A 126,569-nucleotide genomic window follows, 5' to 3' on the forward strand; every position below is an offset into this window, starting at 1 on the left:
CGGGTTGCAGACCTATCCAAGATATGCAAATACACAAGTGGTAGTTTATTTACTCAAGGAGAAAATAGCGCCAGAACTCAGGTTCTGCAAGTTCCTCCCCTCCCAACAACACCCTGCTTCTATTGTAAAGCTCTGTGTACGATTGCAGCTACAGTACCCATTAACAATGAGAACCTTCAAAGTCCATGCAGTACCTTTGCAGCCCTGCTAAGTTATTCATACCACGCAAGTCACAGCAAATTCCATTACCGTCCAGCAAACCGAAAGGGCTGCAAGCATTAAGAAAACATGGTTTCATTGTGCAGAGTATGTTTCTTCACACAAATTGATATGAAGATCATTTGTCACTTGAGAATTTTTTTTTTCACATTTAGACATTAAAGAGGTAATCCAAGCATGCATTTTTTTATTTTTTAAACAAAGAAGCAGGGGGTCTCCAGAGCTGAACCACATTCGTCTCCGCTCCGGGACCCCTGCATCCGGAGATACTTACCTTTGTAGCGGGTTCTGGTAGCCGCTCAGCTGGCACAGTTCACATAATGGCGGAGTTTCAAAGTTCCTGCTCCCTGCAGGCCAATAGGAAGCCGTGACATCACATTCGGCTTCCTATTGGCCCACATGACGCAGGAACTTTAAACTTTGCAGAGATACCAGCACCCTCTTTGGAGGAATGTATCTCGGGAAGCAGGGGGTCCCAGGAGCTGAAATTAATGGGGTTCAGCTCCCGAGACCCCCTGCTACAATTTTTTGACATACTTGAAAACGAGAGGTATCTCTCAATGTATTACTTCCTGGTAAAACCTTTTTATAAATAAATAAAATAGATAAACATACATTTTCTCTTTTAAAGTGACATGCTTAACAGAAAATGTGCAACTGGCACCAACTAAAATACACATACGGATTTTAACCTAGACGGGTCTGTAACACATTGCTGCTCCCTCTACCAGTGAAAAAGGGTGAAAGATTGTTAAAGTTGGTTAATAAACTGAAACAGAGGTCTAGTCCTGCTACTGTATGTGCTGAGCAGGACATTGCCAAGTGCCCGGCCATCCCCTCCCCCCTTCATCTCAAATAGACTTTAAAGCAGCAATTCCATTCCAAAGCCACTGCATATATATCCGGATATCTCACTCCCTCTAAACACGAGAACGAGCTCCCCAGCCATATACGCAGTGGCCGTCTGCAACAACACCTCTCTGAGTAGGGGCACATCTACATACGGTAAGGTAAGTACTGCGTTTTTACTATATGTGGGAATGGGCCAGAAGGATCTTGTATGCCGAAACATTTACGATGCCCCTCTTCTTTGGATGTGTGCCCCACTGATTGGCATTATTGACTATATGTCTGGCATACTGCCAATGGATGTCTTCTCTACCTGGTTATTTGTTCTCCCCTCACCCCCTTTTAGTTTCTTTTTTGGGGACATTTTACTTACCTTGCTTTCCTGGAAATAATTTTTTCTAGATGCCAGTTTACTGTGGCATTGGTACGCTGTGTGCAGTTTAGTATTGTACTGCTATAGAATAAACCAAACTGCTCCTGGACAAAGAATACATTGGTCTTACCACAGGGTGACCCTTAATTCTGCTACCAACCGAATAAAGTCCTGAAACAAAAATTAGGTGGCAGCCCCGAGCAACAATCGAGTGAGATTACAATATGTCATAGCAATGCCTTTTACCCCATCTACTATATCTGAAGTAGCACGGACAATAGTTTGGCAAAGAAAGTGTTCAGCCAAGAAGGATAGAGAGGAAAGATCAAAGAGGAAGTTGGGTATACATCTGCCTTCAAGTTGCATGTGAATAGCAGGTGCCACGGCTTGCTGTTGGTTGTAAGGGCTTCATCCCAGTAACAGACAAGTAGTGGCCCATTTTCTTAATGCCATTGCCTCAAACAGCCATAGGTTATTGGCCAACCGTTTTCCAACCCATACAAAAAGTAATTGCTTTAGATGGTTATTTGTAGCTCTGAACGTTAAGACTGGTTATTTGTAGATGCTGTATATGCAGGAATTGTGTTGCACTAGAAACCTTACTGATGTATTCTGTTACAGAAATGTAATACAATACATGACATATGCCCTTTGGCTGATGCACACAACTTCCCAAGCACTATGCACCAATGTATTGGACTTTTTTTTTTTAACCTGCCTTGATGTACATTTATATAAAGGAGTAAATACACTGTTATATTAAACATTCCACACAAATAATCTCCAGTAAACAGGAAATATATACACCTTATTTTATTAAGTGGGTAACAATATATTCAACATTGATCAGTGTGATGTGTGTGACTCGCTTAGAACCAAGTTGTCAAGTAAAAAAAAAAAAATCAGATTGTCAAAAAGTTGAATTATTATAGGATGCTAAAAAGGCATGACGAGTTTTTGGTCTGCACATTGTGGAAAAAATAAAAGTCTGCATTACATTTTTTTGTATTTAACAAATGTTAAAGACATACAACATTTATGTTTAAGCAGGAAGTATATATTTATACCACAAACAGAAAATCAACAGTTTCAAAAAGTATTACAGAAAAAAAACAATGTAACAGAATTTATGTACCTAATATACTTGCATGCTTTTACATCTAAAGTAAACAATGATACTACATATATTCAACATGTGTGCATTTAACATTTTCTAAAATAAGACATTAACATATGCAAAGTTGTTTATTTTGAAAGAAAGAAATACACGAGTCTAGCACACCTAATTGTATACAATTCAAGCTGGGAACTGTAATCATTTCTGTACTAATTCAGCATGTGTGCAGAAGCATCAGGGTCATTTATTTTGCATTGCTTATGTTCCAACACTGATTGGTATGTTTGTTCTATAGATTTGTTTTCTGATTTACTCACACTGAAACCAATGCCATGTTTTAATGACTGGAGAATGTATACCACCAAGCAATATTTGATCCATTTTGGCCACCCAGTACATACAGAAAAATACACATTTAAGGCCAGTGACTTACTCTTAGCCATGATCAGTATGAATATAAAGTAGAACAGTGCAGTTAATTTTCACTTCAGAGAAGACCAAATTGTGATTTCTACAGTTTAGTTAATATACTCAAAGCAATGGGGATGGTTATTTATCTTACAATTGTAACCCACCAATGTAAATATCAGGTGCCAGGTACTACGCCATACTTTATTACCAACCTTCATATAAGAAACTAAGAAAATATTGGCAATCCCCCCAACACTTCACTCCTTACACGGACTATTTTCATTGGCACCCTCTTTCATTATCCTTTGTTTAGCATTCCAAGAACAAATGATAAACAAGATAACCTGTTAATAAAATGTGTGCATCGTTTGGTCCTCCTTATACAAGGTGGGCTAAAAATGTACAGTTAGATTGTATCACTTACAAAACACAAATACCATTGATTTACATGCCTCTTTAAAAAAAATGTTTTCTTTGGTTTCAGGTGAGATAATCAGCTCTTTTCATTCAAATGAGACAAGCATAGGGTATCACTGAGAAACAGGAGGATTTAACAAGCTGCAGAAGTTTTTTTTTTTTTTTACACATGAAATGACAAGTCTTATAATGCATAATCCAGATATATTTACACAGTTCCTCTATGCTCTCCTACATAAGATTATAATGGAACATAACACTTGTGTGATAAATCATAATCTAATTGTATAATAAAAATGAAAAAAAAAATCTCTATTTGCTACATGTATCTTATTTGCAAATGCAGATATCTTTTGTTTATATAGTGTCAGAGTGCTTAAAAAAATGTATATTTGATTATTTACACAACATTAATGTAATACAGATAAAAAGCACTGTTTTCGCTCAAATACTTTTAACATTAGGATCAAGGGAGCCATTTCACAAATCGTGTAACCAATAGAATCCTCATGGGCACTGAAAACTGAAGGACTAACATGTGCAAGTCTCTTTAAAAACATTTGGCATTTATAACCTTCAGTTCCTGACGGTCACTCCCAATCTAGTTGCCATTACAGGGTCACTTCTTGACCAATGAAAGATGTAGTCTGCCGGATCCCTCTGAACAAGGTATAATTCCGCACACAAATGGAGGATTCTGCTTAAGGTTTCCATCCAGCCTCTTTTAGACATACTGATTTTAACTTTTTTTTTGTATCCAGTATTTGGCAACAAAAAGGTTACCAAGACCATGGCTATTGTAAAGTTAGATATAGAGGTAGAAAATGTAGTGTATATATTAAAGTGCATTTTTTGTATTAACAAAAACGATTGCTAAATAGAACTGCACCTTTAACTCTTTAAATGCTTGCCTGCCCACAGCACTAGGGTGCCACAGACATTCTAGCTCCGGAGCTAAGTGATTGCTGCTGTAGCAATGATATGGCCATGATCTGCCCACTGCCATCTGGAACAGAAGAGGAATCCCCCATCTCCCATTCCAATCTCTCCTAGAAACATGCAAACAGGTCATGAACACGGCAACCTCAAACCGAGAAGGGAACTCAAAAGGTCAATCCATAATGTTTCTTTTTCTGAAAGAAGGAAGTTACTTTGTTCATATGCAGAGAAATGACCTACAGGTAGTAGTGCAGGCTGCAGCATGCTGAAACAAGCAGGTTATTTGAGAATATACAGGTAAAATCCTATGGAAACAAGTAAAAGGAGTTAACTCCTAGTTAAACAACCCATGCTATTTCTGGAGTAGAAAGACATACAAGTTAACATATTTTCAAAAAAGAAAAAAAAAAGACATAAAACTGGTGAAGGAATAATAAAACTAACCTGACAAGTCGCACAATGTGTACTGAATTTGCAATAACGTGAAAGCGCTCTGGCAGGTAACGCTCATGTGTATGTTTGTGTCAGTTTAAAATGGTCAGCCATCAATATTTACACAGGTAAAATAAATGGGGATCTTTTTTGTCCCCACGAGACAGGTAGAGCTCACTGAGAGTTTGTGAAAGCCAGAGTTGTTGTATGCTGTTAAACACTTTAATAGACCATGAGAGTTCTTGAAGGATGAAATTATAGTGTACAGAGCTTTTGATAACTCACAGGTCTTCCTACAGTATACACTTTAAGACCTGTGAGATTTTGAAAGCTTTGAATACTACAATTTCATCTATAAATGGTTCTGATTGCATATTACTACAACAGACCTACACTTCTCTAGAACCAATATGGCTTCTACAATTCAAATGATTCAATTACTCATCCTTAAGCCTACAAATAAATTAGAAATAGGAAAGAGTAATGAAAAGCGAGATAATTTGTACAAAAACCATTTCACCTTAACTCTTTTGCTGCCAGAGGAATCTTAACAGAATTACAATTGATATACTGCAGAAAACAGTGCCATTTAAATTAAGTTGAAATGCTAATATAGTGCTTCTAAATCCTCCCCTTGGGACAACCCAACCAGACGATAATCAAGGAATTAGGACACACCCATGCACTTTTTACATGTGAAGTACGTTGAGCTATTTATCAATAGAACATAACCTGGGTGGTGTAATAAGAGGGCTGATGAAGCACTGTGCCAATAGAACAATTTACTGCTCCACTATCGATTGAACCAGATCTCAAAATGTCTCTGCTCTATGCAGGTGCCAGCGGGGGGCATTTCTTTCACGGAGTTAAAAAAAACACAACAAAAAGTTACCACAGAGTATTAACGGAAACGGGATTATACCACTGCTTATGTGGTAGGGTTTCCTAATGCAACAGAAAAGCAGCAAAAAGCTGTGCAAAAAGGATTGGACCGACCTGTGCACTAAATTCTTATGACAGTAGGTGACTTGCGATCAAATGGTCCCTAATACTACAGCAATTAAATAAATAAACTTTGCAATGTACTGTAGTGTCACAATAGGCTATATACAATCAGCACCTGACCGAGAATAAGCAGCAGAGGTCGTCATGTGAACACTATACTGCAGGCTTTCGAACTTACACAATAAGACACCTGCAGGGCATGTCTGCCTTTAGGCACCTGCACTTTTTAACGTAAGGAAAGTGGGAACTGCATAGACAATTACTTTAAGGGTGGGGAAAAGCTGTATTATCAAATTAACGCAAAATAAGCTGTAATTGCCAAATACTTTTTGGAATAATAGCAAAGTGGGGATCAGTATGACCAAAAGAGGATGTAAGAAAATATGAATAAAATACATATCCATCTAAGTCTCCAGTAATTCATTACCTCTTTCATCAAAATCAATGACAAGGACCATACGGGGACTGAAAAAAAAACCTGTAATGGCCTTTCAGACTTTAAAATATATATATATTTAAAACGTTAAAATGTTAGGTAAAGAAAAGTTACTTTTTGGTGACTTTTCTGATGCGTTGTGGTGAAACATTCAAATGGAAGGTACGTGAATATATTTAAAGTAAATTCTCGGAAATTCAGGAAATAAGCACTCCTAATAAAGAAGCGCTCTTACAAATGTCCACCATTAAATACTCAGAGGAAACAAGACCAGTTTTTCCATCAATACCTTCAGATAAAAACTTAGAATGGTAAAAAAAAAAAAAATTATTGTATAATCACGTCAAGTGGGGCCTGCTTAAAGAGATGGGCAGAATTAATGGCGCACTCCAAGCAATGTGCTACGTGTGTGGTTTCAAAAATCTGTTTTGTAGTATTAGATAATCTAGCTTTTTTTTAATTTAAAAATCCAACTCAATGCCATTTTTAATGAGTTAATATGGGGAGCGTCTTGATTTCTATAGCAAGTTTAGCCCACCTCCCAGGCAGTACGAGATCTTTGTAACAATTTCCTGTCTGTGATCATTTGTTGCCAATATTTCCAGCCGCTAGAGCTGTAAACTGTAACAATAGTAATATAAGAAGACATTGTAGCGCTGAGTTACACTGACTAAAGGATTGATTGAAAAGCAGCCATTTAGTGACCCCTGGCAGGGGAGCAATCAGAAAATCTGATTGGGGGGTGCAGTCGCGGTGTCATGACGTAGCCACGTGTTGCCATGACTACGCATTGTCACGTGGTGACGCGTTGTCATAGCAACACATTATCACGAGACATCAGGAGTCACGTGATGGTGCGTTGTCATGGCAACGTGTTGTCACTTGACGACGAATGTGGATGAAGGAGGGCTGCTCTCTTATAAAGGCCCCGCTCCCACGGCAATCAGTTTAATTGCTGTGGGGAAGAGTGCAGGGCTTCTGTAAGTGCGAAAGCCATTCTTGGGGGGTGCAAGACCCCTGGGAAGCAGGATTTTGCAGATCGGTCACGGGAAAACTAATGGATTGTCAGTTTAGGTATTTCGTTTAAAAAAAAAAAAAAAAAGGTAATCAAAGGTTGCATATACTAAAAACAAAAACATTTAAAAGATGTTTGGATTGCGTCTTTAAAGCCATTAACTCAAAGTTATGGTTTCCATTTTCTAGAAATAATTCAACATACAGTAAGTAATGATTGAAAAAAGACTATACAAAAAGTCAGGCAAAATGATTACATGATCGTAGCTCAACTCAGAGATTCCATGAGAAGCACGGTTATACAAATTAGCCTTTTTGGTAAACAATTATGCAATCTGATCATTTCATGGCTAGATCCACCTCAGACTTTAAAAGCATCCGGTTCTGTATTTAAAAACCCTCATAAAAACATACCTAATTTTATGCATACAAACTCTGCAGTCACTATGCATGTGAAAGGATCACTTTTTTTGATACAAACAAGGGAGGGAGGTGAAAAGATTGGGTTGATCACACTTTTACAGACCTACCTTCTATTAACTGCAATTTCTGTTTGTCCACACCCAAAACACTCTCTGCTCCAACTATTCTTTAACATACAATCATCTTAACGCTTATTGTGGCTGAGAGGGCATCAAAGCACATCCAGCTAGTATCCCAACGCCTCATCTGTACCATCACAACATTTGTTTCAATATATACATATTCTAAAGTAACCAACCACGTACTTGCATATTCAGGCAACATAACATGTAGATCATTTTGCCCTGACCCAATGAAGTACTGTTTGAATCTCAAAAGATAACCAGTAATGTTATTTATCCAAGAGGCATTGTCAGAAATCTATCATATATATACACTAATGAAGACACACACCGTTACTAAATTTCATCAACTGTTCTTCGGAAAAAAGATTATATAGAGGAAAGCTATACATAAAAAGATACCATTGCTACCACTCACATCCTCATTTTCTAGAGAGAAAAAATAATGACATTTTATACAAGGGTTAGCAACAGCAGGGGTTAGTAAAATGTCCCCAGTCTCTGGTAATGGCAGGCTGGCTGGTAATGGTTCCCCAAAAAACGGCAAGATATTTACATTAGCCCTTGTCGTCCCTGCAGTTACGCGTTCATTACCTACCCATGCCAATCTCTTAATGCAAAACCAATACTTGACGAGGCAGAAAATAAAAATAAAATAAATGTTAAATATCAAAGTTGTTGATTCTTCTGGCTCTCAACTGTGAAAAATGTCAGCAATAATGAAGCAGCAATGGATAAAAAGAGGGGGGGGGGGGGAAAGGAGAAAAACAAGTCTTTATGAATGCTTGCTGGTTTTTCTTTTTTGAATGTAAGCCAACAGTCTGCCACACAGGCTCATTTTGAACGGGAGAAACAGACCCTCTGTATTTTTAGATCCTTCAGAGATTTAGAAAGCAGTTTTGTTGATGCCTCTATAACCATGTGAGAAAGCTTTCTTTATCTAGCTTGGTGGCTGCCAGGACAGATTCCATATCGTTAAGGATGTCTGAACTCAAAGCTTCTTGAAGACTTGGCATCAGTTCTTCACTTTCCACGTTCATCGCTTCTCCCTCTAGAGTACCAAGGTCCACATTTGTTCCTGGAAGTGCTTCCAAATAATCTGGGAACCGGTTCTGTTGGGAGGGCATAGTACTTTGGCTGATTGCATCACCTATTAAAAAGGACAAGAAAGAAAACGTTCATTTTATTATCATGGTACCTTATTTATCACCATTCATGAATCACTTATCACTGTTCTCTTCCTGCATATGTAGATGAAAATAAATACCCTTACTTGCCTTTTTATGTTAAGTCGCTGCATAAGTTCAATACTTAACTACATAACTCAGCAATGTATTTTTACAACAGTTACATGAAACTTCTATAAGCAATATTATTTAATTAAACAGCGATTAAAAAGAACCCTTGCAGGGTTCAATTCTAATGCCATCCTAGGCTCCTAAAACTCTATTTTAACTATATGCCCAGGACATACTTGAAAACGAGAAGTAACTCAATGTATTACTTCCTGGTAAAACATATTATAAATAAATAAAATAAAAGACCTTTAGAAAATATTAATTAGGAAATAATTAGATAAGCAGACATGCAATCAATGATAAGAGAAAAACTAACCTGTGTCCATTTCATCAACACTGTTAAGGAAATCATCAGGAGTTCTGGGTACACTGTAACTACTCATACTTAAGCCACTATCTGTACTTTCGTCTCTGGAGTGATATGTGCCACTGCAAACAGAGAGGAGCTTAGGTAAAGTCAGGATACAGAAAAATAACGGGGCAATACACTGATAAGTTCTTTTGAAAACAGTATTATGATGTTTGAAAGTATTATGTAATTGAAGTCTTCAAGCAGCAAAAGTATACAAACATCTATATTCATAGTGATGCAGCTCTCCTCTCCAAGAATAAGCCCTATTTTACACTCAAAAACCTCAGAGAATGAATGTCTTCCTAACAATTTTCTGTTCTGGGTTTAATGGGTTTTACGGATATTTCAGCCAATTTCCAAGATCATACTTTTTAGACCGCGCTTCAGGAATGGATAACTACACAAAAATATAGAAACATTTTAGTAATAGAGCACATACTTTTTTTTTTTTTTATTGGTCTTCATTTACTGCTCACAAGTTCAAAGTTTATTATTTGTCAACTTTGTGCGTCAGTAAAGTGAATAATACAGGTGCCCTACACATGATAACCAGGCTTCGGCCTACAGCTTCAGTTAGTGCAAATATGGTTCAGAGTATTTATAGCTCTTGTTTTTACCCTCTGTCTGTGCAAAGCCAGCAGCGAGTTTCCAGATTGCTTGGCGTTGATATGTTATCAATTACTGTAAACATTGCTGGTTTTCTATTTACATGACTCACGCTACATACTTTGTATAGTGCATAGATATACGCTAAAAAAAAACCAAGAGATTCTTTTGTGATTTTACTTGGATTTATATTCCGAGCATGCTGCAATGTTGGAAAAAAAATCCTTGAGTCAGAGTGTTTTCATCATGCTGTTTTTTCCGGGGAACTGCAGCTGTTTTCAAAGTAAAGTAAAAAAAAAATGGACGCGCAATAAAAAGATTTAAAGCACTAAAAAGCAGGTCTAAATTGCCTTTATTTCCTACTTTTAAACATTGCTGCAAACATCGCAAATGATTTTCTGCTGTTACTGTATAAGCATCAGTAGATACACCATTTGGTCTAAAAGAGTGTGTAATATATTTTAAGTTAGGGACGTAGACATGGCAAAAAAAGTAATATTTATTTTTCTAGACACCTTTTTCCTTTCTGGCGAGTCACCAATTTCTCAATCAGTTCTAATTTAAGTTTACGGTTGGGAAGGTGTTGGGGGAGAGAGAAGATGTTGCATTATGGAGTGCTTTCGCTTTAACAAAGCACTGTTAAGTACTAAGGCATTTCTCGTTATCTTCAAGAGCATATTTTCAGAGCATATTTTTCTCTTTATACTTGCTGAAAAAGCAATTAAACTCCGACTAAGTTTTTCAAGATTTTAGAATGCGCTTATAAAAATATAAGTCAAAGTACAAAATCGAAAGGTTTTTTTTTACACCAATTTGTAAAAAAGGCTTTTACAACATGCATGAAAAGTTGTAAACCTATAACAAAATATATATATATATATATATATATATATATATATATATACATATACACACACACACACACACACACACACACACACACACACACACACACACACACACACACACGTTATTTTGCACTTTGATCTTTAAGTGATTCTTGTCGTGTGTGTATATAAAGTGCAAAACTGACTGCAAATTTGGTACAGAATGCTTCCTACTAAAAACAAACTGTTTGAACACTGACGCTAATAGTTACACCGCTGCTAGCATCGAGCTCAAACATTGCCCAGGAAGATGAGCCATTATTTTCCCAACACTTTCCGTGACTAGAACTCCAACTTGGGAAAATCTGCTTTAATATACTGTGAAGTTGCTTCCCTGTGCTGGAGAAGAGATCAGCTTCATACAAGACTCAAATCTCCAGCACTTGGACGCGGCTTCACAGCATGGGGAATTTAACAGGGGACACGTTCTTCAGCAGGGGTGGCTGCTCCAGTCTTGGAGGGCCAGAAAAAGGTCAGGTTTTCATGATATCCCTGCATCAGCACAGGGGGCTCAATCAGTGACTCAGTCTAAGACTGCACCACCTGTGCTGAAGCTGGGATATCCTGAAAATCTGACCTGTTGGTGGCCCTTGAGGACTGAGTGGGCTACCCAGAATGTCCAGCTTTGAAACATTCGACATATACTGAATTGAATTGCTTATATGCAGACCTGTAACGTGCTTTAATATTGGATAATTGTTTAATGTTCATCAATCGCTTAAAAAAGTCTGGCTCAAAAAAATGCCTAAACGTATCCAAACATTGACCTCACGTTATCGGCCACCAGATGCACTATACGCAGGGGTGCGCAAACTTTCCTTAATGCGCCCCTGTCGCCTCTCCTCGCTCACGCCCCCCATCCTCCTCCTCATGGCTCCGGCATCAAATGACATTACGCTGCCATGGAAATGTGACGTCATTTGACGCCGGTTGCCATTGAGACGCGTCGCTGGAATCAAGGTAAGTAAAACGTTACGGAGGCCTCGCGCGATCCCCGCCATTTATTTTAAATGCCTTCGGGGCCGCGCGGAGCCGCGTAACAGGCTCCCGCCTCCCCCTGAAAATCTTGTGCCCCTCCCCCCCGCACTCTAGCCAACTTCTGGGAAAAGGAAGAGCCTCCACCAATGAGTGACTTTACAAACATGAAAAGAAGCGAATCTGCTGGAACGTCTCACAAGTCTGTCACATTGCACTGTTAATACATTCTGTGACATTTGGCTCATCTGGGAATCTCCACAATGTCGGAATTTGATCATGTAAATAAGTGGGGGGTGGGGGGGGGGAAATCCTTTACCATTGTACTTGTATTACCAAAAATCTTATTTCTCTGATAATCTGAAATATAATCCTATACGAAGATACTGTATAGCTTTTATGCACTTCTTTTATCTGTATTGTAAATTTCCGTTCAGATAGTACATAATGTATGAATTGTTCCATGTCCCCCTTATCATTCCTATTATTTTTTGTATCCCTCCCCATTCACCTTTATACTTTATGAAAATTAAAAAAATAAACAGTTAAAAAAATAATTCTGACTCAACATTTTAACCCGTTAGGTGCTGGCTGGCATAGTGCTCACTGACCAAAAGTCTGTATGGTGCTGCATAGGAGGGGAGGGCATCCTCTAAAACATCGAACTGTTAGAGGCGATTATCCCTTTAAACTGGAAGGGTGCATCCTTTGCATACTAAATCAGGAAGACCCTCTGTGAAATTCCAGAATTCCCTATTGTCCTGGCCAAACTCAGAAAAGCATATATTTATATTTACAGTTGGATGCGCTAGTCCCCATTTCCCGTGCTTCAATACTGCTGCAGCGCATTACAATATGGATAGGTGCAGGAACATACCAAAGGGAATTATTAGATCACATAGCTGTAAAGAAAAGTGGGCGCTACAGACTATTACCGCCTGGCAGCAATGACACTAATATTACATTGAAAGGAGTCAGGCACACAGCATAGAGCAGCAACTCCAGCCCTCAAGGGCCACCAACAGGTCAGGTTTTAAGGATATTCCTGCTTCAGCACAGGTGGCTCGTTCAGTGTTTCAATCGTTGATTGAGCCACCCTGGAGTAGAGCAATTGAAAACATGATTTTAATCACTCATACAGAGCTGCACAATCAGGACCGGAGCAGTTCTTTACAAACAATATTGCTAGATGTTCTGGTAGCTTCAAGGGTGGTAAAAATAAATGATAGATTGTCACAGTTCTGCAAAGTAGGGATTTATGCACATCCATATTCACGTTTTAGCATTTGGGCTGTATGTATCTAATCTGTAGGAAAAGAACATTAAACCACGGCTACTACATGCTTTGTTCCCAGCAGATACTGTACATTATATCATGATTTGTCTATGTTCAGGTTTATATTAAGAAAATCATTGCAGTGGTTTGAATATTACTAGCACTAGAAAGTACCAAATGTTTCAGCACTCAGAAGTACAAATACCCTCAGCACTCACACTGTTAATGCTTTTTTATATTCAACCCCATCAGGGAATACACAAACTGCTTTTTATCGAGGCTGGTTAGGGGTGCAGTTCAAACAAAGAAAATTCAGCTGCTGTACTAGACTATCGGTGCGGAGTTGGGAAGCAGTTTAAATGGGCAATTTCATATAACAGGTGAGATCATTTCTTTAAACAAATTCTCACAAACAAAAGATTTCCCTGGAAAACTGCTAGAGGACTTCATAATGAAGCATGAGGTACGAAGAATGAACAGAAAAGAAGGCTTGGGGCTATAGATATGCCATAAAACGAAATTTTGGCCCCCCTGTTCAATAAAGAAAACGTATAGAATTTGCAACCCAGCGGCATTAGGAAAAAATTTGTTCCGTTACGTTATAGTACGCGCAAATTCATTATTAGTATCGGGATGTGTATGTATATGTACATAACAAAAATCAAAGAATTCTGCAGCACTCTGGTAGATATAAATACGGTTTAATGCATCAGGAAAGCATAAGTGTTCAGTACAAGAATGGGGGAGCGACATTTTGGACCTCCCGGATATTTATCTAGCTCCTTCGGAGCTAGATAAAGGACCGGGAGGTCCGAAACGTCGCCCCGCCATTTTTGTACTAAACACTTATGCTTTCCTGATGCATTAAACCTGATTTATATCTACCAGAGTGCTACAGAATTCTTTGATTTTTGTATTATCTATTTTGCTGCTGGATGGTGATCCCAGCTGCTCTGCAAGCACCCTGATCTTAAGATAAGTAATATTATTTTTGTTATACATGTTTGAATGCCCTGAACGTCTTGTTATGTGTGTGTATATGTGTGTATGTGTGCGCGCGTGTGTGTGCGCGTGCGCGCGTGTGTGCGCGTGCGCGCATGCGTGCGCGCATGCGTGTGCGCATGCGTGCATGACATCTTATTGCATATTTTGTTTACAGCATTAGGTTGGATTTTAAAACCCTTCTTGCACTTAAGAAAATTCATGTTTTATAATGTACATTTGTTACACAGAACACAAAGTATTGTTACGTGGTTCACACACAGTATAAGGAAGATGAATAAGGGGCTTCACAGAGCATGAATCACACCAACCTGTTCAGGAAAGGATCCGAGCTGGTCATGGTCATTGTTCTTAGTTCCTGAGACATCCCAGGGGAGGACACTGGGTTTTGAGTGCCACCATCCTGCTCCATTGTCGGTAGCTGGTTACGAAGAGCCAATTCCTACAAGACAAGTAATCTTGTGTACTATTAAATTCAACAACATGGGTTGCAGGTCCCCGAAACATTATAAAGCACAGTAAAACATACATACATTTGTGTTTCGATTCATCTTGGAAAGCCACTTGTGTTTTGATTTTGTTGCACCTATTCTTCTGTTCATTGCAATATTACATATTTTTCGCTCGGAAATTGGAGGTACTTTTAATACTTCCAAAGGGATGCAGGCATCATTTCAAATAGGGTGTGCCATGTAATAATAAATAGGAAAGTAGCTACCAGGACCTATTACCAAGACTACTAATGAAATTGCCAAGTATGTCTGAACACTTCCATTACTTGAAGTGACAACAAAAATTAAACTGAAGATCTTCACACTAAATTAGAAGTATTTATAGAGCAATTTAGTAGCATAGTCTTCTACTGATCATCATCTCCCATGTATCAGTTCATATGGGTCACTCTAAATTGTTTGAATTATCTAAATTAAATACAGCAAATTAAGACAACCAAAGACTTTCTGGTTTGACTATGTATTCTAAGTAATGTATAATGACAAGTCATATGTGTAAAAATGATCAATGATCACTTCAATATGAGCACCAAGTAAAGACCCACCGCTGACTTTATGGCATGTGAAAGAGTGAGATATATGAAATCTCAGACATTTTAAATTTAGTTTGCTAATATTTTTCACGATCGATGCACAGGACATGCCTAAGGCTGCGCTTATAGTGCCGTCACCAGCGACGTCACGCTGCGGTTGCTGGAAAAATCAAATTGACTTCCAGCGACCGCGCCGTCGCTCTGCTTCTACTATAAACACACGCGACGGCGGCAATACATTTGTTTTGCTGCGACGTTGCGTCGCCGACACTATAAGCACTGCCTAAGACGTTTTTTTCACAACACAGTATATTGCTCCTGTATACACATCAGTACACAGCACATTACACTTAAGAGGAAACATAAGAGGGTTTGAAACCTCTGTTTAGTACTATGAAGAAAACTAATGTTGAGCCCCTAAAAAGTATCAACCTAAACCGGATACTGTATTCATAACAAGTCAGCAATACGCTTTGCTTCCTTCAGTTAATAAAAATGTCTTTCCCACGAAGAAGCATGGAAAGTTATAGGCCACCACCAAGTGGCTTGGTTACGAATTTAAATCTTAAAAGGGGCAATTTCAAGATGTTTTTTTTTTAATTTAAAATATTTATTTTTAAATACAGAATTGAAGCAGGGGGCCCACGAAGCTGAACCCCAATGTCAGCTCCTTGGACACCATTGTTCCAGAGGTACTTAGCTCTTTACGGGTTGCCGGTAGCCACGCCAGGGTTCACTGTGTCTGCTTTTCAAAGCGCCCGCACCCTGCAAACCAATAGGAAGCCGTGAGGTCATCAGATGCGGCTTTCTATTGGCCCATGAGACAGGGAAACTGAACACTGCAGTAGATACCGGCACCCCCTTTGGAGGTAATTATCTCAGAAAGCAGGGAGTCCCGGGGCTGAAATTAATGGGGTTCAGCTCCATAGACCCATGCTTCAAACCTGTAATTAAAAATGAAAAATAAATAAATTAATTAAAACGGCTTGGATTGCTCCTTTAAATGCAATCCTCAGACTACTATGTGCATTCTGAATACTCTCAATGCCAAACTGTAAACACAGTAACCTGGATGTTAAGGATGTCTCACTTCACTTGTCTACTCCCTTTGGCGAGATGACCCTATGCGGACATGGACCAAGCCTCCCTTTCCATAGCAAAATAACATCATGGTCTTAAGCTTGACTGTCTGTGCAGCGCATATGCACAGTTATGAGGATATTGTGGAGGAGAAGGGACAAGTGGTATATGTATCTGCTTGCGCAAATGCAATATATGTAGCTGACCCTGTATCTACAACTTTATCATTGGCAGGCTCCCATGTTTACACAAACCAACAGCAAATGGACTAGTCATCCATGCAAACTTTAAATGTGGGCTACAAAAAAATGCAGATTTAAACTACTAAAATAAAGACAAAAATATGCTAAATAACTGGTATAAACTAGTGTAGTATAGAGCTTATTCCCAAAGTGCACCATTTGTGACAAAGACAGCAGATGTATTGTATGATAAATCTGAAGTGGGCAGCAATCAATACAACAAAAAGAAACTAGGCATTCAGTTTACAGCAGGCAACAAATAAACTGACTATTTCCCAAACGGCACATCTTTTCCAAACTACTGTAGATCTCTAGTGATTTGAAGAACAGACCCAACAACACATCAATTCCTTTCGTGAATTTCATACCAACTAAATATTTACATGGATGTCTAATTAGATCTCCAGTTACCCAAGATGCAGGGCTTGGCCAAACACAGCTTTAGCCAGTGTACTGTACAACATCAACACAAACATATAGACCAAATCAAAGAGCAAACTGCTAGAAGTCCAAATATATACAAGTCTTCCTCACCAAGGTTAAAGGGGCAGAGATTCCTAGCACCTATGTGAACAAATGGCAGGTGAGAGATCTTAAAGGGACGGAGGGGGTAAATATAAACACACACACACACACACACACACGCATAAGTCAGTCCTATTAAAGTGGGTTGTTTCCCCCCCTTTCCTCCGATTGGCCATCTGTCGGGGACAGACGTGCGCAATTCCAACCAGGAAGAATGAACAATTCCCACTTATTTTTTTACTAACATGCAATATTTGGGAAATCCCCACGAATACATAATGAAAGGCTTGCTTGCTTGAACGATTCGTACATAGCAGTTAAATTATTTCTGAGTGATTTTTTTGCAGACTGGAACATACAAAAAATATAATTTCAATGTGTATCATTGCTGTCTGCATGGCACGGCCCTATCCGACATCCCACAAAGTATCCTGATGTGGCCCTTGGACTATTAACAGCTGATAGTTTTATACTAGTTGCTAGGGCAATCAAATGTCGTTTTTCACATTGAAACGCATTTGGAAGGTAAGGTCACGTGAATATAAATGGCACAGGTGTTACAAATGCTTGCAAAATGTTGAAATATAAAACGATCACGCCTTTAAATGCATCTAACATAATAATGCAATAAGATTGTGGCCCTTCATAATGTTTTCTTATGTGACCCCTTTGGAGAACTAGTTGGAGAACCCGGCTGCATGGCCTACTAATTCCTGCCTCACATTGCACTGTAACACAGACGCTCAGGCTCACAAACGTTCCAGTAGAATGAGAATCATTCTAACTGTTAGAGAAGTGCTTGATGACGTTGAAACTTTTGCTTGGAAAGACACAAATATTGTGGATAGTACCGTCTGAATTAATTAGTGGCTATTTATGAGGCAGGGATGTATAACGAGATGTGTCCAAGGGGATCTTGCCGTGATTTGAATATTCGTCTAGCTAAGAGTATCAATATTCGGCAGACAATGTGCACCTCAGAAACCCCACCGGTATTTGAATAGGATTGTAAATAACTGAAGAGGGAAGGAGATCATCTTTCAAAGGCAGATAGTGCAGGATTCTTATTCTTATCAAAAGAAAAATGAAGGCCGATGTTTACTAAGCAGTATTCTGCTATAAGACACCATTGACTTGAATGGGCTCAGTAAGGCATCTTCCAGCACCGGAAGGTGTCTTATGGAAGAAGAATACTTAGTAAATATGGACCCAAGTCTACAACTATATTACTTTATTGAAGACTGGCTTTTCCAACAGAAACTTGTCAAACAGAGTTGTTTGTTGTTGGTGTAAGATTGTATGCTGCACAGTACTTTGACATAATCTGAGAATATAGTGCATATTTTTCTAAATTGTGACATTGTGCTAATATCAAAAGCGAGTGGTCCTTTTAATATAACCTGGCAGTTTAGAAATTATATAATTACCAATGAGTAATTTTACAGTATATTTTTAGTGTAGTTCTAGGAGTGGCCAGAACAGGTTTAAAAAAAACCCCCAGATAATTAACCCTTTTTACGCAACTTCAGAAATGACTATACGTTTGTCACTAGTTGTTTGAGGATAATCAGCATCAGCAATTTTTGGGGTTTATATGAGCTTACTGGGTATCTGTGTGTTTATTAACTTTGTCCAGCTGGTCTCAGTTGTTTTGAAGGTTAGTGCCCCCTGCTCCCCAGGTTTTAAGCTCGCCCTTCCCCACTTTCCATATGTACAGGTCTTTCATGCAGCTTTTTGTGACAGATCCAATGCAAATCATTTTTCCTTTAATTATACAAGTAAATAAGAATTTTAATCAGTTAGTGTTAGGACCTGGGATATTATGGTCATGCCTTGAAGTGGCTCGCAGGCTTATAATGCTTTGGCCAAAGGGTTAAAATAAATGACCCTTTTTTCGATAGATAGAAAACACGCAGAAAGAACAAAGCAAGTCCTCTATAAAGCATTCAAATTGACAAAAATACTATGTGAATGAACAGATGGACTTTATTAGTAATCACCGAAAAAACAAAAACGCATAAAAAATAAGTAAAACAAGAAAAGTGATGCCGCTAAACTCCTACTAGAATAATGCTAGCAACCAAAGTCAAAAAAGGATATAAAAAATAACAGATGAAAGTACTATATGTAAATACCCTAATGACAAGGAAAAATAAACTAAATGCCAACATTATATATAAACTATACCCTAAAGCAGTGATGGCAAACCTTTTTGAGCCCAAGTGCCCAAACTGCAAACCAAAACGACTTATTTTTATCAAAGTGCCAACACTGCAATTAAACCTCACACGCCCCTCTATAATGGTGACCAGATTTTGAAAATGAAAAACCGGGACACAAAAAAAATTATTAATACAACAAAAAACATTACTAAAAAAGAATATTATAATGATATTTATCTAATAGTGTCACCATTGATGCTGTATTATTCATTCTACCTCTTCCCATTCTCTCTCTACCTTCTCCCCCATCACTGCCGGCAACAGAAATCATGCGCCCCCCCTCCCCAAAGGGAGGGAGGTGACAGGGAGGGAGGAAGGTGACAGGGAGGGAGGAAGGTGACAGGGAGGGAGGGAGGTGACAGGGAGGGAGGGAGGGAGAGAGGTGACAGGGAGGGAGGAAGGGAGAGAGAGAGGTGACAGGGAGGGAGAGAGGTGACAGGGAGGGAGGGAGAGAGGTGACAGGGAGGGAGGGAGAGAGGTGACGGAGGGAGGGAGGGAGAGAGGGGTGACAGGGAGGGAGGGAGGGAGAGAGGGGTGACAGGGAGGGAGAGAGGGGTGACAGGGAGGGAGGGAGGGAGAGAGGGGTGACAGGGAGGGAGGGAGGGAGAGAGGGGTGACAGGGAGGGAGGGAGGGAGAGAGGGGTGACAGGGAGGGAGGGAGTGACGGAGGGAGGTGACAGGGAGGGAGTGACAGGGAGGGAGGGAGGTGACAGGGAGGGAGGGAGAGAGGTGACAGGGAGGGAGGAAGGTGACTGGGAGGGAGGGAGGGAGGAAGGTGACTGGGAGGGAGGGAGGGAGAGAGGTGACTGGGAGGGAGGGAGAGAGGTGACTGGGAAGGAGGGAGAGAGGTGACTGGGAGGGAGGGAGAGATAGAGGTGACTGGGAGGGAGGGAGAGATAGAGGTGACTGGGAGGGAGGGAGAGATAGAGGTGACAGGGAGGGAGGGAGAGATAGAGGTGACAGGGAGGGAGGGAGGTGAAAGGGGGGGAGGCAGGTAGGGAGGTGACAGGGAGGGAGGGAGCTGACGGAGGGAGGGGGTGCGAGAGGTGACAGGGAGGGAGGGAGAGAGGTGACAGGGAGGGAGGGAGAGAGGTGACAGGGAGGGAGGTGACAGGGAGGGAGGGAGGGAGAGAGGGAGAGAGAGGCGACAGGGAGAGAGGTGACAGGGAGGGAGGGAGAGGTGACAGGGAGGGAGAGGGGTGAAAGGGAGAGAGGTGACAGGGAGGGAGGTGACAGGGAGGGGGGGAGGGGGGTGACAGGGAGGGAGGGAGAGAGGGGGAGAGGTGACAGGGAGGTGGAGAGAGAGGGAGAGGTGACAGGTATGGAGAGGATGACAGGGAGGGGGAGAGAGAGACACACACACACACACAGAGACACACACACAGAGACACACACCCAGAAAATTATATAAATAATTTATTGACATTAATTAAAATTAAATAAAAAATGAAGACATTAATTGGACATTCCTCATTGTCATTCCTGACCTGACCTTGGGGCTTGTTTATATAATATAAAAATGTGCTAAATAAATAGCAGGGGAAAGCAGAAATATGGTTGTGCATTATTATAAATATATATGTTGCTACTTACACTTACAGTACTTATTGTACAGACTGTGTCACACGTGCAGCAGCAGCAGCTCTGCCTCTGAGCAGCTCCAGACTGTGACACACCTTCTCCTGTGCTCCTCGTGGCAGTCACTGTCACAGGTCAGTGACATCACTGCCATCCCATGGATCACTGCGGCCCCGCCCACCCGGCATCTGTCCAATCCCCTGCCGTCTTGCTGAGCTGCTCCCATCCTCCTCAAATGGCCACCAATCTCCTGCACCGTTACTCCCTGGTAGTGTAGTGTGGTGTGCTCTGCTCATACTCTGCCCCCGGCTCTCGGCATTCTCACCCAATCCCCTGCAGCCTAGCATTCTACTATGGAGGAGTATGCCGGGGCAGGGCTTTGTAGAATGCCGGCCGGCACGCAGGGGAGGCAATTCAACAAGCGGGAAGCCAGTGGCCTGTAAATTCAAGAGCCCTCCTCCGCCTTCACCATCGCGCTGCACGCGTAGGTTTGAATAGACGGCGAAATCCAAAGGACTGCCTTCAACAGCCGCTCTCATCTCCTGCACCCTCCCGCTGCCTGTCTCTTTAAATGGAGGCCGCGCCCCCTTCTGCGTCATTACGCGTCTGCGTTTTCAGACCATCAAGCCTCCCGCGCTGAAATATCGTTCGGCTTCAAGAACCCCCTGGTGGGATCGAGAGGCGGGGCCGCGTGGGCGTCCTAACGGCTCCTCCTCCATTCCACCTCCCTCCAAGCTTCTACGTCACTGCCCCCCCCTTCGCGCTCCGCGACCGGCCGCTCGTGGTGCGTCATCGTGCCGCGCGGTTGCCATAGAGACCAGGCTCCACCGGGTGCATTGAGCGGCTTCCTCCCCCCTGACGGCGAAATCCAAAGGCGTGCCCACAGAGACGGCTCGGCGTGCCGGCAGCGGCACGCGTGCCACGCGTTCGCCATCACTGCCCTAAAGGATCTACCTAAACTAATAATCAGGTAAACAACTGTGGTAGTAAGCTAATACTAAACAAGGTGGAAATGCAAGGGAAACCAACCGAATAGAACAGATAGTAGCTCAGCTGCATATGGTGGAATTAAACAGCCATGATATAAAATGCATGTTAAGATTCAAATGGAGCACCACGATTACAGCTGGCGTGTCAGACTCGGTATGACTATGTAGTCAAGACCTGCATACAGATATCAGGCATCTTACAACAAATTGATGCCATCTCTCAGTTGAGTATAATTTCACTTTTCGCTGCTAACTGACTAATATGCCATATTATAACCCAACTTCTTTGTATCATTGAAATTGGATGTTACATCATATTCATATACAGTACGTATAATTTTTATATTTTGATACTGGACACTCTTTGGTCATTTGACTAGGACTCTATGCCTAATATTTTTTTTTACATATGCTGGATCATTGACAATATGCTTATGCTTTTTTCTAGCTCACCATTTGAATCTTAAAATGCATTTTATATCATGGCTGTTTAATTCCACCATATGCAGCTGAGCTAGTATCTGTACTATTTGCTTGGTTTCCCTTGCATTTAGGGGCTATATACTCTCCACCTAGCTTAGTATTAGCTTACTACCACAGTTGTTTATCTGATTATTAGTTTACGTAGATCCTTTTAGGTATAGTTTATATATAATGTTGGCATTTAGTTTATTTTTCCTTGTCTCATTAGGGTATTTACATATAGTACTTTCATCTGTTATTTTTTATATCCTTTTTTTACTTTGGTTGTTAGCATTATTCTAATAGGAATTTAGCGGCATCACTTTTCGTGTTTTACTTATTTTTTATGCATTTGTTTTTTCTGTGATTACTAATAAAGTCCATCTGTTCATTCACATAGTATTTTTGCCAATTTGAGTGCTTTATAGAGGACTTGCTTTGTTCTTTTTGTGTGATTTATAGGCTACTTGTCCTTAGCACCACCAGAGGCTACAATTGCCAGATATTGACATATCTGGGATTAGTAAGGGTGATTAGACTTCGGCACAACTTTGTGTGTTTGATATATATATATATATATATATATATATATATATATATATATATATATATATCTATATTTCACTGTGTATTTTTGTCATATTGGAAGTAGCTCTGGGCTCCCTTTGTGTTTTGTTTTTTGTAGTATTCAGTGCCACGCTCAGTAACACTCCTTTTATTTATAAAATATTTTACCAGGAAGTAATACATTGAGAGTTACCTCTCGTTTTCAAGTATGTCCTGGGCATAGAGTTAAGACAAATAATACATGGTTACAAATACAGTTACATAAATGAACAGGGTATACATTATATACCAGACAGACAGACAGGTAATTTTGGGGGTTTATGTGAGCTTACTGAGTATCGGTGTGTTTAATCAGCATGGCAAACACAACCAACTTTTTTTCCTTCATTTACAACTTTGGTAGTGATTCATTAAGGTCCGTTATGGATTAACATACCTGGTCTGGCACAAACTTCCATTGAAGACCATGGTAGTTAATGCTGGATCGCATGGATTAAGCTGTAATGGACCTTAATGAATAACCCAATTCGTTCTGGATTGTAAAGCTGCAGTTCCATCCAGCAATATGTACGGCAATAAACAATCAAAGCCCAACCCCTCGGTTTATTTTTCTCCCCTCTAACACAAGATGTTTACTAAATGCACGTTTAGATTAAGGCTCAAGTGTGTCAGGTATAATAGCAAATATCATCATAGAATACATATTAATTTTGTTAGCGTGTTCAATAAAGGTTCTGATCTTGTAAGCATGGTCTAGAACAGGGATACAGGGATGCTCAAATCCAGTCAGTCCCTGCTTCATGAATCAGAGAGCCTCTGATTGAGCCACCTGTGCTGAAGCTGGATATCCTGAAAACCTGACCTGTTGGGGCAATGTTGAGCACATCTGATCTAGAAAGCAGGCATTCTTCTTCCAAGAAAAGGTCACAAAGTGGAAGTGTTTCGTGTAGGAGTGAGACAGGCTAAAGCTCTGCATGAAAAAGGGCACTGTATGCAGTCTTAAATCCTACCAGAGTCCAAGCAAGAACAGTATGGTCTCTACAAGGTGCCAGCAATGCTGGGATGTTCCCATTAACTCCCCAAATAAAACTTCCAGACATATCGAAAACAGAACTTATTCTGTTCTTATTGAGTTGGGACGAAATGTAGATACATGCTTTAGAAGAATGTTTTGCAGCTACTACAAGAGCTTTATGCACAACATTCAGCTCCAACATTATTCACATGAAACAGACACCAAGCCATCCATGCAATTATGCATTTAATACAACTGTGGCCAATGAGGTCATTAACTTATTTCAAGTCATGAAACATTACTTGCTTTAAGAAACGGAAAGCTACTTGCGTCCCATCAAAATAGCCAATGTTACTTAAATGAATGTACTATTTGTAAGACTAATCCCTTTTTTCTATCGGTTCCTCAAAATAGAGAACGTGTGCATTGTAGAGTGTTTTTTTTGTAGCTTTAATATATACGTTGTACCATTGAGTTTAAGGTTTTTGTATTCACCGTAACGAGTGTCATGTCCTCAGTATGGGGGCAGATCCTTCATGCTCCAATGCATTGTATTGCACCCAATCCAGCGTTATTTGCCATTCAAGCCACAAGAGTTCATGCCAGATGGAGTGAAATACTCCCTGCAATGGAGCTTGAAAAATCACGGCACAAGAAGCTTTGCTTTCTGTATTTTACAGAGAGCGGGGGAAGAGACATTTGAGCAGGGGTGGAGAGCAGAGAGGGGGGTGCAAACAGGAAAGTTTGCGCACCCCTGCTTTAGTGGATGACTAAGCAGTTAAGTCCTTTTCTTTTACTGCCCAGCAATAGGAGTTGTGAAAGGTTATAAATATCTGATACCTTGATATTTTCCTCAGATCTTAAAGCTGCAGTTCAGTCAATATCCTGCATGTGTGTTTTTTTAATAAATCAGTTCTGTAGTAAGAAAAAATACTTTTAGCATTTTCTGTTTTTAAAAAAACAACTTTGAAAGACCAATTTTCTTGTATTCTATTTTAACAGCCATTTGCTAAGGCACTGCCCCTTCATGTCCTGTCACAAGCTCTGGCACACCCCTTTGTGAGCCCTGCCCTCCCTCTAGCACATGTCAGTGCAGGAGTGCTCATGAATATTCATGAGCTTCCACTGAGTGACAGAGGCAGAATATAAACATATGCCAGCTCTAATTATGTCACCAAATTTCGCCTATCAATACATGAAGAACGAATTGACCTGCAGCTATACAGTTCTTGAGGTAATTAGAGATTGCACACATGAAACTATTGAAGTAAAAAAAAAAATTAAAAAAAAAAAAAAAAGACTGAACTGCAGCTTTAAGTGGACCCGCGTTGAGGGTATTCCCAGGGCTCCTAGCCCTATAACAGAGGGTAAGCAACATTTCTTGTTTAATAAGTTAGGACAAGTCTCCCAGTTTTGGGGCCCTAGACACACTACACTAAAACAGGACCCTGTCATAGCAGGAAGTGGCTTCCTCAGACAGGGGCTCATTGAGGACACCGGGAAGAGCTGCTAAGAAATTGCAGGAAAGGGTTCCAGCTGTTTTCGGCAGCAGGGGAAAAGCTTGAGAAAGAGCCACTCTGCCTTCAAGCCTCATGGTTGAGGAAACCTGAGTATGTGTCTGCATGTAACAAGAAGATATATCTTTGTAACCAGAAAACCGGTTCTGTTGCAATCTGAATTCGGACTGTTAATAAAAGTTAAGAAAGCTGCTCTACTCGGACAGTTAATAAAAATGAAAGAACGTTCCTGGTTCTTTTTTCCTTTTCTTGCTCAACACTCCAGCCCTGCACGAGGTTCCAACACCATGAGATACAAGGAAACCGCTGAGCATCACCTGCACACACAAGCAAATCTCACTTTAGGAGACAGTAAAACACTATTGGTGTGGCCCCTCTTCTGTTGGCCGGGGGTAGAGGTGTTACACTAGAATAAGAGATTACATATTACTCTGAAGGGCGCTGTGATTTCAAATCTACACATCAAATGCATGAACAAACACGCAGTTCTTCTTACTTGGCGTTTTACTTTAGACATCCAAAGATACTTCTTAAGACTTATACTTGGGATTTCAGTGTATGAGGAGCCTGCAAAATCGGACGCTAGCGCTAAACACAAGATTAAGTAATGTTACCATAGTAAACAATACCATTACATGCTCACTGTAAACTAGGACTTCTAATAACTGTCATAAACCCACAACCACTAATCAACACAGACATAACGAGACAAACATGTAAAGAAAATCAAAAGGCGGTGTCTAACCTGTGGCCTCACCTGCCGAAGCAGTTCTTGATGCTTGAGTCGGAGACGCTCTTTCTCCATCTGGAGCTGCTGGAGCCTCATCTGCTGCTGATTGCCGCCTCCGACCATCACGCCACTTTGGGGACTCTGAGGAGCTAGCGGTGGTGGGGATTTCACTGGAGCACTCTGGCTCAGTCTCTGCTGATTCATAGCTGAAAAATAAAAAGACTTCATCTTGTAACGCACAAACAATAAAAGTGACTCATTCACAATTTATATTCATTTTATCAGGTGTTTTCAGGGAAAACATTTGCTACTTTCTCAATCTTTGAACGCACATTACCAAACGATGCCTTCCTATATACTTTGCTGAATATTTGATGATACAAACTTTTTTGTGCCTAATGAATATTGTAAATATAAAGCAGATTAACATGATCTCAAGCTCTGAACCATATAATAGATGGAATGAAAAATGCATGAAAAAATTCAAGATTAGGGCTATGTATTCGTATCTTTATGATCTAGCAGATATATCAGAGTATTTTTCATTACTTGATATTTTAGGAAAAACCTCAACAATCTGCTTATACGTCTCCAAAACCAAAACACACCTGGACCACTGACTACTCAAGGTGTGGTTCCGCCTAGAGTTTCAGTTTTTTCTAGGTCGGAAGCGGAAGAATCCCTGGAGATGAGCCACGTTAATTTCAGCTCCAGGAACCTCCTGCTTCCCAAAATACTTACCGCTGATGGTGCCCCCAGAACCATCCCGGCTGGGTAAACCATATAAAGGTTTATATATCCCGTGGCACAGGAGCCAACAGGAAGCTGTGTGCCACAGGAGGTTTAAGAACCAGGAAGTACCGGTAGCACCGCCGCAGGTTAGTATCTCGGGAACCAGGGGATTCAGCTCCAGGGGACCCCTGCTTCAAACCTGTGAAACTAAATCATGTTAAAGCAACAAAAACAGAAAACAGCAATAATGACATGAGTGCTTCAGCATTAAAAACAAGAGAGCACTATGACCAACAGTCACACACATTGGAGACCTCACCTCAGCATTCATCCCCTCATTTACAAACAAAAACAGGTGAGAAATCTCTCCATAGAAAACAATGCTCTGCTTGTGCAGCTAGCACTGCTTTTCTCTTGCACTTTTACCAGGTCATAATGACATCGTTAATGTGAACGAATGCCAGGAAGTAAACCAGCCTACCTAACTTGGTGATCTAGGGTTAGTAAACAAAATTATTTAAAGAGTCTATTTATCATGGGAAAATCAGAATTAAACAAAGGTTGGAGTGGACATATGTCTTTTTTCAACCGAATCTGCTATGTACTTGGCAGCATTAGAGTTGTGTGAATTCGGCTTCTCAATGACAGCAGATGAAGCATGGGCTACTGCAAACTCTCACCCGCATGTGAAATCCTCTCCCTAATTGCCTACACTCCTCCAAAGCTCCCAGCACTTCCATTTATTTTTCTTGTTGACTAAAAACAAACAGGGCAATACATAGGGCTGGGTTTTCAGTAGTGGGTATTGAATTGCTGCAGAGCAGGGAAAAGTTACAGTATGGTGCGGCAGGTATAGTACAAAAGAAATTCAGGCTTATTACGGTTAACTTTTTTCCTCCCACTGTAAAATCTTTACAAAATAAAAGACATTAAAATGCAATGTAGAATTTCAATAGAAAATGTGACTTTTCACCTGCTAATACAACAGCACCTTTAACTGGCACATTTTGTCATGCAAAAGCATATAACATGTAGTAGTAACCCCTAAAACTTCTTGGTAAAAAGTTCACAATCTCAGGAGAAATGCAGCGATTAGGCCACGGCCATGTTACCCGCTTGCTGGCGGAGGCGCGCTCCTGCACAGCACTGAGCCCCTACAGTCGCAATTAGAGCGGCTTTAGTAGGGGCTCGCCTACGCTTCTGCAAGTGTGCGGAAGTTCACAAAATTTCCCCACTTGCCGGCGAGCAGGGCCGGTCACGTGAGCGGTTCGCCCAATGAGGGCGAACCAGCTCTGTGACGTCACTGAACCACCCCCTGACGGCGCGCAGGGAAAGCACCCGCGAGGCCAGGGAAAGCACCCGCTTTCCCTGAGCCTCAGCGCGCCTGAGCACGCCAGCGGGAAGCGTGGGCAAGGCCTTAGAAACAAATGGATTCTGTAAGAATAACGCAGTGTTTTGTGTCGACATAACTAAACCACCATTGTCGTCAACAGCATGTAGATGTGTCACGGTATCTCCCCTGGTAACATGCATGTGTCAAGGTTTCCACACACAGACTTTTCCAGTAGAGAGGTGCTCAGAGCCAAAATATTACATTCATCCCAATTGCGTCAGAAAAAACCCACATGTTGCAATCTCGTTTTATTGGGCAAGTATTAACGTTTTCTGAATACGGTTTAAACAAACTTTCAAGGCAACTACACAAAACATATGTAACGGGTTATCCTTATGAGCATACTATATACATACATACTCAAATATAAATAGTAGGATGAGGAGAAGTAAGGATCTTCACCTACACTGGTGCTACTGGGTATATCAACAGAGTCATAATATCAACAGCAAGTCCGAGACAATGTAAGCCATGAAACAGTAACCGACACTTCATCATATGTATATATATATATATGTAGCAATAAAAAGTCCTGCTCACAATGTAGACCCGTTGCAAACCGACATGCGGAATCTTAAACCGTGTAACCGGGGGTTAGTGAAGATAGGAACTACGCTCACCCCGTATGGTACACGGACATCAACCCAGCGGTGTAGGCGGCTGGAGCCGTATGACGATACACTGGCTGCTGGAGAATGTAACTCACAGTAATGACGTCTCTGTGGTCTCGGTGTAGCGTGGCGTGCTTCAGTCCGGAAGTAGATGAGGCGGAATAGAGTAGGAACTGATCACAGCAAAAAAGTAGGGCTGGAGGCTTGTATCCAAAACGAAGATAATTTATTAAATGCGCATATTAGCAAAAAAGGTCCTCTGAAGCGTTTCTCACCCGAAGGGTGCTTTCAAAGAGTGACCAAACATGTGAGTGATATCTTTAAATGCCCTGACAGCCCCCTGAACTGAGTGTATTTGGCACCAAAATCACCTGAAATCAGGTGATCGAGATTGAATGATAGGCTACAAGAGCATATATGGGACAAAACATTCTACATTGAGTCAGTCTGAATATCAAAATACAAACTAATATAAATAATAAACAATGTGTTAATATCTATAAAGACAATATAATATAAAAGGTATATAATGAATGAATGTTGTGAAAAAATAAAATACAAAAATAAGAACATCATTACAATAATATAGAAAAATCCAAAAGTTAACATATTATATTTATGAATGCAAAGAATAAATAGTAAAGAAAAAAACTACATGAAATGAAAAATAGAATAAATAAATAAAAAATAAAAAAGAGAAACATACACACCAGACAATAAACACTGTGATATATAAAGAGATATCCATCAATCTATTTAAATATCAAATAAGATAGTCTATAAAATGAATAAATATAACAAAAAGCTCAAAATAAGAGATATGTAAAAATGCCTAAAGAAAATAGAAGGTTCGAACAACAATATAAGCTCCTAATATAAAGTTAAAGGTTAAAAAAGACATAATGGATATAAACACCAAAATATTAATAAACTATAATGTCTATAATATATAAAAAAATAATATTGTAGAAATATATATATATAAATATATAAACATATAAACACCATAATAATATAAATTATATAAGAAAAAGAATCAAGACTAAATTAAACTAAATGTGGAGAAACCACAACAAGTAAGACCTGAATGGTATCCCCAAAACTGATAATTATATCTGATGAAATAATGCAAGAAATTTTTTAAAACTTCATCCCAAAAAGTGGATGAGTTCCCAATCCTGATTAATGCCAGCAGGCTGTAGGGTATTCATGCTAAAGATCCAGAACATTTCTCGCCTGTTGAGCATGCCCAATCTGTATATAATTTTGTATTATTTTGATATTCAGACTGACTCCCTGTAGGGTGTTTTGTCCCATATAGGCTCTTGTAGCCTATCATTCAATCTCGATCACCTGATTTCAGGTGATTTCAGGGTATTTTGGCGCCAAACACACTCAGTTCAGGGGGCTGTCAGGGCATTTAAAGATATCACTCACATGTTTGGTCACTCTTTGATAAAGCACCCTTCGGGTGAGAAACGCTTCAGAGGACCTTTTTTGCCAATTTGCGCATTTAATCAATTATCTTCGTTTTGGATACAAGCCTCCAGCCCTACTTTTTTGCTGTGATCAGTTCCTACTCTATTCCTACACTGAAATATAACTATATGTATTATTAGTGTTTATTTGTAAAGTGCCAACATATTCCGCAGGGCAGTACAGTGGGGTTCATTGCGATATCAATTACATAAACTTAATGACATAGAGTATATGTATGTATATATTTAAGCACATATGTAATTTTATTTGGGAAAATAAACACACACACACACACACACACACACACACACACACACACACACACACACACACACACACACACACACACACACACACACACACACACACACACACACACACACACACACACACACACACACACACACACACACACACAGACTTATTTATTTATAAAAATGTTTTACCAGGAAGTAATACATTGAGAGATACCTCTCGTTTTCAAGTATGTCCTGGGCACAGAGTTATAAAAAATACATGGTTACATTAAAATGCCAGCAATTGAGGTAGAGCGGTATAAATGTGCTTGTTTGTCATTCTGTATGTCCAACAGATACAAAATAATGAGCTAACAATCGAGAGGGAATAAGGGGAAATATTGAAACAAAAGGTAAAGTGGCTGCTCATAGTGGGATGGAGTATGCTTCAGGGTGGAGTATGGTCTAACCATACAGCTGGCCCCAAAAGTGTCCGGAGGGTGGAGGGAATCAGGGGGAATAGTAAGTATGCCAGATAGGCTTCCTTAAAAAGGTGAGTTTTCAGGGAGTTTTTAAAATGTCCCAAAGCTGGATAGTGGTACATGGCAGCGAGACCCAGTACAGGACAGTAGAAGAAGTCTTGTAGGCAGGAGAGGCGGGTGTCATGGGCAGAACAGAGAGAGTGTTTATGAGTATATTTGGAGACTACGGCTGAGCTGTAATGGGGGTGGGGGGGTGCAAGGGAGCAGCATCTTTGGGAGCTTTGCAAGTCAGATCTAGGTTTTTAAATGTATTTCTCGAAGATTTGGGGAAACACAAATAATATACATTAAAAAAAATAATTACACATATATATATATATATATATATACATACACACACACACATATATAAAAACATATACACACACACACAAATATAATACACGCGTCTATTGTTGGCCTTCGGGAAGTTAGAGGAAAAGATGGTCTCATGGAGCTCAAAAGCGGACTCCCATTTTATTACAGAGATACACATAATGGAAGAATCAGTGGAGTAGGCTTCATCATTAACAAGAGATGGAGAAGCATTGTGGCATATGAAAGCTCATCAGAAAGAGCAGACAGAATCATTTAGTTGACAGATACTGACTTCAAATAATCCAAGTATATTATCCAATATCAAGTCACACAGAATTGTCACCTCAAGATCATTATAGGAGATTTCAGTGCAAAAATTGGTGTCCATCAGAAAGACAAAGCATTAGTTGCCAAGTATGGTTATAGTAACGGGAATGAACATGGGGACAAATTGGTAAAATTAGCAAAATGTGAAAACTTCTTTATCATGAATTCCTTCTTCAAGAAGAACCCAGATAGAAAATTACATGGAATGGACCCCGGAATGAAATGGACTATATCCATCAAGAAATACGTGACTGACCAATGCACAGATCTGCAGATTATATCTGAAACAAAAATTGGAAAGAAGGCAACTGCTGAAAAGCATAAAAACATCGTCATATCAGAATTTGATTATATAACTAGATTTTATATGCATTGTATTCTATGTCTTTATTTATATAGCGCCATTAATGTACATAGCGCTTCACAGTAGTAATACATGTGACAATCATATAAATAACAAATAATATAAATAACCGGTCATGGGAATAAGTGCTTCAGACAAACGTAACATTTAGGAAGAGACGTCCCTGCTCTGAGGAGTTTATAATCTAATAAAGTTATGATCAAATAGATATGTATATGAATTGTACCATGACCCCCTAATCACTATATTTTTTTGTATCCTTCCCCATTCTCCTTTATAATTTATGAAAATGTTCAAAATTAACAGTAAAAACACAAAAACAATCACTAACTTTATGAACAGCAGCAGAGAATTTAAACTTGACTGAAAAGTCGCTACAGCTTGCTCAAAATGCATGGGGACACCAACGGTTATGAAGAACTTCTGAAGATTGTAGTTGAAAGAGCAGAAAAATCGTTACTAAACAGGATAAGAAAATATTTGATGAACCAAAACAATTAATGAGAAATGACATTAAATCCCAAAAAGCAAGAATAAGATTGAATATGCAGAGCAGTGCAAGACAATCCGCAAATGTATAACTGAAGATACAGTACAAGAAAATGTAACAGATATGATGAAGCAGACTATTGAAGATGACTAAAGCTTAAAGATGACAGACAACTTCTAGTTGGGAAGAAGCAAAACATTGCACTCAAACAAGATTATGAATCAGCAATAAAAGCTTGTGCACTTATCAAAGTGTTGAGGACTTCTACATGAAATTGTACGTGAACACAGAAGACAGGGCATAATCCAGCAGAGGACATTCAAGAAGAAACCACCAATTATGTGCCATGTGTTCTACCCGAACAAGTGGCAAAAGTAATAAAATCCTTGAAAAATGGGAAGGCTCCCTGGGAAGATGGAAATACTGTAGTGCCGACGAGTATTCTAAAACCAATCTGGGGCAATCACCAACAAGACCCTGGCAGTCCCGTTCCCCTGCTGTGTTAATCCGATGGGCCATTAGTCTCTGCAGAAATGTCACTGAAATGTTTGCAGCAAATACCTGGATCTTGTTGGTTATAGCCCCAGATTTTCCCAGGCAAGTGTTAGAATACTCGTCGCACCTGTACAACTTAAATCTTGAAACTGGGGAAGTAGAAAAAAATTCTTGCAAAAAACTCTTTACATGCTGCTTGAACAGGAAAATTTCACAGCAATGGACTAATGTCAGTTATCTTCATCCACAAGAAAGGAGACATAGAAGACCTCAAGAACTACAGACCAATCAGTCTACTTCCAATCAATCACTTACAAAAAAATGTTACGAAGATAATCAACAATCTGCTACAATAAACCCATGACTTTGCCCAGTCTAGAGAAGAAGCGGGATTTTGTGACGGATACAACACAATGAACCATGTCTAAGTCGCACAGGGAGTGATTTCCCGAAGTAAAAGTATGAAAATCTCTACACCTTAGCAGTCCTAAATGCATTAAGACAAAATGTTGAAGAAGAGCATATTGTTAATATAAAGAACATTTACGAGAATGCCACAACCATTAAATTACATGAAGATACACACAAGATCAGGATCAGCAAGTGAGTACGGCAGGGAGACACCATGTAACCAAAGCTTTACACAGCAACACATGAAGAATTGCTGAAAACATTAGATTAGGGAAAAAATGGAATCAAAATCAATGGTGAATGTTTGAGTAAAAAACGATTTACAGAAGACTTATTTTTGCCACAAGGGTAGAAGACCTCCAGCAACAAATTGGAGAACTCGCTGAAGCAAGTAAGAATGTGGCCTCCGTATGAATCTCGGCAAGACTTAACAAATGTGTAGAGTCTGAAATAAATGGAAAAGAACTAGAAGTCGAAGACTGTCTACCTTGAACGGCAAACAAGGGATGGGAACCTTTTGAATTAAATCAATAAGAGAATGAGGATGGGACGGAGCGCATTTGGAAGAAACAAAAATATTTCAAGGCACCCTTGAACTGTGCCTCGAAGTAAGTTTATGACCAGTGCAATCTGCCCGTGCTCGCTTATGGATGTGGAACTTGGAATTGCGAAGAGAATTCAGAAGCTTCAGACAATTTAAAGTATGGAGAGATGAATGCTGAGTATTACTCGAAGATAGGAAAAAGAATGCATAGGTTCGAAACCAAATAAAAGTCTCAGACATCACAAAGGTGAAGAAAGTAAAATGGCAGTGGGCCGAACATATCGCAAGAAGAAACTACCCTAGTTTAAAAAAAAAAATATATATATATCATTTTTTTTTTTTTAAACTAGGGTAGTTTCTTCTTGCGATATGTTCGGCCCACTGCCATTTTACGTTACACACACCGCAATGCTGCTCAGCCAAAATATTAGTTATGGGGGTGCTGCCTAGGATAGATGTATCAAATAATTTGTGGTATGTGCAAGCACAATAGAAGAAAAATGTTGTAGTGTCGCACATCTCAAAAAATCATCAATGGTTGAAATATAAAAAGTAACCTTTATTGAGTAATAAGAATTCAAATATAGAGACTGATTGGACAGTTTGCTGGTGCCCTATTGGTTGGGTGATCGCCCAATAGGCACAGAAATTGTAGAGCAATTTTTTCACAGTAACTTCCAAAAACCTGACACCCAAGTGAACATATAATAAAAGCCAGTACTACCTCTGACATTGTGCATCTACTCAACATACTACACCAGGCCCGTCGAACTCAGATTAGCTTGTGGGCAATTTTTAAGTCCGACTGCAAGACTTGGGCTGCACCGGGAAAAAATAAAACACAGTCACTAACCTACGTGTACACTTTCTAGAGCTTTCCTTATTAAAAATATGTCAATATCGCCATCCAAAGAGGAAACGGAATACCGGTAAGTGGCCCTGAGAGAGGGGGGTGGGGGGAGGGAGACAGAGTCCCCACGCCATTTATGTACATAGAGCTTCACAGCAGCAGTAATATACGTGACATAAGAACACAATGGAAAAAAGCACTTCAGACATAAAAGTAAATTAGGACAAGGAGTCCCTGCCCCGGAAATACACCCCTCCATATGTATGTATATGTGTGCATGTATGTATGTATGTATGTATATATATATAAATATATACATACATACACACACGTATGTATATATACACATACATACGTATATATATATATACATATATATATATAACATACATACGTGTATATATATATATATATATATACATATATATACACACATACGTGTGTGTGTGTGTGTGTGTGTGTGTGTGTATGTATGTATGTGTGTATATGTGTGTGTATGTGTGTGAGTATATATATATATAAATCTATCTCTATATATTTATAAAATATTTTACCAGGAAGTAATAATATATTGAGTTATCTCTCGTTTTCAAGTATATCCAGGACATAGAGTTAAGATGACAAATACATAGTTACAAATACATACATAAGTGAACAGGGTAAACATTATATACAAGACATTGCATGCACAGTAAGAGATAATATATATTATAGGCGTATGCAACAGTTACAGACCAGATTAAAATGTGAGAGCTTTAGTTTTGAAAGAACTTAGACTGGTGACGGCTGCGAGAGTCTCTGGTAGATTGTTCCAGTTGTGCGGTAAGGCCCCATTCACACTGTTCACGTTCATCTCCGACCCCTGCAGTTGCGGGAGTCTTTTGAAAGTGTGATTCCTGGCTGCCGCAGCGTGACGTCAGTTTCAGCAGCCAATCAATGCATTGGCTGCTGAAAGTGAACAGAGACTCGGCAGATCCCTGCTCCAGCCTCACGCACACGCTTTTCTTTTATGTTTTTTGTTTACACAGCCCCCCCACCTCCCGCTCTCCGGTACCCGCAGTATAATAATAAAAATAATAAAAAAAGGGGGAGGAACGGTAGGGTCCGCAGAACAGAGCCTTGCGGGACACCACAGGTGATATCCAAGGGGTTGGAGTTAAGAGTGAGATAGACTCATGTTGGGATCTACCTGATAGGTAGGACTGAAACCAGTTTAAAGCATGTTTCCCTATTCCAGAGCTCTGGAGTTTGTTAAGCAGGATAGCATGATCAACAGTATCAAAAGCCTTTGCAAAATCTAGGAATATTGCACCAGTGAGTTGTCCCAGTTCTATTCCACACTGAATCTCATTGCAAACTTTGAGCAGGGTAATTACCGTGGAGTGTTTGAGGGACATGGCCTGCAGACAGAATAGAGTTGACTATGGAAGCAATTGGTTTGTCGATGGTTGAGGCACTAAGTCTTAGGAACTTAGATTGCAGTAAGTCAGGTCCACATTGGCTGCTTAGTTTTAATTTGAGGAGCGCTTGTGCAATCTCCTCTTCGGATACTGGTAAAAATGTAAAATTGTGAGCAGTTTTCGGAGAGGGTAGGGCTATAGGGGTACTCTCAGAATGAGGTTCATGTTTGTGGTTTGGGTTGTGTTTCTAAACTAACTAAAAGTTAGTAGCACACCCCACAAAGTAATCATTGAATGCATTTGCAATGTCAGTGGGATTTGTCAGAGTAATATCCTCCTTAGTGATATTACTTAGTTGTTGATGGCTGGAAGGATGGAATATATTGTTGGTAACCTTCCAGAAGTTAGCTGGGTTTGATGTATACTGGCGAAGATTGTCAGTGTAGTATTGGGCTTTTGCATGTCTTGTTTGCCTTGTGCATATGTTCCGCAGGCATGTGTAGTGATTGAGATCCTTGGTAGTGCCAGTCACTTTGTAGCTTTTCCACAATTCATCCCTGAAATGGTAGAGTACTATAAGATCAGTTATAACCCACGGAAGGTGGGCCACCCGTACTCTTATTCTGCGTAGTGGAGCATAGGTATCAGAGTTTTAAGAACTCAGATTGGAAATAGTCGAGCGCAGAATCAGGGTCGGGAATTAAGTAGATTCTGTACCAAGGGCAGTTGGTAAGGCCAACCAGAAACTGTTGTGCGTTAAAGTTTCTAAATGTTCTAGTGAGGAGAACTTTAGGGCTTGATTGTGGTGGTTTAAATTTCACAGGTCACTATGGCATCCTTCCTGACCTTTTCAGTAACCATGCAAGAGGATTGGATTCTGCTGGGATTTGAGGGGAGAATCCAGTCTAGTATATTCAAACGCACACAGTTTTTCAGGCCCTTCCAGCACAGTATACAAGTCAGGAATGGGTGCAATTGTTCCATATTTTAATAAAGGAAAATCTTTACAAACTTCTAGGTGAAAAGCTGTAAAAACGTCTAAAATAAATAAGGCAGCTGTCTTTCTGCTTCTTATTAACTTTTAAAATAGAGAGGCAGCTTTCTTTATACCCCTAAAGATAACACCCTGTAGCTAGCAGAATAAAAAAAAATGGTGTCAAATTTTACACAAACCAGAAGGAATTTCTTTCCCCCCCCCCTCCCCCTTTTAAATCAGCAAGATCCCATTTAGGCACCTTCAGGTCTGTGTACCTTAAAATAGTTTCCTGGCAAATGGTCTGTTGATGTGCCCTTGCACACACAACTCACTTCAAACACCTTAATTAAAAAAACAAATAACTTCGTTTCGCAGTTGAAACTAGGATTTAGTCAGTTTCCTGCCTTATTCTGTTCCTCTCCTTGTTTCTGTAAATCTGGAAGGCATTTGATTGGCATAGGAGGCCTTACACAGGCAGCTAAGACCTCACAGGCAGACAAACAAAAAAAGCTTTGTTCTGGTAAAGGGGATCAAGGCACGGGGGAAGGGAAGGACTAGTTTGGGTTTGTTTTTTTTTAAACAAAAATTTCCAAAATAAAGACAAGCTTACAATTAAACTCCTCACGTCTCCTAGTCAACAACCAAATCCTTTTGTCTAAATGCATCTTTTTAACAGACAATGTGATAATTAATGCTTACTGTACAACAAATAGTAATTAAGGGCAAGACGTAATGAGATGTTTGTTGGAGTAGAACACCCACAAAACCGCCGATCATTCAAGGTGGCCAGAATGTTTTTTTTCTTTTCATTGACAGTTTTTCCCTCCCAGTGTTACCAAATACATGATCTCTGGGAACTAATGTCTGGTAGTCCAAAGAAATTACTTTAAGCATAGCACAATTATACATCAATACATGGTATTATCTGTGGCTGTTACGTACCGCTGTCCCACGTACAAAACTGGCGCACGACAACCCAGGTTGACACAAAAAAAAAAAACAAATATGATAAAGCAATGGAGTCCATTCATAATATAGCACCTTACATCAAAGATGCAGCCCTGCATGGGATTCAATGAACCAAGCTCAGCGACAGGTTTAATAGGGTAAAATGAGATCAATGTGAATGTAAATTGTGGAAGTGTTCAAGCTACTCCACCAATTTCCTGCCACCATATACAGAGGAAAAGAAGGATCCAACGCTCTACGGTTTTGATTATAATGCTGATTTATTTGTGCCACACAACGTTTCCACCTAAATAGGTCTTTCTCAAGTGACTAGTGACCATATACGGAGCACAGCAACGCCAGGGAAGCGGTTAGGAACAGGTCTGCATAATAAAAGTGAATGCGTCAGTCATGCGAGTGGGAATGGGTTGCCCAGAGACTTGTATAATGACAGTGGATCCATCATTTACTATTTTCTGGAACCGCGTCCTGTTTCTAAAGGAAATCCCATACCAAATTGAATATCTACTCTGAACCGTGGGGAAGAGTGGAGCTCCCAGAGATATCTGCAGTATAATTTAATGGGGTTACACACACACATATGCAGCCACTGTAAAAGTATTCAAAAAAGTGATCCAAAAATTACAAATGAATTAGAAGATATCAAGGTTGCTCTTGTATAAACAAGAAGTGTGCAAAGGCTTGCTAAAAACAAACCAAAGTGAGTTTATTGTAAGAGGTCTCTTGTTTTCAATACTGCCAAAGTGAAATATATATATATATTTTTTAATGCTGTATTGCAACCAGAGGTCCTCCAGTCCCAAATTGTGCCATTTCAAGCGTCATAGAACGCGCCTCCCCCCACCCCCCCACCCCCGTCCCGTTTCCAAGATACTTACCAGTGTTTTCTCAGGGAATTTATATGGCCAACTGATAGGAAGCTGCAAACAATGATGTAGACGCTTCCTATTGTCCCACAGGACCTCCCGCCCCCGAGATTGGGTGATCATTTTGTGTGAGGGAACAGAAACACAGGTACCATAGATGAGGAGGCAGGGGGAAGGGAGTGCTCATAGTTAAAGGCAGTGTGGTTTAGCGCCAGAGAACGCTGCTGTCCCAATACTGTAAGGCTTGGGTCCCGCTGCATCCGGCGGCGAATGCGCACCACTCACCAGTTCCTTACTCCCCCCTTCGGCCGCGCTTATAGTGCGCGCGACAGCGACGAGATGGATGACGTCGCCGTTAGCGAAAGTTGTAATTTGCTTTCCGGCAACCAGGTCTTTGATTGGTTCAGAGGCTGTCATGTGGCGACAACGTCTGAAAAATCAAATTTGACCGGCTTCAGAAACTCGCGCCGCCAGCGTTGCTCCGCGCTTACTATAAGCGCACGCGACGGCAGCAATACATTTGTTTTGCCGCATCACCGGCACTATAAGCCGCCTGGACGAAGTGCGGGCGCGCAGGCTCGTACGGCGGGACCTTAGCCTAACAAGGAACCGATCAGGCGGGATTGTTACTCTAACTCACTGTAGTATCAAATGTTAATGTTTCAAGCATTAAAGTTAAACACTTTCTAACACAATCTTTGTAATTTTTTAACGTGTGTAAAAATGTGAAATGTTGAATGCAAAACTGAGGGCCTATTTCAGTCTTCAAGGGCCACCAACAGGACAGGTTTTCAGGATATCCCTGCTTCCGCACAAATGGCACAGTCAATGACTGAGCCACTAATTAAGCCACCTGTGCTGAAGCAGGGATATCCTGAAAACCTGACCTGTTGGTGGTCCTTGAGGACTGGAGTTGCCCACCCTTGGCCTATACCAATGAAAAATATAGAAGCGATTCATAAAACATCTACATTAACTGAAATTAAAAAATAAGGTATTAATCGGCGAGCAACAGTGCGATTGGGATCGTTATTTCACTTGCTAACCAAACATCACAGCAAATGCCTTTCATATTTGAAGTTACTGAAACACTGCCATTCCTACCGGCCACAAAACAATTGTCCTTTCATTCAGAGTAGATTATATTACAAAATAAGATTAAGGGAAAAATTCAAGTCCAACTTTCATGTGCCACTGAAGGTGCATTCACTCAGCTTCACCAGTTAAAAATGTCTGCGCTGCCGTTCAACAAGCATCTCAATGTTCTCAGGCTTGTCCTGATATTTTTTGCATACCTAGACCTCAACATGTATTTGTTTTATGCCACTACGGTTTTCCGGTCTACAGATTAAATATATAATTTGTGAGGAAATGTTTAAAAACGAGAAAACTAAAATGCTGAACATTGATTCGAACATTGAAACATTATGTTAATGGAACGCAAACATGCATTATGAATGTGAAACTGCGTGCAAAGTATTAGTGAACGTGTAATACGTTGGGATTGCTGTGTTATCTGATCACATTGGTGCATCAAAAGAGAATGATGTCAATCAATCGCAGTGCTGGATTAAGCTGCTGATGAAGAGACAAATCTACACGCCTGAGGTCATCATCATCATCATCATCATCTATTTTATAAGTAAATACAGGCCTCCACTTAAAGGGGCTTCGCAATACTTTAGTCAGTTTGAGAACTACAATTAAATACAATTATTTTGTTACATAAGAGACAGACAGGAAAAGTCAGAGTTATAATAATAAATGGCTGCATTACATGAACAAAGGTAATACACATTCCGTTTATAGATAATTCATGGACAGTCAGATATGATTATGGGCATAAGTAACATTTACAGACAGGATCACAAGAATTTTTTTTGAACTTCTATCCTTCCTCTTCTGTGTGTTAGAAGAGGCCCTGCATCAAGGAGCTAACAATCTATAGGCAGGGTAAGTTGACATTGGGTACAGGGGATGAGAGGGCTGGTGAGTTTCAGAGGCAATACCAAACATCAGTGAACAAAAGCAAACGGCGACACCCCGCGGCTGCTGCCTCTGGGGCGACTCGGGTGTTAGGTCTTTGAGATTCATTGTGGAAATGAAAAAAAGCAGCATGGTAGCACACAGTACCTGAATCAGACATGCAGGGGGGAGGGGCTGATGGACTCTAGGGGGTCTGGAGTGGCTCCTGTCCTCATGCTGTTAACCCCTTCCATGCTGGAAGTATTTAACAGTATGCATCACCTGACAAATCCTTAGCTACAGATCCAGTTATATAGTCCTCATCACAGCACCAAAGGTCTCTCCATCCCATCAACACACACATCTGATCTGATAAAAACCCTAAGCAAACAATACAGAAATTCTGACCCTAGGAATTCAGGAATTCTAAAGATGCAAAAAACATACTTTGTAAACAAACGAATAAAAAGTCTTAATGGATAGCTACATACAGATGTATAACCTAGAAGCACAAGTTTACTCCTCCTAATCTCCTTAAAATCATTGGGTTTAAACGGGGGCTGAAACCAGGTAATTTCCATTCTGCTCTATCAGTCCTCCTCTTGGAGAACGGCAGGAGCAGAGCAGCAGAAGACCGTACCTGCATCCGGTGGCGGAGGGTGAAGAGGACCACAGTGACATCATGGGAGTAGCGGCGGCAGCAGAGGACGTCATTATTGAGCCGGTGGGAGCAGCGGAACAAATACTATCACAGCCGGTGCGAGCCGGGGAACATGTGACCGGAGCAGGAGCGTTACTATCAAGACAGCCAGGGTCTAGCACATGTTCACCGGCTGAGATAGGATGTGTTCCGCTGCTCCCACTGGCTCAACAATGATATCCTCTGCTGCCTCCGCCACCAGGATGTCTGCCGCTGCTCCCAAGATGTCCCCACTGTCCTCTTCACCCTCCGCCGCCGGCTGCAGGTAATTGAAGGCTACCCGGACCCGCAAGTTTTCTATTTTTCCCAGAGTACCCGGTACCCAGCAATTCTCAGGACCCGGTACAACACTAGTTTCAACACTTGACTTTTTAAACTAAACAATGGATATTGGGGACAAAGTTTAGTTTATTTTATTTTTTAGTAAAACCAGTTTGTTTTTGCACAAAAATATTAAAAACAAGTGTTTTTTTAATGTAAAAAATACAAAGTCTCATGTACTATACAGCTGTTGATGTAGACAGTGCAGTTTTTGAAAAGTGCTACATTTGCAATGGTACAGAGTCTGTGTGTGTATGGAAATGTAACACGTCATACAGAGCATATCACTGCTATTTAGTCTTAGGCTAAGGCCCCGGTCACGGCGCTCTAATGCGCGCCCGCGCTTTTGGCTGCGCGTTCCGGCGATTTCCCGGTCTGCAGCTCACTGCAGTAGCAGAGACCGGGGGGGGGGGCGTGGCGGAGGAGTGACGGGGGCGCGGCCATGACGTCACCCGGCAGGTTCGCCCTCATTGGCTGAACCGCCGGGGGGCGTGCCTAGCCGCTCAACGCGAGTTCCTGCTCTCAATTCTATTGAGCAGGAGTAGCTCTCGCGCGAGCGCTGCGGCCCCCCCTCGCAGCGGGCCCGGCGCCATTGCGGGGAGGGCTCTCGTGAGCTCAGCGTCCGCCACAGCGGACGCTGTAGCAGGCAGCGGGGGCAAGGCCTTAGGCCTCGGCATGGTCAGCTGAGGCGTGCTGCTGCTCGAAACTGAGCCCCTGCAGCCGCAATGAGAGCGGCTTTAGCAAGGGCTCGCGCACGCTTGCGGAAGCGTGTGTCTGACACAGTTTTGAAATGTGGCGCTCGCCGGAGCGCAGGGCCGGTCACGTGAGCGGTTCGTCCAATGAGGACGAACCAGCACTGTGACGTCACTGGCCCGCCCCCGTCCCGCCCCCTGACGGCGCGCTGTGTAAGGCCAGGGAAAGCACCGCTTTCCCTGAGCCTCAGCGCGCCTCCGCACTGTTTGGGGCACTATGTCCCAGGCCTTAGGCCTCCTCCAGGGTTACTGCTGGCGTGCGGAGGCGCGCTGAGGCTGAGGGAAAGCGCGCGGAAGCGTAGGCGAGCCCCTACTAAAGCCGCTCTCATTGCGGCCTGAGGGGCTCAGTGCCGAGCGGAAGCGCGCCTCCGCCCGCAAGCACCAAACATGGACGCGGCCTTAGGTGGGACTATACCTCATCACGTAGATTGCATATCCAATAATGTTCATGCAAGTAATACCTTCTCCAACATAAGTGCTTAATAGTTTAGAAAATGTATGTTTAAAAGCCTATATCCAAAAAACAGTCAATTAAGGCACCGTCTCTAATAACGATACAGGTTCCAGGGATGGCACTGGTTGGAGGTAAATCTCTCGGACAAGTATGGGTCAATATATGGCTGCCAGGTCATTAAAAGAAAGCCGTAACTTCATCTGGCGAACATATTTTGTGCTCCTACGTACTGCTAAATGTTTCTCACCCAAAAGGCATAAAAGATTTATAAAATCATAAAAAAAAAAAATCATTACAAATACACTCCGAAAACCTCAAAGTAACAATAGGACCAACGGCGTAGCACAGGGGTGCTCAGCTCCAGTCCTCAAGCCCCCCCCCCCCACCAACAAAAGGTCAGGTTTTTTTAGGATGTTACTTTTAGGATTTTTTTTTTAGGATATTCCAGCTTCAGCACAGGAAACTCAATCAGAGGCTCAGTCTATGACTGAGCCTTCTATTGAGCCACCTGTGCTGAAGCAGGGATATCTTGAAAACCTGACCTGTTGAGGGAGGGGGGGGGGCTGGATGACTGGGGTTGAGCACCCCTGAAGTAGCATATTATAACGGCTGTTCTAAAAACCACGATATTTTCTCATTACATTCTACGTTTTCACTATATCATTATTAACCTTTTATTAAAAAGGTTGAAATTTACTTGTGGCGCCATGGGGTCAATTAAGGAACCTGAATTAAGTAATTCATGCTTTTTCTTTTCTGTTCCTCCACTAAATATTATGTATAAAGCCAACGTGAATTTTAATACATCAATGATGCGGACATGGATGCCAAGCAAAGGTTAAGTCAACATGGACTTAAAATGGCAAAATTACAATGCCACATTGTTACAAAAGTTAACTGAAAAGTGAATACTAAAGTACATTTGAGATGAGAAATTTAGGTATCAATATGCTTATTATCAGAAGCCACTCACACAAAATACATGTTACAATGTGCAATGGAATCAAATTAAAAATAATTAACACTCGCCTTTAAATAAAACAAAAAACAAACAAGATGAACTAAAACTTTAAAATAAAAAAGTTACAACCCCAAATAATATGCAAAGTTGCGACCAAAGTAAGACTCCGTCTAGCGCTAGTCCAACTAACTGCTGCTGTTAAACTCAAACATGATTTTGATATTAAAATGTCCTTTTGTGCATTGTTAGGGCAAACATACGGGTACTGTTATAACAGCAGAGCTGCCAAGAGTGGCCACAGGGGGATTTTATTTAGACAACTATACAGTATGCGCAACTACAGTTTCAAGTTTAACAGCAGCTTGCAGATTGTGTATATTTATCCACATGCCTTTTCCCTGCCCCCTTCACTTACACTCAAGCTCTTTGACCAAGAAGGTCTGGAACAGATTAGAAGTACAACCTCAGAATAAAAAGCCTTGGCATGTTCTCAAGATGTCTGGGTTTACACACACACACCAGAGGCTCCCAAAAAGGGAAACGGTAACAAATTAAAGTCTCCATGTATTTTTGCAAACATGCCTATCAACTTTCAGGGTCTGTACAGAACCGGTCACCAAATCTGCCAACATCTGTATGCTCAGCCATCCCAAACTAAAGAAAATAACATACCCACGTATTGTTTCACTTCTATTACATCACTGGGCGGATTACCAATATTTAACAAATAAAAGTGAGTGAAAAGATTTATTTGTTCAAAATAGTGATTCATCTGTTGCAGACATAGCCAGAAGAAATAGGGGTATGTTTTTTGTGTTATTTCCTCTACCTCGTATAATGTATCTTCTGTACAGCCAAGTCTATCAAGAATTTTCATGCGAGCCCATAACATATCTTGCAACAAACCTACACTACTCCATGGCAAAATACAGCAACTTCATCTCTACATTTCCTCTATAAACCAAAAAAAAACCCAGCGCTTAATTCTTTGGCTGTCTTAGGACTCGGGGGCGCATTTATGATGTACAGCGTACACCCAGAGTAAATTGCGCTCGGACGGAAGAGGCGCGGCCTCCATTTTCATTCACATCTTGGGGGTATGCTCGCTGCTCCAAGCGATCATGAAGTCGCACTTCTGGATGATGTGTGGTACCACCTGTCTTCTGGCAGTCAACTCTGAACATTGCTATTTATCTCAAAGGACCCCCTGGTTCCTGAGAGATTTAGCTTTTTACGTCAGTGTTTCCGATCCCTTTTGTGAAGTCAATATGACTGCCATACAAGCATCACTCCTATTGGCCAAAAGGAAGCTGCAATCTTAAAGCTTCTTATCGGACAACACCAGGAGCCATCTTGGACTTCACCTCATTTTTACTGGCACACAGAAAAGTATAAATATCTTGGGAAACTGGGTCATCATAGCTTAACAAAAATAATGAAAAAAAGCACTGAAATGAGCTATTTCCCGCCAAATATTGCAAAAGGGCAACAGCTATATGCGACAACTTCCCCAAGGCTACTGAACAATTGCAAAGTTATCGTATGTTTATACTTTAATGAGACACATTCTCTCCTGCTCAGAAATGTAGTTCATAATAGGGAGTGTAATAAAGATGAATACAGACGGAATCGTGTATAATATAAACTTAAAATGCAGATGAGAGAATGTTACAAGTAATTTTACTGAAGACTTATACTACTTGAATATTTTTGACACCAAAGTCAACTTTCCACAGCACTAACAACTGATTTGAACTGCAATAGTATGGAGAACAGAAGTGAAATATCCCAGAAAACATGACACCTGTCAGATCACTAAATAATGAAATAGGCAAGTATGTCTACATCAAGGAAAAGCTCATCCGTTTGTTATTTACTTACTTTTAATGCCGCCTGGTATGTTTCAGAGGAAAGGGTAAAAAGAGCAAGATGAGACACCCACAAAGAAACCGATTACCTACACTCTATGCGCATGTACTGTAGCCTACAGTTTCCGATGACTTCCCTCGTTCGATATAGCCAAGCGTGATGACAGCATGCAGTCTTCTCTTGCTCCCACTACTCATCTAGGTTGTCATTTTTGCTACAGGCAGTTCTCTTATCACCTAACTCCCCTGCTGGACTCTCTAAACTCAGAATGAAAAGCCTTCAGCAGTTTGTCCTTTATCATTGCTCTGTCAGATTTGGAGCAAACTGAGACAATTAGAAGACAAGCACAACTAAGTGGTGAATGGGGCAAGATTAACACCTGCACCTTCAATTTGAAAAAAATATAAATAATAAATAAATGATGCAATAGTTCTTATTTCACTATTTTTCCAAACTTCAGAGGATTTTTAATACGAATAGGGAGTTAGAGCTAAATTATGTCCCCTGGCAGTACCCATTCTTTTAAGATGTATACTACAGCTCAACCCCGGTATAACGCGATCCGTTACAACGCGAATCCGCATATAACGCGATGCAAGCGTCGCTCCTAATTTCTTATTTATGAAAACTTTATAACAAGATTATTGGTGTCTTAAATTCTTTATTGTACAATGCATACAATTGTACATTATTTCTAACGCGATCCGCTTATATCGCGATGTGATTCTTTGGACCCCAAGCACAGCGTTATAAATGGGTTGAGCTGTACTTAAATTGTTACTAAACCACAAACATGAGGGAACTAAAGCAGTTCGAAGAATTCTTACCAAAGCGTGGGTCTAATCTTGGGTCTAGCCAAGAGGTGGACTTGTTCTTATGGTTTATGTAGTATACTTCCCCTTCAGGAGTCAGTGCCTGCTCCCACCCATCTGGTAGTGGACCTATAATCCAAAAAATAAAAAAATCTTAAGCATGCAAATTTGAGCTAGGAAATTATTGCATAAGACTTAGTGTGTGACAAGAATAATATATAACAGAGCTGTCATTAAACCTCTTTATCCTTACTATTTTCTATATTACGTGTTAGTGACTAATTCCAGGGAGCAGCCCACAAAAAAATCTGACCAAACAGTCTAAAGTTGACAAATAAAAGATCATGTTCGCTGAGAAGATTACCAGGACCCAAAAGTCCAGCAAGGAACTGGGCTCCAGCATAGTTGAGTGGAAAGGGAATTGCAACGATTGGAAAGCAGAAAGTGGCTGCGGTTGTTGAGGGAATGTGTTTGGATGGAGGTGGTTTTGGGTGGGAGCAGTTCAGCCATCGTGAGGAGCGGCAGATGCTGGGAGCAATCCCAGTAAGTAAGGGACAAGCGCAGACCCGGAGACACTAGTCCTCTTCCTCCTTGAAGGCTGGAAAGAAATTCCTTAGCTTCTGTATAAGTATGCATAAGATTGATAATATTTGTATACGATTGCCTTTAAACCCTAATTCTACTGCTCTATGAAAAATGGCAAATACATGGTAAATAAATAATCACATTAACAGAAGAATATAAATTAAGGTTTTAGATTATGTACTACAATATGGTTAATCCATTAAGCGACAAAATGTCTGTGGCCAAAGGTTGTCATTGACAGTTTGGCAACCGGACCTTTATGACAGACTACATGGCATTGACACGTTCCACGGTTTCTTTGAACAGAAGAGGAAATAGTCAATTTATGTCCCAGATCACTGCATAAGCCGTGGCCGAGATCAGGTAAACACACCAGACAAATCAGGCAATGTTCAGTGGACATCACAAACGGTGCTTACTAGGAACAAACTTTTAGGTTCTACAGCTTATAGTCCACATAACATTTTTAAACAATTAGATAACGATTGTAAAGAACCCATACATCGTTGTTTACCATGGAAATGTTAGAAGTTCAAAAATAATGTCAAATACTTGACCATTTTAAGTGTCAAACAGCTGCATTTAATCTATTCAACAGGCCACTGTACTTTGTTCACTTCATAGGCAGGACTGCCCCTTTAAATGTACAGTCAATCTGTGGTTAAAGAAATAAAAGAAACTTTGCGTAATTGCCTTACGTAGAAAGACTGGGCCATATTTAACAAGAAGTGCTACTTCATAAAGAAACCTTCCGTGCTGGAAGACATTTTACGGGCCACTTACTTGAATGGGCATTAAAGCGCCAAACAAAGCTGTGCTGGGAGGCGCTTCATGTTGTAGCACTGCTTTGTTAAATTGGCGCTCAGTCACCCTTAAAGTAAAAGTTTTATCATTGTGTTCTGTGAAAATTGATTGCTAGGCTACATTAAAAATAAATAAAAAATCCAACAAATATAGGAATTGTCAATTATGCTGGCATGGTTATTTCACAATACAAGAAGCTGGCGTCAGCCGCTGTTGCTCCAAAACAAGGAGAAATCATTATCATGTGTTCATAAAGAGTAACCGTGAAAAAGTTCTAGCTACTGGTTCATGTCAGTCAGCTAATACAGCTTCCCGGTGTGATAGCAGTTATACCTTTCAGAGGTAATCGTAACCAGAGTACTATATTGCACTGTAAGGAGGAGGCAGCAGCCTTCACTGTGGGTCCAGAAAACAACACTTTAACCATTAGCAAACAAATGGCACCAGGACACAGAAAACCGAAGACCGTGTATTTTGATACGTTTATATTGGGAAAAAAAATAATTGCCTTGTACAGGAAGACTACAACACTGCGGTACATTGAAGCCCTTAGCGGTATAAACAAAAGCACTAAAAAGTATATTAAAATGAATTTGATGAAGAATAATGAAAAGGGAGTTCATTAAACCCCTTTCACGCAGACAAGAGTGTTAATGAATGCGTAAAATTGCCTGAGAGCAAATAAATGTTTTGCTTTCAAAATAAAAAATCCACTTTGAATCCTTTTGATGCGTTTTACAGTTTTCAGCACAGATTTTAGAGCAGTAAAGCACAATGTGACACAAAACACAAACCGGTCATGCCACTGGTTGGCAATACACGATGAGCTAGCTCTGAAAACCATTTCCAAGCACAATCATCTACTAGTACTAGACAATACTTAACTGTTTCAACTGTTTTATAAAGGCCCCATGTTTGTTTTTGGTTATGTATCAGTTAATATGTTTCCAATATATCTAGGAAGGTCAATGTCTCGTCAAAATATTCTTTGCGAGAAGGAGGATAACACTTGCAAAGTTTAATACAACTGAATTGTAAGAGACTAGTAGGAGATCACATGTATCCATGAAACAAGGGAAACTTATGCAATGAAAACCATATTTAAAGAAATGGGTAACCCTAGTTAGCACTTTGATTTAAGGGACATAAATGCACATATTATCCCCGAGTATATAATCAGAAGGCTGGTAATTGCCATCTCCAGGAAGATTTTGGTTTCAAGCTTTATAGCCACTAATACAAGTTTCTCCATGGTGAATCACTCCAGAAAAAACTAACATTTATAGGTCAACAATAGAAATATACCGACCGAAGAATGAAATAGTAAAGGTTTGGTCTTCCGAATGTGAGAGGAGAGTAATAATTAAAGTCATTTTATAGCAGAAGTCTGCACTGCCCTTTTATATTTATAGTTATTGTAATATTAACTTAACCCGAGCAGCTGTCCCCCAACCTCCAGAGACCAAGTCCAATTAAGTACTTGCCGGTGGAGACAAAAGGACTACCAGAATTAGCCACATGCCAGCAGCATAAGAAGCCACAAAATACATTGCAGCTTTCTATTGGTGACCTAGTGCAGGGGTGCGCAACCTTTTCCCCTGCGCCCCCCTCCACCATACCCCCTCCAGCGTCAAATGACGTTGCCATGCAACACAACACCAAGTGACCTTGTGGCATCATTTGACGTCGGGCTACCATGACAATGCGTAGCTGGAAGTGTTGGTAAGTTACAGAGGCCTTGCGCAGTCCCCTGGCATTTAAATGCCTTGCAGGAAGAGCGCGGGACCTCTATAACCGCTGCGCCCCCCCCCCCCCCTTTGCACACCCCTGACCTAGTGTAACAAGCTTTTATTTAAAAAAAAAAAGTAATATCTCAAGGACCAAGGGGTCCCTGGAGGTCAGAGGGGAAAGGGGGAAGTGGGGTCTACGGATCAACTCTGAATCAGGTATAAAAGAATGCAAAAACATTAGGGGGTACATAGGGGAGGGGGCAATTTCTGCTTTAATTGGCATCTCCTATTAACGCCTTAAGAGTTACAGGAATAAAAGGCATTACTATGGGTCCATATCTGCCTCACAAAGAGCTGGGAATATATATTGCCTGCCGAGTCACATTACTCTGACATTTTTTTGTGCACCTGGATGACATTGCAAAGTATTGGGGCAGAAGAGCCGTCTCTTCTAATCAGGAGGTTGGATTCTGAGATGGTGATCTAAGTAGAAATAATCTTACTTGACTGGGTAAAAATCATGTCCTAGATTCTAGCAATATAATAGCCAATTCCAGATAAACTAGTCTGTTTTATGGTTCTGGATTCTTGGACATGGCAAGAAATGCACTGTCAAAATCAGCTGTCCACCAAATCAGGAAAAGTTCTATATTCCCTGTTCAGTGTGTTTATCTTGCTATGTAAGAAGCAACTCCATGCCTTGCAAAGGACAAGAAATTAAACAACCAAAGGACATCAACCCATCACAATACAAGACAGCAAGTCAACCTCACCCAATATACTACCAACCATGCACAAAAGCTGTAACTGAAAAAGCTGGCAGTTGACAACCTGCAGTATTACAGAAGAGTTGTAAATACTTTCAAATTCTCAAAGAAAAACAGGGAAAGAATGAGGGGGAAAATGTAATTGGAGAAAATGAAATGTTATTAACAAAATCGTTCTCAAAGAGAATAAAACATGCAGAAAATGGTTGAAAAGCAAAGGTTTCTAGTGATCTTGGTTAGTCAAACATTGTGACAGGCATGCTGCTAATGACACGTATGTTATGAACGCGCAAGAAGTTTGATGGGAGAGCAGAAGTTACATTTTAAGAAGACATTTGTGCTTTATTTACCTGTTGGGTTCATTAAATTTTGCTGAACAGCAGGGCTGGTGGGAGCAGAAACATTCATCTGTGAGAGCATGGCCTTCCTTGGATCTTGCCATGTTGTGGTTTGTTCAATATGACTAGAAATAGAACAAATGAAGCATTAGATGCATCTATTTACAAAAGTGTGCTACGAATCAGGAAGTATTTATGGACAAAAGGGAAATAACAAGCACATTTAATGAGATGGCTAGTTGTGTCATTTGGCAAAAAGTGTTGAATTGTTGTATTCAGTTAAAATCGGTACCCATTTCAAACCAACGACATGTAAAAAAGGGTTTAATAATGCTGACCGCCTGCATCACTTCTTAAAAGAAACTACTATTTTGAAGTGGTCAAAAACCTACCAATGTACAAGCAGCATACAAATCTCTGTAGAAAGAATAAAAAGGCTGCACTGTAAAAAAAAATATACAAATCTTTTAATTGCAATTGCATCTTTAACACTAAATAAGAGCAAATCTTGGTCGTATACCAAGTGTGCTGCCATTTTAATAAAGTTCACATTGGTGCTACATTATCTGAGTTAGGTCCTAATGTAAAGCAGCAATACTGCATGCCACCATTTTCTTCTATTTATATGTATAGCATGAGACAATGTAGTAGAGGGGTGCGCCAAGTGGGGGTGCACAAAGTGGGGGTGGGGGGCGCAGCGACTACAGGAGGTTCGCGCTCTATCCCAGGGCAATTAAATTGTCACAAGGCCTCTGCAGTTTCTCCTATCTGGTCTTCAGCGACGCCATGGCAACATGACGTCACATGACCCAGCGATGTACTTTGACGTCAGATCCGAGCAAGAGGGGGGCAGGGGGGCGCGCGGGCCAAGAGGAGAGCAGGCAGGGGGGCCGCAGGATAAAAACTTTTCGCACCCCTGATGTACAATTCTTACCTAAACTGGCAATCATTTGGGGCTCCTGTTATAAATCATTCAAAATCCTGATTGTGTGCCTAACATAATGGCCACCTCCCAGTTTAAATCAATCCTTCACAGTTAACTCAGCAGCTACAACGTATCCTTACATTACTAAGGTAACATTATCTATTGTTACAGTTCACAGCTCAAACTGCTGGGAATATTTGCACCAAATTATCCGAAACAGGAAAGTGTTGCAAAGATCTTGCACTGCTGGGGAGGTGGGCTAAAGTCTGCTATAGAAATCAAAGGATGCTCAGTATATTAAAATTAATTAAAAATGGCATGAAGAGTTGAATAAAAGAAAAAAAAAACCATGTGTGTACGCATGCGCGTGCCGCCCGGCTCTTCCGCTCCCCCCCCCGAGCGCACACACAGCCGCGCTCTTGCGCGCCGCCGCCTACTGCCCCCCCCCCGCCCGCAACCTGCATGCCGCCGCTTGAGATGGGGAAGAGAGGGAGATGGGACATGCAAGGGGGGAGGGAGATGGGAGATGGGACATGCAAGGGGGGGAGGGAGATGGGACATGCAGGGGGGGAGGGGTGATGTGAGGGAGATGGGACATGCAGGGGGGGAGGGGTGATGTGAGGGAGATGGGACATGCAGGTGGGGTGACGTGAGGGACATGCGGGAGGGGGGGGTGATATGATGATGATTTTACCTGTGCGGTCCGATTTAAAAAAAAAAATATGTATTGGGGGGGTCTTTTAAAAATGTATTGAGGCGGTGGGGGTCTTTTTAAAATATATTGAGGCGGTGGGAGTCTTTTTAAAATGTATTGAGGCGGTGGGATTACATGTAGAGGGGTGGGGGTTTTTGGTATGTATTTTGTGGGGGGGATTGAGTGATAGTGGGGTAATTGACGGAAGGCAGGAGCGAGTGAGAGGAGAGGGGGGTAGTGAGTAAAAGAGGGAGTAAGAGTGAGACGCTGGGGAGATAAATACATGCGAGGCGGGAGGGGGAGGAGAGTGGGTGAGACAAAGGAGAGAGAAATACATGGGTAGAGGGTGGGAAATAGAGGTGGCTCGTGAGGGGTGAAATTAACCTAAGGCAGCGCTTATAGTGCCGGCGACGCTGACGTCAGGCTGCAGTTGCTAGAAAAATCAAATTGAAGCGACTTCCAGCGATCGCGACCAAGCCGCCACGCCGTCCTGTCGCTCCAACTATAAGCGCACGCGATGGCGTCAATATATTTGTTTTGACGCGACGTTGCCAGCACTATAAACGGAGCCCAATATGCGTCAGCCAGATAGGGGTTCCCCGAGATTTTTCGAAATTCTTCAAGGGTTCCTCCAAACAAAAAAGTTTGGGAATCACTGGCGTAGCCTAAGAATGGGCAAGAAAAAAAAGATTCTATATGGACCTCCAAGTTACATTGTAACTTTATTAGTGACAAGTCTGCATAGCATAATTACATACACAATTAAAACGCTCACCAAGTCAGGTTTGTAAATGTCAATATAAATTATACATCTGTTTTACTGAAGTGGATAACTCAAATGTTCCAGGTTACTTTGCACTATTTGAACCTAGAAATACTAGAACGATTTATATTGCAGCAGAACGTACCAGTGCTTTCATAGGGCGGGGAGAGGGGGGAAGTCTTATTTTATACTTTCACCTATGCCTAAATAATTCAGTACCGGTATGTGCCACCTCCCACATAAAATCACTCATGTCCTGCTCAGAAATCCAGGATTTCGTTAAAATAATGATGCTCAGCAGCGAAGGGTGAAGATTGCTCATATTTTCTTCTAGGCGACATGCAGAAGAACTACAAGCTTGTTTTTCTACTTTAGTAGTGTGTGTTTGGCAGTTGGTTGTAAAAATTGACACCATTATTTCTCAACCAACACGTGCAAAGTGCCCATTTTGTGTCCTAAGCAACGCGTGCATTTCATGGAGGGAAGAGAGGCCACATGTGTGTGCAAGAAGTTACAAAAGTGCTATATTTCTGTTCTACAGAACTACATCTGCAAATAGTGACTCACAGAAATAATTGCAGGATGAATGTGTTTATATTTTCTGTGCTCTGCACATTCGAAGGGGAAGCAAAGTGAAAATGGCCATGCAATAACAGCCTTCTCCACTGTCCCAACACTTATGCTTATTAGCGCTACAACGTTTGACCTCAAAACCTATTCAAGAAAAGCACATTAAAAAGATATCATGAAATAAACAACACATTGATTGTATTACGGGCTAGTTGCAAGATTAAATTTAAGGGGAGGAAGAGTTCTAAAACATATCTATATATCATTTTCTGAAATCTAGACCAGATTACTTCACGATTAAATATGTTATGAGATTAGTCTAAAAAGGCAATGTTACAGTACAGTAAATTGTACCTGTCTTTTCAGATTCTTATTATCTGTGTTGGGACCGTATTTACAAGAAACCGCTACCTACTGTACATCCCGGTCTAGTAAGAGTGAAGACATCACATTCTCACAGTGGACTATAGAAACTGGCAATGGGTAGCTACTAACGGTTGTCTACCAATTCCGAAATTCACATTCCTAGAACAGTCAGGGCAACCACCCAGCATATGGGGTAAACAAAATAAACAAAAACAGAAATATCGCATAGCTTTATGTATTCACACAAACAGATGCAACTGCATGGCTCAGTCCCAAACTTCAGTTAGAATCAACACGCTGCTAAAAAACGGTGTAAAACCTGGAGATTGTAAAGAAATTGAATGGCAACAGTAAATTAAACCAAAAAAAAAAAAAAACTTTTAAAAGGTGCAATTTGAATTGTTCTTTAAGGTGGCACAAAGCATGCAATATAGTATTCACAAACATTGATACTTAATCTCACTTTATCTACCCCCATCTGCCTGCAGCCTTCAAACAACATTATCAGAGAAGTTGTCTGATCCACAGCTGTCAAGTCTGCTTGAAGTTCCAATCATGTCACAAAGTTAAAGGAGCTTTAAAAAAGGTACAGAGCCCAATATTTCAAGTCCGTATTCAGATTGTCAAAGCTTTTATTTACATCAGGAGGTTCATGTTGGCTCAGGCCTAGGTCCCGCTGCTTCCGATGGCCCGTGCGGCCGCGCGTGCGCGCTATGCACCATCTGATTTTATTCTCCCGAGCAGGTCCCAGTCCCTCCTCCCTGCACAGCTCACTACACACTGTGACGCGTCAGCCGCCAGGGGATTCAAGAGAATTGTAATCCCAAGCGGCGACGCGTCACGTGGTGTGGCTGTGAGCCAATGAGGAGGGGAGGCTTCGGGGAGCGGGGAGAAGAGTGTGGGGGGAAAGCAGCGATTTTAAATAAACTCTGCAGCACCTATGAAGTCCCCCCTGCTCCCTCCCACAGACTCTCTCCTCTTCGCGGGGGGGGGGGGGGGGTGGTGTGTGTGTGCGCGCCGTTGTACGCGCTGCTCATGTACTGCGGGACAATGTCAGTATTGAGTTGAAGGCCCCCCTAGCAGTGACGGGGTTAATTCGCCTGCCGAGCTGTGTGTCAGCGACCCCCCCTTCCGATTCCCCCCCTGCTCCGATACACCAGGCTCCGATTCACCCCCCCCCCCCCCCCGGTGTGTATTTGTGAGTGCCTGAGTGCCTGAGTGCCTGTGTGTGTGCCTGTGCGTGCGTGTGTGCGTGCGTGTGAGCGGCTGAGGAGTTGAGGGGCTGAACGGCTGAGGGGCTGAACGGCGGTCACGCCCCCTCACATCATGGCCGCGTCCCCCCACCCGTTTTGGCCACGCCACCCCTGCGCCGGAAAAAGTTTCCTGCAGACCGCAGGTCGCAGTGCAGTGAGTTGCACGCGCCGCCGGCAAGCAAGACAGCCGTGCGGACGCGGGCAACGGGGCCTTTTAGCCTTACTTCAGGCAGCACAAACACAATGTGATCAGATTTAGGCACGATCCTTTCATAAAACGAGTACCAAACAGGAAAGGGGGAGCAGGACACAATACACTGGTTTGTAATGCTTTGCCTTGCAACCCCCGTAGCAGCGAAAAGGTTAACAAGCAGTAAAAATCAAAAGACCGAAGATAATGGAATTAAAAACAGCTCTCAGCAATTAGCAATGTTTACAAACACTGCCAAGGCCACTTTCAAAAATATGAAAATGAGCATGATATTTTTGTTTTAAAGGTAATCACCAAGATGTAACCCATTAAGCCAATGAATACTAATAAGTTTAGTTCTGTGTGGGAATGCATTAAGAACCCACCAATGACATTAACCAAAAGCTATAGCACTAAGGGCCTCATGCAGAGAGCAGCGAATTTTAGAATTGGAGAGGGGGAAAAATTGTAGCTTTTTTGGAGAGTTTTTTTCTCCATATGCAGAAAGGGCAGAAAAATGCATTTACAAGCCTTTCTGCATATGGAGAGTTTCAACCAGCGCTATAAGCGCTGTTGAAACTAGTGGGGAAAAAATCGCGTTTTTTTTTTTCCCCTCCACCGGCCGCGGAGCGCCAGCTGCTTGGTGGAGAGGAAAAATGTTGAAAATCGCGCCATTTTTTTGGCGCGAACAGCCACTAGATGGCGATCGCGGCTCTCTGCATACGGCAGAAAAAAAAACTGGAGAGATTAGAAACTCTCCAGCCGCGCGGCGAATTTCAAGGGGAAAAAAAAAATGGCGCTTTTTTCAAATCTCGCCATTTTCGGCTGTTTTTATCGCGATTTTCGCCGGAAAATGGCGAGATTGCTATTAGCGCTGTTCTCTGCATGAGGCCCAAAGTGAGTTCATGTGGGTGGGGGTAGGGAAGGAAGCAGAAAACATACTAAATGAGTTGAAAATGCCACATGCTGCCGGACTTTCAGCACAACCCACTCTGTGCAAGTAGATTCCCAGAGGACAGGCCCTAAGTCAGCAATTGCTTGCAAAAAGCTGACCATTTGTGTCTTGTTTCTTTTTCTGCTTTGCTGAACAAAGGTTGTGCAGACCTCCCTGCTGCTAATAGAGCATAAGAGGAATAGCTTTCCTTTGAGAGGCCCCCCTGTGAAGGTCATACAGGCTAGGTCTGAGAGCCTTGAAGCCTGACTTCCTCGTGACGCCATTGGATAGCTTCCCTGCAGTTCACCAGAGCTCCCACCACACTTCCCTGCCAATAGTAAAGCTGCTCTCGGAAACGGAGACAAAAGAGCCATTGGAGAGGGGGGGGTGCAAGCACTCAGATGGGATAATCTGCTCATTGCACACAACTAGTGACAAGGTTTCCTCTTATGAAGGACAATGAGAGCGCTCTGTAAAGTTACATTCGTGATGATGCTGAACTTATTAGACTTATCTGCACAGATTAACCCAATTAAACAAACCACTGAACTGTGGTTAGCTCCACGAAACTGCCTTGATTATGAATACTGGCAACATAAAGACGAATGATCAAAGAGATTTCACTTGATTTAGATATGCACAAAATATTTGTAACTAGCTAGAAGTAGATCAGAACTCAAACAATTATTAGAAAAACTATAAGCAGGCACAACATGTGTTGGCACGTTATGTTTTGTTTTTAATACTCCAAAATGTCTGTTCCAAATCAATTCACTGTAAAAATATGTGTATACAACCTGCACAACAAATAGTTTAGCCAAGATTTAAAAAAACAACACATTCCGGTCTGCATGGCACATTTCTACACAACAAAAAAAGCTGGAGCAAATAATGCAGTAATCCACAACCAACGTGCCGAATTGTAACCAGGGGGTCCTACCAGCGCGCAAATACCTTTAAAAAAAAATAATACATGTATTTTAGCATTAGTGCCCCCGTGAAGTCACCTATATTTACTTCCTCGTTGTTAAAGAGGATTTAAGAAGCCGTCCAAAAGGAAGTCGCAATGGATTTTCTTACTGTTGGTTTAAAATTTTGTTTCTTAATCCTTTCGCTGCCGAAAAAACAGCAGCACACTGGATCGCGACCATGTGACCACAAACAAAAAAGTCCATGTGACAATATGTTCGCAACTGGCCCCCCAGTGACACGAATGGAAGTGGAGGAGTGTGCTGCAATTGCATTCACTGCTCTGAGTGAACCTCATAAGTGCAACCTAAGGGTTAATCTACTATAAAAAAAAAAATTAAATTTAAATGGAGGTGGGGAGTATGTACCAATTTACTGTACATACACAACAATTTACAGTCTTACAAAGAAAATATATCAAGACGGTAAAAATACTTTAAAGCATTTAGATACTATGGAAATATTAAAAGTTGAATAAAATATGTAACAAAAACCTGTATACTTCTTGTATGCCTACATTTTAAATAAATAATGGTGTCAAACACCTATATTTAACTCATTAAACATGCCACTGAATTAGTTCACTTGGGCCCTAGGAATGCATGTCCCTATATCACCTATAACACAAATCCTACCTCTACATTATGCAGTCTCTTTAGCTGTATGTACTGAGAAAATCTACATATTCGTTTATTGATAATAGGCATCAAACTGAACAACTGACGTACGATAGCTGTAACCAATATTTTTTTTAACTCCTTTTCGGGTTACTACACGGACAATACTTTTCGGATTGTTACTCGTCATAAGCATTGGAGCCAAAAAATTATTAGTGTTCGAGACATAAAAGTGCTTGGACAGCAGGACTGGAACTCATTGAAGTAGGTTGGCAGTTAGGATTTATGTCCCATTTTTAAATCCCATGTTATTGTTTTAGGGATATTTAGTGTCACATGCTATGGGCTGTTCCCAAGTTACCAAAACCTACATGCTTAATTGACTCAACACACAACACTGCATTGTTCGTTTAATCCTTGCACAGGCTGCTGTCCTCAAATCACAAACGTATGCGTTTGAAAGCAAGTCCCCTCTATATTTGATGGCGATACAACCCACTGATCTGACACCGTAGTGAGGATGGCATCACTACATTTCTATTGCTTTCTCCCGTCAGTTTCTGACCAATTTGTGAGGTCACTGAAAGGCACACCCATTTTGTGATGCAAATAAACCAATGTCCTCTTAATAACCTCACAAATATAATCACTAAAAGGGTGAAGCCACCTACTCATCCTTAGGAGTCATTGTTTTTCAGCCCATGTAATCATTGCTACCGTGGAAAAACAGAATACAAAGTATTATATTTCCTGGGATTTTCCATAAAACTTTTTGGGTAGAAACTGCTGCTTAAAACCTACACACAAAGTATTACATTTGTGTGTGTGTGTGTGTGTGTGTATCTGATTGTACATCATGTCCAGAGAAGGTGCACTCACCCTTCAGTAGATACAGCAACAGTCCAGTTGCGAATCGCAGAAATGGAAGGAAAGAGAACAGCGGCACTCCAGTGGTCTGCAAGTGAATTAGTTTTTTTACTGGACAAGAATCAACGGTTCGGTTCACACAAGGAACTGAGACGTTGATCCTTATTCATGAAATACTTTTTCACTTGAAGACCAATGGATGTCCTCCTTCGATGTCGGATTGTACAGATGCACTGCTGGAAAAATGATCAAGATTGAACAATCCAGGTAATTGTTATTATTTCACACATCCACAGAACAGATCAACCCCCCCCCCTCTCACACCCACACCGATCCCTCGCACATTTCCCTACCCAACCCCATTAAACTTCCCTATGCACCCAGATTTTCCCCCCAACCTCCCCCGCCCACCCCACCTTGATACGCCACCGATCCTCTGGTTCTGGAACACTTGGCTTAAAGGTGCAGGACTGCAGGCTGTGTGCCTGCCCCTCGCCGCTGGAGCCTCCATACTTGCGCCCCCCAATGCCTTGAACTTAAAAGAGACACACTGCAGTGGTAGAGGCGAGTCATTGGGGGGTGCAAGTATCAAGCGAGTGACGTGCACACTGACTGCACACCGCCTGAAGTTTCGCAGTTTTAAGTTGCACGGTCCATTGAAGAAGAGGCTGAACCCCACTTGTCTGCCCTGATTTTTTTCGAGTGGATTTTTCCAGGGCAGAATGCAGGGGGACGTTTAAGGATGTATACACAAGAGATATACACGCGGGCACACAGACGTATACACTAGATCTACATGCGAGGGCACGCACATATATACAGGCGGGCGCGTATAAAAAGGTGCGCACAGGCGTGCGTGCAGATACGTGCGCACACGTGCAGCGTGTGTGTGTGTGTCATCCCAGGCACCTGTCAGATACCCTCCTCTCACTCCCACTTGCCTCTTCAGGAAAGGCTTCTGTCTGCATCATAGCAACAGGAAGAGAATTAGAGGGGAGTGTCTGGCATCTCCGTGATTAACCCTATGAGAGAGACCTGTGCAGCAGCTGCAATAAGTTACATAGTTACATAGTAACAAGTATACAGATCCTCTCTCCTTTGACAGGCAAGTTCCAGAAGATCAAAACCCCTGCAACTCAATTCCTACAGTACCTCATCCTGGAACTACCTATTAACCCTCCCCTACCGAAGAGGGTTAACCCAAGGGTGGGCAACCCAAGCCCTCATGGGCCCCCAACAGGTTAAGTTTTAATGACTTCCCTGCTTCAGCACAGGTGTCTTAACCCCTTGCCCACCCTGAGACTACATCTTATGTAAGCAAGCACTCTCCTTACTTGCTTGAATGTGTGTGTCTGTTTTCACTCCCTGTGCAGTCTCCACTTAAAGCCACGTCCTACAATCAGCTTTTAAAATAAATAAATAAATAAATAAATTAATGAAACAGGAATGGTGTCCAAATACGCGCAAAGCTGCCCTATTTGTTATATTATATGCCGAGTAGAAAAACTAGCACTATGTTTTGGGTAGATACAACCTCTCCTTCGCCTGCACCTGACAGTTGTTGCATCCCCTGAATCGTAGTGCTTGTTTTCTATTCTGCATACACTAACAAAAGGGGCTACGCACATTTGGACAATATGCCTGGTGTGCTGCTACTTTGAACTTCTGAAACAAAAGGAGGGAGCACACACCGCTCAACAAGGAATTCACAAAATAGTAATGCAACTGACAGGTGGCATAGGACAGATGCCTATGGGGCGCTACCTGCGCAAAGAGATACGTACAAAAGGGGTAAGGAAACCTATGATAAGGTCACAGATCCACCCAACGAAGAACTGCACACCTACGGCTATTAAAACATAACTTTTATTGGTACTGTATTGAATAAAAAAGGGAGGCAACACAATAATAATAACAGTAAATAGTGACAAATGTGAAAATTGAGGGAGTCAAAAAAGTTAAAAACAGGAGGTGGTTGTGGCACTGTTGAGTTGCAGCCGTGAGAATAGACTAGTAGGTGGTAATGTCTAATAATGTCTTATTAGACATACACACTTGACTCTCTATTCTCCCATTTGTCACTATTTACTATTGTGTTGCCATCCTTTATTTGCATGTCATTACCCAGAATCCCTCGTTGCAGTGGAAGCACGGTTTGCTAAGCGATAGTGGGGAAAGACAGGGTTGCAGACATGTCTGAGACGTGCAAATGCACAAGTGGTATTTTTTTTTTTTTTACTGTTTTTGTATAGTTTACAAAGCTATAAGACTATACGTGTGTGCACGCATGTAAATGTGTGCACGCATGTAAATGTGTGTACGTGCACAAATGAGCGTGTGCTATTCACTCACATGATCTAGATGAACTTGTCCAGGAGCAATTGCAAGAATAAATATATGTGCGTGTATACACATGTACAATATCTATCTCCATCACTTTTAGTGGGCTCACAGATACTTGGTCGTAGTCTAGCAACAATTTACATGTAATACTCAATATAACAGATGATACATTTTCTCAACAGGAAACTACAGTTTAGAAAAATGATAATGCTACACACTAGGCTTTTAAAACGTTGTGCACACGTGACACGTTTGTGCTAGAGTTCCCACTTTAGGAGTTGTGCCATTTCCATTATAAATATGTCAAATACAGAAAATTAGATTCTGCCTTTGATCCCAATAGTTTCTGAAAAAACACAAACCCCCCCTAAAGAACACCTGAAGCACTGGAAATTACATACACATACACATAACAAAGGAATAAAATAAAAAATATTTGCAATGCAGGACCTACTGGTGAACAAGTTTATTAAGCCTGGACTTTTTTTTTTTTTAGCAGACTTCCCTGATTAGAGTTTATTTAGATAGGACAACTGATTGGTTCTCCATCAACACTACATTATGAAACTAGATTAAAGATCACCTCCCTGACCCCTCCTGTGGCTTAAGCTTCCCTTTGATGAGAACTCTCCTGCTTTTGCTATTTACTATTTGGCGCACACACAAATGGCCCAAAGCAGAAGGACTTGGGACAAAAGGAAGGTTTAATGCGGCGGCAGGGGGTCAGCGTGGATCTGGAAAAGGGCTACTCTACCAAGAGCTCGCTCGCTCTAAACTTTATACAGGATTATGAGAAGGTGCACTTTAGGATATTTATGAAACAGCAGAAGTAGCTAAAAATACATCTATTCAACATATATAGGGAAATTAAGTGAAGAAATTCCCTGACCACCTGGCAGTAATGGCTGGAGGAGTTGGAGGCATGAGGTACAGAAGATGGCCTTTAATGCAGTTGGGGCATTAATGGCCAGGGAATGTGCTGTTCTGAGGGGGTTATTACTATAGGCTACATTTATTTTAATGATCACAGCTGTTACTGGTTATTTGCTGCCCTCTTCTTCGCATATTGAATAAGGAGCCTTTGTGCATTAGTATCTGGTAAAGACAGGAGAGCTTTCCTGAAAGGCATTGCTTATCTACATAGTATAATTATGTTTTCCAATGAACAGCATCAGAATATGTTCAGCTTTTTCTTGGTTGATTGGGACCACTATAGTGTATGGTGTATAACGGACCTTGTCTATTAATTTCACGGAAAATATATATATATACATATACACATTCTGAAAAAAGTTTGGATTTCTTAATATAACTCAAAGCCAATCCAATTATTTTTTACATAAGAATTGGCACACAAGTTTATGGAATGACAAAGGGTGGACATGATTAACACGTTTGCTGCCACAAAGACCAGCAAAAAACAGGCCCACCTGTATAAATGTTACTAATATGTCTGGTTTCTTCAGTTTAGGAGCACAATTGAGAGGCCACGAGAAGCTCAAAATAAGAGCAGGAAACATTGTACATCAAATTGTCCACTGTCCGGTTTAGAGTTGGGTTCATGGACTTATTTGCTACATAATGAATTATGGGAGATCTGGCTGGGGGTGAGGCACACAACCAAATATATCCATAGAGAAAGGATCTCGGGAATCAGGGGTCCCAGAGAACCCTCAAGTTCCCATGTTGTAAAACAAAAGGAGGAGTTGGGGAGAGGTGAGTTAGGCCTCGGGCATGGTCAGCGCTTAGGCGCTGACCCGTGCTGAGGCGCGCTGCTGCTCGGCAGTGAGCCCCTGCAGCCGCAATGAGAGTGGCTTTAGCAGGGGCTCACGCACGCGTGCGGAAGCGTGTCTTATAAAATTTTTAGATTTGGCGCTCACGGGAGCGCAGGGCCGGTCACGTGAGCGGTTCACCCAATGAGGGCGAACCAGCTCTGTGACGTCACAGCCCCCCCCTTCCCCCGACACGCCCCCGGACGGAGCGCGGACCAAGGCCAGGGAAAGCACCCGCTTTCCCTCAGCCTCCGCACGGCTGCAGTCCTATGGACGCAGCCTAAGGCAGGATTGCTACAGGAAGCAACTCCATGAGCCACACAGAAACTGCATGAGACACCTCTTCAAAGAGAAAGGATCTCAAAACGCAACAGCGCTGAGGTTTAAATAGCAAGCAAAAAAGTGCTGGGCGAGTGACTAAAGCTGGCACTGCAACTTTGCTAACGGCAATCATCCCCAGTTAATGTAAACCCCTTATTTTGAGACGCTTAGAATTTGTGACTTAAACATTGCCCTTGGATGAAAAGTTGCAGCTGGGGAGTCCGGGCCCGAGCTTTTATTGCTGATTCATAATCTTGTTTGAGTGCAATGTTTTGCTTCTTCCAAACTAGAAGTTGTCTGTCATCTTTAAGCTTTAGTCATCTTCAATAGTCTGCTTCATCATATCTGTTACATTTTCTTGTACTGTATCTTCAGTTATACATTAGCGGATTGTCTTGCACTGCTCTGCATATTCAATCTTATTCTTGCTTTTTGGGATTTGATGTCGTGTCTCATTAATTGTTTTGTTTCATCAGATATTTTCATATCCTGTTTAGTAACGATTTTTCTGCTCTTTCAACTACAATCTTCAGAAGTTCTTCATAACCGTTGGTGTCCCCATGCATTTTGAGCAAGCTGTAGCGACTTTTCAGTCAAGTTTAAATTCTCTGCTGCTGTTCATAAAGTTAGTGATTGTTTTTGTGTTTTTACTGTTAATTTTGAACATTTTCAGAAATTATAAAGGAGAATGGGGAAGGATACAAAAAAATTATAGTGATAAGGGGGTCATGGTACAATTCATATACATATCTATTTGATCATAACTTTATTAGATTGTAAACTCCTCAGAGCAGGGACGTCTCTTCCTAAATGTTACGTTTATGTCTGAAGCACTTATTCCCATGACCGGTTATTTATATTATTTGTTATTTATATGATTGTCACGTGTATTACTACTGTGAAGCGCTATGTACATTAATGGCGCTATATAAATAAAGACATAGAATACAATGCATATACAATCTAGTTATATAATCAAATTCTGATATGACGATGTTTTTATGCTTTTCAGCAGTTGCCTTCTTTCCAATTTTTGTTTCAGATATAATCTGCAGACTGTGCATTGGTCAGTCACGTATTTCTTGATGGATATAGTCCATTTCATTCCGGGGTCCATTCCATGTAATTTTCTATCTGGGTTCTTCTTGAAGAAGGAATTCATGATAAAGAAGTTTACACATTTTGCTAATTTTACCAATTTGTCTCCATGTTCATTCCCGTTACTATAACCATACTTGGCAACGAATGCTTTGTCTTTCTGATGGACACCAATTTTTGCACTGAAATCTCCTATAATGATCTTGAGGTGACAATTCTGTGTGAAAATATCCATCAGTGAATTTAAGAGCATGCTACACAAATTGGCAAATTGGCAAACAATATATATGTTTGAGCTAACCAAGAGGGAACAAAAATGGTAGAACGGACTTTTCATAATTCTATTAACAGGTTTCATAACATCGTTTCTATTCGGCCTTCAAATTTGGACAAACATACATTGTCTTTCGAGTACATTACAGCAACTCGATTTGATTAACGACAAAGCATCAAATACCAACAACCTTGTGTAACGTCACACTGCCAAAGTTGCGATGATTGTTGGCACCACATAATCCCAGTTTTGTATTTGTTGCACTTGGTTATAGTGCTCACAAGCAGGTGCCTTACGTTCCAAACGGTGTTATTGTCGCTCTTTTGGACTGAGCAAATAACTCGTGTCAGCACAGAGCTACTCAAGTACAAAAAGTTTTGATTAGATATTGAAGAAAAAAAAGAAAAAAAAGGAGCATGCAAGTAATCTTTTCCGGGAGATGGATAAGATAGAGAGGCCAATGTCACATATTGATTACTGCTTACTGAGTGGCAATATGGAAGCCCCTTGGCACCATCACCTTCCTCTACAGCAGCAGTTGAATCTTTGCAAAAAAGAAAAAAGTTGGTTAAAATCTGATGGGGCATCAAAGCACGTACCAATTTTCACTTAGAGCCAATCCAAGCAGCTTAATATATATATATATATATATATATATATATATATATATATATATAGAGAGAGAGAGAGAGAGAGAGAGAGAGAGAGAGAGAGAGAGAGAGAGAGAGAGAGAGAGAGAGAGAGAGAGAGAGAGAGAGAGAGAGAGAGAGAGAGAGAGAGAGAGAGAGAGAGAGAGAGATACATATATATATTTTTTGTTTTGTTTTAATATATGCAGCATTTGATTACCTTTATTGAAAACGAATTACCGAAGCGGTTGATCGATTCTCTCCCGGGATGGCAGCCAAATCCTGCTTCCCAGGGTTAACTAAATGGCTGCCTTTCAATCAATCCTTCAGTCAGTGTAACTCAGAGCTACAATGTATTCTTATATTACTACGGTAACATTATCTATTGGTACAGTTTGCAGCTCAAACAGCGGGGAATATTGGCAACAAATCACAAAAAGGAATGTGTTGCAAATATCTTGCACTGCTGGGAAGGTGGCTAAACCTGCTAAAGAAATCAAAGGATGCTCCTATTAAAAATGGCATTAAGAGTGGATATTTAAAAAAAAAAAAAAAAAAAAAGTATTTAATACTACAGAGCTGATTTATTTAAAAAAAAAACACATGTAGGATATTACATGGATTGCTCCTTTAAAGCTGAATAGGGGCTGCAGTTGATATATATAATAAATACTGTAAGATAGGATAGATGCCGGTGCTCAGAGGTGTTGATGGCGTATGTAATCACTTAATCACAATATGAATCATGGAGCCCCCCTATAGCGATGGTAGATCTATGAATAGTATTAAAATAGAAGGCAACGCTTACCTGGAGCCTTTAAGAAAAAAGGTATCTTACCTCATGCCATAGCAACAAGGAGCATAAGTGTTTGTTTTTCCTTCAAATCTATGACCAATTTAAATAGATGCACAAAACATCACAGTGATTTAATAACTATTGTATTTGATTAGCCTGTTTACTATACAGTACTTGGTAATTATTTTGTATTTATTACCCAGTATTGTAAACGAGCAACAAATCATATATGAGTAATTTTTGTATGGTGCGTATGTGGATAATTCCCTTTGATTAATGATGGTTATATATACAGTAGTCGTATCGACAATGGTTTTTATATACAGTATTTACATATGAATATTTAAACACGTGTTTATTTGTTGATGGATTTCAATATTATCCCTACACACATTTTTATGTTCCGTAAGCCTTTTCTATTTGTGATAGAAATATTCTGTATTCCACCATTATTTGTTGTTCCCGGATATCGATTTTAAGAGAGGTATATAGATATAACTTAGCAAGTATAGTTTACAAAACATATATACCCTCAAATTGGTTGCGTAGAAGTGTGGTAGTTATGCACACCAGACTTAGTTTGGGTTACTTATGCAGAATATACAAATCTGTAGTGTTACACAATTTTTTATTAAACTGATTTATTTGGTTTGTTTCATATATCTTTGATGATTAATTGTATATGAATAGCGGATGTGCGTTCAATAAAATTGTTCTTATTGTGTATATCTCGTGATGACGCACTACGCATGACATCACTGTGCACGAACTGAGGCATGGCACCAGCATATCGCGTCATCGGGTATGAGACCTTAAGCGTGCTCAATGTTTGTTCTGTACTCCACGATAAAGCGCAAATGCGTAGGTGGTTTCTCCTGCCTTTGTTTTTTTTTACACCATGGCTCAATAAATATTTTTTTATTATTCTCAGAGTTTACCTCTTGATTATTTGGTTTGCTGTTCTTCACCATTCACTCTTAACGTTAAAGCTATTTTTTTTGTACATACTTCTATATAATGTCCTGCTCTGATACATTTTTGGAATACAGCTGCCTTGTGTTTGACACTGGCTAAGAATCCAGGCTCTGGAGAGAAGTTAACGGTTACAGAGAGTGAGCAAATAAATTGGTATGCCAGGATGATCTATTGCAGGCTGGTAAACAATAACTATTACTAGTGATTTGTAATAGGTTAAATGTAGGGGATTGGTACTACATGAAAAACATCTATTGTTTTCATCTAGTTTTATGATCTTTACCTATAATCATTCCAATAAGTATACACAGTAATTGCAAGATAAGATTAGAATTACACAATTTTTTTTCTTATGAAAAATGTGACAAGTAAAATGTTTATACGGAAGTTAATTATATGGATGAGTTACTCATTAATCTTATTTTGCCTTCTACGTGGCACATACAACCCCTGCAACCGGATCACTGTCAGTCGTTCAATTTGGTTCTTCGCAGGTCTGTCCCTTTTAAAGGCCTGGGACAAAATAAAGGCACCCGCCTAAGCAAATTAAGAGAGGGACCAAGAAAAGAGCAATGTATAAAAATAATATGGCTGATATGGTACAAAGTCTTAATTGTGTTCATATCTTCTAATATGTGCATGTGCAGATAAGAACCACGTGACCAACCAGGCTGAAAAAGAAATGGAACATGCAGAATATTTCACAGAGAAACATGAGAGAGAGAGACCGGTACCAGAAGCGGATATATACGTATGCAGGATAAATATTGCAGCTGGGCATGAGAACAGGTAGAGAATTTAGTGCAGAGGGATGGGTGTTAGCAATAGATTACAGTAGCTGAAAGAGTGTGGTGACAAAGCAAAGCTACCGGCAGTTTGATCAGTTCCTACAGTTAAGTTCTGCTCTAAATCAATAGATGGTGTCTGCAACAGACAAGTATATATAGTTGGCGAAAACTCAATATCATGTCTGAGGGTTGTTAGGATGCAAAGAGAAACTAATAATTTTCTTTATTTGCCTGAAAAGATGTCTAGTACAAAATGTAAAAAATTACAATAGTTAATCTGAAATCCAAACCGCAAGAACACAAAAGCACTTTACTTCCTACCTTCCTGATTCTTTATTAGTATTTCGTTACCCAGTGTAAATGCACTTTCACTATGAAATAACTCATGCTTGACAAGTTAGCAACATTTGTTTCACAATTTAAGTTATGTATCAAAACATTTCCAACAAAAACCTACAAGCCAAATGCTAACTAACTACAGGTGATCCTCACTATCCGTCGGTTCGTCGATCAGCTTATCCGAAGCGTCATAATGCATTCCAAACAACGCATTATCCAACGTCGGAAACTTAATATGTGCCACGGATTCCCATTGGCTTTGCAATCTACCGGCAGTCCGCCCGGACGAATTCCGATGGATAACCGAGGACCAGAAAAGGGGAAGGGAAACACAAAATGGATGTGCACCCTAAAAGAATTCACTTATATGCACACCAAACTAATGTAAAAATTAACTTTTAATAAATACCTTAAAACATATATTACCAAAGTAATGTGTAATGTGGATTAAATATATATTAAATCAGAAATATCTGGCATCCATGTCTTTGATTATTGAGTCGTGCTGTCCCAGATGTCCACTTAATATTAGTGGGATACACAAGACAGGGGATGCTAGGAGTCAGGGTGTTACCCCCTCTGGAGCAACGATAAGACCCAGTAGTGAGAATATATAGTTGTTCATAGGAAGAGCTTCCTTTCTAGATGGACCAGCACTGCGCACTGCAATAAGGGCTTTGGTGTGTTAAAGTGCAGGTGCCTGGGTAGTAAAGCTAGCACATACAGTGTAATGATGATACAGACACTGCAACATACATCCACCAGACACAGCAGTGCTGGGGTGAATAGCACAGAGATAACTGTGAAAGCACCTCACATAGAGTGCAAGGAAAGCAGGCACACAAACTGTGGAAATAAATGAATGAACGACTAACTGCTAGGGTCTACAAAGTTAGAACCAGGAGACTACAGACACTACATTAAAACAGCTCTAAGTAGGAGACTGACAACATTGCGCGTCCAACGCGCGTTTCCCTCCAGCAAAGGAGCTTCTTCAGGGACAAATTTTACTGGGGGAGAGAGGTCTGAACCCTTTTATATCCCTTCAATACCCTAATTACAAAATCAATTGCTGTCAGCTGTTGCACATGCGCACTGATCTCACTCACAGACTGACTCAGCAAAGTACTCAAACACCAATAAATGAATTATCAGAGAAAGTTCCATTGTTTGTACCTTTATTTAGGCATATTCCCAACATAAACCGGCTGTTCGTAGAGTATTTAAAGCCATAAACCGTAATCGCCATATCCAGTGTCTAATGCGCATGTGCAGGGACTTAGACAGTATTTTCATTCTAGTCCGTGCGCGTCGCGCATGCGCAGGGACTTTGGTGTATTTCCATGCTTTTTCGTCTCCATTGCGCATGCGCGAGGACATAGAACGCATTTCTATATTTGTGCCAGTACATTGCGCATTATATCGTGCCACCGCGCATGCGCAAGAACTTAGAGTTATAGACGGTCTACCCTCCGTCATAGTGCGCATGTGTTGGGACTTAGAAATAATTCCGGACGATTGCATACAGCGCTAATGCGAACTGCGCATGCGTAAGAACTTAGAATTTATTACAACGATCTTTGTGTATTGCGCATGCGTGGGCACTTAGAAATTTTTTCGCGATTCCTGGTAATTTATATAGCGCATGCCCGGGGACTTAAGAATTATGTCAGAAACTGCCCAAACATGATGCTAGCACATGGGAATACAAGATTCCTCAGGGGAGAGAGATGTGCATGGATAAAATTATGATTAAGTACATACAAGGGGTACTGAGTGTAGATAAAAGATAAGGGTGTACAGAGCCTGTGTTTCACATATTGTATTGGTTGACAATGCAAATAAAATTATTTGCAGTCCCCCATGTGTATAAAACACAATGTGTCAACTTTCAATGCAGTGTTGGATAAATCAATTAAACAATTTGACAAAGTATGACTGTATATGTGTCTGTAATTTATTATCTCTACACGTTATATATAACACATATACACACATTACACAAATACTAAACCCACTGTTGGGTTTAGAACTTAGGTATTATAGTCACTAGTCTAAATAATAATGATACTATAATCTATGTATCAAAGCATTTCCAACAAATACCTACAAGCCAAATGCTAACTAACTACAGGTGATCCTCACTATCCGTCGGTTCGTCGATCAGCTTATCCGAAGCGTCATAATGCATTCCAAACAACGCATTATCCGACGTCGGAAACTTAATATGTGCCACGGATTCCCATTGGCTTTGCAATCTACCGGCAGTCCGCCCGGACGAATTCCGATGGATAACCGAGGACCACCTGTACAATTATCCGGTAATAAGCAACTAGTCGTCCCTCGATATGCGCGAGGGTCGCGTTCCTGGAAAATCTCACGAAAATTGAAATGGTGCAAATCAAACTGAATGTTATAAGGGAAAATAGACCTCCAAAATTATTATTTTTTGCCACTGCTATGTCAAACTCAACAGTATTACAAACGACTCAGTTTTTCGCTCCTAGAGTCATCATTACATTGTTTCTTCATGGGGAAGCATGCTTTGTCGAACGCTCGGGAAGTGCCATGATGCAATAACCCAAAAAGTGCGTTTGGGCGCGTCGCACAACACGTCTGGTGTGCTGTACCTTGCAAACCACCCCTCGCACTTTATACATTTTGGTGAAGAATAGAGGGTCCACTTTGTGTCGTTTCCAAGCTAGCAAGGGGCTCCTACATATCAGGAAGAGAATGCTTCTGAGATTTAAAATTACTAATATTGACCTGGGTTAAATATGTTGAAGTACAAAGTGCTATGCAAAGCCTTGTGGGGAACGACTTCCGGAAGCAGAGCTGCGATTGTCAGCTCTGCTTCCAATGAGGCAATGCAGCCGCCATCTTTACGCTTCACAAGTCTCCCTCAATTTTGCTGGCTGTCTGTTCTTGCTTCCATTTGGTTCTCGAAGAGGTTTTCCCTTTAAACAACTTGTTGGCTTCATTAGAAAGGTTTCCACCACCCTTAAACTAACAGCTACTTATCTTCCACAGGGGCATCATACTTACAAAAATAAAGTACAGCCCAGAAAACTATTTACCTGTGGCATTAAGGACTGGCTAACCGACTAATAAAAAATTGTAAAAACATACTCACCAAAGATATTTACCATAGAAATGGTAGAAGTGGACAATCAATTACAGATGCGTATACTGACTGATCAGATTTTGTTTTAGAATAATAATAAATAAATAAATCAAAATCTGCAACATATACCTATTTTCATATTCTAAAAACTCTTGCTATCCACAAGAAAGCTCTATCCTGGTTCTGATCATACCTCTCCCATATAAACACTTGGACAAGTGACTAAAGGTCACTAAAAGCCCTAATAACAGCACTCAAAGTCACCATATATAAGTCTATACATGGTGGGGATGGATAATAGTGTAATCACTAGGACCAAAAATATAGGTATTTAACCTCCAGCCAACGGACTACAAACAGCAATTAAAACCAAAAATAATAAAGTTTTATTAAATAAATGACCGACGCAACTTAACAACTATGGGAAACATATAAACACACACTGGATTTAAAATCCTCGCGGACCGAACGGTGGTGGGCTAGTAAATGGGACAGGCTGATGTGTTAATACACATATATAGTGGAAGGTAAGTATACTGCTCAGTAAAACCCAGAACAACGATGTAGTGTGTATACCGGGAATGTATGGGACCCAGGTATATAGTTAAGATACGAGTAGGTTCTATACATACTCCCTAAGCACCTAAGCACCGAGGCTTTTATCTCCCATTACTACTAGGAGAGCGACTAGTCATCCTGTTTCTGCATACCTCTCCCATCTTATTTTCTGTCAACATGTCTATCTTCTGTTGCTGTACCACAGGACGCTGTTCTGGGACTTCTCCTTTTCGCTCTCTACACACTATCACTTGCTGACCTCATCAACTCATTTGGCCTTTCATATCTCTATCCAGATGATACGCAGATTTATATATCCACCCCTACCCTCACTCCTGCAATCCAGTCCCAAGTGTGTGATTGCCTACTGGCTATATCCTCATGGATCGTGCTCCGCCACCTAAAAACAGTGTCTAAAACAGAGTTTCCCATATTTCCCCCAAACCTGACCTAGCATGCCCTTTTTCCATCACAGTAAACAGCACAACCATCTATTCCGGTCATCAAAGCACGTTGCCTTGGAGTGATATTTGACTTCTCCCTTTCCTTCTACATTAAAAATTCACATTCACGGCAGGCTACAATTTGTCATTTCTTCCTCCGTAGCATTGCCAAAATCCGCCCTTTATTTACTGTGTCAATCTACTGCTAAAACTCCTATGCATGCCTTCATCCTCTACCATATGGATTACTGTAACATACTGCTTACAGGACTCCCTGCCTCACTATCTCCTTTGCAATCTATCAAAAATGCTGCTGGAAGAATCATTTCAAATTCTCCCAAAACAGTATCCGCTCATCTCCTCCTTAAATCCCTCTCTTGGTGTCCCATCAAATTTCAGATCCCTCACAAAGTTCTCCTACTTACATTCAATGCTCCTCACTCATCTGCATCTCACTATATATCAGCTATGATCTCGCGTTATGCCCCTGCTAGTTAGTATCCAGCGCTCTACTCATAACGATCACCTTTCCACCCCTACTACTCTCCCACCATAAGCCTTTTTCCCTCACTGCACCTTACCTGTGGAACTCCCTCACACTCCATATATGCCAAGCACCTTATCTCACCACCCTGAGTAAAACCTTAAAACTAACCTCTTAAGCCTTAAATGAAGCATTGAAATAGCCTAGATTCAAGGCTACTGTTCCACCCCCATAGTCACTCATACCAACCATTTTGTCTAAGCACTGACATCAACTGCACTAATTATCTCACCTGCTGTCTCGAAGTCTCCCAACATCCCACTCACTGTGCCTGTTCATTTAATGTAACCATGTATTTGTCATCATAACTATATGCCCAGGACATACTTGAAAATGAGAGGTAACTCAATGTATTACTTCCGGGTAAAACATTTTATAAATAAATCAAACTTAGATTGCAAGTTCTCCGTGAGGGTTTTCCTTTTACTATAGTCAGATTTGTTTGTTGCCCGTATTGTATTATAATTCCCTGTACTGTATAGTCTCTTGTAATGTGCCTGGGTACACGGATGCTATATAAAGATACGTATGGATTCAACATGCCACTGTCCTATTATCCCAGGGGGGACTTTACCTTTGTCCTCTTTTCTGACTGTGGGGCCAGTAACACCATACTGGTAGCATATTGCTTCAAACTACTAGCCTCGCTCAGTTAAACTCTTGTTTTCAGGATCTTCATGCTTTCCTGGTTCCCAATCTACCCAGACCCACAATCAGTAATCGGTGTACTGTACCAAGTGGCTCAATTAAATTTACAGAAGGCGAAGAATTAAGAAGAAAAGGCATAGTCCAGATGCGATGGTGCAGAGTAAAGGAGCACTTCGGCATCAAAATAGGTATCACCCAACGGAATATTTGGCCGCAGCCGTTTCAGCGCGACTAAATGGCCGCTGCAACACTTCACCGCAGACAATCTGCCGCTGGAATCACCGCCACCGGCCGCTTGAAAGGTAAGTTTTATTACTATTTAGGGTAGAGCGTCCAGGGTTTTAGCGTTTAGGGCAGGGGGTTAAAGGGGCTTGGGGGTTTTAGGCTCTTACCCTTAGCGGTGAAATAGCCGGCGGCAGCAGGTTCCAGCGCCAGGGTGAGTTGGTGAAGTGGTGACAGCCATTTGATCGCGGAAAAACAGCCACGACTAAATGTCCTAGATCGTCACCTAACGCTTAAGTACTAACAGGGAGAAGATAAACACACCAACTTCCACATATTTAGACATCTTAGGGGGCGTGTAGGGTGAACTCTGGTACACATGAAGTTCCTACACCATAGGTAGACATACACAGTAACTGCATGACTGCTTCTAAAAACAAACAAAAAGTTCAGTATAAATCACTGTTATCTGTCTTTGGCCTAAAGTTTTTCCATGGGACAGAAATGTGGGGACAACCAAATAGTTTAATCTTCTTCTGTTGCTCACAATGGAAGCAACAGTAATCTGCAACTCAAACAAAAGGATAAACAATTGCTTCACTGCACAGAGCTGCTTAATTAGCAACAGGATACAAGTTTGTAATGCAGCTTTAAATGGAAACCGTTTATCTTTAGGATGGTCTTCTCTTTGAAGGGTTATCGGGCTTGTAACACTGCTCTTATCAGAACATTCCATTACTAGAAATACTCAAGTTTAAAGGAGGACTAACACAGCATAGGATTTACCCCTTTGTGTGCCCTGAGACGTAGCTACAAAGTAATGGGGTCTGGCACTCCAGGGGCGCCATGACGTAGCTACGTTTTATTTTTTTTAATATTTTAGCAGGGCAAAAATACATTGAGAGTTACCTCTTATTTTCAAGTATGTCCAGGGCACAAAGTAAAGTTTAAACATCATTCTATTTGCTTGTTTTCTGGCGTTCTGCTTCTGTGGAACAGAAGGACTCCACTCCTGTCAGTGAGGCCACAAATCATATGACTGGTCCCTAGAAGCAGCCACTTGTGATCGAGCAGCACAGGAGGGGCCGTAGTACTGCCCACGCAGCGCGCAAAAGGGTTGAGCACTGCTGACAATGAAGAGGTTAATATAATGCCCACAAAAAATGTACATCTGCAAAGCAAAGGACTCTTGAGCTTATGTCCCCTAAATACTTGCTGGTGTTATAGATAAAACAAAAGAACAAAAGGCCATCTAAACCGACATATTATATAGTTAAATACTTAGTTGTATATATCGATTTGTAGATAATAACTAGATACATAATATTGCTATCTATAAAAAGGGTTCCCTGCACTCAGTTAATCAATGAGAGCAAAGTAATAGACAAGTCATTCATGAAAAATATAATTTTTCTGAAGTAACGAGAATATATAAAAAAACGAAGAGACGATGCCGTTCTGTGGCTACTGAAATGCTTTTATTTGTGCGAGCTTTCGAGATACACTGATCTCTTCTTCCGGAGGTGTTACAATGGACAAAGCAAGAAAAGTTTAAGTTAAAAAACAGTGTATCCTGGAATGTTATCTGTGACTGAAACCTATTACCTGTTTAGTGTAATAATGCGGTTGAGTCAACAAAATCAATGTATCAAAAGTAGCAAATGTATTTTAAAATCTATGTATCCACATTGTGAATAAATGGGCGATTCATGACAAATTTATGCAGAATCTCACACAAAAAAATAAAACATTTGACTGCCAGAGAACAGCCTGAAATATCCTAATGTTTTTCCAGACTTTCTAAAAACACCAAAATTGGAATGTAGCTACATTTATTTCCACCTTCAATCCAGGTTCAAGCTTTTTCCCAATGCGCACAAGAGAAATAACCGTAGATCACGAATGCATTCAATACGAAATACTGAAAGAATAGCACGACAACTGCAGTTGCAATAAAAACAAATATTTCAGGTCGGAACCGCCTGTAAATGTGCTAGAATTGTTTTAGGAACAAAATTCCAAAACCAGATAAAAACTCCCCCCCCCTTATTTTGTCACAAAACATGGTTAACACATGCAGCTGGAAAAGGCCAATCCAACATTTTATAAGGTTTACAAAATTTGGATCCATTACAGGAAACGCACAATAGATTCAACTTGATTGGGTATAACACGTATGTCCGGCAGGAGAGAGTGATCAGTTGAAGCACATCCTGTAATAAAGCCAGGACAAACTACAGTAACATTCAGTAAGGATGAAAGACTTCTAAACACGTATAATGGATCAGTCACCAAGAACCAGAGATGCACATTTCAGTGCTTGGCATGTGTAGACCATTTTATGGCACCAGGTCAGGGGTGGCAAACTCCAGTCCTCAAGGGACACCAACATATCCAGGTTTCAAGGATATGACTGCTTCAGCACAGGCAATTGAGCCACCTGTGCTGAAGCAGGGATATCTCCAAAACCTGGCCTGTTGGTGGCCCTTGAAGACTGGAGTTGGCCCCCATGCACAAAGTCATGGATAGGAGAAATTAGAAGACTAGCGGTGATGAACTGCAAACTTCTCAGGATTGGCAAAACTACACACAAATTAATAACAGACGCAACAGAGGGCTTAGATTTCCATGCTGGAAAAGGATGCTTTTTCAAACCAATATTTTGAAAGTGAAATGTTATTTTATGAGATGCCAGGCACAAAATTATTTCTTTTGTGAGAAAAATATTAACATTCAATAACCAAGTGTTAAAAAGTCTATAAAAATACTCCACATTGTAAGCTACTTCAAGCAGAGACCTCTTGAACTTTTGTAACGGAACATTATAATTTAAGAGATGTTTGTTAGATCATGTTTTTTCATTTAAGCGTAGTAATTTGCCAGTGTATATTAATACATATAAAAAAATAACAGTATTGAATAAAGTGACAGCAAAAGCAACCCCCCCCCCCCTTAACCCCCAATATGTTTCACTGCTCCTGTCCACTAAACAAGCATGATAACACATAAGACAGATAACTGGAGATGACATTCTCCTCCCCCAGGCATCTCGGCTGTGGGTGTCCATTATAGCAAAGGAGGCAGCCAAAGGCCAAAGGGTGTCCATCGTTTGTGGATGTCACAGCTGCTCGGTTATGTGTCTTGGGTAAAATATTTCAGATGTACAGGTATATTGCATTCGATCTTCACACATTACCCTGCTCTCACAGCTCTACCTCTGTACAATCCCACTTCTTACTCAACGCCCTCTCCTTCAAATAACAAGCAGCCATCTGAAACACCAACCTTTTTATGCCCCTGTATGTTTCCACTTACCCTTACTTATAGATTGTAAGCTCCTTGGGGTAGGGTATTCCTTACCTACTGTAACAATGTTAATGTTTAATATGTTATTGTTTCGTCCTCCAACTCTACCTACTGTCCTCCACTACAGAATCGCTTGGCGCATTGAAATAAATTAGGTCTTCAATTTACCAAAATAAAAGTGCATTTGTCAACAGAGTGGTCTCTACTAATGGACTACAGCAATTCATTTACTAGGTCAAGTGGTCTTCACAAGCGGTGTCCAACGCGTTTCACATCATTAGAGTGAATATACCAGGAGCAGAAAACTTCCATGTTTATTAGTTAACGGTAATTAGTTTTTTTCCTAAAATAGTGTTGTTAAGCTCCGGATTTTGCAGAGCGGGAGAGAAGAAGTTACATGAACTCATGCAATCTACATTTATTTTGGGAAACCAGAGAGTTTTTCCCTTGAAAGCTAGCAGAGCTTAAAATAGAACGTAAATCAAAACATGTTTTTAAACTCATTGCGGAAGGTTTCTGGACCGGTCTGGCAGGAGCTTGCTTATTTTATGGTCACCCATTCTTAATGAAACCTTTACAGAGCTGTGTGAAAGCCGGGCTACATCATTATCTATAGAATAGAAATTATTATATCTGTGCAAGAAGCTTCACTTTTCAGATGATTCGCAGACCATTTTGAACCGAGCTCACAGTAACACTTGGCAACGTAGAAGTAACGTAAAAAAAAGTGTGCGCGCGCTGATCACATTAAATGAAACTTTTGTCTTGTCACTTATCTCACAGAAATTGTATTTGTGCTAGTGATGTTTTTAATTAAAAACATCACTATCTGCACATTTTTATTTATAGTAACCGTGAATTCCTTGTGTGCGCGTCACTGTGTGCCAGCCAGCGTGTATCACAGTGTGTGTATCACAGTGTGTGTGTGTATCCCAGTTTGTGTGTGTATCCCAGTGTGTGTGTGTATCCCAGTGTGTGTGTGTGTATCCCAGTGTGTGTGTGTGTGTGTGTGTGTGTATCACAGCGTGTGTGTGTGTGTGTGTGTGTGTGTATCACAGTGTGTGTGTGTGTGTGTATCACATTGTGTGTGTGTGTGTATCACATTGTGTGTATGTGTGTGTATCACATTGTGTGTGTGTATCACATTGTGTGTGTGTGTGTGTGTATCACATTGTGTGTGTGTATCACATTGTGTGTGTGTGTGTATCACATTGTGTGTGTGTGTGTGTCACACTGTGTGTGTGTGTATCAGTGTGTGTGTGTATCAGTGTGTGTGTGTGTGTGTGTCACAGTGTGTGTGTGTGTGTGTGTGTGTATCACAGTGTGTGTGTGTGTGTGTATCACAGTGTGTGTGTGTGTGTGTGTGTATCACAGTGTGTGTGTGTATCACAGTGTGTGTATCACAGTGTGTGTGTGTGTGTGTGTGTGTGTGTGTGTGTGTATCACAGTGTGTGTGTATCACTGTGTGTGTGTGTGTGTGTGTGTGTGTGTGTGTGTGTGTGTATCACATTGTGTGTGTGTGTGTGTATCACTGTGTGTGTGTATCACATTGTGTGTTTGTGTATCACATTGTGTGTGTGTATCACATTGTGTGTGTGTGTGTATCACATTGTGTGTGTGTGTGTGTGTATCACATTGTGTGTGTGTGTGTGTGTATCACATTGTGTGTGTGTGTATCACATTGTGTGTGTGTGTGTGTGTGTGTATCACATTGTGTGTGTGTGTGTGTGTGTGTGTGTGTGTGTGTATGACATTGTGTGTGTGTGTATATCACATTGTGTGTGTGTGTGTGTATATCACATTGTGTGTGTGTGTATCACATTGTGTGTGTGTGTATCACATTGTGTGTGTGTGTGTATCACATTGTGTGTGTGTGTATCACATTGTGTGTGTGTGTATCACATTGTGTGTGTGTGTGTGAATCACATTGTGTGTGTGTGTGTGAATCACATTGTGTGTGTGTGTGTGTGTGAATCACATTGTGTGTGTGTGTGTGTATCACATTGTGTGTGTGTGTGTGTCACATTGTGTGTGTGTGTGTATCACATTGTGTGTGTGTGTATCACATTGTGTGTGTGTATCACAGTGTGTGTGTGTGTGTGTATCACAGTGTGTGTGTATCACAGTGTGTGTGTGTGTGTGTCACAGTGTGTGTGTATCACAGTGTGTGTGTGTGTGTATCACAGTGTGTGTGTATCACAGTGTGTGTGTGTGTGTGTGTATCACAGTGTGTGTGTGTGTATCACAGTGTGTGTGTGTGTATCACAGTGTGTGTGTGTGTGTGTGTATCACAGTGTGTGTGTGTATCACAGTGTGTGTGTGTGTGTGTGTGTATCACAGTGTGTGTGTGTATCACAGTGTGTGTGTGTATCACAGTGTGTGTGTGTGTATCACAGTGTGTGTGTGTGTATCACAGTGTGTGTGTGTGTATCACAGTGTGTGTGTGTGTATCACAGTGTGTGTGTGTGTGTATCACAGTGTGTGTGTGTGTGTGTGTGTGTGTGTGTATCACAGTGTGTGTGTGTGTATCACAGTGTGTGTGTGTATCACAGTGTGTGTGTGTGTATCAGAGTGTGTGTGTGTATCACAGTGTGTGTGTGTGTGTATATCACAGTGTGTGTGTATCACGGTGTGTGTGTGTGTGTATATCACAGTGTGTGTGTGTGTCCCTGAGGTGGAGGGTGCGCCCAGCATGTCCTGCAGGCTCTCCCAGCGCTCTTCTCTCTCCCCCTTTCCCCCCACTACATCCAAGGACACCACCTCATTGCTCTCCCCTCCCCCTCCGAGCTATGGGGACACAGCACGCTCAGCGTTCTCCCCCCGAGCTACAGGGACCTGGCATGCTGAGCGCTCTTCTCCCCCTTCACTCCGAGCTTTAGGGACACGGCACGCTCAGAACGCTCTCTCTTCCCCCCCTCAGTCAGCGCGCCCGCACTGCAGACAGGCGGCGCGCTGACAGGCACAGACCGGGCTCCTCTCGGTCTCCAGGAGGGAGCTGCTGGAAGGTAAGCAGCTCCCGCTCCCTCCCCCTTCCCCCACAAATGCCCTCCTCACACACGCTGATACACACGCTGATACACACACACACACACACACGCGCTGATACACACACATACTGATACACACACACACGCTGATACACACACACGCTGATACACACACACACACACACACGCTGATCCACACACACACACACTGATACACACACACGCTGATACACGCTGATCCACACACACACACACACACACGCTGATACACACACACACACGCTGATATACACACACGCAGATATACACACACACGCAGATACACACACACACGCAGATACACACACACACGCAGATACACACACACACGCAGATACACACACACACAGATACACACACACACACAGATACACACGCTGATACACACACACGCTGATACACACACACGCTGATACACACACACGCTGATACACACACACGCTGATACACACACACGCTGATACACACACACGCTGATACACACACACGCTGATACACACACACGCTTATACACACACACGCTGATACACACACACGCTGATACACACACACGCTGATACACACACACGCTGATACACACACGCTGATACACGCTGATCCACACACACACACACACGCTGATCCACACACACACACGCTGATACACACACACATACGCTGATACACACACACGCTGATACACACACACGCTGATACACACACACGCTGATACACACACACGCTGATACACACACCCCATCCCCTACCTTGTGGAGGAAGCTGTCTGACAGCTCCCGCTCCCGATAGGCTCATCAGCGCACCACGTGACGCGTCACCGCTCGGGATCACAATTTTCTTGCATCCCCTGGCGGCTGACGCGTCACAGCACGTTGTGAGCCGTGCAGCGAGGGGGGACTGGGACCGGCTAGGAAAGGATACCCCTGCTGGTGAGGAACCAAAGCCGCCGGACCAAAGCCTTACCAGACACAAGCTTTTCGAGCCCCCTGGCCCAGAGCAGCCCCCAGCTCTCATCCTTCCGGCAGAGCTGCAGGGACACAGCGCCCGGAGCATGGCAGTCTTGAAAAGAGAATGTTATACATTTGGTCTGTGAGGTGCAATCCATAGCCAACCAACAAAAATACAAAATCTAAAGAATGTAACATTCTAATTGCAAAGGTAAAGTGGCTGCTTTTGCTTCTTTGAAAAATAATGATAAATTGCATTCTAATCAAAACGTCCGAGTTTTTTTAATACATCAGTTGTGTAGTATTAGATAACTTCATTATACCCCACCATTCCCCACGCTTTACGCCCTTTGTAATGAGTTTTAATGCATTAAGCTTCCGTGGGTTTCTAAAGCCCATCGATCATGGGAGAACGGATTGAACACAGGAGCTTAGGCAAATACATTTCCTTAAAGGTAAGCAACTGCTGCATCTAATAAAACAGAAATGCAAAAAACTGTATTGCACATGAAGCTCACGTGAATGGGGGAGACTTTGGCAAGTGTTTTCTGTTCCTTTAGCCCACCATGGATCGTTGACAATTACAGCCCCAACTAATACTATTTTAAATAAGCATTCAACAGAAAACTTACATTTCAACTTTATTTTACGGTGAATATTTGCAAAAAATATTTTGTTCCCCCATGTGAGCTTTAGCACCACTTAATTCCCACTGATATGAATGGGGGATAATGTGTGCTAAACTTTAACACTGTTTAGTGAATCTGACCCTTCACTGGCCAGGATTGGCTCTGTAATAAAAACAATCGATTGACAAACACTTCCCCAGAGGCTCTAAGAAACTAAATTCTTAAATAATTAAATTTCATTTAAAATCATGTTTTTTTTGTTTTTTGTTTTTTAATCAGTCAGTTGTGTGGTATTAGATAATACTTAATACATTTTGCCCCAACTCTGTCTGCCCTTTTTAATGATGGTTAATGCATTAAGCTTTCTTGGGCTGCTATAGCAACTATTTAGGCAGCTACACCACTTCCTCTTAAACTAGGCATATTGTCAAGACAAAGCCCCAACGGGTGAGAAACGCGTAGGAGGTCTATGTTAGACGTGTTATTGGAATAAAGCCACTATTTATTGAACCTAATCTCTTCAAGCTACAATCTTTGTATTTTTCACAGAAATGATGCCCCGGGGGGGAACCTACAATCATGGGGTAGCCAACCCCAGTCCTCAAGAGCCATTAACAGGTCAGATTTTCAGGATATCACTGCTTCAGAAAAGGTGGTACAGTCTTCGACAGCCACCTGTGCTGAAGCAGGTATATCCTGAAAACCTGACCTGTTGATGACCCTTGAGGACTGGAGTTGGCCAACCCAGCCCTATTCATATTGCGTGTTTGAGAAGCAGCATCTTCCCCGACCCATCACCGAAGAACAGATCAATCAGCGGCTTAGATAATTGCATTGTCGTAAATGTATAGAACTGCTGCACTTACATAAAGAAACAATAATAATCAGGTAAGCTGCCAAAAATGAAAGCAGGCAAGGATTCGTTATTACCTTGGTTACATTTGTTTACAGAACTCAATTAGACTTAAATGAATTAATTACACAAAAGGTTTCTGGGCGGTTACATTGGATTGCATCTTTAATTGCAGCAAGAGCACGTCTCACCAGAAGTACTCGGGTTAACCAGCTTCCCAGGTCAGCATGTGACCCAGCGGGGGGAGGTTCAAAAAGCAGTCTTTATTTTGCTTCCTTACAACCTAGTTTATTTCCACGCCTTTCCTCCATCATGCCTGATCCTTCACAGCTAGCAGCTCTTTCAATCATTTACTTTGGATGTCTGCTTGAGAACAAACGGTCTTGCTCATGCAGATGAGTTTGCCAGACTTGTGTGTACTTTACAGTCTCAGGCTCTTATTGTTCTCACTGAAACTTGAGCCCTTAATATGGAATCCAGGGCACCGTGAAAAGAGGAAAAGATCAATATACTGTATGCACTTTATTCGTTTTTGGTTAAAAAAAACTAAGAATCCCTTAAACCCTTTCAACACGAAAAGGAGTGAGCAAATAATGGGAAAGCAATTCTATAAAAAAATAAACACACACACGGTAACATATCTTTCTTATTACAAAAGACGCTCGCTCATCTCTAGTCTACGTGCCAACACAGATTGTGTGTGTGGTGAGATTGATAGATATATACACACACGCATATACATATATATAGCAAATGGAAATATTATTGTATGCTCATTTGCATGTCTTAGACAGGTCTGCAACCCCGCCTTTCACCATTATCACCCAGCACAGAGCACTTCCACTGCAGCAAGGAATTCTGGGAAATTACATGCAAATGAGCACACAGTATAGGCCGGGGAACCATGTTGAATGGTTTTGAAGCAAAAGGTGGCACTGTGTGCTCATTTGCATGTATTTTCCCAGAATCCCTTGCTGCAGTGGAAGTGCTATGTGATAATGGGGAAAGGCGGTTTTGCAGACCTGTCTAAGACATGCAAATGAGCATACAGTAATATTTCCATTTGCTATATGCTTTGCTGTGGAGGGTTTTGTCACTTTCTGTACGAGATAGAGAGATAGAGGGATAGAGGGATAGATAGTACATATTAATATTATACTAGTCTCCACACGTATCATAGGTAATTAGATGAAATATACATGGCTTGTAGAGAGTGTATTAGCAGTCAGGAAAAGCCAAAGTTTCAGGCTTCATCATACAGATAAGTTTAGCAATGTACTGGGAATGTTTGTGTGCTGCATATACGCAATCTTTGCTGTGTCCTGTCTGGCCAGCAAAATGTACTTTCCCACAGAAACAACTTACAGCCTTGAACATTTGTCAAAAGCATATGAAACTTTTGTAAGCTTCCCTCTGACGCTTGGACATTGATAAATATTATTACCCAAACTACTTCAGACAAAACAGGTTGCTTAAAAAAAAAAAAAAAAATTAAATAAAAAATGTACAGGCATACCCCGCATTAACATACGCAATGGGACCAGAGCATGTATGTAAAGTGAAAATGTACTTAAAGTGAAGCACTACCTTTTTCCACTTATCGATGCATGTACTGTACTGCAATCGTCATATACGTGCATAACTGATGTAAATAACACATGTGTAACAGGCTCTATAATCTCCCCGCTTGCGCACTGCTTCGGTACAGGTAGGGAGCCGGTATTGCTGTTCAGGACGTGCTGACAGGCGCATGCGTGAGCTGCCGTTTGCCTATTGAGCGATATGTACTTACTCGCGAGTGTACTTAAAGTGAGTGTCCTTAAACCGGGGTATGCCTGTATATTGGAAGTCATCTTTAATGTTCCTAGAAAATACTATTTTAAAGCAATTTTAGTCTAAAATACTGTATCATCACAATTAAATCTGTGATCAGCATGAGCGACTTGTTAAATATACGTTGCAGGGGCCTGTAATTTAAACTTCACACCTGGAATAAATGAACAACCAGGGAATTAAGCCATGTTAGTGTGCTCTGCTTTCTGTGCAAATGATAAAGCCAAGTTTATTTTCATCTTCAAACTACCTTTACTTTGTGTCTCGCCTACTAACTACCACAGCTGCATGTAAAATCACCAAGTACTTTCCAGTTTGGAAAATCTGATTCTTATCCTCGTTGATGAAGTATATAACGTGTTCGTGAATGTCAATCTTTAAATAGTTCAAATGTCCTCCACTTGGGTTATTATACCTAACACACAGAGACAGACAGACACACAGAGACAGACAGACACACAGAGACACAGAGACAGACACACAGAGACAGACACAGACAGACACCGTTGTAGGTAGATTAAGGCTGCGTCCATAGGACTGCAGCCGTGCGGAGGCGCGCGGAGGCTGAGGGAAAGCGGGTGCTTTCCCTGGCCTTGGTCGAGCGCCGTCCGGGGGCGTGTGGGGGGCGGGGGGGAGAGGGGTGCCTGTGACATCACGGAGCTGGTTCACCCTCATTGGGCGAACCGCTCACGTGACCGGCCCTGCGCTCCCGTGAGAGCGAAAATCTATCTTTTGAAAAAGACCTACGCTTCCGCAGGCTTGCGAAAGCGTGCGTGAGTCCCTGCTAAAGCCGCTCATTGCGGCTGCAGGGGCTCACTGAGAAGCGGCAGCGCGCTCCAGCACGGGTCAGTGCCTAAGCGCTGACCCTGGACGCAGCCTAATGCAGGATGCATGCTGTCCAAAATGTCAGCTGCAACAAAATCAATAGTAGAAAACAGGACAGGTACGCCTAAATATTAAAAGGTGTTGACAAACCTTTGTGTATTTTGGAGTGCCTGTCCTGCATGTATGCCAACTTCGAAACGTATGCAGGTTCTCACTTATTTTCCCCTGCAAATGTTAAAAGCACCATCCATATAACACTTTTCACTCAATATTAGGCAAATGTTCACTATTAAATATGATTCATTAGTAATTAAAATCCCTTTTAGGTTTCTTATTTTGATTTTCCTATGCCCCTTGCATGCCAATTGGGACATGAAGACTTTGTATAAGGTGGGGAAAGTCCTCTTACAAAACTGTAGCATCCCAAAAAAGGGAGAGGTTAACGAGAGCAATACTCTCAAGTATCAGCTTATTGTTCAAAAACAATAGAAACAATGGTTATGTCCGAAGCAGTCGCCAAGATTTAACCTGTTAAAAAGGGCAGTCAAACAGCAAAAAAAAATTGGCTGCAGCGTATCTGTGTAATTGGCTTTCTTAGAAAATAAATACTGTAAAGCAGTTTCTTCCAAGGCGATTTCAATTATGTGTATCTACTGAAAAATTAATGATTCTTTAAATTTCTCCGGTAACCCCAAGTTCAAGCACATTATCTACCTATACTTACATTTGATCAATTATGGCCTTATTACTTTGCAAACAAACAGAGCAAAAAGAACAATTTACCCGTGGCTTTGAGGACTAGGCAGTCTTCTCAAAGATGTTGCAAACATATTTGTAAACACTTCGAACGCATGTGCTACCACGGGAAAATGTTTTACAAATGAACTTAAACTTCTACTTCAATTACTTTTTTCTTTTTTTTTAAATGAGTTACCTTTAGCTTATGAAACATGTGTCTGGATTTTTTAGATATACACTAAGTCAGATATGGCAGACTAGCTAGCAGTGACCCTGCACAGGATGTAACGCAAGTCATACAGCTGTTGCCTGTGGTTTTTAGTGCAATAGTGTAGAAGTACTTGTTTTATATTAAAATCATGTATAAGACTTCGAGAGAGGGGCAATGGCGTAAAAAAAAAGTGTGGTGATGGGAGAGTGCGACTAAAACAGACTGAAATCCCTGGGTCAAGATGTGGGTAATTTTAAAAAAAAAAATGAAATTCTTACTGGAAAGTATTTCCAAATAACTTTCCACTGATATATGACTTGATTTATATTATACACATAATGTATACACTTATAATATTCTATAAATCAAAACAACCAAATAGAACAGATTATCTGCCTACCGTAACAGCAAATGATAGTGAAATATTTGTGGATGTGCCGTTTTCCTTCCACACTGGAATATGCAGGCGATGTATAAACGCATCATAATAAAATTACAACAGTAACTCAATTGTGTACCTTACAAGTAGTGGATGGCCCTATACTGTACACATACATTTTAATTCCCCTTAGAATCCAGTTGAGTACTATCTTAGTCCAATGATAATACTCGACTGGATTCCAAAGGAAATAAAAAGACCAAGGTGACAATCAGAAGATGTGAGCAAAATGTGTTGGTGTAACGTGGAGAAGAGAGGCTTACATCCTTGGGGGAGGTCTTCAAATAGTAGTGGATTGACAACGGCTAAAGGTGTATAAATGTAAAGTTTTAAAAATTACACTAATACTTCAATTCCTTTTTCTTTTTAAATTAGCTAAATTTAGTCTATGACGCATGTCACTGTCCTTTGAAAGAACTGCCTCTTCAAAATAAAAATACAGAGATATACTACATACATAGAAGATGTATACTATACACCCACGCGAGACCCACAGTAAACCCTTGTTCTTGAAAAGTGCCTTAACGTATAATAGTATAATTTAAGCCTCATTTTACACATGCTCCGTTATTCCCAAAAGACGGAGCTATAATGGAAAAACACAAAAACTATAAGTATAAATATGAAAACAATCACTGTAGGTCACACAAGAGAGCCATCCATCAAAAGGTTTTCTTATCCTCCAGCAACTACTGACTACTATATAGCTTTGCTAATTAACATAAGGAGAAACTTCAATGTTGAATACTAAAGACAACGGAAAGAAAAATCAGAACGCCATACTATCCACATCATTGTGGATTGTGCTCTTTTTAAACCGACAGTTGTGCTTTCAAGTTGTACTCTAGCTGCATCCATGATCATTCTGAATACTGAAGTTGAAACCCCTTCCACCAAGTGTATCGAAAGCACCACTTACTCTCTCTCTCTATAAAATACATGGATATAAAAGTGTAGTTGAAGGGTACAGTTCCACCTTGAACACAAGACTGAATCCTTCCTCTTCCTGCTGAAAGGGAAAAGGACGTTGTCCCCTTCGGTGTTCTTACGACTGCAAATGCCGCAGAAGTTGAAAAGAAGCCTTCCACAAAACATTTGGTGGATGCATGTTGAACATCAGAAGAGCTTCTAGAGCACTAGTCCCCTGACATACAATGTAAGTTCATAGGGGACTGAAGCAGTTAAAGAGTCCTGTGAAACAATGTCCTGACACCTTAAACTTCATCCTACTTCTTCAATGTTAACAGTTACCTGAAGCCAAAAGAAAAGAAGCACATCTTACCATCTGGACTCAAAGGCTGGGATTCACCAAGTTGATACTGGGAATCGCAGTATGGGAGTTCATGCGGGATTAGGGTACCAGAGTTTAGTGAATCTACCCCAAAGTGAGCCGCCAAGGAACCACAGCAGTCTCTCGCACCCTCTATAAATGTGTATTTCCAGTCTCCCCTTTAGATTATATATACGTACTTTATCAGATGAACACTGTAGCTCACTAACTAGAGAATATTTTGGCAAATAAAATAGAAGATGGCATTTTCTTGTAGTGCTATTTTGTAATCAGTGTTTTACATAGCTTTTTCCCCAAATGTTCCAGAAAGTTAACGACTGCCACCCCAGCCTTCACAATCCATAAAAGGGTCACCATGATACTAATAATGATTATTTTTTTAACTGGGATGAAAAAAAACAAAAAAAACCCCTAATACAATCCATAACGGTCATTACATTTGTAGGTGGACTTCCCATTGTCAATAATAAGGTTAATGGCTTGCATTACGAGATGTGCCTAAACTGTATTAAACATTGACTTACTTCAGAAAATATCTCTGTCCTGACGGTGTTTTTGCCATCTCCCAACCTGGAGGCAGAGGAACTTCATCCGGGATCTCAAAAGATGACTGCCGGAGATGCGGACCTGACGTCGCAGGACCAGAAATCACCCCTTGCGGGGAGAGAGCTCCCGGAGACACCGCTCCCAGCTGCAGGGATGCAGGGGAGGAATGAGCTCGGACATGCTGTGGAGTTAGCGCTCCTGCGGATCCCCCGTCTGTGCTGGCCTGTGAGGAGGAGTCAAATGTGGTATAAGTGAAGACACACCACTGGCACATATACTTTGTGTTAGAAGTGGCATTTCTAAGACAACTCATTAGAACAGGGAGCTACAAATGTGGATTTAAGTTTACTGCATTTCTTGCATGTATACGTAAATAGCAGGTTATACATAAACACGAAATGTCCCTAACATTCATATGTATGAACACACGTCACGCTGTGAAATACGTATCTAGATAAAGATCGCCAAGTGACATCTCTAAATACGCCATTATATTTGTCTCTGTACAGCTAAAGCTATAATAAGAGACCTTGGGTCTCTGGTTTCTAGTATTTGAACCTATTCTTACACCAGTATTCGCTTGTCCAACCAAAATGCTGTTAGAATTACATCAGCTGCTGTTGCTTATTATACACTTCTAAATTTCTATTAAAAACACTGCAATTAGGTCATGATCCTTCTGTTCTCCTTAAGGATGTATATTCAACAACTATTTTTTTTCAAACCCCAATCTTCACAACATTCCTGGCCTTCTTTCGTTCTCATTGACCCCTTTCTGTCTCCCAGTACAACGCCAAGGTCTGAAACTTCATTCAATAGCTACCTCAATCACACTTCTCATCAGGGATTGCCCCTTTCTCTTTCCCCAAATGAACGACTTCTCTGACAAACTTAACTTTACATGTGAAAGGATTTAAAAAAAAAAAAAAAAAAGAACGGGAAACAAATAATTCACTTGGTATTTTTGAACAAAAAAACATATATAAAATCGATATCTATATCTAATGCTACTCCACCATATCACTTGGATGACAAGCTTTTCAGTGCAGAAGAAGTCTTATTTCTTTTTCAGTTCACTTTAGTGTTTGTAATTGTCTCTATGCTTATATCATGCAAAGCACTGCATATGCAGCTCCATACAATACATACTAATACAGTGATCACCAAATGCACAACGGGACATGCAATACCAATACTTTATAACTGATGAAAAATAGTAGCATTTTGGGTTTATTTCCTCACTTAAGGTTCCACAGGATTTACAGCAGAGAAAGTCGCCCTGTTATTATAAGGGGAATTATGTATAAACATTTGTAAAATTAGATGCATTTTCCCACTGCTTAACTAACTTCGTGCCTTGCAATGAGGCAAAAAAAAACAACTTAACGGAATCGGACGTTTAGTCAAATCGCCACTGGTGCTCAGCCGTTAGGACGACTCACCGCAGGTCATCTTGCCGCCAATCACTTGGCCATCTTTACATGTCCTTACCAGCCGCAGGGCACCTAGCGTGGCCGCCAGCAACCAGGACACTTTTACATTTCCAGCAGGAAAAATGTCTCCTGGCTGCTTGTGGTCGCCGTGAGTACCCTGCTTGGTGCATGCACAGGCGCGCTCACAAATGCAGTCGGAGAGTCGGCCGCACAAGGCGCCCTGTGGCTGGGGAGGTGATTTAAAGATGACGGAAGGGAGGACATTTAAAGATAGCGGCTAGGTGACCAGCAGCAGGACGACCTGCGGGGAGTAGTCATGGTGGCAGAGCACCAGTGGCGATTCGGCCGCGGCCACAAATGTCCTAGACAGACTTTTTAAGCCTCTTCATCCACTGAGAATACTGTGCAATGGTAAATTATATGAGACTGCAATAGGAACAGATTATTTTGGAATTAACCGTATTAGAAGCAGAGACCGAAAAAATGACAACTAAATTGGTTGGCCTGCATATTTTAAAACCCCTTCCAATCAGCTGCCATCCTGCTACTTCTGTATGACTACAATAAGGGGCCTTCAGTACCACTGGGAGGTAAAAATGGGGTGCAGCAAGACCCCCATAGAGTAGAAGCTGTTAACACAAGAAGCAAAGCACATAGGAACTCAATTACATTTTGTGCCCCCTTTTTCCAGGTAGTGATTATGTTTTATATATTCACCAGTGTCAGATAATGATTAGGGGTGAAAGGTCAGCAACAGGGACCTTTTGTGCACACCAGGCTGGAAGAGACTTATTTGTGCAGTCTGTAACATGAGGTTTTCCATCGTTTGGTTAGGAGCTCTACCAAATGTCTGTGTCACTGTAGCTGCTTTTGCAAAAGAAAGCTGCATTACTAGTCATGTAGTCCTCTTAGCAGCATGTCATGGCCGAGAAAGCAAGGGCACCGAGGTCCAATTATACACTAATACTTCTCTACAATCCACATTGGAGGTGAATCTGTCAGAAGTGATACCGTTCATGAGACTACAACTCCAATGCGTGAGTATTACTTGGGAAGAGATACACCGTTTTGAATCCTTTACGCTGGAAGAAAAATGGGATGATTTGATCTATTTTAGAACATTCTCTAAACAAGAGAAAGGGTGTCCCCCACCACACCACCATTTAATTGAGCACGCCCTCCTGGGACCATAATAAAACCTGTGGCCTGTTTACAGTGGTCTGTCTCATCTGGGTAATTGCTAAATGTGTCACCCAAATCCCTGTAAGTATTTAAAAAAAAAAAATATTTAAAGTTAGACTTAGAAGGGATCAGATTTCCGACAGCTGCTCCATTTTGTGGGGGATAAGGGTAAAGAGAACACTTGATTGACAAACTTTCCCATTACCATGCCCCTAAGAAATTCAACTGGTCTACCACGTGTGATTGCACCTTTAACTACTAATGACAGCCTCTTGTTTAAGCCATTTCCCGCCACCTCTTCAAGACCTCTCTGTATTGCTGCTGTGTCAGAACAATGCTCTCAGCATCTCACCACAACAGCCCTATTATCCTGTGTTATCTACACCTCTATCCTCCACAGATTCTTCCTCTACAACTTCCTTCTAGGCCATCAAGTCAAATGATCTGTCACAGGCTTCTGCGTTTTTGACGCCCTTGCATCTGAGTGTTCATTTAAGTGTTTTATTTTAACTACCATTCCTGCTCTCACAATAAACACCTGGCGTTTGCTCAAGCCCACCATATCCAATTATAAAGATGCAATGCCCATTAAAATTATTTTTTTCCGTGTTAATGCAGCAAACAGAGGCAGAGTACAACGAGTTTCCTTTGACCATATAAATGTAGTTTTTTTTTTTGTTTGTTTTTTTAGAAATCTGAATGGGGCCTGTGAAAATAAATGCTGATTTTAGCAGGTGTAATGGTAACTAGTGTAGAGAATCCAGGAAGCACTTTTCTCAATCTATGTCCACAAATATAAAATGTTAAAGATACTGTGTATTTAATGTCCCAGTACCACTTAGTGCTTTTATATACTTGTAGATGTTGCTATCACAAAACATACATATTTATAACAATAAGACGTTCCCCTTCCATACAGGACACACACACACACACACACACACACACACACACACACAAACACGTCTCCACTCCCCCTTCTAGACTCAGCTCCTGGGGGCGGGGACCTCCTTACTAGTGTATCAATTTGTCATACAATGTTATTGTCCTCTGCTGCAGAATATGTTGGTGCCATACAACTGTGGTACTCAACTCCAGTCCTCGTGACCCACAAAACAGGTCAGGTTTTCATGAAATCCCAGCTTCAACACAGATACTTGTAACCATGTACTATTTGTTTTACTCTGTGCCCAGGACATACTTGAAAATGAGAGGTAACTCTCAATGTATTACTTCCTGGTAAAATATTTTATAAATAAATAAATAAATAAAGATGGCTCATTGAGCCACCTGCCCTGAAGCAGGAATATCCCGAAAACCTGACCTGTTGGGGGATCATGAGGACTCAAGTTCAGCACCCCTGCCATACAAGATAATACTAGTCATTGCTCTGGATATGTTTAATAGTTCTCTGGTTCTAAAGAATGTTGAGGTACTTGACAGTGAGCAATTTAATTAAGAAATATAAAAATGGAGTTTATCCAGAATAAACATTGGCTGATCTGTCTGACAGTGGCTACCCCATTTATGTTACCAAAAGTAACATCCTGATGTTACCTCACAAAGGTAAATTAGTCTGTGTAACAAAAAAAAACCACATTTATTTTCTTAGAAAGATTCACTCACCCTCAGAGGAAAAGTGTGTACTTCGTATCACGTGAAAATGTATATTTTTTATTTCTAATCATTCTAAATCGAATTACCTACATTCAACCCATGAAACAGCTAGCTCACTTTCAACACTATGTGGAACTGCCCACAGCAGATTAATTCCACATGGAAACATTTCAGGGAGGAGTCTGATTTTTGTTGTAGCATAAAAAAAAAAAAAGTAACAGAGGGCAATTAGAGATGTGAGATTACCAGCTATTTATGTCCACTATAATAACAGAGACCTTTTCTGCGAGGTCTGAAACACCCAAAATTACATTTCTACAATTTCCTTTTGTGCTTGGGAAGCGAGTTGTGATCTAAGAAGTAGAGATTCTGGTTTTAACCAAGACAAGCAAACCATCACCGGCCGATCATCTTGCACAACCGGTTATAGCCGAGAAACCAAAAAACCCAGAAATTAAAACATTCATCTCCTGCTGACCCGCACTCCTAGTGCATAAAGTGTCACTAAATTAACAAGAAAATAAAAAAGGCGCCGATTTTCCAAACATTTAAAAAATGGAAAATACTACAAGTAACCCATCTGTCAAGATGACATATAACACAGTAACTAACCCCTTTGCTGACAGCGTGGTAAACAAACGACAGATATTGACCTGAAATTTTCATGCAAAGGGCTCAAATAATTTACTGGATCAAAATGACAAACTAGAAACAAAAAAAAATTCTAATAAATAAGCACAATGGATGGGAGCTCAGATGTGAATTTTGTGTCTCGCTGCAGTTTCCATCCAGATTTTAATTATTTTTGGTGAGAGAGAAAAGAGTTGGAGACTGAATGTTCTGACAAATCACAGAGCTCTAGATACAATGTAAAACCTGGGTGGGCCATGGTCTGAAGGTAAAGTGGGGGAGGGGTAAAGTTCCGTGCTCACTATAGCTCTTTCCATGAAGGACTCCAAACCAATATAGAGTAGTGACCCGCAAGCGTGGTCACAAAGGAACATCACTATATACATTACCAAATGCAAGAATACCCATAAAACACAACAAATAACATGGAAGTTGCAGCCCCCCCTTCCTCTCCCTGCTCCTGGAAACATTCCTATACTTCCATGTCCGTTTAAATGGCCAGCCCCTCCCCTTGATCCCTTCCCTCCTGCGTTCCTCCCAGGGGCCTTCAAGGGGAAAACGAGCAGCCAGGAATGATCATGCTCAAAACAAATGCAGGATTATTATTTTTTTTATTGGGATGTGGGGCCCCTTCAGACGAAAAAAAAAAAAATATATATATATATATTTATAGATAAATATATATAGGGTAAAACAAACCTGGGCCGCTGGTGACAAAAGAGCAACACTGCCTCCTTTTATAGACCATTAAAACTTCAAGATCAGACACGCAAAAGCCTTAACCCCTTCCATGCACTCTACTGCAACACGTTTCTAGCCCAGTCTGAGGGATTACACCAAGAATGCAATTGGCTTCTTTAGACATATTTACTCTTCACTGCTAATAGAATCTATGTATTTCTCATACTTAAATCAACATTACCGTCTTCACTGCCCTGAGGCTGAACATCAGGCTTCAGCATTGTAGTGATTAAATTACCTAATTGTAGCGTCAACCTAGCATGTCAGGAAAATCCCAATTTTTAGACTGTTTATGACTCAAAAACATGTGCAAACTTTGTAAGAAACCAACAGATTTTGTGCACCAACATAACCCTGCACTCCTTGGGTTTTCCATTAAATTACAATGGCTGAATTGGATAACATACATACTGTAGGTTTAAAGCATTGAAATGAAGAATATCCTTTGTCTGATGATCCCAGGAAGGTGTTGTAATATGATTTGGGATTGATGGGAAAGGGGCCTTGGGTCTGAAACTCTGTTGTGTACAGACTAAACTGGGCACACAGTTCATAGGTTAGATTAGACTTCAGTCCTCCAGCCCCCCCCCCCCCCCCCCCCCCAGGCGGCCAGGTTTTCAGGATATCCCAGCTTCAGCACAGGTGGCTCAATCAGAGGTTCAAAGACTGAGCCTCAGTCACCTGTGCTGAAGCTGGGATATCCTGAAAACCTGGCCTGTTGGTGAGGGGCTTAGAGCCACGGCTTCAGTAACCAGAGTAATCATTGTCAGACCATGAAATGTCAAAAGGGCACCAGGAACTGTTGGGGAGGGGGTGTCCCACCTCAGAAAGCTATTGGCATCTCTTGGAGATAGAATGACAATAGGAACAGGGGCATCTTCCTTTCATTTATATGCACAACTTGCTGGCTCCTTAGCAGCCAGGCTACCTGTTCCAGTAGCAAGGAGGATATTCACCATATTCCACCATATTCCACACAGAAACCGTCAATGATTGGAGACAATCACACCATTATGAAATGACTTCCAGAAGACCATTATTAGGCTAAGTCCCCGCTGGCGCTGAGCGCACTCATGCTTGGAGAGCGCTCCAAGCACGAGCGCCGGGTGTCCGGCTTGTGCGCGCAGGGGAGAGTGCACTGCAGGTAGTTCAGCGCGCGGGTAAGTATAGATTTTTTGTTTACTTACGCGGCGATCACGGCTGAGCGTGCGTACATGTGTGCCGCGCACCGCGTGAGCGGGGACTTACATATATCTGTCTCCTCCGCAAGCGCCGCCCACTCAGCGCTGAAGTTTGTCTCCCCGTGGGATGTAACACTACATACCTTACTTACTTCACCACCCCCCATCGTACTGTCCCGAGCTCCATTGCATGAGGGGGGGATATAATGACCGATAAGCCTCGAGTGCCACATCTACATACTAGTCACCATGGCACTAAAAAGGTTAATAAATAAAAGGTATTGTATAGTAGTGATGGGCAAGAGTTCTTCATCTGATTCAATATTATGGGGACTTGCAAATTCTCACTCTGGCACAATCCAGGTAGTTACTGATCACATTGCTGAAGGCGATATTGTATTCATAACAAATGAAGCACAGTTATATCTGCAGAGTGATTTTCCTCACTCAAGAGTTTAAAAGTGGAATGTCTGATGCCGAGATTTGTTTGTAATTTCTCCATCATAGACATCAAAAGAATGGTTATTATCTCTTTGCATACAGTGCTTCCACTGCAGCTAAGGATCCTGGGAAATGACATTCAAATGAGCACACTGTCACTTTTGCTTCAAATGTATTTTGATATGGACCCATGTAAGCATGTGGCAGGCATAAGCTCATAGGGGGGTCCATGCTAAAATGGATATGAAGCAAAAAGGTGACTACGTATGCTCATTTGCATGTCATTTCCCAGAATCCCTAGCTGCAGTGGAAGCACTGTATGTATGTTAGGAGATAATGGGGAAAAGCAGGGTTGCAGACCTGAGACGTGAATATGCTCACAAGTGATTTTTATTTGCTGTACACTACGGTGGAGGGTTTTTGACCCACCATAACTTACTAAATATGTCCTTGAACTATAAAACCACCTCCACCTCAAATAATAAAATAGGGTGTAACCAACAAAATGTCATAGTTGGCCCTATAGTATTAAATGTATTACAAACGGTTAAATCAGGTAACAAATGTGTTTTCTGATCAACATAACAGCATTAAAGGAGGAGTTCAACATACTCCAAAGCACACATTTAACATGATCCTTTTAGTATCTGCCTGTGAGACCGATGGACCCTAATCTGTCACATTTTAGCATGAACTGTCACTCAGACTACAGAGTTAAAAAGCACTCAGTACCCATTGCAGTCAGTACCCATTGCATAAAAATGTAATTACGCGTCCTGAAACCCCAAATCTCACTCTTGGGGGCCTTTGTACATCTGCAGTTCCTCCCACAAATCTCACACCCTTCCTACCTTCTCATTTTAGATTAATACCCCACCTAAAGCTTTAGAGATATATATAAATATAATCTATATATAGATATATCCCCAGTGCTATTTTTATTATAAAACAAACACGTTAGCTGCATTTCCTCACAGATTATTTTAATAATTTGTGCCCCCTCTCACACCCCCAACACAGGACGACTTTAGTTGCCCTCATCAACTGGGATTATTCTCACATACTCTTCCCAACATAGATTTAGCTACCCCAGGAGGTAGGTAACCCTGTCTCGTGGTGCTGCCAATCTATATTGGGAAGTGTATGTGAGAATCATCTGTTGATGAGGGAGAAATTGCTTAAAAACAATTCATCCCTCCCCCATACATAGGATGGGAATTCAGTGTATGCAATACCCACCTCCCCCATTACATCACTGCACCTCCTGGGCCCCCCAAGTCACTACTGCACCTCCTGGGCCCCCCAAGTCACTACTGCCCCTCCAGGGCCCCCCAAGTCACTACTGCACCTCCTGGGCCCCCCAAGTCACTACTGCACCCCCCAAATCACTACTGCACCCCCCAAATCACTACATCTCCAAATCATTACCCCTACATATCACTGTACCCCAAATCATTACCCCCACCCACATTATATCACTGTACCCCAAATAATTACCCCATTATATCACTTCACAACCAAATCAATACCCCCATAACATCAGTACACCTCCAGGGTACCCCAAATCACACTCATGCCCCCACCCACCGAGACATTACATCACTGCCCCTCCTGGGCCACCAAATCCTTACACTCCATTATAACACTGTACCCCCAAATCATTACCCCCACCACAGTTTACCTGGCGGGAGTGGGACTTGGGCTCGGGCTGCTTGAAGAAGGAGTCGGGCAGCTTGCGCATCCTCATGGGCAGGGTCTGGGGTAAGTTGCCGGTCTTGGGGTTCATGACGGCGTTGAACAGCGCCTCCAGGTCCGTCTCCGAGTCCCCCCGGACATGCACGATCTGGTGCCCGGCGGGAGGGGGCTGCGAGGCCGGGGCCGCGGGCGGCGGCTGCTGCTGGGGGCCGGGATCCATCATCGGGGCAATGAACACAACTTATTACCCAATAATAATAATAATAATATTACACCGCCGTGCGAGGCGGCGGCGGGTACTTAAAAAAAAAAGTTTAAAACGATAAAAAAAAGTAGTTCAGATTAGTTTAAAAAAAAAATCAATGCGGATTCAAATAAAATGAGTTCGTGACACAAAGTTTGTTCGCTTGAGGAGATCCTGGTAATCCCTGGGGGCGGTGGGAGGTTGTTGAAGGGTAGATCCCCGTATGGAGGTAATGGATCCCGATGGTTCCTGGGATGGGATCGTAGTGATCTCAAGTTACACAGCAGTTGGATCCCGCTGGTTCCTGAGGGGATGGGGGGGTATCCTGGCGATCTCTCAGGTAATGTGGCATTGGATCCTGGATCCCGCTGGTTCCTGGGGGGGGGGGGGGGTCGTGGTAATTCCTCAGGTAATGTGGTAGTGGATCCCGCTGGTTCCTGGGGGGGTCGTGGTAATTCCTCAGGTAATGTGGCAGTGGATCCCCAGGAGGAGCGGGTGAGGGGGTGTCACAGTTCAGGAGGGGCTGCTGCACGCTGCCGGGGGCTCCCGCTCATGTCAGGCGCCGGGATGAGGAGGGGAGGGGGGTTGCTCGGGGTCCTTGTATTGCGCCTCCCTCCCCCCGGGCGCTCTCACACAATCACTGCCTGTCCGCTCCAAGCTCTGGAGGGGGAGAAAGTAGATAAACAAACCGCAACTTCCCTTGTGGTCTGCCCGGGCGGGTGAGAGAAGGGGGGGGGGGGCGCCTCCCCTGTGTGCGGGGTCCCGCGGCCGCTCTGCTCTCCTCCGCTTTTCCAACCGTTTGGAACGCCCGGTGCGCGGCTCGCGCTCTGGAACTCTGGAAAACTTCCCCGCGAGAACCAGAGAGGAGGGGGGGCTGCGGGGGGAAAGAGAGAGAAAAGTTCCTCACTAGCAGACGGGACCGCAAAAACTTTTCCCTGGGAGACCGACCGCAAGCCACGCCTACCCGCTGCCTGGCGTCATTGAAAGGGGCGGGGCTTGGATTACTTTGTAAGCCACGCCCCCTGAAGCTCCATTAAAGTGACGAGAAGGAGGGCTCCAGGAGTGTCAGTGTCACCGGTTATAGGGATCCCTGGTCAGCTGTGCAGGGTGACTTTGTAGCAACCAGCTAGGGACGGATATGGCCACTAGGATACACATAGGCATGTTTAATGTTGGTATTAGAGTGTACAGATTAAACAAGACCTGTCTGAGACATGCAAATGTGCCAACAAGTGCTTTTCTTATTTACTGTACTGTGGAGGGTCTGTCACTTCGTGAACCCACCATAACTTTTTCAATGTTGTCTGATACCAACTACCAGCAGCCAACCTCGCACTGAGAAGGCCGTCTATGAGTACTGGTTTACTGGCTAGGCACTTCTTTAACCCAGGCTGTCCTGAAAAGCTGTGGTAGGCTGCGCTTATAGTGACGGCGACAGCGACGCGACGTCTCGGCAAAACAAATGCATTGCCGACGTCGCGTGCGCGTATAGTAAGCGCGACGTGACGGATTGGTCGCAATCGCTGGAAGTCATCTCTATTTGATTTTCCAGCGACCATCGCGTCGCTGGCACTATAAGCGTAGCCTAATGCGGCAGATATACGCTTATAGGGGTCTATGTCAAAATGGATACGAAATCAAAAGTGACACACTGCGCCTTTTGCATGTGTTAGGCTGCGGTCCCAGTCACTGCCACAGCGGACGGCTCGGCGTGCGCTGTGCGTGTAAGCACCGCCCCTCAATGGGGAAGGGCCCAGTACGCACCTTCACGCTGCAGGTGCAGCCGCGCCGTACTGCAAGATTTTTTTAACTCGATGAAATTGAGTTTAAACCTTGCGACGGAGGCCCGCAAATCGCCGACCACGCCCCCTTCCGTCGCAAGCTTCCCTCTCTCCTGGAGATCGCGGTTAGCGCTGTGCACGCGCCACGCCCCCCGCGCATGTCCCAGACATGACGGACCGCAGCCTAACAGGTGTTCCCCCACCCTAAGGCTGAGCTTATAGCGACGGCGACGGCAGGCTGCGGACGCTGGAAAAATCAAATTGAGATGACTTCCAGCGATTGTGACCAAGCCGTCGCTCCATCGTGTCGCGCTTACTATAAGCGCACGCGACGGCGGCAATGCATTTGTTTTGAAGCGACGTCGCTGTCGCCGGCACTATAAGCGCAGCCTAAGTGAGATTCACTGCTACCTGATGTTGTGGTGCTTACCTGCAGGTTTACAGAAGAGCCTGAGCTTCCGTCAATGTTAGTTGGGGATGAACAGGACAGGTTTTTGGGATCTGTAGCTCTCATCTTGTTCGGTGCAGCGCCTCCATTCCCACAGGGCCTATCAGAGATAGGTGCAGTCCCTCTAGAAAACCTCCTTCCCTCCCCCCGAAAGACTGCAGCCTTAGGCCGCGCTTATAGTGCCGGCGACGCGACGTCACCCGAAAACAAATACATTGCCGCCGCGTGCGCTTATAGTGCCCGCGGTGGCGACAAAGCGACGGAGCGCCGTCGCGGAACTGGAAGCCGGCAAAATTTTATTTTTCAAGGGCTGTCGCGTCACGTGACAGCCCTTGAACAAATCAAATTGCTGGAATCCCGCGACCCCGCCGCCCGGCGAAACATAACTTTCGCCGGTGGCGACGGGTTACGTCAACTGCCGTGTCGCCGTCGCCGGCACTATAGGCACGGCCTTAGGCAGGAGTAAAAACAGAACTTGATCTTTATTGAACACACTTCATCACAGCATTTCTTACAGCACATTCTCTTCTCGGTGTCCCTGGAATCAATCCCATGGGCTTGAGGCCCCAGGAGTCATACCTTGTCTCCCACACTCCCTGGTGGAGTATGGGGTAGCGGCTCCCACTCCCCTAACGGAGGGAAGGCCTGACACCAGGTCCCTGGTCCAGGATAGAATAACATCCCACTCCCTCTGAGGGAAGAGGATAGAACACACACACCCCACTCCCATGAGGGAAGAACTAACAAATTTGGAGCTGCAGCCCCTTTGTGTTACCAGGGGAGGGGCCCCAGGTCTTACCCCTGTTGGGAGCAGTACCTAAGCCTTAGGCCACCCCCCGTCCGGTCACTCAAGGGAGCTGTTTACTGCAGCAGGGCATAGATTTAACCCTTACACTACCTGTGCTGGTACCAGGGCTTACATGTTAGGCAGGGAATTAGTAGCCCAGGTTACACATCTCATTACCCAGAATGCCATGCTGCAGTGGTGGCACTGTATGCTTAGAGATAATGGGGAAAAGCAGGGTCTGAGACATGTCAATGTGCTCAAAAGTGATATTTGTATCTGATCACACAGTAATATTCAGTTATATAACTGCTTTGTTTGATATTGTTTAGTTCTTTTCACACCTATGCCCCCCTGTCTTGAGCTCAGTTTTCTGTGTCACTGTCCCAAGTGCATCACTCATATATTTAAATGGCCTCAAAGGATAGCCAGCCATAGGAACCATAAGAAGACAAATTCAAATAAAATACCATCAACTCCTTCATCTTGGGGATTTTTTAATAGGTATGCGCTGGGATACGGTTGTAGCATTAAGATTATATTCTTCCTCACATTGAAATAAATAATCAATTCCAGTGTTACATGCCTTTCACTTCAATAGAAGACCCTAGAAATCGAAGTCTCCTGGATGCAAATCAAGTCCAAAAAACAGTGCCTGATTTGTAAAAAAAATACCTAACTAATAACCTAAAATAAGCGCTAGACCTACAATAAGTGCACTAAATGAATGTGCTGACTACCTACAAATATATGTGTAGCCCTGAGGTAAATTTTCTCTTACGGCCTACCACCGAGGTACCAGCGGTCCCAGGCGTGGGATCAGTACCTGCCAATACCGACCGGGGTAAGTTGACTGCCCCAGGGGTGTCGGGTGTGAGCTCCCCGGTGATCGTGGAGCCTGGTGACTCCAAAGGTAGGGTCACCCGGGCGATGGGCTCACCCCGTCATCGCGTCCTGGTGGAAGTGTCTCCCCCAGAAGATCTCTGCAGATCGTGGAACGAATCCGACCTCATGAAGGTATCCGGTGTAGCGCACCGGAGCGACACATACTCCTGCACGAGGAGTCTCCAAGCTTGGCCTTCTCAAGACCCGGGCCTACCCGAAGAAGTGGTGCCGTCCGCGGACGAAGTCACCGTTAAAGGGATTGTTGGAGCGGACAAAGACTCTGTTGAGACCGCTCTGTGTAGTTGTGGCCTCTCCCAGGTGCGCGATGGAGCGCTATGTTCGCCATGTGGTGGATCGAGGCAAGAGACTGAACCTCCCTGTCTCCCGTGAGACGAGACCGGAGGAACCGGAAAGGGTCAATACCCAGGACCCCTTACTATTTTTTCTGCGAGGGGGAGAAGGTGGGTTGGTGCAAGGGACAGGTCTTGAGTTCCAAAAGACTCACAGGAGTCAAGGTGGGATACCCTCACCCAGTCTGTTAGGGGCACTCCAATCTGAAACTCAGCTGGCCTCGGGTATCCATGCGGGGATGTTGGGTACGAACGGGAAAATGCTTATGTATGATGTACGGTTTACTATGCATTTTTCATTGTGTAATCCACTGCATGGTTGCTACCCAAGCGAGGGCGTTGGGATTCTGCGAAGGGGAGAATGTAGCCCCGAGGTAAATTTTCTCTTTCTGGCCCCCCTCCGCGAGTGCCGTGCGGTAGCGGGTGCCGCCGGAGGCCTTGACGGACCCGCCGGCACTTCGCGAGGGTGGGGGCCAGTGCAGGGAGCGGTGCAGGCTGGTTGCCGGGGACGCGATCGGGCCGTCGCTATGGCCGCGATCGCGTTGCCACCGGTTCGGCGGCTTAGGCAGAAGGCGCCGCCATTGCGCGGAGGTTCGCGCATGCGCAGTAGGGCGGAAGCGCGCGATAGGACTCCAGGGATAGGAAGAGGTCGCGCGAGAGTAGGGAAGTGTAGAGGGAGAGTGAGGCGGCCATTAGGGGTTCGCGCATGCGCAAGGGAAGCGCGCACGCGGCCCCAATGCTTTAGGCAGCCCCTGGGAACTACAATTCCCAGGAGGCTTAGGGAGACAGGCATCAGGTGCCTGAGTGTAGCCAATAGGGCTGGAGGAAGCTCAGCCCGGGAATATAGATACATTTCCCGGGCTTTGCAACAGCAGTCAGGCAGAGGAGAAGGAAGGAGTAGGAAGGGTGCAGGGAGCGCGTGGCTCCTGCATCAGGTAAGGGTTCTCCCTAGATTCCCAGGCAGGCCCCAATTCCCGGGTAAAGGGCAGGGGGTAACTGAAGAGGGACGCCTTAGCTAGGGAGGTGACCCTTGAGTGTGGAAGGTGCTGGTTTGGCAGTGTCGCAGCGGAGAGAGCTGTGGGCACTGTCAAAGAGGCACAGTGTGCTAGCAGTGTGTTTGCTGCGGGATCCAGGGGCTGTGTGTGATTGCAGCTGCCTGTGAGTAGTGTCGCTGTATGTGCTGGGCGCAGTGCGTGCAGTGTGTGTGAAGTGTGGATCCCTGCAGGCTGACAGTGTGAGCGGTGTGTCAGCTGCAGGTGCTTTGGGAATAGCTAGTTAATAGCTAGTAGCAGTTACAGTTAGGACTGGGTAGCTGGGGGAAGGGGGGCAGGTTATTGTCCACAGGCCCTAGGAGTTTTCCCCAAGCCATCCCAGGTTGCGGTTCTTCAGGGACAGGCCCTAGGTTAGGGTTGCTGTCACTCTAAGTAGTAGTTAGTGATAGGAAGGCGGTTGCTGTTCCCATGCGGTTGGTGTTGCCGTGGTCCGGTTGCAGTTCCCGTTGAGCGGTGGGACCCTCGTTGGGGCCCACCGGCAGAGTACCTGGAAAGGATCAGACGGACGTCTGACCCTTTCAGAAGAAAGTTGCGGTCCCGAGCATCGGAGTGCTCGGAAGGTATCTTCATTATTATAAAGTCCACCAACTGGGCCCTAGCTTAATATAGTGACTGCGCAGTCACCCACGACCTCCGTAGGAGTTACGAGACATTGGGTGTGGGGTGATCACAGGACACTTGGTTGGGGAACACCAGACATTGGGTTGAGGTGATGCGGGTAGAGCATCAGGTTATGTTATGTGATGTTATGTAATGAGTTATATGTGTGTGTTAAGTAAAGTGTTAGTTATTGTTTTATCGTATACGAGTGTCATTGTATTTCTTACTCAGGGCTATCTTTCCTAACGGGGGATCCTGGGTAAGTGGAGGCGCTGCACCAAGTAAGGGTAAGGGTTTTCCCCAGGCTCCCAGCTAGCGGAGGCTCAGATCTCCTGGAGCCACACAGGTTATGCAGTACCAGTAGTCCTTTAGAGCAGGTGTGTTGCAGGGAAAGGGACCGGTTAGACCACGAGGGGCCAATGTGATATTGGGTGGGTCGGCCGGTTCACAAAAAGGGTTACATATGTGCTGTGATACAAATTAATTAAGGAAGAACCCACTAATAACCTAGAAGATAGAGGATTAATACTGGGTGGAGCTGCCATGGGGATCCTGATTACAAACTTCTCTGGGAGTTTGATACATAAATACCAACATAATCCCACAATACCACATTCCCCTGAGGAAGTGACCAGTATTGTCACGAAACATGTTGGGAGGAGCCTAATCACGTTGCTGACCGAGAAGTGTGGAGTGAACCTAGCAGTGACGTCACCAGTGTGACCGCGACCGTGGGGGTGAGCGCAACGATCACTGACAAACACTGAGGCTCTGTACAGACACGCTGCGGACGGCAACTTTGTTTCATTCTGAGCAGGGATACATTGTAAGTGTATTTCTTTGCTGTGTGTTTTTAAATTAAAGCCTTGCACCATCTCTTTCCCCTTTGTTTATCTTTTGGGGAAATTCGATCTGGTGCTGAGCGTGGAGACGTGTATCAGCAAACCAACGGAGTCCAAGGAATTGCCGCACGTGGGGTTCGTGCAGCAACAGGAGAAGACGCTGGCACAAGCACAGATTCTATCAGCTGAATGCATTTCAAGCCCACTTTGTAAGTAGGCATTTATATGGTTTTAATAGTGTATTATACTTGGACTCTGCAAACTGCACTATGGTGTGTCCCCTTTTTCTTGTATACCATATGAACACTATCCATAAAGAGGACACTATCTAAGCCGGATCCAGGACTGGGGGTGTCTTCAGATTTGATTGTATCTGTGGACTTTCTTTATGGACATTAGTTCACCATAGCGGTAACCTGTTTATGTTCCAAGTCAGATATGCGCCGGGGACTTTATCTGTATATGTTAGTACCTGATTTGTAAAAGAAAATACTAAATAACCCAGTTAGACACCCTAAATCTAGTGCTATTTGTCAATCTACTATCCATTGGCAACAAGCAGGCTTTACATACCCTTCCATAAAGTCTAACATATCAAAGGTGCAGTCCCATGTAAGACCAAATTGAACAGACGTTAGAAATATCTTTATTTGAACCAAACTCTGACCGCCCTCAATTAAATTGAAGTAGCTGTGTTCAGTTACAATAGTGCAAACAAATAGTGAGTACTTCAGTATTTGGTGATACCTTTTTTATTTGGCTAAACACATTATATTATTGGATCAAGAAACCTACTCTCTTCCCCAGGTCTTGCAATACTGATTTACAAAAGTGTATTTGAGTTTAGCATAGATGCAGAAACCAACACATCAGTATCAGATCAGATCAGTATTGCTGTTCTTATATTATTCTCTTGGTTTTTACATCTGGTCATCATCCCAGGACATACTTGAAAACGAGAGGTAACTTTCAATGTATTACTTCCTGGTAAAATATTTTATAAATAAATAAATCTGTGTTAAGCTCAAAGAAACTCTTGTAAATCAGTATTGCTTGACCCGAGGGAGAGTGTAAATAAATAGCTATAACCTAATACTGAAGTACTGACAGCATCGAGACACACTCACATCCTGCATGGCACAGATAAGAATCAACTTTAGTTGAGCGTAGAGATTTTAAAGCAACAGTTGGAACTTTTTTCTTTTCTCCTTGGGATACTGGTAGATAGACAACAGCACAATGTGCATATAGAAACGGAAAGAAGGTTTCTCCGGAGACACTCCTTAACCATATAACAAGTGACAGACAGCACTCAGAAGAGAAATAACTTGCTTCATGCAGGGTGCACAAGACCTACTTGGGGTTGGTTCGCGTTTGCCGCCTGAAGTCTCTTTGCGTGCTCCCTGGATTCGTTCCCCAGGAACTTGAATAGCAGGTTGAGCTCTTCCCTTGCTGAGAAGTCCAAGCTGTTGATTGCGTCTTTGAATGTGAACTTCCACGTCCGGTAGTTCTCAGGGCGGTCGTCGAAGCTGATGAGTCCTGTTTGCACCAGGTCACGCCGGATCATGTACTTGGCTATGTCTGTCAGGCCTGAGGCATCGGCGCGTTGGTCGCGTTCTGAGGTAGTTGCTGGGAGGGTCCGTGTGGTAGCCTCTTCCTTGGCGTGGACGCGTGGTGACTGCTGGTCAGTGTGAGGTGCTGTGTTCTCCCGTGTGGGTGTACCTGGATTGCGAGCCTGTTGTGGCGCATCCGTGTGCGCGCTGGCGTGTGGATCGCTGTTGCGGCTGTGGCTATCCCAGGCAGCATGTACCATTGAAGGAACAGCGTCTTCTCCTCGTGGACTTAGCAAGGTCTTCGGTGTCTGTGGAGTCACTCCCTCCATGTTGAGATGATGCGCTGGTGTTTACACTGAAGAGGCTCCTTACGTAGTCTTCAGTGCGTTGGGCTGGATCCTCTGAGGCTATCCGTCTGTACGGTTGCTCCCCGCCGTCCTGTCTCGCGGCTGCTTCTAGGACTTCAGCTTGGGCTATGGCGGGGCGGCTTCCTTCTCTTGATTTAGGGCCTTTAGGTTGACGTCCACCTCTGCCTTTTTCCGTGCAGCGGTGGCAGCGGCGGTGGCAGCGGCGGTGGCAGCGGCGGTGGCAGTGGCTGTCTGCTCCTCCTCTTCTAAGCGGGCCCTTTCTAGTTTCATGACTGCTTCTTTCTGAGCGTATGCGGCCCTAGCACATGCGGCCTCTGCAGTGGCTCGCGCCTTGGTGGCGTTTGCGCTTGACGCGTGAGATTGCGCTGACCTTGATGAGTGCCTGGATGCGCTGGAGCGCTGTGATGCGGTTTCCAGCAAAAAGGTCCATTCTCCTACTCTCAGCCTCCGTGATAGTGGTACGCACGCAGCTGTCTCGTGTCAGGTCAATGTTACTCTGTAAGTCTCTTTCTTGTAGGCTTTCGCTGGTGTTGGCCCTGATCAGGTAAGTAATGTATGCTTCTGACAGCTCTTGATAACGTGAGTGATCAGTCCTTAATTGCGTTATTGCCTGCTCGAGCTGTTGTCATAGTTGCCAACACTAGTAACATTGCGTATTCCCTGTGTGGTTGTTTCCCAGGCCAACTCTAATTTAGCGCGGTCCGCTTCAATGTCAGTCTCATATTTTTCGCGGGCCTTTTGTGTCAGTGTGACTGTCCGTTTAGGCCTTGCATCTGCCTGCGCCTGTTGCAGTTGCGCAGCGGTCTCTGTGTCTGAGTGATCACTCTCCTGCGTGATATCTGGTGAGGCTCTGAGTTCTGCCATGCTGTAGGTTTGTGTAGGCCTTCAGCCAGTGCGTGTGGCGTGCGGTCTTTTACCTGTGTCAGCAATGGGCGTCTGTCTCGGATGATGCTGAGCGGTGTCCTGCAGTGTGCAGTGTAGGGGTAGCTGTACTCACAGGTGTCTGGTGGCTCTGACCCGTGTCCTGGCGGGTGTCCGGTAGCGTGGCCCTTGATGGCACTAGCCGTGGAGACGTGCGCAGGGGTAGGTGAGATGGTGGCTCCTCACTATGGAGCTGTGCAGAAGGTGGACTCAAAAAGACAGAGAAGGCAATCAAGGCTCTGTGTGTAAGATGCACTGTCTGTTTGCAAGGCTGCTGCCTTGTGTGCAAGGTTGTTTGCTGGCTGTGTGCAGTGTAAGCCTGCTTGCTGTTTAAACTGCTGCTTGTTTTGCAGAAAGCTGTAGCTGTTTGCTGTATAGCTGCGTAGAGCTGCACTTTTGTAGCATGAAGGCTGTGAGTGATAGCTTCTGCGTAGACCTCTAGTACACGGTCTCTGTCTTACTATCCTGAAGCTAGGGTCACGTATTGAGGTATGAATAGCTTCAGTTAGCTTTAACTCATGTCTTCCCTCTTCCAAAGCATGACAAGTCCTTAATGTCTTTCTTAACTTTATTGCAGGAGTAGAAAACAACAGGAACTTGTAGGTGTAGTGTAGGCAGAGAGTGCTTCTCTATGTGGAATGCTTGCATGAGGTTAGACTACGGTAAGACAGAAAGGCCTTACCAGGGGTGGATGCAGACAGGTCTGTACTCACTGTGATCTTAGGTGGAAAAGGAAGTGAGGGGCAAGGGTAACACTAAAAGTGAAGTGAGAATGCACTAACTGTCAGCAAGGACGGGGGGGAAATGGGAAAGCCCATTAACTGGAGGACTTGAGATGTTGCCAGAGCAACCAGGGGTGTGACAGACTGGAAGGAAAAAGGGCTACATAATGTATCCATTCCATCTGCACTGGGAGTAAAACTGTAAGTAAAGTAATCTCCAAATACAGCTAGCAGGCAGAACTGCCAAGGAAAGGAGGGCTGAAACAGAGAAGACAGACATGGGTATTTCTGTTCCATGACAGCACTCTCCTATATGTAGGGATAGTACAGTATATAGAATTGAACAAGACTGGTCAAATAATGAGATATTAGAGATAGTGATTAGTAGTTCATATAAAACTTATTATTGATGGGTGTATGGACGTAGTTAAAAAATGTACTTTATTAAACTCAAAATATAAAATGAAACGGGGTATACAAACACCTACACATATATATTAATACAAAAATGGGCGTAGTAAGGACACCCAAGAGAGTTATATGTCTCTCAGATATGTACCCTCCAATTAGATTATGATTCATCACTAGAATTGAGTTCAGTTCTAAGTATAGACTGACTCGTGGGGTATTCCTATGTGTCTTTACCAATATTATGCGTGATCTGCGTCCTAGCTATTCTGTGTAGTGGAATTATTGCGGAGATCAAGTTAACTCCCTGTGTCTAGTAGTGGCCCCCTAAGATAGTATAATCTGGGTGCACCCTTGTTGAAAGTATATACTCATAGTGGGCATTAGTAAATGCTATTCCAAACCGCACCTAATAAAGACAGCGCGGTCTGTATAATGGTGCAACTATTGCTCTCCTGGTGATTAATCTTTTAATCATCCATATAATGCAACGGAGTGGCATTACCGCCGTGGTGAGGCAGAAATTTACATTTGCCTAAGAATAAATACAAATTTGTTGCCACGGATCACCAGTAGGTAGTATATCTTTCGGTCACTACCTCAGTGAACAACAAAGTAACATTACTGGAAAGGTGAAACAGGGTTTTTAGGTTCACCTTGGAGCTCCCACAGATTAGTTGCCATGGAACAAAAGTGGTTAATATATATTTCAATCACTGCCTCGGTGAACATAGTATTGATTCATTGTGGAGTGTATGCAGTAGAGTGGTGTCTTTTGCATCATATATACTACTTAAGTTGAAATTCATAGTCCATTGGTGAAAGCCATCGGACCACTGCCTTGAGGAATATAATATAAATTCATCATGGAGTGCAGGCTGGCACAATATAAATGACCACTGCTTTGGTGAACATAATAATCGTTCACCTCAGAGTGTAAATGGTCTGGCTATGTATATTCCGCCTGGTAGTCTAGTATACTATCTTCCGTAGGTACTTAGGTCTAATAATGGGCACTATTTGTAATCTATTTATAGTCGGAGATTACAGCGGTCTGTGTAGAGACTGCCATAGCTTAGTGTAATGCGCTATCATGGCTCCTACAGCTTCTACTGCCCGTCTCTTCCAGGCGACGTCATCACGCACTCCCGACATACGGGAGACCGCATTGGATACAGTTAACCCTGTGAGTGATCGTTTACAACATAAAACGCTGAGTTCTATATGACAGAGTGTAAGGGAATACAGGGGTTAAACTCCCTTTATAGGGCAGGAAAGTGCACTGGTGTTGGGTTTCATGCAGGGGGTATGTGAAACTCCTGATTGAACAGGTATAAAAGGCAGGAAATTAGAACCTGTCACTGTCCCTGTTTGGAGTCTGTTAGAAGGATCACTGACAGAGCTCCCGTCCATAGGGATCCAGGCTGGTTGACCAGAGGATTTTGCCTGGCAACCATGAGGAACCCAAAGCCTCACACACCAGAGAAGCCTGCGTACAAAGAAGGGCAAAAGACTTCCTGGGAGCAGTAAGACTTCAAAGCTTGCAGCTGGAGAAATCGGAGATGCCAGACCAGCATCAATATCAGATACGACTTTTGATATTGTTCCCTATCTTGCAAATATTGTTTATATGTTTTGGAGTTGGTAACCAGTTTAGTTGGCCAGCTGTCGTTAGAATGGGCCACAGTAAGGTTTAGCTAGTCTCCTGAAAGGAGTAGGTGTTTATTTTATGATTTTGTGTTGTGCCTTCAAGGGGCTGTAGTCAACTGTTTGATTGCTGTTTTGTGGAATAAAAATCACTCAAGTTTGGTTTTCCCTAAAAATTGCATGTGTGAAATCTGATCTGACCTCGCCTGCAGGCTGCTCTGTCACACAGAGTAACAGGTATAGCTTGTCCCAATTATTTTGAACAGCTATATTTGCAAAGCTAAGGTTAGGTTGTTGGTATAATTCGGGTATTGCGATCTTATCAACAAATATAGAAATTTGAATGATTTTATTAAAAATTAGCTATTTGATCTTTTGTAAGAAATGGCTAAACAGGAAGCCATCATTTAGGCATTGTGGAAAGTGAGTCTGTAGCTGGTATATCCATTTTGTCTCTCTTTCTAAAAGGATTTTGTCCCAGTCCCCCTTTCTTGGGCCAATTTTGAGATGGTCAATCCCTCTGAAACTCATCATTTTAACATCTCCTGCATGCATGTCATTCATATTACGTGCAACAGGGGTCTCCAATTTATTTCTGACTGAACCGACGTGTTCCAGGACCTTCCTCTGCAGTTGTTGCCTGGTTTTGCCTATATATTGTTTACCACACTTACATACCATTTGGTAGATTACTCCTTCTGTTTGACAGTTGATGAAATGTTGTATTACAAATTGCCTGCTATTCTCAGAATTTGAGAATTTCTTAGAGGGCACCATTACGGGGCATGCTTTACAGCGCCCACATCTAAATTAGCCTTTTGGTTTTGCAGGAATCCGTGTAGATGTTTGGAGTAGTGGCATGTAGCATTACAATACACCTGGTCAAAATAATTGGGTCATGCTATACCTGTTACTCTGTCATATGGAACTCCGCATTTCATATTGTAAATGATCACTCACAGAGTTAACTGTATCCAATACGGTCTCCCTTCCCTCCCATTGAAATCGGGGGGGGGGGGGTATTTAAACTCAATCTTTACAGGAACGGCTCCTCCCTTGAGAAAGCGATAGCGAAACATACGTCGGGAGTGCGTGATGACGTCGCTCGGAAGAGACGGGCAGTAGTAGCTGTAGGAGCCACGATAGCGCATTACACCAAGCTCCGGCATTCTCTACACAGACCGCTGTAATCTCAGACTATAAAATAGATTACAAATAGTGACCCTTATTAGACCTAAATACCTACGAGAGATAGCATACTAGACTACCAGGTGGAATATATATAGCCAGACCATTTAAAATCTGAGGTGAACGATTATTATGTTCACCAAAGTAGTGGTCATTTATATTGTGCAATAGCCAACCTGCACTCCATGATGAATTTATATTATATTCGTCAAGGCAGTGGTCCGATGGCTTCACCAATGGACTATGAATTTCAACTTAAGTGGTATATGTGCTACAAAAGACACCACTCTACTGCATACACTCCACAGTGAATCAATACTATGTTCACTGAGGCAGTTATTGAAATATATATTAGCACTTTCGTTCCATGGCAACTAATCTGTGGGAGCTCCAAGGTGAACCTAAAAACCCTGTTTCACCTTTCCAGTAATGTTACTTTGTCGTTCACGGAGGTAGTGACCGAAAGATATACTACCTACTGGTGATCTGTGACAACAAATTTGTATGTATTCTAAGGCAAATTTTTAAATTTCTGATTCACCACGGCGGTAATGCCACTCCGTTGCACATGCATTCGCCCCGTCGCACCGGCAGCAAATGAAGGAAAAGACAGGAGAGGCACGGCAGAGAAAGCTGACACCAAACAACCTACAAACAAAACGCCCCGTCGCACCGGCAGCAAATGAAGGAAAAGACAGGAGAGGCACGGCAGAGAAAGCTGACACCAAACAACCTACAAACAAAACACTGAGTCTTCGTGCTGAATGCAGCACCAAAGAATGTGAGTGGCATTTATTCCCAAAGTTTATATGTTTTTTTCCTTATTAAAATAATCTGCACCATAGAGGGGTGTTTGTTTGTGCTCTTCTCATTTCTACAGTTTTTCTCCAACATACATGAGAGTTTAGGAGTACTCTTGAGGAAGAAGCACCCACCCTGATTTGGACGATTAGGCTTTTTTATCTTGATCAATTACAATTGGTAATTTTTTTTAATCTGTAATTTTTTATAATAATGATAATTTTTGTACCTTTTTAGCGTTTTTTGGAATTTTTCTATGAATATATGTGTAGGTGTTTGTATACCCCGTTTCATTTTATATTTTGAGTTTAATAAAGTACATTTTTTAACTACGGCCATACACCCATCAATAATAGGGGCTATATACGTTTTCATATGAATTACTAATCACTATCTCTAATATCTCATTATGTGACCAGTCTTGTTCAATTATATATACTATCTCTACATATGGGAGAGTGCACTGTAAGGAGTTTTTGGGGTATTGCTGCATTCTCTGCGACAATTACTCCACACTCTTTTTCGCTACTGTTTACATTAACCCTAATGCACCCCTATTTTACCAATAAGCAGAGTGGGTGTGTCCACAGTAATGTTCAATATATAAATAAAGATATACATACATACATCTCAACTAATACATGGAAAAAGTGATGGCAGATGAGAATCACCCAACTCTGCTCATTTGTCTGAACTGCTAATTAGATTAATTTGTTCCCTACATTTTTCCATAATAAGGAGAAATTTGTGTCTATCCAAACCATTTCAAATCCCTTTACTGTTTAAGTCTCTGTCACTTTTTTAAATTGAGCAAAAGTACAAATTGTACATATTTTGCCAATTTCCTCCAGATTATCACCAGTTTTTGGTGGAATTTTGAGAACATTAGCTATGATAGCTAGATGTAAGAAAGCCTATATGGATTCTCAAGAAACTTGTATATAATATTAGCTATGCTCTATAATATATTTGTATTTTGTATTGCAAGAAAGAATGACTACTGAGCACTTACATTATAATATATCTTTAATGTTGTAATGTATATTTTATTATAACAGCTGCTTTCTATTGTGATTAATGAAGAAATATATAAAATATCACTTCCTGTGTATGTGGATACTCCTTGAGTAAGTGCCGTTGTGCCTGAAAGGAATAGGCAATTGTTTTACTATTCAGAAGCTCAAGATGACTTAATAAAACTATCTGTATTTTTCTATCGATGCTGGTCTCTTAGACCAGGGGTGCACAAACTGAGCCCCATCCTCTTCCCCATAACATCTAAATTAATTGCAACGGGAGAGCGTGGGAACTCTGTAACAGCCTCTTACCTTCTTCCTGCATCTTCTGATAGTGACGATGCTTTGCCATTACAAGGCGGCATCAAATGGCGGTGCACACTATGTAGGATCCAGAGATGGGTAAAAACGGCACGAAGATGGAGGAAGTGCACATTCAAGACCCCAAGTTCTCCCAAGGTAGTTTCTTTATTATCTACAGTGACTTAACATTATGAGGCCCGGGTGAGTGCTTTCCATGACGGATAACTGCCCTATGCATCGTGACTCCTGCTACTAATATCTTTTTAGATATTTGACATTTTCTTCATACGTTAAGAAATACAACGGAGTCGTGTAGCACCAATGGTATAAAATGTTTTGATGATTAAAAGAAAATGTATAGTGTTTGGAAGTTATATATCATTGATCATGTACTCTGCCTGTACAACTACATGATTTTCACTCCACTGACCACTCCTCCACTCTACTGACCACTCATCTAATACTCCTCTGCTCTAGGAAATCCAGCTAACTGCAAAAATTATAGGGGCATAAGCTTGCTATCCACATCTGCAAAGCTTTTGACTTCTATTATCCGGACCAGACTTCTTAAACGCAGAGAATGGAACTGCAAGGAAGAACAGGCTGGGTTTAGACCAGGAAGAGGATGTACGGACCACATTTTCACACTTCGACAACCAGCAGAATTACGACTCCGCTGCAAAAAAGATACCTTTATGGTATTTGTTGACTTCTCCTGCGCTTTTGACAGTGTGGATCACCCATCACTATGGTGCGCCCTCAAGGCTGATACGGTACCACATGCCACTCTCAATGTGCTAAGAGCTTTTTATGAAGGAGGTACAAGCAGAGTCAAACACATGGGTAACATATCCGTGCCATTCTCCATATCCACAGGAGTCAAACAAGGTTGCATAATATCGCCTTTGTTATTCAATATTATCATGGATTGGATTGACAAAAAAAACATTTAAAGACAGGCCTGGCGTACAAGTGGGAAGCGAGTTTTTCTTACGGACCTTGTATACGCTGATGACATCGTGTGCTTAACGGATACAGCCCAAGAGGCACAAGAAACTTTTAACGACAAGCAAGTCAATGCAAGAAGCTCGGATTATCCATGAACATGGAAAAGACGAAGTACATATTTACCAGTACCCAACACATTCAACTTCAACTGGACGGCAACCCAATTGAGCGAGTGGACTCATTCAAATACCTAGGGTCTATTATTGATAGCCAAATCATAGCAGCTACGAACGACATTAAAAGCTGCATCGGTGGCGCCACTGCAGCGTTTGCCTGCTTAAAGCAATGCTTGTGGAACAAACAGGTTGTGACAAATGTAACAAAAATGCGAATTTTTAACGCCTCAACACGCACCATTTTACTGTATGGCTCAGAAACATGAACACTACTCAAAAGCGATATGAACCTACTCGAACGATTACAACTAAGATGTCATCATAACATACTCCATATTACGCTATGAGACCGATGGAAAAATGGAGATGTACGGTTAGCCTGTCAAAACAAATCCATAATCGACCAGTACATTAAGCGGCAAAGACTTAGGTGGTTTGGCCACGTCTGCCGTATGGACATCACCAGACTATCATACCAGTGCCTCAACACCACACAACCTATAGGCTGGAAAGTGGACCGAAATGCTCCAAAGAAAACGTGGTCGAACCAGGTGGCGCAAGATCTCAAATCGCTCCACTTAACAGTAGACAAAGCCCCAAAAAACGCCCAAATCAAGATCAATGGCGCGGAATCACTAGAGACGTATTGAACATCCTGCCGCTGGTCCTCACCACGCATCGCTCCTTACCTTATAAAAGATGAAGCAATGTTGTTTATGGAGTATATACCATATACCATACCTCTACTCAACATTTGTCATTCTTTATCCAGTGATGTCACTGAAAAATAATTCACAGGGCATTGGCCTCAGAAATGAACCCTGTGTCGTTTCACTGGTCGCCTGTTTAGGATAAACTCCATTAATAACAACTTTAAGTCATGTATCCCTCAATTAATATGTTATCCAATCAACCACTTAAAGACCAACTCTAGGCAGTTCAACGTGTTAAGTGAATCTTTATGAGCAACAGTGTCAAAGGCTTTACTGCAATCCATGTAAGCCATTACTATTGCTCCACCCTGATCTCCTAAATTAGTCACTATCATATTTAGTTGACATGTTCCCCATCAAGTACATATGTGCTGCCTTGGAACTTGTAGGCTGCCAAACGTTGAATATTCAACAATCTGTTTCTTCAGCATTGTTTCCATCAATTCCCTCGGTACTGACTTTAGGCTCCCAGATTTTGTTCTTATTTGACTCTTCTTTTCTTCCACTTTTGTGTCATGGAACTAGATCTGACCTCCTCCAGTCTAGCCCTGTTTTAAGTCATATACACTACCAGATAGGTAGAGGAGATATCTTGAAACAGTAAAACACAGGCAACTGCTTTCTACAAAAGAAAATTGCATCACCAATTAACTGTATATGTACTACCAATGGAAATGTTTAGAATTCTTGTTTAGTCTTTCCACAGACCTGGGTTCTTACAATTAGGTTGCATCTTAAAGCAGTAATACCACCTATTTCACTTTTTTCCCCAACATTGCAACTAGGAGGTTCACCTGAGCTCCAGGGACCCCCCAGGTTACCTAGATATTTACTGATGTTGCTACTAGTGTTTTTTCCTTGGACATTTAATCGGCCTTCAAATAGGTATGCACAACGGGACCCGCAAGATTTTCTATTTCCCTGGAGGGAGTTTAACACCAAAAAACTACCCCTGTAAGTATCTCAGGAGCTGGGGATCCCGAAGCCAAAAATCCAGAGGTCCCCCGAATGCCCACCAACAGCTTTTAATGGGGCCCAGGGCAGAGTGTTGATCTGGGCCCCTGGCTTGTTGAAGAGGAGGGGGGTGTCACGTTAAACGTTCTGTTTAACAATATCTATTTGTATGACTCCTGTGAGGCCACCTGGGTAAACTTGGTCTTTGCATTAATAGACCAATAAAAACAATATGTTTATAATAGTAGTGACTTGTGAAAGTGTACAGATGTATCAGTGATTTAACACCATCCCTAGGTTATCTCTGCAAGGACATTGTGTAAATCCCTGAGATAGTTCTGGTAAAAGTGGTGACAGAAAGAGCACTCTCCATTTCCTTCCAGATTTAAAAATGTATGATAAGTAAAATCTGAAATTAGGCAGGTGCAAAAATATCAAATATGACAGGTTGTCTGTGTTGCATATGTCAGAAATGTGTTTCCTTATCAAAGATTGAATGATCCCCATTAAGACAGATGGCCCAGCGTGCATTGAAGTCGTGCGAGTGCAACCGTGAGGTTAGCATTATTCTAATTGGGAGAGTTATAGGGTATTTTATACTCAGATTCATTTGAGTTAAAATCATTCGCTCTTCCAGTCATAAATGCCACAAAAGATTGATGAGTGGGAGATAAGAAACACCCACAAAAGGTTGGCCTGTCCTTGTCACAGGAGCAAGGTTTTTGGCATAAAAACAATTAATTTGGGTATCAAAAGTAGAATTCAACAGAGGGGTGTTATATTAAATAAAATGGGAATTCTCATTTTTCAGTCTCACAAAGTACTGCACAAACTCCTGCAAATTGACACAGTATAGCACAGTACGTACATACAGTACAGTACTGCAAAGGGAATTCATCCATTTCTGCCACCTGGCGGACACGCGAAAAACTGCACCAAATAAATCCAGGTCATTTAAAAAAATCAACAGCGGTAAACACAGGTACGACTTGTGGCATTCATGGCAGCCTTCACGGAACAATAACCCGTGAATGCCGCGTGGAATACAGCAGAGTTCACGAAAACAGCTCCATGAAATGTTAGGATAACGGCCACTGTCCTGGAACAGGACTGTTATTTTTCTGTTTCTATTTGCAGCTCTGACTGCCAGCCTCATCTATTTTGGTTGTTAGCTTTCCCTGTATATGTAACTTCCAGTGCATGTGGAAACTGCTACCTTTTTTTTTATACATTTCCCCCTCCAGACTGCCAATAGCTGGTTGCCCTGACAACCTCTTTAGTCCTCCTAGCTGAGATGGTTTGTCTCAACTCCCCTGTCTGTGTTCACAGTTAGCACAGTCCAGTCACTTTTCCTGTGTGACAGGAATCACATACTTCCTTTTCCATCTAAGCAGGCTGAGTGAGCACACCTATCTTACCTACACCTTTGCAAGCCATCCGTTTTTGACCTTCCCTTATACTGAAACACCTTCACAGAGAAACACTCTCTCACCACTCATAACATCTACAAACACCCTTTATTTTGCTGTGACTTTCTCAATAAAGTTAAGAATATACTTAAGGATTTGGTGTGCTTTCAAGAGGGATGAGTTCAGCTATCTGGCCATACTTATATCCTGTATATATCCCTGTGGCTGCAGAATAGCCGCTGCATCTGTATGTACAGTTTTACCTTTTGAATTGTAGATTTCAGTATTTTAGCTAATGAATATTTGTATGTGTGGTAGAGATGTGCAAAATGTTTGCTGAAGTTCGTGAATACAGTGAAATGTGTCAATTTTCTTAGTTAACAATTTAGCAAAAATGTTTAAAGATTGCAAATGTAACCCCCTTGATAGAATACCGCTATGTATGCTGCCCCCTGGCTGATTCCTCTCTAGTATGTGTGCTGCTGGTAAAGAGACAATGATGACAACTCCCAGAGGCCCCTGCTGCCTGGATAGGGACACATGACATTCCAGCCAATCAGAGCAAAGGATCAGACTTTCATAACAGCTCCAATATTGTGCCGGCACTCACACTTGGGCCCCTTTTATCCAAGTGTCAAGGGAACTTGGGAGAGACACTGATACACAACCGTGCAGCAAACTATGTGTATATGTATTGTGACTGTATGTGGATGATCCTGCCTTTTGGGGATCATAAATAGATCTATAGATATCTGTGTTAGTATGGGTTTTCAATTAATAAATTTTGGTTACAAAAGGCCCGGTGACATGTCCTGTTGTCTGACCTACAAGCCACGTTCTCATAGAATGAAACAGCACTGGTCATAATGGGGGGTAGGACTTGTGCTCCCACCTTAGCATATAGAAGTCAGTCTAAGTTAAATAACAAGGGGTTACATAAAATTAGCCAAACATTAAAAGTCCATTTGCTGATCAGATGACCCTAAATTCAGGTCAAATGGTCCTTTATACTGTATACTGCCATTTTTACAAAATGGGATAAAACTGTTGACAATTTTGATCACTGTCACTGGCGCAAACATTTTCCAAGAACAAGGTGAACAAGTGATCTGCGCTTGGATAACTGTGATAAATTGCTTAGGTGATAGGATAAATAACCATTTCCAATCAGTGCAAATTATAGTGAATATAAATAAATAAATCAACTGTTATGATTGTGAGTGTTTTAACACAATTCAAGCGCTGTGTTAATATATCAACAAGTATTTATATATATATATATATATATATATATATATACTGCACCGACACACTTTATTCGAGCAAATACCCAGTATGTACCTGGCAGATACCTGGAATGCGCCGCTCCTCACCTCTGACAAGACCCGTTGCATTTGCTTTCCCAGCCTGGGTTCATGCCTGGCTGACGGGCGGCTGATCTGTTAAATGATAATGATTAGGATTTAATAGGCTGCAATGCTTCGCGTGTCTACCAGATGGCATAAATTCATGAATTGTAATGCAGTATATATATATATACTGTGCAGTATTGCAGCCAGCGGGAATAAAATGCTTCAATCCCTGCCTGGAAAATAACCCAATATACTCGGGCAGAAAACAGTCACAAACCTCAATACACCCGGGTATACCCGAATTCGTGGGACTAGCCGAGCTCGAATAAAGTGTGTCGCCAGTGTATAAACCTGTTAACAATCATTGAGTTATATGGAGGTTACTGCTGCTGTACTCATGGAATGTCTCCACAAACCGTAGTACTAATGCAAAAAACAAAAAGAAAACAGCGCAAAACCTCATGGTGTAGTAAAATATACATTATATTAGTATATATGCAACCACACACGCGGGTTCTCTTGATAAGGCTTCTTTATTCAGCCTTAAAAATATACTGCACACAAAAACAAAATAGCTTCTCTTCAGCATACAAAAACAAAATAGCTTCTCTTCAGCAGACAAAAACAAAATAGCTTCTCTTCAGCATAGAAAACAAGGCAGCTTCTCTTCAGCATGCAGGACTCAGACAGTTCATCACACACGTACTTTGAAAAACAGACCTTATAGCAGTAATCTCTTCAGTATTTCAGTCCTGTCTCCTGACCAGTTAGCTTGCATGTGTGTACAGCCTGGGGGTTTTAAAACACCTTGATTATGCAGCTGGGGTCAGACTAATTAAGCAGCCTTTCTCGACTGAACCATAGGTTTGCCAGGTATATGGCTGGTGACGTTCATTCACCCTGTCACATTCCTCCCCTGTTAGTGTGTGGCTGGGGCCACTCACGGCTGAAGCCCAACCATCCACCCCTTCTCTAGAAAAGAAGTCACTTCTTCACGACGTCACGAAATGCCTAGGGAGGAGCCTAAGGAGGTGCCGATCAGGTGACTCATTCAGCACGGAGTTAGTGACGTCATCAAGGTGTGCCGGAACAAAGCGGGTTTGCATGCGGTGCCGTCAGGACTGCCAGAGACTGAGTATTGATGTTTAGCCGGGTCGGGCACTTCCACACTGTTTTTAACTCACAGATTTAATGTGAGTATGTTTTTGTTTTAGTTAGGATGTGCCATTAAAGTGTCAACGATATTGCGCAATCCTTTCTCTCTCCTATTCCCTGCTATGGAGACCTAATCATAGGAGTTCTAAGACACTTTCAGAAAGAATTCTTTCCCTGAGAAGGAGGGCCTTTCCATCAACATCTATTCGGACCAGTGTCATCACGGGGGTTTCGTGGCACCCTGAAAACATTCGGATTTGGAAGACCCAAGACACAGTTTCTCTCCACCGCATGCTGCCTTCTTACTTCTAGTAAGTGGGCATTCTTTTGGGCATTTAAATCAGAGGGCTTCATTGCTTAAAACTTGTCAGGAATCCACTCCTGGGTTTGGCTGGAGCCCATCCATCCGGAGCTTTGCAGGTTCCAGACAAACTATTCCCTGCTTCTGCAATCACCTGCCTCTTGCTGCCTCCTGTGCAGCTCTGGCCTGATTGACCTCCTGTGCTATTTAGTTCCTGCCCCGCCCTCAGGAAGTTGCTGGACACAGACTTTGCAATCCTAGTTGCAAGTAACTGTGCTTGTCACAGACTCCCTGTTTGGCCTGCTGGGCTCCTTGTGCCTTGTATCCTGCGCCCAGTCCCCTGCTGCCTAGGGCTTCGTGCTTAGTAGCCTCGGCGCTGCTTCCTTGTTCCTGGCAGACTTCGCCTTTGCCGCGCGGATGCGGCTAAGCTGGTTTCCCCAGCGTTTCCTGTGGCGTGTCTGCACCTCTGGTTCCTGCTTCCTCCAAGTGGAGTTCACTCCTGGCCTTTTCCTGACGCACTGCAGCACCTTCGCTGAAGCATCTCCACTGCAGTGGCTTCTCTCAAGGTTCTAGCCTCCTGTGCTGAAGTACCTTCACCCAAGATTTCCTGTTGATGACCTCGGCTTGTTTCCTCGACCACCGCTCCTGTGCCGCCTGCCTTGACCCCTGCCTGGATAACGTTAACCCTACCTTCTCCAATCCTGCCCTGGCTATGTCTGATTATGGAATCCGCACTCCGGACCTGACTCCGTGGCCTAAGGTCAGTGTTTATATATCCCCACCTCAGCCCCGCGGTCCGGTACCAGTTTGTGGCAAGCACGTATGTTACAAAACTATACTGCGCAATGTTCTGTCCCTGTTTTATGTCTCAATCTACAGGACATCAGCTGCTGTGAGGAGGAGCTGTATAACGTGTGTTGAAGGACTGAGTCAATTAACTATTTCTCATCATTGAAGAAAAGACTCTTTCTACCCCATTCATAATAATATCCTTTATGGACTTTAGATTTTCCATTTTATTGTTTATCACATATCATTATATATTGTATATCACCCATATGCGCCAGGTATAGTTCTATATTTGTATTTTTACTTACATGGAATGTGATTGTTTCAGTAGCGAACTCATTGCTGCAACCACCCTCCGGCTGATGTAAACAGAAATGGAAGGGACTTCATTGGAGTGGTCAACCCGATCATCCCGTAGAACAAGGGTTCTCAACTCCACTTCTCAAGACCCCCCAACATGTGAGATTTTCAGGATATTCCTGCTTCAGCACAGGAGGCTCAATCAGTCCATGCTTCAGCGCAGGTGGCTCAATCAGTAGCTCAATGTTTGACTGTGCCACTGATTGAGCCACCTTTGCTGGAGCAGGGATATTCTGAAAATCTGATCTGTTGGGGGATCTTGAGGACTGGAGTTGGCCACGCCTGCCCTAGAAAATTCGCATTTTCATAATGATACACGCCAATGGGGCCTCCGGTTTCTCAGAGCCCATGATATACAAGGTAAGTGTATAGTGCAGTGAAAAGGTTACAAAAAAATGTAACCAGTCAAGGACAAGATAACATCCAATGCAACACAACAGACATTGGGATGCACCTAATCAACTTTGCATATGTGCAAACTGAGAATGAACAGAGAACTTGAATTGAAGGAGTGAGATAAATCATTCTGAACGTGAACAATCTGATAGCAAAGGAAGAAAAGCCAGATTCTCTAAAGAACCTGGGACAGTTAACATGAGATTAGATGATACGGGCTGGGTTGTACTGGATTTACTATAATGAGTTGAGGAAATAACCTAAGAAGTTTTTGAAGATTACCAGGAGTAAATGTGTATTACACTGGATTCCTGGGTTTAGCCACCCTAATCCATCTGACATATCACAGTTATGGGTTTCAAAATGATGCATAGCAGATAGATAGAGTCTATAAAAGGTGCAGCTATTGTCCTATTTAGCTAATTACATGTTTTTACACAATTTAACTCAATTAAGTTTTAAGTCTGGTATCACCTGGCGCACCACTTTATAATTAAATTCACGGACAGTCATGCTATAAGTTGGGTCATGAATAGGAAACCAGCCTTTTTCACTTGATTTGTTGTGCTCACATGTACTATACAGTCAGATACATTGTTTCTGGTGTTAATTTTGTTTACTGTATGCTTATGTTTGTAACAAATAGAAGATGCAGTGAAAACAGTTATCAGTGTCAAGAGATGGTACATAGAGGATTCATGTTTACTAAGCAGTACTGTTTTATGAGACACATTCCGGTGCTGGAAGACACTTTTTGGTCCATTCACTTAAATTGGCCATAAATTGTCTTGTGAAATAGCACCGTTTAGTAAACATATCTATTTTTTATTTACATAATATTCTAAAAATGCAATGTTTGAGCTAGAGAAAATGTCTTGCAATGTTTCATGCTCAATGTCAGTGTTTATTCCTATGACAATGTTGACAGACTTTGGCCCAGATTTACTAAACAATGCTAAGGTATAAGGGGGTTTTACGACATACACTGTAGGACAATCTTGCAAATATGACCACATGTCAACATGATGGAATTTTCTACTGTTTTAGAAAGCAATGAACATTGCTGAGTAGCTTAATACAGGGATCCCCGCAACTGACATACATAGCAAGCTAATCTATGTGGTCCTGGTGCCAAATATTAGTGCTGGCCCTGAATATAGCTCTGCTAGACCCATGGGCAGATTGCCCTAACAGGCGATCGGGGCTGCCCTGGTGGGTCGGTGCAGTGGGTCAGTGCAGTTGACTGGTGCTGCGGCTCTCCAGCAGTGGCGGCTGGCGGCTCCCTGACCGACTGCAATACTCACCCTCCTCCTGTCGGCGCCAGGATCCAACTGCCAACCAGAGGAGGGAGCTGCAGGAGGGAGTTGGACCGGCTCTGCACCCCAAGGTAAGAGTGTGGGTGTGTGTATCTTGTGTATTTGTTGGAGTGAGTGAGAGGAGGGTGTCTTACCTTCTCTGAAGCGGCATTCCCTCCTGCAGCGTCGCGATGTCATGGTGACCCGACGTCAAATGGTGCCGCGATGTCAAATGGCGACGCGTTGCCATGAAAGCTGGACATCAGATGGCGAGGCATTACCATGACAATGCGACATCAGATGACACTGCAGGAGAAGGGTCACTCTTTAAAGAACTGCCCGGGCCGGTATGTAACCACCCCTGGCTAAACCCCATGAATCAGGAGAAACACTCGTGATTTTTGCTTTTTTGAGAGTGATGGTAAGCACTAGGAACACCATTATTAGTCTCACAAACAGAGTTGGTGTACAAAGTGCTATCCTGCTAATGTAACATTTGGTTTTATTGATTGAATATTTTCCAAAAGTGTTTGTACTCAGAACAGTAGATGGTTTAAAGATGAAAGGACCCCTTCATTTTGGAGGAGCAAATAAATCGTCGCTGGCCGGCATGTTGCAGGACGGTCCAGCAGTGGATGGGCTTCACTTTATTGAGATCTGTTGTTATTGCAAATACAGTGTTAGTTTAGATATTTTGTGCCATAAATAGCTATGCTAGTGGGAGAAGAGTTTACCAAAAACAGATGAAAAAGGTTATGTATGCTATCACTTGAAGCCAAACCTTGTTGTTAAAGTCTCCCTTTATACCAAATAAGGTGACGTAAAACACTCTTTTTTTCCCTTGTTTTTCTCATTATACATCATACATTGCAATAATATCCTCATCCAACAAGCATTAAACAACATGACAATGGCAGGGTTTGTAAGCCATTCATTGCCAGAGAAGCTATCAGTGCAGTGCAATGTTAATCAGTATTATAGGCTAAAGCTGCAAAATTCCGGGCATTACTGAAATCCCTGCTCTCTGATTGGTTAAAATTCCGGGCATTATTCATTCAGTAATGCCCGGAATGTTTGCAGCTTGAAATTTGTTTATTTCCAGCCAATCAGCTTTTCTTTTTTGTCAGAGACAGGGCAGGGGATTGGTCCATAGGTAGGAACAGCTCTGAGAAAGGGTAGGGGATTGGTCCGTAGGAGCAGCGGGCAGTGACTCCTCCCCTTCCCTCCGGAACAGAGCCGATAGATTCAGTGAGGAGGGAGATAGAGAGTGTGTACTGTAGCTGCAAAGCAAGTGAGTGGCTCTCTGCAGTTTGTTTGTGGCTACAATTTCTGTGTGTGTGTTTCTATGTGTGTGTTTGTCAGTCAGTGTGTGTGGCAGCAGCAGCAGTGTTTGTGTGTGTCAGTGTGTCAGCAGCAGCGTTTGTGTGTCAGTGTGTCATTAGCAGTGTTTGTGTATCAGTGTTAGCAGCAGTGTGTGTGTCAGTGTTTCAGCAGCAGCACTGTTTGTGTTTGTATGTGTCAGCAGCAGCAGCAGCAGCAGTGTTTGTGGGTTTGTATGTGTCAGTGTGTCAGCAGCAGTGTGTGTGTCAGTGTGGCAGCAGCAGCAGTGTTTGTGTCAGTGTGTCAGTGTGTCCGTAGCAGCAGCAGTGTTTGTGTGTTTGTGTCAGTGTAGCAGCAGCAGCAGCAGCAGCAGCCGTGTTTGTGTGTGTTTGTGTCAGTGTGTCAGTAGCAGCAGCAGCGTTTGTTTGTCAGTGTGTCAGTGTGGCAGCAGCAGTAGTGTTTGTGTGTTTGTGTCAGCGTCAGTATGGTAGCAGCAGCAGCAGTGTTTGTGTGTTTGTGTCAGTGTGTCAGAAGCAGCAGCAGCGTTAGTGTGTCAGTGTGTCAGCAGCGTTTGTGTGTGGTGTTGTGCTGTATGTGCGTGTGTAGCAGCAGAGTTTGTATGTAGCAGCAGTTTGTTTTGTGTAGACCTGCTGTGTTGTGTGTAGAGCTGCAGTGTGTGTGTGTCAGTGTGTCAGTAGCAGCGTTTGTGTGTGTGTGGTGTGCTGTTGTGTTTTATGGGTGTAGCAGCAGCAGAGTTTGCGTGTAGCAACAGTTTGTGTGTGTGTAGACCTGCTGTGTTTTGTGTATGTGTGTGTGTGTATGTACTCAGAGGGGGCGGCAGTGTGTGGATATAGATAGCTGCAGTGTAAGCGTATATAGGAGGTGCTTTAATGTATGTACCATTTTATTTTAATAAAAAAATCAATATAACTATACAAAAGTGTCTTATTTATGAAAAAGTCTACATTTAGCCTATAATAGTAATAATCCCCGAAGAGCAGGGCATTATTGGCCAGTAATGCCCTGTTCTTCGGGGATTATTACTTAATTATATGATACATCTGCAAGCGGATATCTCCACACTGCTGCAGCATGGAAAAGAAAGGATGAGAATCACTGCAGAAAGCAGGAAAGGGCTTGATGAAAGCATACTGCAACAATTTTGAAATACATTAAACACATACTGTATGTAGCCGTGGCTGGTCCAGGCTATATTTTCTGTCCCCTGTCACGTAAGTCCCAGTAGCTATCGGCAGTGTCAGGCTATCCTTTGGGGTTTGCCCCCCCCCCCTATCCCAATGCAGCCTCTTTGAGTGACAGGGGTGAAGGTGAACTGGGTCTGTGTACAGCCAAAAGGTGCAGACATTGTGCCCTCCCCCTCTGTATTGGAGAGGAGGCTGCCTAAATTATAGGCAGTTCTAGTTCCTCCGGGCTGGGAGTGAGACATGCTCTCTGCCCCTTACGGGTTGAGGTGAAAAGATCTAATAGACTGCAAGGCCTCAATTGAAAGAAGCCAGGTACCATCCAGAGGCTTGGACCTATCCTGAAAACCTATGCATTCGCTGTAATAACTGCAGTGGCTGCTACAATAAAGGGTGTTTTATATACCTCTGCCTAAGTTATAGTATATTGGGTAGAGGTATGAGAGAATACTGTCATGGTTGGAACTGTCTCCAGTACACCTGGAGGCGCAGACACCATGAGAAGAACCTGAAGGACCACCAAAAGCCTGTCCTGTTT

The 126,569-nt window shown here is 42.3% G+C and overlaps 1 protein-coding gene and 1 long non-coding RNA gene across 6 annotated transcripts; one reads left to right on the forward strand and one right to left on the reverse strand.

The window, feature by feature from the left end:
• Nucleotides 1–2,239: 2,239 nt before the first annotated feature.
• Nucleotides 2,240–98,952, reverse strand: YAP1 (Yes1 associated transcriptional regulator). Of its 5 annotated transcripts, none has more exons than XM_075592427.1 (8): nt 97,735–98,952; nt 88,807–89,051; nt 51,178–51,290; nt 46,957–47,070; nt 26,153–26,331; nt 14,465–14,595; nt 9,372–9,484; nt 2,240–8,907 (listed from the first exon to the last, which is right to left on the reverse strand). In XM_075592427.1, exons 1-8 carry the CDS (start codon nt 97,969–97,971, stop codon nt 8,669–8,671), a joined length of 1,371 nt encoding a protein of 456 aa, XP_075448542.1. In that variant the 5' UTR covers nt 97,972–98,952; the 3' UTR covers nt 2,240–8,668. The 5 variants fall into 5 exon arrangements, with proteins under 5 accessions (XP_075448542.1, XP_075448541.1, XP_075448545.1 ...); XM_075592426.1 differs by having other exon boundaries at nt 26,141–26,331; XM_075592430.1 differs by lacking the exon at nt 46,957–47,070.
• Nucleotides 98,953–100,010: 1,058 nt separating this feature from the next.
• LOC142490313 (uncharacterized) lies at nt 100,011–104,087 on the forward strand. Its single transcript, XR_012800029.1, has 2 exons — nt 100,011–101,770; nt 102,615–104,087. It is a non-coding gene; the product is annotated as an uncharacterized LOC142490313 (long non-coding RNA).
• Nucleotides 104,088–126,569: the final 22,482 nt, after the last annotated feature.

The sequence above is a fragment of the Ascaphus truei genome, chromosome 3 (genome assembly GCF_040206685.1).
Source record: "Ascaphus truei isolate aAscTru1 chromosome 3, aAscTru1.hap1, whole genome shotgun sequence".
In the NCBI taxonomy this organism is placed as follows: domain Eukaryota; kingdom Metazoa; phylum Chordata; class Amphibia; order Anura; family Ascaphidae; genus Ascaphus; species Ascaphus truei.

Bases quoted from the DNA above. Each gene is read 5' to 3' on its own strand.
- YAP1 (XM_075592426.1), bottom strand. From the start codon at position 97,971: ATGATGGATCCCGGCCCCCAGCAGCAGCCGCCGCCCGCGGCCCCGGCC. The intron at 89,052-97,734 runs GTAAACTGTGGT...TCCTCCTCACAG, and splicing joins CCAAGTCCCACTCCCGCCAG to GCCAGCACAGACGGGGGATC. The intron at 47,071-51,177 runs GTAAATAAAGCA...TTTGGATTATAG, and splicing joins AAATTTAATGAACCCAACAG to GTCCACTACCAGATGGGTGG.